Source organism: Acipenser ruthenus, chromosome 1 (assembly GCF_902713425.1).
Source record: "Acipenser ruthenus chromosome 1, fAciRut3.2 maternal haplotype, whole genome shotgun sequence".
Lineage (NCBI taxonomy): Eukaryota > Metazoa > Chordata > Actinopteri > Acipenseriformes > Acipenseridae > Acipenser > Acipenser ruthenus.
The window spans coordinates 18040299-18184477 of record NC_081189.1 but is presented as its reverse complement, the minus strand read 5'-3'; the positions used below and the strand labels follow the sequence as shown (position 1 = coordinate 18184477).

The window sequence follows — 144179 nt, the reverse complement described above, 5'->3', positions numbered from 1 at the left end:
CTTGTTGGGCTTTTGTGATAAGGTAATTAATTATTTTCAGATATAACTTTTGAGCACAGCATTTTTAATTTTGTGATCTGTTTTGCAGGTTTAGATATAAAAGTCATTATTTTGATATTTGGTCAAAGGGCTTCAATATTTCATTATTTTTGACTGAACTTGACAGCACATAGTAGGGCTGTCAATTAATTGCAGTTAACTTCTGTGATTAAAGCATACATTTTTTGGGAGATTAATTTTTTTAACACACATTAATCACACTCCTGTCTTGTCCCTCTTGGCATACCGTAATTAATTTCCTGCAGCACCATTTTAGTGCATGCCAGGACTGAACGAGTGTAGTCTTCGTTTGAAAATAAAATTAGTCAAGGAACCGCATTATGTAGCAAAGCACTCACACTGAAAGACTTGTATCTACTGTCAAAGTGAGTTCCAGTATCACAGAAGTGCATCTAGTCTGCTGTACCACCTGCATGCTAGACATGCTTTCACTTCTCAAAATACAGCAACAAATGAAACCCGTCAGTTTCTCACAGCACTCTTTTAGAAATTCAGGATCGCTGCAAACCCATGAATCAAGCTCAGTACTATAACCAGTGCTGTTGGAAAGCTACCGACTGCAGACCGTTAACATTGTTTATTTCAATAACCACATTTATTTTTAAACTATATTATTTACAATTATGGAAGATATAACCGTTATTATATTATTATTTAAACGGCAATGAAAAACATCCGTTTATGAGTAAAGGAAACTGATCATTGTAAATGCAGTAAGGTGAGCAATAAACTGACTCCATTGGGATCTAGCAGCTGAATCAAACCATTTTAATTAAATATAAAACTATAAAGAAAATAGGAAAACAGGGTTTTTATGCTGGGTTGTTTTTTGGATGATAATAATAATAATAATAATAATAATAATAATAATAATAGTGTAGGTCGGTATAAGTTTATGTGTGCTCTTCAGAGGAGCCGGCTAGGTTCATAAAGTGTATAAACAATGTCCAAAACGAGATTTCTCTGTTCAATATTCTTTATTTCCTTGGCACAGGTTTGTTGGTTTCAGTTACAGCATTAGAATACAGAGCTCAAAGTAACCCTTGGTAACGATCTCTCCCCCTCGTCCCAAGACACCACCAAACTCCCCACAGTTCAGCAGCCAAGTCACAGTGCGGAAGGACTTCCAGTTAAAGCTACAGTACCATTAGCTGAACAGTGCAAGTACTGTAACCTGTCCAAAACAATAGAAAATACATTCCAACATTACAACAGCATCAGTCATAAAACAAACTTAAATGAGATGGATGCATTAATTGTATCAATTAAATAGGCAATTAAAACCAAGATGAACTGGCATTCATTTTTTTTAATTTCAAATCTCAATTATTTTCTTTAATTGCTTATCAGCCCTAATACCCAATATATATATATATATATATATATATATATATATATATATATATATATATATATATATATATATATATATATAGTGTCATCTCTCAAGTAATGAGCCCCCTCTAGTGTTTTGTTTGTGAAGTGGAATAGTGATGTGCAAATGCAATCTTTAAAACTGAAATTACTTACTTTCAAATATTTGTATTCCTGTTGACATTTCTTAGTTTTGAGAATTTCATTTTAATGAGTTAGAAGCATATTATTATTATTATTATTATTATTATTATTATTATTATTAATAATAATAATAATAATAATAATAATAATAATAATAATAATAATAATAATAATAATAATAATAATAATAAATAGTTAACCTTATCACTGCTTTTTGTGGACCATTTTCCCTGAGGTCCAGTTATTGCATTATAGATTTACTAGCAATGCTATACATGCAACACTTCCTGCCATTACTGCTCCTGTGTCTCTTCATGATAGCGCTGATCCTTGTGTGTGGTGCATTAATGTAGATTTGGAGTTCAGTAAGGCTTAGTGTGGAATGCATCATTCATTTGTGTTCATATGAAATACATTCTCATTACTTTAAGAAGCTGCCAAGTTATTAATGGAACTTTACTATTACCATATTTATTTTAAAATAATTAAAACACAAATTCATCTTTAAATACTTAATGATTAAACATACGAAAGACATACAGCAAACGTCTCATTTGATATTGCATTTCTGTATTTATTATACAGACTCGTTTTCCTTGCACCCTCACTGATTTTAAGTTTCAGCCCGTGGTTCTGAATGGTTACATCCTGAATGTAACTGTCAGAAGAAAGGCTCCCATCCTACAGCAACACCCCAAGTCCTGTCTGTGTCAGTGAATAGGTTATTGAACCTCCTTGTTTCCCAGACACCAGCTGCATTCTGATGCTTTCTCCAGTTTAAAAAGCGCTGTAAAGAACCCTAGTTCTGTTCTGATAGCGATCTCTAATCATACCAGCAGAATAAAAAAAAGTACATTAGTCTGTCACAATCCCATATTTTACTCTATCACAGAGAAACCAAATCATCTTTAAATGCCTCACACACACAGAGCTCCCCTTTTTATACCAGTGTAGCCGGAAGCCATAGTTAAGAGACTGTGCTGTTTGTGTTCTGCCTTATAACAGAGTTTAAAAGACTAATTCCTGTTTTCAAACACTCCTCATAATAAAATATAGTACTTTACAATAATGAAACAAACACTGGAAAAGGAGCGGCCATCTTGTTGGGCTTTTGTGATAAGGTAATTAATTATTTTCAGATATAACTTTTGTGCACAGCATTTTTAATTTTGGGATCTGTTTTGCAGGTTTAGATATAAAAGTCATTATTTTGAATTTGGTCAAAGGGCTTCAATATTTCTTTATTTTTGACTGAACTTCTGAATAAATCAAATTCAGCAGATGTGACTGGAAAGGTAACTTTGGTGGTGCAAACGACACTAAACCCTTGATTTTGCTCATTACGTTTTTAAAGTTAAATTCCACAGCCTGTTTGATCTGGGGAAAGGCTGCTACAGGAAACATGTTTGACATTTTTCTATTGATGATACTTACCATAGAAAAGGAACCCCTCTGTCATGGTGTGGTCATAGTACGTCTTATCAATGGTGAAGAAACATGTGTTCTTCCCACAGCCTCCTAACCTGCTGCCTTCACCAGTCAGAGGAGACCACCACACAAGAATGGGATACTGGTGACCTGGGTCAGACAGTCTTTCAATACCATTCAGCAGATTCTTAAAGAGATTAAGCTGGTCCACTTCTTGTTTGTTTCCACGCAGATCAGAGTGATGTGGCTTCTTTTTTTCAAACTGTCCCAATTCCACCAGAACCTAAAACACACACAAAGAAAGACCCTTTGACTTACATGTTCCTGCATAGATTTACATTAAGACACCACTAATATACACACAAGAGCTACTGGCTCGTGTTAAACAGGACATACTGGAATACTCATAGTATACCTTAGATTTTGAGAATGGGAATCTCAATTAAAATAGAAATTAGCTTGTAATATTGGACAATGTGAATTACTGCCTTTGATTGAGAGTACATTGCTGACATTTTGCCTATTGTTGGTCAGGGAGTTAGCGTGTACTACAAGAACAAATATGCAGTTCTGGAAGCAAATCCAAAAAAAGGTCATAATCCTTGACCTTGCACTAAAATCTGTACAAAATGAACTGCAAGAAATTCTTCAGAGTTCATGAGATATGGTCACAATGAATTATAATAATAATAATACTACAAAACCAGCATATCAGACAGCAATACACAGCCTAGTTGTTTTTAGAAGTTATTGTACATAGAAAGAAAAGAGGAAAAATTATCTATAGCCTATAGTGTAGGTTATCACAGTGAGTTTCACAAAACTACTAATGTAAATCATTTAAATACCAGGGTCTGTATTTTACACTTCTTCTAACATCAACACATTCACCTACATTAAAATCTTTAAGCATTAAAACAAAACAGAAAAGTAAACAAAAAATAAAAAAGAAGGTGGAAAGGACATTAAAACACACTGACTCGGGGGCAGGGATAGTTCAAAGTGGTTGTTAGGAAAGATAAGGAATGAAACAGGCTGAAATACCAGGAGAAAAGGAAGAGCAGAAGGGGTCAGTTTTTCATCAGGGAATGAAAGGAGGAGGAGCAGCAGCTGCAGGATTGAAGTCTCCCTGCAGAGGCAGATCAAGCCTGTAAACACGAAAGGAAAAGCCAGCAGAGATACTCTACAGTAATGGAAATTGCTTTGGTTAACCAGTTATTAAAACCTGTACAACACACAACACAACTATACCCCTGCCCCCCACAGCATCAAGCTGGTAAGACATATAAATGGAATTTACTCATATAACCAAATATTTTTAAGTTTAACTGCTTAGTCATAATTGCTGTCAAACATAATTATTTACTGTATTTTTTTTCTCTCATTTGAATTTGCTCTTACTGATTTTATTGTTTTTATAACTGCTCTTATCTGTAATGTAATATTCTATAATGTGATATTTTGTAATGTGATACTTTGTAACAACTGTAAGTTGCCCTGGATAAGGGTGTCTGCTAATAAATAAATAATAATATACTGCATTTTTATTAAACCATACCTTAACAGTAATTCAGAATGTTACCAATTTATAAATACGATTAATTTTAGGTGCCGTGAACTATAGCTTAAATATTCTCTTTATGACTTGATGAAGGTATGGCTGAATAATTACTGAACAACAATCTAATTCTCCAGGAGTCCAAATAACAAATACATGCAAACATAAAACATAAAGCTTGTATTTGCAAAGAACCCCTGTTCTAGAAAACGTTTTTATTATTAAGAAAAAACATTAAAAAAATAAATAAAATAAAACAAAAACATGTATTATTATTTTTGTTTTAAACTAAATAATTTAAAGCACCAAACCAGTATCCAGGGATTTGTAGATGTACTGGTTTTTTTCCCCGGTAAGCTCTCTGCTTAAAAAAAATAAAACAGTATATTTGCATGTATATAGTTACATCCAGTCAAGCGTGCACACACTTGGTTCTGTTTTCTTTCGAGTCACAGTACAGTTATACAGGATAACACAATGCTTCGCTAGCTACTCTTGTTGATTTTATCAATTGAATATTAACGGGAACTACTCGCTGTGAGTTTATCTTGTTTATATTTTAGTAAATAAATACAACTATTTTCAGAAAACTACACAGTCACGTGACTTACTAGGCACACTATAAACTGAAGTCTGATTATGTAGACAAATTACGGCGTGCTGTCTATTTAGTTTTAGTATTTTCTACTGTAGGCGTTAGTTTGTAAATTGAACAGGTTAACTGCTGTTCTGCGTTTAATATGAATGCAATATTGTGCATGCTTTACATTATAAAAAGTAAATAAATGTGCTTTGTTTGTACCTGGAGCGTAACAATGAGAAAAAACAACACGGCTGAAAAGCAAAAACAGTAAACCCAGAGTTTCTTCACACTCAATCTTGCCATTACTAGTTAGTCGAACTCCGGTGATTGTATTGTAGTTTTCTGTGAGGTCCGCTTAGTGGAAGTGCTATTTTAGACCGGTATTTTATTACATTATTGCATTTCAACACAAATACTCCTGTTCTAACTCCCACCTTCTGGAATTGGAAGGAATTTTCACCTATCGTCACTGTTACACCAACACCCTTGCATATTATTGTACAGTGAATCTGTCAATCAATGACATCTCCTGAAGCGGTTCACATAGCTGCCATGAGTCTAAATGCTCGTCACGTGACAGTAGATCATTCTGGTATGGTTGGAATTGATTGTGTAGAAAAAAAAAATCATTTATAGCACAATTGAATTTGTTTATTAAATTGTTTATTAAATAATTGAGATAATAAGAAATAGCTTAAATATAATCACATTTTATTTCAATTATTTAATAAACAATTTAATAAACAAATTAAATTGTGCTAGAAATGATTTGTCCAAAAAATATGTTTTAGTATAATCTCACAATATCTGTTTTTTTAAAATTGTAACTTTGAGTAAGGTAATAAATAAATTAGCACATGGAAGCTTTCATGCTGTCTTTTCTAGTATTTGAAAAAATATATAAATAAATCACACTATCCAAAGGGAAAATGTACTTGTTACTTGTAATCTAAACCATTCACTGCAGAAAATGCACTCCTGGATGGCATGTGGGAGAAACCATGCAACAGCTAAAGGAAAAGACAACACCAACACAGTGTCATCAAGGGGTTTGCACACACCAGTGAGCAGAGAGGGGTGGTTTTTCTCAAAATGGACACTATTTCAGACCTTACTATCACTGTTATCAAAGGAGACCAGAAAAGTACCCCTATAAGAAGAACTACTACCAAGTTATTCTTTTGAATTATGTTCAATCTTATTGTGTCAGGCAGTGTGTAATTAAATATTGTGGAATTCATTTGGTTGTATAGATTAACAAAGAGTGTGTATAAAAATCAATGAGATAAATGTTGCCCTTTATCAATATGCAAAATACATGTTTAATAAACTATCACAGTCATAACCAGATAATAATGTCCCATGTTGAAGAATGGAGCCTATCTGAAGATGCAATTCACTACAGCCTCTCATGCATTCATCCACCCACCAGAGGGAGTCTTTCAATTGAATAAAACACAATCATTCTGCAAGAAAAGGTTCCTTCATTTTGCTGTTTATCTCTGTGCACTGTGTTTTGCCCTTCTGTGCATTTCTGGTCTGTAATTACCTTGCTGTCTGTACTTTGGAATGCTTCTACTGTGCATCCGCATTGCGCCTTGTGAAAGATGTCAGGCATGACCTGGGAACGTCATTTCCTTCAAAATGAATATCTCCTTGACAAGTTCATACCAAAGGGTGTATTTCTATGTTTATCCAAATCAGAGGATGGGTCTGTTTTTAATTTACTTCCAACGCTAAAGGAAACAAGTCTGTGCCTACCTTTGGAACTGTGCAAAAGTGAATCCATATTAGCTCATTAGAATGTTGAAAATAGACGAATCGATTGTGTTTTAGGAAAAGGAAATCGTGTCTAACTAACCCGCTTGATTTTTTTGAGGATGCAACATCGACAATGGATAATTGCAAAGCCTGCAACATGGTTTATTTAGATTTCCAGAAAGCTTTTGACAAAGTCCCCCATACAAGATTAATTCTCAAACTGAACGCAGTAGGGATTCAAGGAAATGCATGCACATGGATTAGTGAGTGGTTAACATAGAAAACAGAAAGTACTGATTAGAGGAGAAACCTCAAAATGGAGCGAGGTAACCAGTGGTGTACCACAGGGATCAGTATTAGGTCCTCTGCTACTCCTAATCTACATTAATGATTTAGATTCTGGTATAGTAAGCAAACTTGTTAAATTTGCAGACAACACATAAATAGGAGGAGTAGCAAACACCTTTGCAGCAGCAAAGGTCAATCAAAATGCTATAGACAGCATTCAGAACTGGGCAGACACATGGCAGATTACATTTAATAGAGAAAAGTGTAAAGTACTGCATGCAGGCAATAACAATGTGCATTATAAATGGAATCTATGAAAAAGGAGTTTATGTTAACTCACAAATGTCTTCATCTAGACAATGTGGGGAAGCTATAAAAAAGGCCAACAAGATGCTCTGATATATAGTGAAAAGTGTTGAATTTAAATCAAGGGAAGTAATGTTAAAACTTTACAATGCATTAGTAAGACCTCATCTAGAATATTGTGTTCAGTTCTGGTCACCTCGTTACAAAAAGGATATTGCTGTTCTAGAAAGAGTGCAAAGGCGAGCGACCAGAATTATCCCGGGTTTAAAAGGCATGTCGTATGCAGACAGGCTAAAATAATTTAATCTATTCAGTCTTGAACAATGAAGACTACGCGGTGATCTGATTCAAGCATTCAAAATTCTAAAAGGTATTGACGATGTTAACCCAGGGGACTTTTTCGACCTGAAAAAAGAAAGGAGGACCAGGGGTCACAAATGGAGATTAGATAAAGGAGTAGTGGTTAGGGCTCTGGAGCAGCAGTGTGGAGTAGGGGTTAGGGCTCTGGACTCTTGACTGAAAGGTCATGGGTTCAATCCCAGGTGGGGGACACTGCTGCTGTACCCTTGAGCAAGGTACTTTACCTAGATTGCTCCAGTAAAAACCCAACTGTATAAATGGGTAATTGTATGTAACAATAATGTGTAAAAGAAACAAGGACCAGGGGTCACAAATGGAGATTAGATAAAGGGGCATTCAGAACAAAAATAGGAGGCACTTTTTTACACAGAGAATTGTGAAGGTCTGGAACCAACTCCCCAGTAATGTTGTCGAAGCTGACACCTTGGGATCCTTCAAGAAGCTGCTTGATGAGATTCTGGGATCAATAAGCTACTAACAACAACACGAGTAAGATGGGCCGAATGGCCTCCTCTCGTTTGTAAACTTTCTTATGTACTGTTGAAAAAGTGTGGCCCCCGTCCATATCTCAGCCTCAATCATCTGCCATTTTAGTAAGACGAAAACTAGCTAGATTTGACATTTCTGATACTTATAATAACCAATTGATTTCATGGGCTTGTTCAGATTCCAAATGATATCCTTTTTTATGCAAAACATAATAAATTTAACATCAACATTTAAAAACTTACTGGTTTGATGTGCAACAGGTAAAATTAATGAAGTCATAAATTATTAAAACCTTAAAATCAGTGAAGGGCAAGTCATTGATTTTTTTTTTGTTCGGTATTATTTACTCCTTTTTAGTCTTTGCTGACCTTTTCAACACCGATTATTTATAACTTCTCAGCTCGTTACTGTTAAGAAGTGCAGTTAATCAATGGCTTCAATTCAATTTGTTTCAGTGATCTGACATTCCTCAGTGAACACTGCTGACAAAAAAGAAAAATGCTATAATTAAAGAACATTCTGATTGCATCAGACCGTCTCCTTTCCATTGACAAAGCAGGCAATTTTGGACATGGATCCAACCCGCCTTCTATCTGTCTGCAGTATTTTATACTGTGGATCATTCTGTTCTGCTTCGTCGTCTTAAAGACTGTGTAGGCTTATGTGGTACTGTCTTAAACTGGTTTTCTTTGAAACAGGAAACAGCTTGTTCCATTAGGGGGTTCAATATCATCCATTTCTGAAGTTGCTTCTGGTGTTCCACGGGGCTCTAATTTTGGTCCCCTGCTCTTCTCTATTATATGTTGCCTCTGGGCAATATTATTCGGCACTGAACTTTCATTGTTATGTTGACGACACTTGTTGTACCTGTCTGTCAAACCTGTTTCCTCTTTGGCTGTGGCTGTGCTGTCTGCGTGTCTTTCTGACATAGAAAAATGGATACACCAAAATGTTATTTGTCCTGAATTCAGATAAAGCTAAGATAATGTTTCTGGGTTCCTGTCATCAGATTACAAATATTAATTTTACAGGCTTTGTCGTCGATAGTTTTGCGCTGGAACTAAAATTTAAAATGCAGAACCTGGGTGCTGTTTTTGATCCTGAGCTCTCTTTTGGGGCTCGTGTTCGTAACATCACTAAAGTATCCTTTTTTCATCTTAGAAATATAGCCAAGCTTAGGTCCTATTTATCTTTGCCTGATGCTGAGAGACTTATTCATGCTTTCATTTCTTCTAGGACTGATTATTGCAATGCTCTCTTTGCGGCCTACCTGAAAAAGCTTCATCACATATTCAGGTTGTTCAAAATGCCACTGCAAGGGCGTTAGCTAATTCTAGGAAATGTGATCTTATCACCCCGGTTTTAACCTCATTACATTGGCTTCCAGTACTATTTAGAGATGATTTTAAGATCCTCTTTTTACCTATAAGGGGTTACATGGTATTGCTCCATTATTTCTCGCTGAATTATTCTCTCCACACATGCCTGGCCGTACACTATGCTCACAGAATGCCAGGGTGCTGTGACTTCCACATTTTAAAATGCGTGCCAGGGGTGAAAGAACACCTTTGGAATTCCTTACCACCTTTGGTCAGACAAGTAGAGTCTTCCTGATTTTAAATCTCATTTAAACACGTATCTTTTTTCAAAAAGCATTTCCTGTTACATTGCCTTATGGCTATGAACTGATTTTAAATAGCTGACTAACAACTAAAATGTTTCTTATTCATTTTAAACTATTCATTTTTAATCATATCTACTCTGCTAAAAGTTGTTCAGTGCTTTGAGAGGACCTGGTCAGTCCTGCATAGAGGGTTCTAATTTGCCAGTTGGAGGTCAGTTAACCAATTACATACCCTCAATAGGTGTATGTGGATTTATTTTCCATGCATACTATATTGTCACCCTGCCACTGATACTGTATACTCACAGTTCTTTATGTGCTGTGTGCACAGTTAAGGGATAGTGCGTGCAGTTCAATGTCATCTTTTCCACATTGCCCTAAAAGCCTCAAGCCTGCCATGGGGGGCTTATGCGCAGTGCTAACGTGGAGGGCTTATACACAGTGCTAATGCGGAGGGCTTTGCACAGTGCTAACGTGGAGGGCTTATGCGCAGTGATAACGTGGAGGGTTTATGTGCAGTGCTAATGTGGAGGGGTTATGTGCAGTGCTAACGTGGAGGAGTTATGTGCAGTGCTAACGTAGGGTTATGAGCAGTGCTTACTGTGCAATGACTTTTAGCCCTGTGTTTCTTTCTGTCTCCTGAGGGCTTCATGAAGACCACCTGACCCATTCCACTCACTTGACTTCAGCCCATGAAACCCAAGCCTCTGGGGGAAATGCTGGCACAGTCTTTGCCAAGTATTTTTTTTCCCTGTAATTTAAAAAGCAAGTATATAAATATGAAGTATATACTTTTTTTCATGAATTTGCTCTTATTACATGCAGTAATACATTTTTATTAATGGATGCCCCACATCACTCAAGACAGAAAAATGCCTGTGTGTACAAAATGATGGTGCGTCTGCACTGATCAATACTTCCTTTAATAGATTGCCTGTCTGACCCTTTTTCAGCACTCTGATTCAACACACTGATTGTCTTCTTGCCCACTACAGAGGGAAGCTAATGGAGATAAATGGAATAATTTTAATCTAAATGGAATTTAGTATCCTTTTACACAAAATTAATTGTTCAGCAAACTGATGAGGAAACAATCTGAAGACATACCAGAAAAATAATCTTCTTGTAATTTGCGTTTGCAAACATGTTTTTTTTAATGTTACATCTAAAGTGTTGTGTATTGTTTCATAAATGTGGAGCTTTAGTGGAGCTTGACTGAGAGAATCCTAGAACACAGCTGTGTATAAAAATGAATGCAGAAACCTAGTAAAAAGTTACATGACCACAATATGGCAGCCAGCAGTAATTTTACACTAGTAAGAAACACATTCTGTGGACTTTAAGGGCCCATAACATTATAAAACTTTCTCACAAGTTTTGTAACATCACTGATTAATTTTCCTGTCACGCAAACAGCACATTGGATTAAGACTTTATTTTTAAGTTAAGCATTTTATTGATTAATACGTACTGTTTGTTCAGTGAATATCAAGTGATCAGCTTCATTGCACACTAACGCGTTTAACAGAGGTCAGAGGTCAGGTATAGCTGACAAGCAGTCGTCAAGCACTGCTGGGATACGTCTGGCAGCAGACTGACTAACAAGAACTGAGAAGGGTGACTGAATTCTCATTCTTTGTGACCTTCATTTTTCCTACAGGCTTTAGTGAGGATGAATTGAAGGGTCTGTTGTTTGCCAAAGATGAGATGGCAGGCGCACACAAAGCGAAGCGCATTGGTTTCCTTCTGTCACATCATCTGCTGTACCTCATCCGCAGAGATCATTTTCCATTGCTCTTGTCCAGATAACCACAGTGGTTTCTGTTCATTCCAAGTCTGCACTTATTACAGCAGCAAGCCGAGATGCCGAACTTTGTTTCCGTCACGGAGAATGTAAAATGTTTATTAATAAATCAGACACAAACATATTCAGGAACCAAACTATATGTAAGTATTCAAAACAACTGTAATAGAAACATTCATTAAGCAAGTTATGTATGAGTTAAGATGTGTGACTCTGTCCCACAGGGTTCAAATAATTAGTGAAGGGAACTTGGATTGTCGAGAAGAGGATAATTGTATTGGCTGCCACTTGGCATTGTTATCTTATCTAGACCATCTGTCTCACAGCATCCCGATTTATTACAAAGAAGTGATATATATATATATATATATATATATATATATATATATATATATATATATATATATATAGATACAGCAAAGTACATTTTATAGCCCTTTTATTTCCAGCCTTTTGTCTCCCTATGAAGAGGTTTTACATTAGGTCCTCCCTCTTTAATGACTTGAGCAGCTCATGAAATAGTCCCATAAATCTTACATGTCGTGCAGTTCTGTTCAATTCCATATTTTAATCATGTTAAAAATAAGAAAAGACATTTGGTTAACGCTTTAAAAATATGCCTCTATACAGTATATACAGGATAAATACTGACCCGATGTAAAAATATGTTTCAGTTATCCTCTACCAGTATTTAAAATTAATATTGTTCTGGAAGAAAAGCATCACACAGGGGGCATCACATTAGGTTGCTCAGAGTGGTGTAATATCAGACTAGCTAGATAAGCCAATTTGTACTAAGCTATGCATTCAGAATGATATCGCCTTTAGTGAAATCTGCCCAATTCAATTTCAGCTTGAAAGGCCCAGGTTGCCGATTCTGAATAGTGAGTCACAGTTGAATAATAACAGCAGTTGTAGGCTCCTCGGGATATATTACATTTGCTAATTTTGTTTTTTGGTGGCTTTCTGTTTTCAAGATATTAAGTGCTGTGTTTTATGATCTTTTCACGCATTTTAGTCATTTCTTTGCAGTTCTCTATCTCCTGGGTCCCAATACATTACTTATTGATGGGTGGTGTATATATTTTTAAATGTATATTTTTGAAAATATAGGGTTATAAAAATCTCATCATACTGTATTCAGTTTAAACAAACCCCTTTTTCTAACATCTCACACCGATATCGATACCATAGTAACCGTTAATAAAGCGTGGTTGTAATGTAATTCTTAGACACAGGCTGTATATGTTACAGCAGAAGCAGTTGCTAAGCTGTGTTTTCTCTTGAATCCTCTGCTTGACAAAATACAAAGAAAATATCATCCAGGTCACCTCAAAAATCACCCAATTCCATTTCCTTCTCTGAGCATTTATGGCATTTTTTGTAAGTGTGAGTTCAGTCTCTCTGACAAGACAGTTAGATAGCAGAGGGATGCAGCCAATGTGTTTTCCAGTTAGAGTAGTTTTAGGCAATTACATTTGGAGTGACCCTCTATAGGGTTAAGCAGTTACAGATAATGGATGGATGGATGGACATTTGGAGTGCTTTAATGAACATCAAAGCCTTCACTGACAAGGCTAATGGAAAGCTAATAAAAGTACTAAAACGTTGTACTAATAATTAAATATTTAGCGGCTACAAATTAAGAAAGTTATATTAATAAAAATATTTAACAGGTGATGGTGTACTTTTATTAATGATTGGATTTCAATCAATATGTCCAATTGAAGGACACATACAGTATTGCCAACTGCCAACTCCAATGAGTAGGAAACCACTGCCAACAAACAGGAGCCTGGTCACCGCTGCCAACAGCTAAAAGCTACATTTACTCCATCAATAAACTTTTTGAAAGGGAAACATTTAAAACCTGATACAAAAATATTGGGTCATTCTGTATATGCATAAAGATTGCCTGCATAGAATGATAAATGTAATGGAAACGATAAGGACTAAAAGGGTTATTACATCACCGTAATAGTTTGAATATTTAAAAACAAACTTTATTTTTCTATAATAGTAAAATGTATTCAATTACATAAAATAACAAGTAGGCTACTTCTAGTGTGTAAAAGGATACCAGGGACATATTTTGTACTTTGTATCAGTTACCAATAAACCTAGCATAAAGAAATCTGATATGGCTGCTATAGCAATAAATAAAGCAATTTAAAATGTAAAACTAAAATGATTTTCTAAGCTGTTTGAAAGACAAGGTTTAATATGTTAACGCATTACGAACAAACCCACCAAATTCAACCCAACATTTTAATAGAGCGAAACTGTCAAATTTAATGCAAACAGTCTTACATTTCCAGGTTTACTCCTCACTGAAATTCTGGAAAAGAATATAGATTAGGAGGTGTGGTCAGGGGTTCCCCAGTAACTCACCTAGTTAATGGATTGCAATGTGGATTGAGTCATGCAATTGGTACCCTGCAGGTTCTTCACTTAGTTTTGTACCATTTACTGTACAAATCCAGGAAAAGTTACATTTCCATGGTAACCCATTTATGTAAGACTTCAAAAATACTACCATACCTAAAATGCATTCATTTACTGGAGGTCCAGCCTCTGCCCATTTCTGCATAGCTATTATATTTTTGGTATTATAAATATTTTAAAAATACTACTACTGCAAAGCTTTGAGGTTTCATTGCATATTCCCCATGGGCCAGTTTAAGATTTCAAAGCAGCAAACAAGTTTTGAGATGCAGTATGTGATGCTTGGTAAAGCAGTGGAAGCTCGTAACAGCCTGTGCAATGGTGTGTGGAGAAGCAGACAGTTACAGATGACTATGAAGGAGAGGCTCTTCAATAGGTGTGGGCACTGCATTCCACTGTATGAGTCAGGCACCGAGCTGGATGCTTTCCAATACAGATGCTTATGCTGCAGCATCCCTCCAGTAAGGCATTCTCTCAGCAGCAGAGTACTGGAATGCTTTTGCTAGTTGGAGAGAGGCATGCAATGCCACTGCGTAGAGTAGCTTACCTAAAAAGAGAAACAAGAAATGAGCCAGTAATCCCTAATGAGCCACACAGACTCAATAATAAGTATACCTCCATGTGCAGTATTGGTAACATTACTTAGTGCCTTATGTGATGGTGCTCCACTATGAAAGGCGCTATATAAAATAAAGATTGATTGATTATGGAAGAACCAGAAAATCATCAAAAAATTAGTCAAATCTTGTCTTCATGACTGAAACTGACTAGCAGCCAGGGAGGCTGTTTGCACAACAGATTCATCAGCTACATTGCAGAGCACAGATGTTTCTAATTGTTTGTCCAATCCCTGTAATTATATACTCTGAACATGATTTCCTGGGGGATGTCACCAGCTGGCATTCTCGTCCTGCCCTCATTTCTACACAGATGACAGCATTATGCTCCAGGGAGTGAGACCTTACACCAAAGCCATGCTTACGCCTGCCATGGCTGTAATATCATCCTCCATTCCTGGCTGTTAACATACAATAAATGTTCTAGAGATATCAATTCATAAGACACATGTTCCACATGTTTTTAAAGTGAACTCTTTATTAAATAACCGTGTATCATGAACACCCAAGTAATACGATAGTGGCCTGCTACTGCAGATTAAAAGTACAACACATACAGAGGTAAGGAGTGGACAATAAACATACAAGTCCTGCAAGGTAATCGTCACTAAATCTCCCTAAAATGAAAGTAACCAGATTTTGTATATCTTTTTCTTATAAAAAAAATTGGCTATACATTAATAAAATAAAATGGATTCATTGTTAATTAGAAATTTAAAAGGAGCAAAATGTACCTTTAGCTGCATTTTAGTTAAGCAGCACTTCATTCAGTGAGGAATCATTGTGTTGACACTGGCATCCCTAATGCAGAGCAGCAGTGCCACCCTCTGTCTGTAGAGGTTATGCAATGTGTGTTTTTTTTTCTGTCTGTTATTTTGTCTGCCTTAACAAGAAGACCTTCAAAAACAAAAACAATGAGTCATTCTCTTTGTGTTAGTCGCTGTGCGTTCCATACCAACTGGAAATTACATTTGCCTTAATGTTTCAAGATATCAGAATACTAAGCTGAAAGACAGCAGTTTGTACTATATATATATATATATATATATATATATATAGAGAGAGAGAGAGAGAGAGAGAGAGAGAGAGAGAGAGAGAGAGAGAGAGAGAGAGAGACGGTTTACAGTTGTGTAATGTTCTGAAAACAAAAAACAAGTTGCTGTGTTATAATATTACAGCATAAAAACTGATTAACATACAATCACAAAACAAGTTGATTTCCCATAGAAACGCTTCAGTTTCTTAAACTAGAAGACCCCATGCACTGGGTCAAATGCAGCTTTTATTATTTTAAAATGAGTTTGGCTCAAATCTCTGTATATTTTTATATTTGAACACTTTGTGATGACACTGTTTATGTTGAGATGGCTTTATACTGCAGCTTGTGGGTTCTTGTTTCAGTAAATTGTTTTCCATTACTGAATCTTAACATAAAATCCCACTGCTTGAAAGTCAACATGAAAGTCCCTTATTACCACCTAGCACTCGTTTAGACTCGGGAGGCGGGACCGAGGATGTCACTCCACAGAGGGGCCTATCGGCAGCTTTGATATAAAATGCTCAGTAAATACCTGACAAGCAGGCATACCTGACAACCTGACAAGCAGGAAATCGTTTTCTATTTCCTTAGCAATGGTCTTAACAACCATGACAGGAACCTGTTTATGTGCAAAATGACAAGATGACTGCGTGTGTTAGAGAGGGGCTGCATGTATTGAAAATGAAATAAGTTTGTTATTGAATGACTCGAGTCAGATGGAGACTGTGGTGTGAGTCGAGTCACGGTCACGTCTTTTGAGCAGGGAGTCGAGTCGAGTCACGAAAATTGTGACTTGATTCCGAGTCGAGTCATTGACTCGAGTCACTACAACTCTGATTATTACAGATAGAGGCACAACTTATTTGACAAAAGATTTTTTACGATCTATAGGATAAGTCAGATGTTTCTGAATATGGAGGAAGAGGAGGTGGTTTAAATGCTGTTCAGTTATCGTAGGTATGTTTTCAACCATCAAAGGCACGAAACACTGCGCTCAGCAGTCGCTTTAAATATTGGCAGTAGCTTTAAACAAAGCCTCCCGGGCTTTGGTGCCCCTGATGCCTACCCCAAAGAAAACTGTATAATAAATGTGCCATGACTGAACTTAATCGAAAATATGCAATGTGGCCAGAGAAACTGACATTTAACATTTTGTTCTCAGATGCTGAAAATGCATTACTCAACACCAGTCCTGTAGCTTTTCACTTGGCCTTGGTTTAAGTTTGCCAACAAATCCTGCCGAGTGATGCAGGAAGTTTTAAGTGATGTTACATTTGTTTAAGTTTTATTGCAATACATTTTAAGACTGTAGATTTGGTATTTTAATTTTAATGATTAAAGCATTACAAATTAAACTGCCTTGGCTGTGAATTGCAATTGCGGTAATTGTATGAATATGACATGTTATATATTTTTTTACCTTATAAGAGTTTTATGCTTTTTAGAGTGTTTTCTTTTTATTTATTATACTGTGATGACCGTTTTTTAAATTATTTTTTATACAAATATTCTGTGCGTTGCTGCAGCACGGCATACTACTACCCATTTCGAACATGATTCATGGCACTGATTCATTTCAACCAATGGTAATAACACAATGACACGATTAGAAATTCAGGGCCATGTTTCCAAAGTGTTTTCTGTAATACAGAAACAGTGGTTTCAGGTGTCAACTTTACTTACCAAAGTGTACAACACATGGAAATAAGCAGTTAGATTTGTTTTGTTTTTCAAACTGCACTTAAAGATATTTTTTTTAATGATTCTGTAGTCAGCAGTAATACGTTTTTTCCAGCAAATTTGTAGCTTTAAAGACAAAGCATAGGAACTGTTTTGCACTGGGGGAAGGATAAATGACATACAATTTAATTTAGAGTTTAAATGTTATTGTTTTGTTTTGTTTTATTTGTTAGAAAATGATCATAGAGCCATGTTATAGTGCAATAACCCACTCCAGGGTTTGCTCTAAGACATATCGTACTGCACTTCTGGGTTGCTGAAGGCACTCAGCCCCAGGCCTGTCGTGGGTTACTGCTGACTAAACTAACTGTGACTTACTTTTTTCTTATTTGTTAATACTCATTAACACTATTTTTCCTTAAAAAGTAATTGCTGAGAAAACACATTTTTCTCCTTGCAGATTTTAGGAAATTAAAGACTGGAGTAAGTGCTTTGAAAGTCCGGCCCAGAAGATATTAAGTATACAGTTTACTGGAGGTTATAAATCATTTGGGGTTGAATTTTTTCACATGTATTACCCATTCAAAAAAAAAAATGGGAGACTTTTTCTTGCTCAATTATTTATGCAATAAGTATAGCCAGTCAAAGCTGGAAATAAGTACTGCATTTAAAATGAGGATTTACATGAGTGCAGAAAAAAAAAAAAACATGTCGGCAGACTTTGTGGGGCGTTTTCTGTTTTTATCATTTTGAGGAAGTCAATGCAGTATTAAAAAGGCAATACAAGCTGGTTCAGAGGCACTTGAGAGGTTCCTAACCATGGGCACAAGCTTGTCCTGCTGCTGTATGCTTCTGATTTTGAACATTATCTTCTAGACTGATTGAAAGGAGACAGGTGATATGCCTGTATGGATTTCAATCACACAGTTTCAGTTCAGTTTTCTTAAAATGTATTTTTGCATTTCAGTATTTATTACTTCTAAAGGGTTATTGCTTATTCCTACGCAGTCTTCCTACTCATTGTTCATAATAATTTTCAAACCTGACTGCAAGCAGGTAACCAGGCAACAGACACAATGTCGAGGGATCAAAAGGAGAAGTATGATTAAAATCAAAACAATGAAATAAGACCTTCAATATCCGCTTTAAAACCATAAAATGGTAGGAACATAACACAGGTTAATAAGATCCAGCATCTGTCTAGAGGCCAGCTGGCCAAGTCTCTATGACAACCAGAGAGATAAGGAGTGGTGACCCTGTTCTTTTGAGTTACACTTATTTATAATCGCACTGCAACTTCACAAATTGTAAACAGAAAATGAAAAAGGGAGTGAGACTGACTCGGTAACTATAGCAACATAAAGTTTGAAGCCATGCTCGACCAAGCCGCTAGCTCAATCCAGCTATTGTGAGCAATGAGTTATATTGTAAGTCTGAAAAAACTTTAAGGTCAGAAAAAGAAGAGGCTGCCTTTGTTTCAGTTAGTTTGTATAGTCAGTGAGAGAGAGGAAAGGCAGCATGTAACATCTTGAACTGCCAGATGCTAATAACATCCAGCAAATACCCATATACATGACTCCTGTCATAAAAGGGAAAGGCAGGCACTTGAATTGGCCTCTGCTAACAACATCCAGAAAACCCACAACAACTGCAAATTGTTGCAACTGGAGAAATAAACAGCAACGTATTGTAGCGTTCTGGGGAAAACTAAAGGGAGGCAGACCACAACACAGCCCACAGCATTGTGCAAGCTTCCCCTTTATACCCCAAAACCCAGTGAAAACATATAACATTTAGACATAACAAGACATGTTATTGGACAACATTCACAAGCACATTGGGACTCGATCATAACAATAGTGAGGCTGTGTGGTCCAGTGGTTAAAGAAAAGGGCTTGTAACCAAGAGGTCCCCGGTTCAAATTCCACCTCAGCCACTGACTCATTGTGTGACCTGCGCAAGTCACTTAACCTCCTTGTGCTCCGTCTTTCGGGTGAGACGTATTTGTAAGTGACTCTGCAGCTGATGCATAGTTCACACACCCTAGTCTCTGTAAGTCGCCTTGGATAAAGGCGTCTGCTAAATAAACAAATAATAATAATAATAACACAAATAGTCCAGATCTTTACAGTATGAATAACTGGAACTGTCAGCTACACAGAACATCAAGCAAGCACCCTGAGTGATTCAATTGGAAGAAAGCTCAAAGATTGTCTGGAGGATTTCAATTACAAAAAGCGCCACTTGCTAGGATCATCATTGAAGAAAAGGACAACTAATAATTAAAGACTTCATTAATGGACTGAACTGACCTACTGGGGATCGGTCAATTGTACTGGAAGAATATCTGTTGTTGTTGCACAAAGCCGGGAAGGGACACCGCCCTGCCAGGTCTCACGCTGTATCAACCCTGCAATCTGAATGAAGTATCTTCTCAAATTGAAATAAAGAATAGAGAATCACAGAAACTACATTTGGGGAATGTAATACGTGTATATTTGATGTTGTGAAATGTAATAGGGGGGGTCATATATTTTTTTTTTTATAAAAAGGGCTAGTTTAACTCTTAGAATAATTACAAGGCGATCTATGAACTTGAATAAGGGGTGCTGGATTTTATTTTCATTAAAGAACAAATTAATCGGTGTTAAAAATAGTTTATACAGTGATTCTAATTAAAGGATATATATATATATATATGTGTGTGTGTATATATATATAGATAAAGAATTAAGTGTGGTTTTGTAATATCCTATTAATTGTAATTCACTGAATTTATATTAATTTATTTACTATATAATTATTCTAATCATTATCCTGCTTGCATATTCATATTATTATATGTACTGACTTACGAATAATGTTAGTTCTTATAGAAAGACACATTATAAACAATTAATGTATTCTAGTTTACACACGTAGTTAATATTTACACTGAAGACCGTTATTGCTAACTGAGATTAATGTGCTGATTTATGTTATTTTGAGATTAATATTCTTTTCTAACTTTGTACCATATTTTATTTACAGACGTTTGATAAAATGCATGAACTATAACAGTGGTGCGTGTTTTACTGTGAAATTGTTTCCTCGCCATCTTGAGCTCCACTGGGAGAAATTTGTAACTAAGAGTGCTAACTGAATTAAACGATTTACACGCATGAATGAATGGTTTTTAATTGCGTATGCGAAGCACCAATTCTCCCTACAAAATACAAGTTGAACCATTTACTGCAAGTCATCTTGGGTAGTAATGATCTACTTTGTGTTTTTTAAAAAATAAACCTTTTAGTCATACTTTGGCCAAAGATTTTTGAACAGACCTCGCCGAGAACCTGCTTTCAGTTTGTTGATGAAGGCAAAGTCATGCTATTCTCTTCAAAATTACATTTTTTAAAAAAATCCCACGAAAGAACTGTTAGACAGAAAGTTTGTTGCATCATTTCAGATGGTTTTAGTTCTCCCACCTCAGCACTTAATTAATTCATACACACAAACCTCTGATTGCATTCCATGTTACTTGCATCATAAAAGCCATTTTAGTTAACACTTCCAAAAAGATGAGCGTACCTTTAGAAGAAATACAACTGAGGTAGTCTTGATTGTGAGAAAAACAAGTACTCTCAACACTTTATTAACTCTTTATCTTAAATCAGTGACTGTTCATTTCAGGAAAGGTCATTACTAGCCCTTATACTAGATACTCCCTTGCATCTCCTTGATTGGTTCTCTCTAATCAAGCTAAAGAGCCCTTAACATCAGAGCCCCACGTCTTGTCACTACAATACCACACCGGTAACACTTCCATTGTTCATAGGTCACAACAGACGGGGATTATATTGTACACTTGTGAATCACATACTTGCAAACACAATAATAATGCTGGTTCATGCTGCAAATATATATATCTAAAAAAAAAAAAGAACTGTATTTTAACCTGAGTAGTATTTAATATATTTTTCATAATTAAAATAGTTTGCCAATGAAAATTACATTAAGTGTCTCTAATTACGGTGTATTTATATTGTAGTTACTTTGTAAATATGTGTGTACTTACATATAATTACAATTGTATTATGCAGTTACATTTAATGTGTCTTTTGGCACAATATAACCCTAACCTTAACCCTATCCCTAACTATTACCCTAATCCTAACCCTATCGCTTTTTAAAGAGAAGTCTCTTCCAGTGAGAAATCCCATCGAAGGAGAAATTAAGACAGCATCTCCAGTTTCAATTAACTCCAAAGCCCCAAGGAATTCTCAATAAAAGCAATGGTCTTTATTTAAACATATTTAAAACCATGATAAACATAGTAATGGCTTGCCTTGGGTGTTTGGACTTAATTGAAAGAGGGGTTTCTGTCTTAATTTCTCCTTTGATGGGATTTCTCCCTGGAGGAGACTTCTATTTATCTATATCCCGGGACGAGGCACTCCGGATTTTAAAAGCTGTTCCTGAACACTTTTGTAGTGCTGGCATCCACATTTTTTACATATATAAAGATTTACATATTAAGTACATTGTTACTATGCATAATAACATTGCAATTATGTGTAAGAATACATGTATTTACTTAGTAACTACTATGTACATGCACTGTAATTAGAGACACAATGTAAAGTGTGACCTTTATTTTTGTTTTACATTTTTTATTAACCTAATGTTCTATGACATTCTAAGGTCATAAAAAAAACATCATATAATATTTTGCCTATTATAGATCAAAGTAAGGGCCTGGTCAATAAAGACAATCCATGCAGTATATCTCATGTATTTATTATGGAATGGCATTCTAATATGTCTTTGCAACAAACCCCTGATTATCAGGCATTGTCTTGGTAACTGACTTTGTCTGTTCCTGATGCGGTCCACTACCAAACAGCAATGCCCTCTAATCAGGGCTCCATTGCTCAATTAGACATTTCCAGAATTCATATTGGATATACCTGTGTATTTCTGTTTGAAATGTGTACAACAAGCTGTTACCATTTTTGTCACGTTGGGATGTGATCATGCAGACATTCCAAGGGTTTTTCATTAGAGGATATAGAGGTACACTGTTGCCTGAAGGGTTACAAAAGGGCCCCCAGTTCATTCTACTGTATGAATGCACTGAAGCAGGTACAGCTCTGCTGGGAGAACTCTTATCTGTTTTACTTGTGAGGGCCTGTAGGAACAATAGCTTTATGACTATTGACTGTTAAGTGATGTCAGGGGTCAATAGTTCTTTCAATATTGGATTCTGAGTGGCTATTTGTAGAGCAATTTGTTTAGTTTTCCTTCAAGAACTGTCCACGGGTAATTACCTCAAATCCTTATGAACCCTAAAACTGCAATGTATTAATACCTATGTATGCCTCCTAAAAGAATATTTAGAAATGTACTGTTATTGTGTTATATAAATTGAAAACATTCTCTACTGTGAACACCAACAGTGTTTATGCCTTGCATAGAACCCCCAGCACCAAAAGACATTATACTCTCAGTAGTGAAATTATACATTATTGGGTTCCCTTGGGGCATCTGAAGGTACAGTCTGTGCTCATTATACCATTTACATTTGTTTTCTTGCGGGTTTCATCACATTTACCTTGTAGTAAAAGTCACTGGGGCTACGTCCTGTTGTACTGTATTCCTCCCCAGAGAGCCGTTTACCTTGCGACACTCAGCTGATATTCAGCCACTGAGAAATGAAAGACGTTTCTAGGGGGAAAAAAAAAAAGTTTTCTGTTTAATAGCAGCCATTCACCCAGCAGCCTCTCCACAATTATATCCCAAAGTGTGTCCTTCCATCTCAGTCTCAGTGAGAATGGGTAACAAATTGCATAACATCGGAACAGAAAGTAGGCAAGACATAGATAAGATATAGTGCAGGTAGCTGTAAAACATATTGATGCAAAGATGACTACAAAGGACAGTGGCTTTCTAAAGCAGGGATGGAAATAAGGCCCTATTGCACAGCAGTTTGATCCATTCCTGGTTTTACAAGGAGTTTAATAAGACACCTGAGCTTGTTACCTATACACTGTGGCTAATCAAGCTTATTTTAAAACCTGGAATGGGTGAAACTGCTATGGATCAGGTAATGACCGCAATAACCAAAACATTGAATCCAGGTAGTATGGTAGTATCTGCAGAGGAAATGACACAGTATACACTTAGCAAGCAACAAGCATCTCTTCCCATGGACACTCAGTACTGTATTCACTTAAACTCTAGTACAAACACATAAATATACAGGGGAATAGGCATGGTACCAATCTGAGTAATCCAAATTGATTTTAGATGGGATTAATAAGATATATTTGAAATTGTGAAGCATTTTGTAACTACAGAGTTTATAGTACAGAATGAGAAATGGCTTTTGAAAGATTGGAGAATGCAAATAACTTTCAATATTGCGAAGGTCTGTGTAATTAATCAATAATAACTACTAAAGCTTTTTTTTTTTATTAATTTTGTAAAGCGCCCTTCCATGGGTAATTACAATAATTGAATGCTCCTTTTCAGCTTTATAAAATATCCAATAAATCAGGCTGGAAATCATGTTGATAGTTATTCATGCATTTTAATAAATGCTCTGCTCTATTGGTATCTGTTGGTATTGTATTAACATTACAGCTCACTCTGTTAAATGACTTTTTCTACTGTGCCTGGCATTAGATGCCTTTTTCAGGGAGTGTAGAAGCTAAGGCAAGAACACCCATAATTATAGAAACATGTGAGCAGAAGAAATGAAAACCTCTTGCTGTTTAAGTGCGACATTTCCCCGGGGGGAGGGGGGGCATTTAATTACTCCTTGAATGACCTCAGTGTCTTAGGTCCCATGACCTCACAATGCAGACTATTTACAATGCCCACGTACTATTACCTGAGTAGAAACAGCAGGGCATCCCAGCTTCTGTTTTCATTGTTTGTATGTTCCATTAATGGCCCCTGGTATTGCTCATGTTTACTGAAACTAATTAATGTTGTATAAAATAGTCACATAGCTAAGTTTTTCAGAGCGGCCAATCCTAACAAGATGAAATAAACAGATACAGTTATGCAAATATATTTTAATAAATTAGTGACAAATCTGGTCTGAAAGTGCTTTCCTAAATCTCACCTGTTGTCAATTTGCTATCTAGGCTCAGTTTGTTCAGTTTTGAACTAAGTTAAACACATCTTTGCAGGTTTAACCTCTATGAAAAAGAGCGAGACTTGTCTCCATTTGTGGTTACAGATCTTTAAATCTCGCCTCACACACAGCGGTCAGAACTTTCTGTAATTAACCAATCAGTTGCATTGTCCCATGTTCTGAGTAAACGGTATTGCCAGACTGAATGTCTGTTTATAGAATAACAATCTCGTCATTTTTTTGCCTTTTAGAGTCCCTTTTTATATATGTCAAATGTTAACAACCTAGCCAGTGACCCCTGCAGGACCCCACCCAATATTGTCTCACAATGAGACATGTCTAACAGGCACTTTCTGTTACCTTTATCAATTCTTTATTCAACCGTATGCTTTACCTCTGATTTCTGGCTGCTTTAGAAACAGTCTGTCATGTATACTTATTCAAAAAGCATTTGGACAATCCAGACAGATTTTGTCAAGTGTCCTGCTGTTGTCTGCTTTATCAGCAACACCCTGAAGTCCTGGAGGTGAGTGAGGCAGTGTTTCAGGAACCTGAAACCCATCAAATCTATGCTGATATACAGTACATGCTGGTCTGGCTAACATCTTTAATATCTTTGCTTTATCTCACTGCTGGTTTTATAATCATTGTTTCTGCATTGAAGTAATGCACTGTGTTCACATGCTGTCAACATAATGGCTCTGTAATTTGACTTACCCGTTGCTATTATTTGCTTCCTAGTTCTTTGTTCAGTTTATCTAGCTACTGTTAACTCTCTTTTACTTGGGTGCCATTCATCTAACTTTTGTTATGCATATAAAGGTGAATCGAAAGGGCTTAAAAAAATGAGTATTCTCCAATTTTTGCCTCGGTTCTGTTCTTCATGAAATAATTGAAACTTGTTTTTAATGTTTAATCTCAGCAAGGTTCATAGCCACTGCCCAGCTGCTGAAGGTCATTTCAACTCGCCTGTTCAATATTCCACAAGGGCTTCTTGCATCATCACTGTGAGACTCCAGGTGAGAGTGAGGCTAATTGCATTATTAGTCTCACCTTCTACACCATTGTGAGTGTCCCTGCTGTCAATGAACTCAACCAAGCACAATTGTAAGCAGGGGAACCAAATAACATGAATGACACGAGGATAAGAGAACAATCCATTTTCCAAGGCCTTTCCGTTCTACCGTTGCACTGCATACACAACAGTTGCATACTTCGTATTCTTTGTCCTTCATCGCTAAAACAGATAGGGTTGGATATAAAATGGTTTACTGCATACCATGACTAAATATACAGAGAATCTAAAAACAGGCTAGGAGAAAATAATTTAATACACACACACAGTACGTACTGGTGGTAAAGCTAAAGCAATCAGTGGCTTATGTAGTTTTATTGTTTTAAAAAGTCTTTTTTTAATGTAAATGTTGTTTCAATTGCATTTCAGGACATATATTGTGTCACTTTGACTGAGAATCAATATCCTGGGTATGTCAGAACAAAAACAAATGTTTCCAGTATTTCCAGATCATCTGCACTCGGTACCTACTGTGTTTTCACTAGCCACTTTTAAATGTGCCTCACAAAGTGCACCACGCCAATCTGTAACCTGGCAGATAAGGACTCCTCTTACTCAGTTCACTGCCACTACTGTTTGACAGGGGGCAAGGAAAATGACTTTGAATGGGAGCTCATACTTGACAGTGTGCATGACAGATCATTCTGTTAGGCACTCCTGTACCATTTTTCATGCAGATATTCAGTTAACATTAGCCAGACTGGTATACATTAGTCTTACAAATGAGTCAGAGGCAGATCGAAGGGCTTGCATTGTGTACAGAAGATCAAATCACTCAGCTAATAATACAGCAATGTGAATATAATGTGAGTGTACAGCTTGATTCATCAGTACTAGTCAATAAAATGGCTATATATTTTTCAAATTATATTTTTATTATCTACCTTGCCCAGCTTTTGTATACAACGGCTGATAACTGTTGTAGCTTCTTTTCATCTACCCTTTACACCTTTATTTTGATAACATAAGCAACCATGATATGGCTGTTTTTTTATTGAATGAATAGCAAATAGAATGCAAGTCCTAATTAGAGTATGCTAATTCAAGTATTAAATCAGTGATTACTTTGTTTCCTACTGTTGTTTTTCCCAAACAGTGACAATCTAAACACCATTCAGAAACAAACTATTAATCCTGACACTGTAAAATTGGCAAATTGCCCATTGCATTGTATTACATTTAAACCAAAATAAATGTAACACGGTTAAAATATAGGCGGTTGCATCTTTTGAGCGCCACTGTTTATAATGATCAGAATAGATCACTGTTTGCAAGGCCGAGACGGTTCATCTTCCAGGAAATCATTTGTTACATCAAAACAGGCAAACGGTATGACTGCTTTGGATTTTTTTTTCTTTTAAAATGTAGTGTTACATTTATAGTCACTGACAGGCAGTGTAGCTTTCCCTTTGGGGTGAAATAATTTGGCACCTTTCTGTATTATAATGACCTTCTAATTACCATTTTTCTATGGGTTCATCTGGCTTTTTGAGGGTTTCAATACCTAGATCTCCTGAGGGTTACCTAAATGAATAGGCTGCAACATTTTTCATATTGTATGTTGGTTGTATTGGTGAGATAATTCAACGTCTAAAAAGCAAATAGGTATTGCTGTATTCCAGAGAACTGTATAACGTTATTATTGTTACTATTATAATATTTAAACGTTCAGTTGACTAGCTGGTACAGTACAGTAGGGGTCTACATTGCATTTACAGACATGAATCAATTTTACAAATCTGACTTTAAATTGTTGAAATCTTCTGACTTCAGCATTAGACCTCCACAAACATCTGAGTATGTACTGATTCCCCACATGCAACATGGTTGTAACTGAAAGTAATACACTTTTGAATGAATAAATGAATAAATACATAAATAAACAAACATATCCCATTTGTAGCAAGGACAGGTCCCCGCCCCGTTACACATTCATATTTTGCAATCGTGCTAGGTTCTTAACAACTCTGACTTTAAATTCTAATGACTTTAGATTCTAAATACTTACTTCTGTAGCCTCCAATGTACTCAATGTTGCAAATGTATATTAAATCAATTTCATGATTGTATTTTAATATTGTTTTTCAGTGTCAAAAGCTACAACCTTCCTACAATTATTAGTTTTCGGCATATTATGTAGAAATAATGGTGTTTGTATATAAACCCGCAAAACACATTCTAATATTGAAAACGCTGTATACAAAAGTTAGGTCTGGAAAGAATGAATCAACTTCCTACAAAAAGACCGTCAAGATGGTCTCTGCTTTTTCTTGCAAATTGCTACTAGTTTCATTATTGTAAAGTAGGTTGTCAATATAGTTTGAGGGCCCCTAGGGGTTGAAAACGGTAATTACAATCTGAAATCTGACAAATACACAGTAATTAACCACATAAAGAAGATTATACTGTATTTTGGTAAATATGGCAAATAGACCACCCCCACCCCAAATATCTACCAAATTTCAAAATGAATCCATAGCTGGTCGTTGATGGATAAGTGGTTTTAGTTCTTAGTCAATGGTACTTTAAGAAAAGCTATTTCACAAGCTATTTTACCTACTTACAATACAGACTTAGTTTAAATGCAATAGGAACCAAGTTCGTATCCAAGTATTTAATTCTACAAAAACAGATCCAAATCAGATCAGATACTACTAGTCTGAGAAGGTCAGAAACAGAGAATTGGATTAGAATTATGTGACCTTGAACTGGAGGTCAAGTCAAATGTCTTGGTCTATCTGTGCGACAATGACCTCCATAACCTACTTAGTTTGTGAGTTATCGAGTGTGAAAGATGGACAGACAGACCTCCTCCTTTAGGAAATGAAGTAGACGTAAATAATTGAGGAACAAAAATATTAAGATGAAATACAATATTTTATTTGAGTCCTTCTGAATTGTATATATTATCTGAAACTTCAACGTTGTTTTATTTTTCTTGACATAAAAAATAACCATTTCCAATGCCAATAGTATTACTAACAACCAACAATACAGCCTGTAACTATAACAAAACAGAGTGACAGTTATATTCAACAACATTTACACAGTTAAGGATTGTACAATATCACAGTTTTCAGAAATGTTCCAATGCATATGTGTGTGTGTTTAGATTAATAGAGCCATTCTGGGACTAAATGTGCATACTGATATGTAGGGTAAAAGCACTCATAAGCACATGTGTAAATATATTTGGATGCTTCCATGTCTATAGTGGATATATTTAAATACAATTAACAATACCCTATTTTGTTATCCTTCACAGATTAGACTTATTAAAACACGTTTCTTCAACCGTTCTAGAAAATACATGTTGATTTCATTAAAGGGAGTGTGTTTTGTCTCAGTAGAATAACAATCAGAAATGTAATGACCAAAACGACCATGATAAGATAAAAAGGAACAATCACAGTTCAACATCACCAGCTGACGTCTACCAGAACTTACTTTAAATGTATTCTTGCTTAGCAAAGCTAACAAATTTAAACCATTACATCTTTCACAATCAAAAAGATACTATAAAAACAGCAGAAGAATATTTGAACATTAAATAGATCCAGATTTGTATTTGTCAGGTATAGTTTATAGTGCAGTGCATCCAAAATTACACCAAGAATCGCACCTAACATTGTCTTTTTAAACAGCAGTTAGGAAATCGTACAGCTAGTTTTGAAATTGTCTTCGATTAACTCCAACTGTAGTAGTAACAGTTTGAAAAGTTAGTTACCAGCATTTGAGCCGTTAGATTTTAAGATATTACAAATAAACCTAGCACTGTAAAAATGTACCCTTTTATTGTCCTGTACAGTATCTTGTACATATCGGTTCCAATACTCTACATAACACAATGTATGATATGCAGCTTCAGTTTAGCCAATATGGGACTTGGTTTAAGCTGATGCTATTCAATAAGATATTTCAATCCTTCACAAAATGTCGTAATAATATATTATTGCTACAAAATGTATTCAGAATGTATTTTATGTGGGTATAACAAGTTACATTTTATAGTAAATCAATGCCATTTGAGTGGAAAAAATCTATTATAGTTTTCAATTGCAATCTGAACAGTAATTGTAAGTTGAATCTGTTAAAGTATGTGTTTATTGTTACCACTTGTAATATGAGGACTCAACTCTTAATTTTTTTGTTCTAGTGCAGTCTTTTATAACAATCTGATCACCATCTTTTCCAACTTGTTTAACAACAAAATCAATCAGGATGACACATGGGATTTCAGTAAATTACTATGGCATATTTGTACCTTGTAAGAATGTGAATATTAAAATTAGCTTTATATACCTGCAAGTACCATAAGTGAAATCGAGGGATAGCCTCTAAAAAGACACATTTCTATTGAAGCTAAAATTGATATTTAAATAGACAGTATGCTTGTAGTGGGGCCATCAAACTCACAACTTGTAGTTTCTCCTTTAAGTTCAAGATCTTGCTTAGACTTTAAATAAAACCGCTCCGTCAAAACTTAACGGCAATAGAGATGAAAGCAAACCTGCAGTTTGTTATGTGTGCCTCCCACCCCCTTCTCTACTGCACAACTGATCTGAATGATCCAAGAGCCATGAAAGATGAAAAAACAAGTAGGTAAGCAGATACTGCTAGAATTTCCATTCCGAAAGTGACTTCTACGTGTAACACTAATGATACCCATCTAGAAAAGTGCACACACTGTCATGCTGTCTTCTGCATTGAGGTATTAACACAAGCTAAGTATCAGTCTACCCCTTATAAAATGTTTGAAACAGATTTAAAACTAATTTATAAAGTGCACTATAAATACTAGTTCTGTCTTTACAATATAACATATATCAAATTAGAGTTCAAAAATCCACATAGAAGATTATAAAAGACACACATTAGGATAGCTGGCATTTACACTACTTAAAGAAACAGATATATTCTTTTTTTAAACAGATTGGATAAAATAAAACGGCTCAGCTATAGAAATGGAAAACTCTGGTTCCTACATTAACCTTCGATGTTCATACTTGAGTCTAGAGATTAACATTTGACGACATACACACTTAAACAATATAAATGGTTGTAATGACTAGTTAAAAATCAATGCATACCTTACAGATAATAATGTACAGCTCTAATCTACAATGCGGTTTTTAAGCCTGTGTGGATGATGGAACAGCACATTTATTGTGGTAATCGGCTAAGCCATAAAACTTTGGATTAACAACCAAGGTTTATTTTATTTTATTTTTTAAATAAAGATTTTCTTTCACTTTAAAAGCAAAGCAAAAGTTTGTACACCTTTAATACTTTTCAGTAGTGAAAAATGAATCGCAGTCATTATTTACACCCTGATATTTAATTCTTAATTTTAAACTAAACTCATTTTAACACTTTAAAAAAGGGACCCCATTTAGAGTCTCCTCTCATAACATGTTGAAGTGTGCCCTTTTATTTGTCATCTACGTGAAAACTACAAATACCTTAAACAGGTTAACTACCAATCAAGTCTGTCCGCACTGGCATTTTCTTTTAATACTTTTTATACACAGATGTTGGTTGGGTATGTTTCACTAAACTGAAGGATAGTACAATACTTTTTTTTTTTTTGTACTGAAAAGGCAGAGAAATGATTGTTCTGAAACATACCTGACAGTTGAGCAAGGACAAGGAAAGTGTCACTTATCTGAAAGCTTCAGAGCAAAATAAAATCTACAACAATTTATACAACAAGCAACAAAAAAAATATACAATATAAATTGCCACACAGGCACCAGTCAGTCAAGGACTATTATATTATTTGTCCATCACTGTTCATTTATAACAGTTGCCAGATAAATAAATTACTTAAAACATATTTCACAAACATCTGTATCTGATGGGCTTGTTTTGTTGCATTCCTTCCGTTTCCTAGGTGACCTTTTCCTTAGAGCTGGGTGTTTCAGGCCGGTAGTCCTTCCTTTCTGAGACATTGCGCTTGACCTTTGCGCTGGCTGGCGATGACTCCTGGTTTAGTGATGGACTTGACTGGGATTTCTTCAGTCCACTGCTGTCACTTTCTTTGCCGCTAAGTATCTCTTTTACTCCCTCCTTCAGAAGTTTAACATACATCTCATAGCGGTTCTCCTGTCGGGGAGGAAAATGATAACAAATGAGCTACAAAACACAAACACACTTACCAAGATGACATCTACATTGTTTAAATGTATCCGTTGAACAGTAAAACGTGATTCATTACCAAGGAGCTTTAGGTAAATGGGGTAAACTGGACGAAATAAAACACCACACAGAAGAGTACAATGCACATTATGATGGGCTTGCCTAATGTTTTTTATTAGACTAGGGACAGTCAAGAGGCTGTAAATTAACATTAAACATTGTTATTTATTCCCTTAATAAGAAATGTTGTGTTACCATATTTAATTAGTTCAACACATCAAGAATGTTTGGCACAGTTAAACAGGGAGTTTCTTGCTTTTCAGATATTTTCATATTATGACAACAAGGACTTTCAAGATTGTACGTCCTGTTGAATTTAAGAGTACTAGAAAACTAGGCCTGCTCTACACTTTGAGGATTACTCCTTAATAAGCTATGCAAAATCATTCCTCATACTTTCACAGACTGCCACAGCCAATCATGTTCTAAATAGAGCTGCCATTATCCAATGGTAGACGCTCGCTATGCAAGCAGGGATTAGGCAAATGATGGTGGCATGATGAACAGGTTTCTATTGACAAGTCACTATAAGATTGTGTCTATTGTTACAAACATGTATCCCTAATGTTACTTTGTCTAAAGGCAAGTAGGCTACCTACAGACAAATACACACTTTGCCAGGCTACAGTACCTGCATACATTTTTTAAAATATTTTTTTAGATAATGCTGAGGAATACCACACAGGAACAATTATCCTTTATCAAAAATACATGATGAAAATGCAACTAAAACCATGTGGTACCAATATGGTTAGAGCCACTGCCAAGAATTGTGCGTTCAACCTGTTTGTGTCACTCAAGATTATATTGGTCAGTCTCTTCTGATTTTCAGATGCAAACACCAGAAGCGACTTTTAAAGTGTTTGTATATAACAGTTAATTCTTCATAAGATTCCGTGTACAGCGAGATAAGTACATTTTTCCTAGACTAGGATTCTGAATAGTAATATTAACATGCTGGGTAGCATACATGCTTGATTTTCAGGGCTTAATGTTTTAAACATGAGCTCAGAGAGTTTACTAGCACATACCACTACCATACTGTAGGAGGGTGCCCCACCCCAAACTATCAATTTGGGTTGGAAATGTTTATTTATCAAAAGGATACTCAAACATTTCTTGGATACAATTTTCTTAACCCTACTGTACATACTCCATGTTCTACATACATTAAAAACCAGACAACAGCAGTTTTATTATATACATGTACCCATTTAGAACCAGAGAACACAAACAGAATACAAGTCTGGAAGGAATACATGAGAAATAAATGGAGTTTATAAAGCCAAATAAAAAGAACTGTTATTGAATTCAAAGTCAATTTGTGTGCAGCTCACTAGTATTCCACCACATCTTACGTGGTTTCTCCCACTGCCAGGAAATGTGGGAGAAAGAAACAAAACTTGAACACGCCTGCACAGAAATACACATTTACATCTACTAAAAACATATTACTTTCAAATCGACTTTCAATAGGTCCTTAACATCATTGAGATAATTTTTTCCAAGATGAGATATTTCAATCTCTACAAATCTGTTGAAGTTCAGCTTTTGGACATCCTGTTGATGCTTGCTCATGGGAACAGGAAGTCACTTGTGGTATGGCACTAAACTGCTCAGAAAGTTTTGAATTACATGGTCTCATTTCTCATACTTGTGTTCAATACCTACTACAAAATTGAATTCCTAAATGATTTCCAACTTGTCTGTCATTCCACACACACACAGAAACACATTAAAAGGTCATCAGAAGAGTGAAGAATGGAATCGATAGATACTGCTTTTCTGTTATTCATCTGACATGACTGCAACAGAGTTCAGTATTCCTCTGTACACTCAAGACACTTTTTCTTTAAATGCACAGGATGGATAACAAATCACTGGGATTGGCGAGATAAATATAATTTAAAAACAGGAATCATATATATATACATATATACATATATACACACACACACACACACCAGTACTGTGCAAAAGTTTTAGGCAGGTGTGAAAAAATGCTGTAAAGTAAGAATGCTTTCAAAAATAGACATGTTAATAGTTTATATTTATCAATTAACAAAATGCAAAGTGAGTGAACAGAAGAAAAATCTACATCAAATCAATATTTGGTGTGACCACCCTTTGCCTTCAAAACAGCATCAATTCTTCTAGGTACACTTGCACACAGTTTTTGAAGGAACTCGGCAGGTAAGTTGGCCCAAACATCTTGGAGAACTAACCACAGTTCTTCTGTGGATTTAGGCAGCCTCGGTTGCTTCTCTCCCTTCATGTAATCCCAGACAGACTCGATGATGTTGAGATCAGGGCTCTGTGGGGGCCATACCATCACTTCCAGGACTCCTTGTTCTTCTTTACGCTGAAAATAGTTCTTAATGACTTTCGCTGTATGTTTGGGGTCGTTGTCATGCTGCAGAATAAATTTGGGGCCAATCAGATTCCTCCCTGATGGTATTGCATGATGGATAAGTATCTGCCTGTACTTCTCAGCATTGAGGAGACCATTAATTCTGACTAAATCCCCAACTCCATTTGCAGAAATGCAGCCCCAAACTTGCAAGGAACCTCCACCATGCTTCACTGTTGCCTGCAGACACTCATTCGTGTACCGCTCTCCAGCCCTTCGGCGAACAAACTGCCTTCTGCTACAGCCAAATATTTTAAATTTTGACTCATCAGTCCAGAGCACCTGCTGTCATTTTTCTGCACCCCAGTTCCTGTGTTTTCGTGCATATTTGAGTCGCTTGGCCTTGTTTCCACGTCGGAGGTATGGCTTTTTGGCCGCAAGTCTTCCATGAAGGCCACTTCTGACCAGACTTCTCCGGACAGTAGATGGGTGTACCAGGGTCCCACTGTTTTCTGCCAATTCTGAGCTGATGGCACTGCTGGACATCTTCCGATTGCGAAGGGAAGTAAGCATGATGTGTCTTTCATCTGCTGCAGTAAGTTTCCTTGGCTGACCACTGCGTCTACAGTCCTCAACGTTGCCCGTTTCTTTGTGCTTCTTCAAAAGAGCTTGGACAGCACATCTGGAAACCCCTGTCTGCCTTGAAATTTCTGCCTGGGAGAGACCTTGCTGATGCAGTATAACTACCTTGTGTCTTGTTGCTGTGCTCAGTCTTGCCATGGTGTATGACTTTTGACAGTAAACTGTCTTCAGCAACCTCACCTTGTTAGCTGAGTTTGGCTGTTCCTCACCCAGTTTTATTCCTCCTACACAGCTGTTTCTGTTTCAGTTAATGATTGTGTTTCAACCTACATATTGAATTGATGATCATTAGCATCTGTTTGGTATAATTGTTTAATCATACACCTGACTATATGCCTACAAAATCCCTGACTTTGTGCAAGTGTACCTAGAAGAATTGATGCTGTTTTGAAGGCAAAGGGTGGTCACACCAAATATGGATTTGATTTAGATTTTTCTTCTGTTCACTCACTTTGCATTTAGTTAATTGATAAATATAATCTATTAACATGTCTATTTTTGAAAGCATTCTTACTTTACAGCATTTTTTCACACCTACCTAAAACTTTTGCACAGTACTGTATATATATATTTTTTTCAGGTATCTGCAACAATTCCCTAAATAAGACAACATCACATTTAACAGATCTCCTTGTAAATGATTAGAAAACAAGTTCATACTTAACTACCTTATAAACTGATATCCAAATACTCCTATATTCTGTGGTAAAATAGATAGAAAAAGATCAATAATTGCAATAACTGTGGTCAAAGTCATTGCAGGCTGCTGCCCTGGAGTGTCAGACAGTAATCAAAAACTATCTGGGACAATCATCAGGTTCTAAATAGTTGGAATAAATTGCTTGGAAGCATTCAGTGAACATGGGAATTGCATGCCTTCTTCATGTCAGCTTGTGTTTGTGCTGACTTACCTCAAACTCCAGATAGTGCTCTTTGAGTCTGTACTCCTCAATCTCCTTTGTTTTGACCTTCTTATCAGGTGGGTAGGATCGGTGTTCAGCCAGTTCAGTGGTGATGTGCTTCAGCTTGGCCTCATGAGATTTTAGCTGTTCTTCCTGCACAGGAGACAATGTCATTCTAATGATGCACTTAATTGCTTATTTTAAGCAGAAAATAAAATAACTAAAACTAAACAAGCAAAACACGGGCAAATCAGAAAACACAATAATAACTAAACTACAGTACACCAGTCTTGGTATTTTAACCTGGAAGTAGAACGGTTTAGTAAGTGTGATATCAATATTTAATATTTAGCATAAATAAAGAACTAACAAAAGGTACTATCAACTAGAAATGATCTACTTCCTGCACATTATTGTTATCAGCAAAGAAATATCTGCTACCCAAAAGTTAATGCTTTTAAGCATTTCTATATAATTGCATTTTAACAAATGCATTTAATGCAGTTGTAGTTTCTCTTCTCTTTTACAAACACCTCCTTCAAAAGACAGCTTCAGATCCCCATTCTGTACCAGCAATTTAAATGCATTTATTATTTTAACCTGGTTAAAATCTCCATCCATTTCAGCTGTAAAAAGTTACTCCGCTCCTGACTGCTTTCCAATATTTAATGTCTTTTCAAACCATTTTTCATATTAAAATGAAATATTTTATACTGATTAGGGCACAATTAACCAAAGGCTTTGTGCATATAAAACAACAGGCTCTGTCTACTGGGTTTGCACAGTAATGTGTCTTGAAGATTTCCCTGCGAAGCAAACAAATCCCCTGTGGTGCAAAAATCCTGTGTGCTGCTGAATTTTAATAGCTTTTTAAACCCAGCTCTTGACTTGTAAAATCCACTTTTAACAGACTTGCTTGCCTACTGAATGTTGGGAATACAAATGACTGTGTTTTACATGCGCCGTGACATTTTCTATTAGCATCAACAGAGACAACCATTTACTAAAGTCTTTACTGCCTGACGGACAGCAAACTACTAAATGTGAAGTAGTTGTTTCCTTGAAAAGCATCAACATTAACCAGTTAATGTAGAGAAACAAGACCAGTTTCCAGGCAGATTAATAATTCTACCCAATACACCAAAACAGTGTATTTCGGTTTATCGATAACATTAACCAAAATGGTTACAGATCAGACACATGAAACAGGAGTACAACACCATTGCCTTACTTGTGACATCCTTGTTGTAGTTGCAGGTAAAAGAGGGCGGCTGAACTTTTTCTGTGAGCCAATCGCAGAGGGAAATGATGGTGCGGAAAACATGGCTGCCACTGAATTGATCTTTCTTATCCAAGATTCCATTTCTTCAGGAGTCCTTGGGGTTAAAAGAGAAATACGCTGTACACTTCTGCTATACTCGCATACAAAGCACACACACACACACACATTGTGAACAGGTTTGATTGTGTGTGAAGGAGGGATTTGAAATTCAAATTTGTTTCAAGAGAAATTAATTTTGATTACAAATATGAGACGATAATGAAGGACATTTAATGGGCTAGACAGATTATATTCCACTTTTATTTTTAAGCCACACTATTGAATAAATTACAAGTTGTCAAATAATGTCAATATTCTAAATGAAATTTCTCATTGGCTTTTAGTCTTGAATTACTTATGCCCTCCTGCCAAAGTAGTAATACTAGGAGATGGAAGATTTAAAAAATCTGAATACTTTTAAAGTGCAAACCCTACATTACAATAGATTGTCTGGGGAAAGTAGGGGGCATTGTTTTAGTTCACAAAGCCTTAGTGGAATGTGTTATCTAAGTCTGTTTCATTGATAAGCACTTATATTACTTTTTCTTTCAGTAATAAAATAACACTGTAGAATAACACTTGCAGTCTCACAGTACTAACAGTGAAGATAAATGTGTTTTCATTTTATATTCCAACTAGAGCATGAAATTAGATTTCCTTCAAGTAAAGCTCCTTATATTCCCAAAATATCCATACACCCTTCAAGCCCAGGGAGCAAAACATATTCTACAAACTGGAATTGTATAATGCAGGACAACAGCACACATACTGAGCTTGGAAAAGGAAGACTCTCCAATCAGCTGTTTTAAGCTTCAAGACGTTGGGTTTCTTCTCATAGTCTGTTGCCTTTATAGCCATAGCATGATGTACACTGACTGCATTTTTCAAATCGTCTTCTGACAAGGCTTTCTCTGGTTTGTATTCATCCTAGGAGGAATAAAAAGACACCATATAAAATCCAATATCAGTAAACTGGTAAAACACTTTCTCTAGACAAATGTATGGGTAACCACTAGTCTCATTTAAATGCAAAGTACTTATTAAATGCTCATGTCAAGACAACAGAGAACAGTAAGCACAGTGTGTTCATGACATCATCCATGTTCCTGCTGTTTTACTAAAAAGTCAACAGGTGGGAGTCAGCTACGCCAGCAGAAGAAATGACAAGATGGTGTGGCATTTCATTTACGTATATACTGTATGTGTGTAGCACAGCTGCATATTCACACTCCTTCATGGGTTTTATACATTCATAAAAAAAGTTTAATAAAAAGATAAACCAATCCACCTAGCCCTGGTTTCAGTATGAGATTAGACTGAACAAGGAGCTTGCAAGGAAGACATGTGTACCAAACTACAAAACACTGACAGTTTGTTAAATTATTTTCACTAAAGCAAACTATCATAGAAACATAAAAATACATCACAGTAACCTAATAAAGCAGTTCAATTATTTGCCCAATCATATTTCAAATGAGAAATTAAAAGCATCGCTAGGCTTAACAAAATGCCAAATCGATGGGTCAATGTTTATTTTTAGCCCCTACATCAAATTAGTGGCTTTTCAGAAGGTCAAAACAATCTTCCATAATCTTTGTGTATTTGCAATCACAGGTTTCATCTGACAACCACTACATCAAAAAGCAAGCAAGGGGACACAAAGCAGGGGGCGGATGAACATCAACATCAACGTCAACATCCTGAGGCCTAGTTACTGGAACGGCTCCATCACCCATTAATAAATAATATTCCTGTATCATCAAAAATCTTTTTAAAAAACACAAACTGCTTTACCATACCAATCTCTTCCAATATACCCACCTGTAAATACAGGTTGGGTTTTTATAAATCAGCGTGTCTCAAAAAAATGCTAGAATAAGGCAGCAAGCTTTATACAGAGGTAATAGTGGACAGTTGGTTGCAAAATGTACAGATGCATCAGAAGGAGGGCTCCAAAAGCTCTGATAGCTCTCATTTTGGAGAACAGATTTTGCTGTAGACTTTCACCACTAACTAGAGGTGATTTATCTTTGAGGAACCCAACAGGAGGAATTGTTGCAATGTCAAACCAGTCCTGTCCTGGCTTCCCATTTCGGGCCGACACTAACCGCAAAATTCCACAAGCAACACCTTTGACAATAACAGTAAAATGACAAACCACCATCCCTAATCCCTGACAGGTTTTAAGTTGCTAAAAAATACCAGACATGATATACAATACCCATAACAAAGCACAAACACCAGCCCAAAGAATGTGGCTCAACACAAGTAGCTTTACCATCATTAATCAAACTCGATAAAGGTCCTTTGTATGCGCCTTAACCAGGCTATAACTTTAATTAACAGTTATCTTAAAATAGAAATGAATACATTTTAAACCAGGGCTTCTCATTAGAGATATTAAAGATGCCACTGACATCTTAAATGTCAAGCTGAATGACAGGTGATAGAACATCCTGCATCAGTTAATGCAGCATAAATGTACTGACATAAACAACAATGTCCATTGTACAAGTACATTTTATATCTTGGCATATCATTTTAAAACTAGAGATGGGAGTTTTTATGAACAAAAACAAAGCATATCTAAGGTTTTGAAAACATGAAGTATCAAGTATGATGCGGCATGGCAGTGAAACGTTTAATGGAACCTACTGTAACTAAGAAAATGAAAGAATACAGCTTTGTACCAAACATTAATACAATAACTCGGAGTATTGTCTTTATACAGTAGAAACAATGTAGTCTGCCCCCAGCCTGATAAGGACCAAGCACCATTTGCAAAGTACCTGTTACCTGTTCCAAGTATCTGTTAACACCTTTGAATTTCATGCTGTCCGACTAACCTCTCCCTGTCAACTCCTGCTAATTGTACTGTACCGCCCCCCTGGACCTCTCGCTCACTTTCTCGATGAACTCGACTATCTATTCTCCTCCCTCCCCTCTCTGTCTACCTCAACTGTCCTGTTAGGTGACTTCAATATCCATCTCTCCAACCCCAGCCACTCTGCCGGATTCCTCCCTTTCCTTCACTCCTTCGACTTCTGTCTCTCTCCACACCCCCCCCCCCTACCCACAAAGCTGGCCGTCAACTGGACCTCACCTTCTCCAGGGCCTGCTGCCCCTCCACCCTCTCTGTTATCCCTCTGGACCTCTCTGATCACTATTTCATCTCTTTTTCTCTGTCTCTCCCCTCTCCCTGCTCCTCCTACCACCACTGTCACCTCTCGCCGTAACCTTCGCTCTCTCTCCCCCTATGTCCTTGCCTCCACTGCTCTCTCTCACCTCCTGATGTAACTTAAAAAAAAGGATGGTGAGTAAGTAGATTCAAGAAAATGCACAGAGTCCTTTTCTTCACTCAGTTGTTAGGTTTATTGAAATATGCAGGGAGTCTGGTCCCAGGTACAGGACAAACAGAATACTCGTTCTTACAATTGTTGCATGACATTAAATACCCTTCTGCATAGGTGTCTCTCTCCTCCTCTTTCTCTGACACTTAACCAATAGAAAAGGTACAACTCATTATCCTGTTACCATATATTTCATTTAGTGTGAGTGTGTGTATGTGTGTGTGTGATCTAGTGTGAAGACCTCTGAACTCAGTGTATTCTTCAGACCCCTGGTGCCACAAAGGTCCATACATCTGGTTTTTGTCATCTTCTTGAGACCCTTTGATTCCAGTGGCATTATCTCTTTGGATCTCTCTGAAGTCTTAGAGCCTGGCTCCTTCTGGTCCCCTTGAAAACTAGCTTTATGACCCCCTCATAAACCAGCTGTATTTTCTAAGCAAAAACCTGTTTAACTAGTTTTATACCCCAGTGGACTCCCCAAACGTCTTTCATGTCAGGGCTGGAGGTCAAAGGACTTGTTTGTACAGCCTTGTGCTGCTATTATTTCTTGCTTGCTCAGAGTCAATGCAGTGCAAGTATCTATATGCCCAGAGTATATAGCCAGCCTTCATCTATTACAGCAGTGCTTGCATTTTTGGAACTAACAGTTTCTTCTATCCAATGTTAAATCACTTTTCAGAAAAATAACATGAATACAGCCGTCATTCCTCATGTGTAGCAAACTGCTATTCAATACTTGTTCCATGTTTTCCAACACCTCCCTATCGACTCCTTCTCACAACTCTCTGTAGACTCTGCTACCTCCACCCTCTTTTCCTCCCTCGACTCCCTCTGTCCTCTCACCTCCCGACCTGCTCGCCCCTCCCCTCCCCAACCCTGGCTCTCATCTGTGCTCCGCTCAGCAAGAACCACACTGCGATCTGCTGAAAAGAAATGGAAGAGAACCAAACTCCCTGCTGCCCTAGACCTCTACCACACTCCCCTCTCCTCCTTCTCCTCTACTCTCTCCTCTGCTAAATGTACTTATTTCCAATCTGTAATCCAAGCCTCCACTAACAACCCACGTAAACTATTCTCTACCTCTTCCTCCCTCCTCTATCTCCTCTGATGACTTTGCCTTTCTTCTCTTCTAAAATCTCAGATATCCGCAAACTCTTTAACACCTCTCCCTCCCCCGCACCTCCTCCTGCTCCAACCCCTTCACCCACTGCATCCCCTACTAACTCACCCTCCTTCTCCACCTTCTCTCCCCTGTCAGACTCTGACCTCTCCTCCCTGCTCCAGGGTCACAAACCCACCACGTGTGCCCTGGACCCCCTCCCCACTCACCTCTTTCAAGCTGCTGCTCCTGCTCTACTTCCCTTCATCTCCTCCCTTCTCAACACCTCTCTCCTTTCTGGTCTCTTTCCCTCTGCCTTCAAACAAGCCTCTAGCACTCCCCTCCTCAAAAAACCTACCCTCGACCCCAGAGCTACCGTCCTGTCTCCCTCCTACCCTTCCTCTCCAAAACCCTCGAGCGGGCTGTACACCGCCAGCTCCCTGCTTGACCTTCTCCAATCTGGCTTCCGCTCTGCTCACTCCACTAAAACCGCCCTCCTGTCTGTCACCAACTCACTAAACCATGCCCGAGCTGCCTCGACCTCTCTGCTGCCTTTGACACTGTCAATCACTCTATTCTACTATCCTCTCTCGCTGACATGGGCATCTCTGGCACTGCTCCGGCCTGGTTCTTATCCTACCTCTCCAACCGCACTTACCAGGTAACCTGGCGTGGAGCAACCGCCACACTTCACCATCTCTCAACAGGAGTCCCCCAAGGGTCAGTCTTGGGTCCCCCCCTGTTCTCTCTCTACACCCACTCCCTGGGCCCCCTCATCGCATCCTATGGTTTCTCATACCATTTATATGCTGATGATGCTCAGATTTTCCTCTCCTTCCCCACTCCACCATCCCCTCCCGTATCTCTACCTGTCTGTCTGCTATCTCCTCCTGGATGCACTCGCATCACCTCAAACTCAACCTCTCTAAATCTGACCTCCTGTTCTTTCTCTCCTCCCCCTCCTCTGATTCCTCTATCTTCGTTCCTCTGGAATCTACCACACTCTCTCCCTCCTCCTCAGCTAAGAACCTCGGAGTCACCCTGGACCCCTGCCTCTCTTATTCCCAGCACATCTCCACTCTGGCACGCACTTGCCGATTCTTCCTGAGCAACATCCGAAGAATCCGACCCTTCCTCACCAACTATGCTACCCAGCTCCTGGTCCAGGCTCTGGTACTCTCCCGCCTAGACTACTGCAACTCCCTCCTGGCTGGCCTCCCTGCGTCCGCCACCCGTCCGCTCCAGCTCATCCAGAACTCCGCTGCTCCCCTGGTGTTCTCTCTGCCTCGTTTCTCCCACGCAACTCCACTGCTCCCCTCACTCCACTGGCTCCCGATCACCGCTCGCATCCAGTTCGACTCTTGTACTAGCCTACAGATGCCTTGACCAGACTGCACCCAGCTACCTCCAGACCCCTCATCTCTCCCTACACCCCCACTCGACCTCTCCGCTCCTCCTGCACTGGAAGACTGGCTCTATCTCCTCTATGCTCCCCTGCCTCCAGAGCCCGCTCATTCTCCACCCTCGCCCCGCAGTGGTGGAATGACCTTCCTACAGATGTCAGGACTGCCAAGTCCCTGACCACCTTCCGGCACCTCCTCAAGACTCACCTCTTCAGACAGCACCTGTAGAACTCCTCTTTTTTTCCCTATGGACACTTTGCGGTCCGTTGTCGGACAGGGTCCGACATTGCAATTATTCCTCACAGGTCCTTTGTCAGACTGGGTCCGACATCATTATAGCAACGCAATAAACGGGTGTCTAGTCGTTTTTTCGCCGGAAAAAGCCGAGAAAACCATTCAATTGTCGAGTGGGAGTGACAGGAGCCGAGACAAGTCGAAAAAAAAAAAAAAAAAAAAAAAGGCGTATCTCATGAATAGTCATACATGGTATCAGGTATCAGATAACGGGGGCGGTCTGAAGTAAACAAGTTGGCTGACTGAATCAGCGCACAGAAAACACGGACATTTGCAGAGCTTTTTTGAGATGTTATGGTAATAAAATAATGACTTGTATCACATTATTGAGGAGTTTGGTGATAAAACGAGTGATCCGGAGATGATCGATCGGTATGTACGACTATTATTATTATTATTATTTATTTCTTACATAGGTGAACGCTATAGCAAACGAAAGGGTGGGGCGGGGCTGGAGATGCCTAGTGAGTGCTTTGTTGATATGGAGGGCCATTTAAACCCGTTTGACAGTGAAAAAAAATATTTTTTAACAGCGCGTCTAAAATTAACTGCGCGTGTGAAAATTAATTAGACCTGGCGTGCCTGACGCGCAATTAATAAATGGACCGCAAAGGGTTAAATGCGCTTTACTTGCTCTTATCTGCCCCCTATTTTACTGCATTTTATCCTGTACTTTAGAGTACTGTAATCTGTGAAATGTTATTTAATCTGTAGTATTTTGTATTTAATTATATCCTGATGTAACTATCACTGACACTGTTATCTGCTCCGTTACTGAATCGTATTTTGTCATACTTGTACCTGCTAGAAGTCATTGTATTTATCTTGCTCTTAATTGTATTATTACTTGTACTGTGATTCTTGAAATGTATTTTTGTTTATGACTGTAAGTCACCCTGGACAAGGGCGTCTGCTAATTAATAAATAAATAAATAAATAAATAAATACATACAAATAAAAATAATACAAATAAAAATACAAATAAAAATAATAATAATAATAATAATAATAATAACAATAATAATAATAATACCTACATACTGTAAGAAAATGAGGACTCGTGCTAGAAGCCGAAATAAGTACTGTGCTCCTGACAGGATCTAATGAATTTGCCAGTACATGAAGAAGCAGCCTTGAGGGGCTTGAACACTGATGTATTCTTGAGGCATAAACCTCTGTCTTATGTGAAAAAGGGAGAACCTTCAGAAACAAAATCTATAAGTATATATAAAATCGGTCTTGAAGCCCTATAAAACTGGAGGGACGCAAGAAGGCTGGCCTCCAGGCGGCAATTCTAGCTGCAAGCATAGCACTATATAAAAGCAATACTTCCCAACTGTACTGAGAGAGTAAAGGAATCCCAGGTAATGAGCTACTGTAATTTCTAGGATTACAGAAGATAGCTTCTTTTCTTTTTTTTAATCTTATAAGGGCACTTCCTAGATGACCCTGAACACTTACTGGCAGCTGTCACCAAGGGTGGCTGAGAAGCTACAGCTCTTTGCTATTATTACACACCAGGCACTGCCAGTCAGCTTTTGTATTAGTTGAAATGGCAAGATTTCCCCACAGGGCCGTCTTGGTTTCCTCCAAATTGAGATGCACAGCGGACGGTGACACCCGAGTCCTGCTCATTCCTGAATGCAGACTGGTTAAAACCCCCACGCTTAACAGCAACTTTACAGTTTTAATCATCTTCACAGAAAACATATTTGCATCTGTTTTTAAGAACCCAAGTCAGCCTTGGCAGGGAGTATTTGTAGCCAAGATCACAAAGGTGCTGGCTTAACAAACTAAAATGTGGTGATTTGAAATGTATACAATGAGGGAAGTGTCAATGTTAAGTGTCAATATGAATAACAAATAGAGAATCCATGCCCCCCCACCCCACACAGACAATATAAATGGGTGAAAAAGAACACCAGATGTAGGAAAATATGTACAGAAATAGAAGAACATGACAAGAAAAAAAACAACACACAACAATGGTCAACTGAGCGGATTAGAGCAATGGCCTTGTCAGTCAGTAGATACCACTCTTACAACAGCTCAAATGAAAACATGTGCTACATGTAGTGCCAGTGGGGTAACAAGGGTCAGACTAGCAAACAGTCCTGGCAACAACAGATGTTTTCATAAAACAAACAAAAGAGAAAAGGGGGAATATATGGCTCTATTGGAGAAGTAATTACGATTCTTAGTTACAAGTGATTTCACAATGCTTAACTGATTATAAAAGTACCGGTAAATCAAAGTCACTCAATGCACAATATAATGTTTATAGCAAAATAGTGTCTGAGTTAATGCATCTGACACACCTTTACATCTTTACAGAGATTTTACAGATGGGGTGATAGTAAAGTAGCATTGCACAGGAATCCTTGTGGTGAAAATATGAACATTATACAACTAAGAACAAAATAAAATGAATCATGTTAATAAAATGAATCATGTTAATCAAAAGAAAATGAGTTAGTTTGCCTAATTCAATGTTTTAATGTTTAATAAGAATTGCATTTAGGATACTGCAATTCTGTTCTGGATTCATTTGAGACCGTCAGGTTTTGGAATAATTGTATTAATGCATGTATTACTTCACATGGCTCAACTATTCTGTATATGTAGTATTCTTTATTTGGCAGATAGATACATTTTATAAAACTTATTACTTTACTAGAACAGAAACTACAAAAATACCAAAATGCCTACAAGTATATCCTAACCATTATGATTTATTTTTCTGATACACATTACTTTGGTTATCTAAATTCTTTTCCCCTTTCTTATGCTTTAAAGAAGATCATTTCAAAGCCCTGTAATAAAGTAAACTTTAATTAAAATGCAATGGATTTAACCAACACAATCTCAGTGTGCTTTGCTGTCTGCTTTATACGTAATGTTTAACCTTATATATATATATAGAGAGAGAGAGAGAGAGAGAGAGCTAAATGTTACATCCCTGCTTGCCAAGCCATTACTGTAATGGAGTACTCACATCCGATTTCCTATTACCTAGAAAGATCGATGTGATTTTTAAGTTAACCTGCAGAGCTAGTTGGATTAAATCAAATTAATTTCTTGTCACTCAGGCTCATTTAATTTAATAGGGTCATTATTTAAAGAACCACATGCAAATTAAACAGATGCCTCTCTCTTTTGGCACCAGTAACTGTGGCCTAATCATGATTTTTTAGTTCTATAAAACATTCCTGCTTTATTTCTCTTTATGATGTGTATTTTGTACACTGAAAGTCACTAAAGCATTTCTGTAAATTTGACACAACCAGTTTCTTATACCATACTTTAAAAAGCGACCACACATTCCTAATTACAGGTTACTCTACAATTATTTTCACATACATAAATTCAATGTAGAGTAAACAGTTATGAAACTATAATACTGCTAGTATTATCTACCTAAGAATTGGCTTTACCAGCTATTCTCTGTCAGATATTAAAGTAATGCACCTACAATTATTAATGCCCGATTTACATTATTTCTGCAAAATATTCAAAATTTGGACAATACATAATTTCTTTCAAAAGCTGTGTTTCAGGACATGATTCACAGACAATCATTTTACAGACACATACTGTGTACATTGATCAACAACAAGCTTTTCACTAGCACTTAGTAAACTGACTTACCTTTTGCAAATAAAGGATCATTCCCTTGAGAACAGCATAAAAGGTTTTCCACCCTCTTTTGCCTCGAGGAGCTGAAACATAAATTAAAGAATAATCCTGGTCTTCACTGTACAAAGGTTGTGGTGGAAACAAAATAATTAGGAGTTACAGTGGTAAAGAACAAATTACAGCTGTTGATCAGAAGCTAGAAAAGGTCAAACCAGTCATAAGGCTAATTGCATTTCTCTTGTAGTGGACAAAACCAGCAGAATATAAATGAGAACAAAATATATAAAGGTCTATTTTCTAGGCATCTCATTAAAATGTAATTTAAAATAAAATCTAAAACGTTACCGAGATTTTATATTTATTTATATATATATATATATATATATATATATATATATATATATATATATATATATATATATATATATATATATATATATATATATAAAAATCTTTTTTTGCATGTACAAAATGTTTCAATTATTAAAAAATCATTTATTTCACGACTTTTTGGACTAAAGCCCTTTCTTAGCTATGAATTTTTTGAAAAATAATAGTTTACTGTACTGTGTATTTGTGTATAAAAAAAACAACGTAATTTTTGTACACTGCAGTTATACCTCCTATATATCAAACCTACATTAAAAATCACACTTGGATATAATTATCTTATTTGAGATTGACGGCATTAAAAGAAATATTAGAAAGTTGATAAAAGGATATTATCGTACTGGAGCATTAATCTGTATTTAATCAAATTTGTACTGAACACAGACAGACACAGTCTATTGTATTGTTGGTAGCATCACATACTTGCCAATATTTAGAAATTGTTTAGTGGGACATATTAAACTGGCATCTGACATGAACAAGAAATGGACCAGGTAAAATGAATGAAGACTATAAAACAAACAAAAAAAATCATAATGGAGCACCAGAAGTGAAACAATATAGCGTACATGAGAACTGGTCCTGAAAACCAGACAAGCACGTCTGTGCACAGACAGTTGAGATCGCCTCTTTTCTACAACTTAATGAAGGAGAAACAGCAGCGCACATGAAAGCTGTGGTGCACAGGGACACGGGACAACATTTGGTGGGAAATCAGGACTTTCTTGACTATGTTGGCATGTATTTCATACTGTGTTGTTCTTTTGCAAGCACGTGGAATGGATTGGTGAGCATTTAAAACTGTTGTAATTTGGTATTTTTGTTTTTCTAGATTTTAAAATGTCCATTGTACATCTATTAAATCACATGAACCTAACCTTGCAACTTACTTTTCTTTCCATCCATGTCTGCATGTATTTTACGGGCGAGAAAGCCAGATTTATAAACTGCAGCATTTGGGTCATGGGAAATATCAATGAAAGGGTTACTGCCACTGCCAATTCTACTGATGCCTTTGAAATGGGCATTATCAGATTTGTCTGCAAGCTCAGACAGCGACTTCTTCAGCTCATCATCATCTCTACAATGGAAAGAAGAAAAAGAATGTTAGTCAGAAGAAAAGAAAAAAACGTAACATCAGGGTCTATCCAATTGACCTAAAGTTTGTTAGATCTAAATACCAAAGTCCTTTATATTATTACATTGGACCCCCTGGCACATGACATTTTTTACAGACAGAAAATGCACTACAGATGCTGACATGCATGGTTAGAGGTTTGATTTTTGTAGCCCTGGTATACAACTTCAAATGACCTCTGGGGCAGTGTGGCAGGGTGCAAGCCAGCATGGGTAAATAGTGTGGGAGTGTTTTTATTTTGTTTGGCAAGGATGGGGCTGTGGAATGTGGCTGGGTCTTGATTGAATGATTGATCATCAATCAGGTCTCAGCCACATGGTATAAAAGCAGGAGAAATCCTTTGTTAGCGAGAGGTAGTAGGGAGGTAAAGGCTATGAGTAGCGGGGTGTGCTCACAGCTAAAGTACTCTCCTCCCTGCTGCCAAACTCAGCACAGGCATAGCAGATGGGAGACCCTTCTTTTTCCAACCACCGTTGCTGGTCATGCCAGTCTTCCATTTTTACTGCAGTCCTGTTCACCAGGCGGCGCTATCCCACTATTTACCCATGCAGGCTTCCACCACTTCATTTGATTGGATTGTTGCAGCTTCTAGAAGACCAGGAAAACAACTGATGGACCCAATACTTTGCAATATTCACTTTCATTATATTTGTTTTCATATTCCTCTTGGTCCTCTTCACCAATGTGCAGTAGCAAATAATCAGGAGCCAGTTACCTTGTTAGTAATAGTGAACTATACTAACGGATTACACGATAATGCTTAGCAGTTCTGCACTGTGCTGCTGAAAACCTTAACTGGAATGTACAGTATAGACTGGCCATTACCTTCTACAGCAGGGATGTCAAACAAAAGGTTGCACAAAGTTACTGATTTGCTTGGCTCCTGCTTACACTGTCTGTATAATTAGTGTTTGGTTAAAATTAACTCGACAACCCTGCTCTACAGGAAAAGCAGTTGCTAAAATAAAAAATATATAAAATATATCATTAGCGCTACAAGAAAATCAATAGCCCAAAACAGAATGGGAGATTGGGTGATAATGATACAATTCTAGACTCACAATAAGATCGCGTCAAGTAAATAATGGTGTTGAATTCCAATAACACATATTAGTTTGTTTTGCCCCTTGTCTCCCTCCCCCCAAACAAAAGTGAATCTGGCTTGCTCATGTTATCATGATCTACAAAATAAGATGCACAATTATATGAAAACAATCACTAGCTCACCTGCTGTACTAGTACTAATCAAAAACACATGTTTTTAATGAGGAATAAATTACCGACCGGCATCATTTTCTTTCCAGACACAAGCACGAGAAATGACTTAAACTGTAGAGAAAGAACTGCTGTGCTGACTGTGAACTACATGACTCGCATAGTAATCACATTGGAGGACTCAAGCATGCAGTCTATGTCAACACTTTTAAATTTGCACTACTGACTAGTTATGCTGTACTGCAATAGGATTTTGTGCTCACATTATACTGCTTCACTCTTTGGTTCTATTTCTTGGGATGTATGCAATATATAGTAGATTGGCCAGTCTGGTAGGAGGATCAGGATTTATGCTTGCAATATACAGTAAATTGGCCAGTCTGGTAGGAGTATCAGCCTACAAATTATATTCTTAAGTTTAGTTTTTTTTTCTGTGTTATATCTGAAAGTCACTGCTATAAGATATGAAGAGTGCTTTTAATGTCTGGTAACAGGTACCAGTACGATATTCTTAAACTTCCATCTTCATAGACATTTCTAGCAATGAACTGCATTCAATTCTTAATGCATTATCATCCTCATGGAAATATTAATTGAGTATAGATTTTTGTCATCCTCGTGGAAATGACTTGCTTGCCACCAGACAGATTCTTCTATAAGGGTTCTTCTATAGTTAAAATAATTTGGGTTACAAAATCAGTCATTCTTTTAAGTCCTTACTGTGTAGATCTATATACTGCAGCTTGTTAACAGAATTTACAAGAACAATTTTCCCCACATCATAAATGTTGTGTATGTTTGAATTCTACCAGCACTTTGGAATACAACTTGTGGTATACTCGTTATAAAGATTCATTTTCAGTGCTGAATACCACTAATGAGCAGCTTAGCATAATACCGTTTGAATGGATAGTCGTAAAAAATGGACAGCACAGTTTTACTATGGTACATTTTTCAATAATTTATTCAAAATGTTACTGGTGTTTTAAGCCTCAGACAGGACCTTTAGTACTAAATGTAAGCAATGATACATTTAGTTAGAACCTAAAATTATTTAGTACCTAAATTGAGGCAAGATCATAATTAAAATGTTGTACTCAAGTGTCCAGCTTAGCAAGAAATGGTGGAATTTGATCTCTTTTGGAATTAGGTGACCGGTATCAACTGCGTTGTATTGTTTTTTCCCCCAATCTATTTTTGTTTTTTTAAAACTTTATTAACATTAAAATGAAGTTGCTTCAAGTAATAAAGTATACACAGACTCGGAAGGACTATATTAAAATAAACATTATTACTTTTGTAATGCATCTCATCACGTAGCACATGGCGTGGTTGAATCTGGAATCTGAAATGGGGCCGTGGCAGGTCTTTGCCTGGCTGACAGACTGAAATATCCGCCATTCAATCATAGGTGCCTGTCAGTAGAGAACATGGGGCCTTACCAAAACATCTGAATACTGGTATTTATGTTTTACAGAATAACTACTAAATTACTAAATCATTTACATCTAGCACATTTGGTCCCCTTTAAAAAGTTATTACCCTTTTGCTATACCATTTTGTGTGGTATTTTGTGTAAAATTATTTTAAAATGCATCTGTATTTTATTAAAAAGCTCAACAGAACATTTTTAATGTCTATATTATATTAATAGCACATAAATGAAACTAATTTGTACCAAAATCATGCATTTAAGAAGACTTCATCAAACTGTATATTAGGTTTTATCAGTTTAACACAAGTGGGGGACTTGTGATGACTGGATGTGTTCCAAAGTTTTTACAGTACTATTTCTTACAATATGCCTATTTGCGGTCTGTGAATATCAGACTATGTAAATATAACAGGTTTTGAATGATGCCGTACTAAGAATATATTGTGTGTTGCGATATGCAACATAGAAATGTTGTTTTATGAACAGAATACCCCGTTTCAAGAATGCTTTCTAAAACTGATTTTAAAAATGGATCTTGACCCAACTCTTAAGGTTCATCTTTCTTGAGGAGGAAGAAAAAAACCACTTAGGATAGTCATTAAAAGGAAAGCAGCTGTTTCAAATGGCACAGTTCCATAAACTGTCATCCATAAACTGATATCGACTCCTTCCTCTGGGCCATGCAGAGGTCACAAGCACCCTAGTGCTACAGTATAGTCATTCCCCCTCAGACAAAAAGAGTGATAAAGTATGTGAACTATTCCAATTCAGAAAACGATTCAGTACCGTCAGCCAATCAGCTGGGGCCTAATGTCTTCTGCTTCTTATTCCAATAACTTATATGTTATGCTGCCCCCTTCTACAACGATCTTTCTCTCTTTCTTCAAGTCTGCTACAACACCATTCTGTCAGCCCATCTTTTTTTCAGACTCCAACAGCTGATCTCGACTGGAGCAGACCGTTAGGTCTCAAAACACTCCCAAGTCACGCGTAGATGACAACCATGTCATATTGACAATAGTAAGAAATCAGAGACTTTTAAAAGTTGTTTTTTTTTCTTTAAATCTTATCTCGTCCTGTCTTATTGTACCACAGACCACCGATACTACAGAGGGTGATCAGCTGAGCTGCTATAATCTTTTTAAAAGTATTTTTATAATTAGATGCGATAATGAAAGTCAGTACTGACCTTCATGTTGCCTCTTTGTATAAATGTCACAGTTGTTTCAAAAGACTGGTACACATCCAGTCTAATGAATTTTTTAATGTATTCTATAAGAATGATGTAATGACAACAGCCAAACCACCCAGAATCACTGGCTGTTATGACATCCAAGGGACTGGTGTAGGTGAGAATTCATTTTAGTTTTATTAAAACTGAAACTTTAAAAGGAAGGGAAATATCAAAAAAAGAGCAGCATATTTGAGACGAAGTAATCCACGATTTTGTAAACGTGCAAATACAATTCTTTCACCTTGCCAAGTTTAATATAATTATGAAGAATGCATATATATATATATATATATATATATATATATATATATATATATATATATATATATAAATAAATAAATGACAAGTTGTTATTGGTCAGGGGCAGTTTTTAAAAAAAAATAACTTCCTACAACAAATATCCATGCAATCTTTAAACACATTTTAATTGAAACCATTTCCAATATATAACCTTCATCAGCAAATCCAAATCTCCAGTCAGGAGTGTTGCATAAGTAAGTCACTATGAGCTGACTCAAGACTTGGTGGTAAAGGATGTCAACACCAAACTGCATTTTGAACCGATTATTGAATTGTAATGGAAATGTGACAGTTTTATCACATTTTATCACTGTTCTTGTACCCCATTTTAAACTTTGCCTCACCACTGCTTACCGATCAGTCTGACAAAAGATCAACAGATGTCTTGTGAGGCCTGATCAGTATATTAACACTTTAAATCACAACACCATCAGTATATTTTATTAACCACAGGGATTTTATCTATGAGGTTTATCTACAAGTTTACCTTGTATAAATCATACTTCAGTTTAGTTTTATCCCCAACACAATGTGATTCACTTCAGCTTTTCCAGCACATGCAGGAAAATCAATTGTGTTCTAATATCAAAATAAATCAGTAATGGCAGCCTATGTCTGGGCCGCCTGTTTCAGAAAGCACAAGACCACATTTACTTGTGACGGCACTGACAGCAGGCATCATTTTCCAGATTACCAAGTCCACAACTGGACAGCCTTCCACATTATAAATCATCATCTGTGGTTTTTTTGGTGATGCAGAATTATAACATTTCTCACCTGCAGTAATTATTCTACTATTAATCTAATAATAATAATAATAATAATAATAATAATAATAATCTTAAATTAGGAATTAGAAAGTATTTTCTGTACGGAATATTTAAAAACACAACATAAGGCTTCAATCAAATCATAAGAAAGTCACTCGGTACTTTTGCTGAACCTTTATCTACCTGGCATTAAAACGAACAAATTAAAAAGGGATACATTTTACCATCTACATTTTTGTAATTTTAATTTCTTAAAATAGTTCTCTATTGTTGTTCCTGCTTATACCATTATTTAGCAGCTGAATACCATAGTAGTCATTTTTCAACCAGAAACCCTGTCATTTCAGTAGCAGAATCAGTGGTTGAAATGTTTGCTGAATAGTTAGGAATCAACATAAGCAATGACCTTAGCAGAAATGACAGAGAACACACGGTAACACACGGTAAGAAATTACATTTTTAAAATGTAGATTGTAAAAATAAGTATCAATCTGGTTTTACTACAGTACATGCCACTCAACACAAACTGAATAAACATGTTATTGCAATCATAATACAATTAAAAAATAATAAAAACAATAAATAATAACATCAATAACATAGATATTCCAGTGATGCATTTGCATAACAAAATAAGTCATCACTTAAAGTACCATCATTTTCAAAGTTTTCGTTTCCATTTTCAATATCTTAGAATATACATTACAATTTTGTTAAAATAATGTTTCTTGTAAATGAACAGCAAAATATATCTATACTTACATAGCCCATTCCAGCTTTTCATTTTTGATTGAATTGTACAGGGCCTAAAAAATAAGAGAAATAACTTATTAATAATAATAATAATAATAATAATAATAATAATAATAATAATAATACATACAATACTGCTACATTGGTTCTAAATATACACTATGTTATTAATGTAAACTTATATACTCCTTTCACTTAAGATATCTGATTTAGCCACACCCTCCATAGTCAGGCCCTTTGCCTCCAGTCATTTTCACCAATATGGTCTAGTGAAGGTGCAAATTAAGAGTTTGTAAGCTGGTATCCAGACATGTCTAATGTGCACAATACTAATGGGACAAATGTACACAGGTGTAACTATAATTCAAATTTGAGTTAGATCCAATAATTTTGCACTTTCAGGCCTGGGTTTAAAGCGCATCCATGAAGACACGTGTTTCCAGTATTCTTTAAGTTATTTAAACGCCCATGGAACATATGCACGGTTAAAAAAAGATTTTCCACATTATATGGATCTATTAAAACACCTGCATAAGTTTAATGCAGAACTTTTAAATACAACTATACCACATTATTAATGTAGGTTGTAGAACGTATACACCTCCACCCTGGTGACCAGCAACCCCCTGCCAGGCCTCCCCTGCCCCTCCCCGGTTTGTTTTTACAGATTAAAGATTATTCACCAGGACTCAGGACAAAGGAGGTTACATAATGGTTTAATAAGTATGACAGCAATGTGAGCCTTTCAGTAGCATCCCAGTCCCCAAGACATTAAACCATCCTGGCTTTAGTAATAGCATTTGGAGCCTCATTACGCCAGCTGGACAAAGCTTTCCTGTGTGGGGAGGGACACTGTTGCAACAGATTTGATTCTAAGACACATATCTGCAGGGTTATCTACTGAACACTAGAGCACATACTGTACACGGAGAGCGTGCATAATACAAACTAAATGTGTATCGACATTGATTTATTTAAATAAATAAATAAAACAAACATATATCTATTTATCGATATTAGGGCTGTCAATTAATCACAGTTAAGTTTCTGGTATAGTACAAATTTAACTTGTTAAATTTGCAGACAACACAAAAATAGGAGGAGTGGCAAACACCGTTGCAGCAGCAAAGGTCATTCAGAAATGACCAGACACCACATGGCAAATGCATTTAATATAGAAAAGTGTAAGGTACTGCATGCAGGCAATAAAAATGTCCATTATAAATACCGTATGGGAGACGATGAAATTGAAGGAGGAATCTATGAAAATGATCTAGGAGTTTATGTTGACTCAGAAATGTCTTAATCTAGACAATGTGGGGAAGCTATAAAAAGAGGCCAACAAAATGCTCGGATATATAGTAAAAGTGTCAAGGGAAGTAATGTTAAAGCTTTACAATGCATTAATAAGACCTCATTTAGAATATTGTGTTTAGTTCTGGTCACCTCACTACAAAAAGGATATCGCTAGATTAATCAGACCAATTAATCAACCAAAGAGTTGATCACAGATTCATCTTTTTTTTTCTAATTTAAACCGTGCAGTTCTATTTTTGTATATAAAATAAAATCAACCAATAGAAGAGCTGCATTTTCTCCACAGCAGTCCAGTCATAAGTAAGTGGAGGCAGGACATAAACAGTTGAAGGTCTTTAGTAGGTTTAACCAATGGGAGAGTCAATATCTGCCCCATGTTATACAGGTGTCCAATCATGAGAGCGCAGAGGCGGGACATACATATGTTACGGTTGGGTGTAAGCATAGCTAAATTTCGTGCAATACTGCTTATTATAGCAACAGTTGCTGAGAATTATATTGAGAACTTCAAAGTAATATTTCAAATGGCTTTTTCCAAAAAAAAAAAAAAAGTCATGACAACGGAGACATTATAGTCAATTTGGTTACGAATCCATTTTCAAGAACTTTCTCAGAAATAATGGAGATATACACCAGAAATACCTGAACTGATGAAAACACAAATTCTTCAAATAGAGGTAATTATGTGGAATTACTTTCTCTGACTTCTGACTACAACAGCATGTTAAGCAATCACTTGTCAATAGCCACTGTATTCTCGGGTACCTGTAACAAGATTCTGAACGGCTTAAATCTCTTCGGTGCCTCAAGTTCTGCTAGATTCAGAAGTACAAGGAAGTCAAGTACATAGCTATGTAAACAACCAATGTTCTGTGAATGGGAAAGGGAGGCAGACATGCATATTCGTGGTACTCTATTACACTGCAGCAAAATGACCGTAAAATACTTGCTTGTTTAAAAAACTGTTCTGCAATATAACAGCCTTGATTAAGGTACACTCCAGTTCTGTAGGTGGCAGCAATAAGCCTCATATTTGGCTTACTCAGCAATATTAAGAAGGATATTTATTTTTAAGCCATATCCACACCAGCAGCGAGTCACGTCGCTTTGAGAATTTCAAAACCGCTAAAATAGAACCTGTTTCTATTTATTTATTTCGTCGTGCAACTGGAACGAAACTGACCAATCAGAAGCAAGGTTAACAGCCTTGACACACATAACACACACCCTCAAAACATTTCACGCCTCAAAACAATTTAATCATGGACAACGAAAAGTGCAGCAGTATCCATTATTATATGATTGTAAATTGAGCGACTACAGAGACATCCAGAAGAAAGACAATGTCTGGGTGGCTTGCAGGTGGTGCATTTAGAAGCACGGAGACATTTTTCTTTCCGATTTATGGTTTATTAATAAGCAAAAATAAACAGGACCATACATGCAGTACACATATCCGGCATTTAAATGAAAAATGTCCACTTTTGCTGGCTTTTAAAAATGACACAAAAAAGGTCCTGCATTCACACAACTTGAACATGTGACCTCATTTTAAAAAAGTTTTTATGATAAGTAACGTTTTGATCACTAAATTGTTTTCTGGCACAAATCTGTGACAAGAAGGTCTATAAATATGCATAAGGTGAAGTTTTGTGGAGATTCACCAAACAAACAAAAATATTAGAGGTCCTACTATTCTATACGTTGTAAAACAAAGCCAGCAACACGTTTGTATTCTATGTGACACATCCCAACATCACCAAGCTCATACATAGTTTTGAAAGAGACATATTTATAAAGCATTTCCTGTCAAGTTCACCGGACTGTTTTAAAAGGAAAAACGAAATAAAAGTAAATAATAATACATGGTAAGTGGTGATCTGCGCGTAATAACACAGAGGATAATAATAATAATAATAATAATAATAATAATAATAATAATAATAATGGTGCACTTTAAAATAATTAAAGTTAATAAACAAAAGGCTCAAAGAAGGAATTTGTAAAGAAACACAATTGAGATTGCAGTTGAATATATAAATATATCAACTATACTACTATTGTCCAGATGTTTTCTGGAGATGTACCAGGTTTCAAATCAGACTATTACTACTACTGGTACCACAAAAAAAAATACTACAAATACAACTGTACAATTACTACTACTAATAATGATAACAATAAAGCTGATGGATGTATAGGGAGGTTCAATCTGATCATAGATTTTACAAGTCCAGCCTTTATTTTACAACGGAGGTCAGGGTGGTAACCTTTTATCAAAACAAGCCCTGTTTTGTAATGAGACAGCCCATCTCTAGTATGTCCAATAGGAATGCATGGGCGGGGTCATGTATTTATTTCCAGTCTTTTGGATCGTTTCCCAGTCGTGTGTGGTGTTGACTGACATTCGGTGACTTCGCTCACGTCGCTCTGTCCAGTGTGGATGCAGCTTCAGACGTTTCTGGTGCCAGACCAGTGTCTGTGACAATATGGCAAAGCAGTTGTCAAATCGGAAGTTTTTTTGCCAAGCAGTCAGCATCTGACTGTACAAGTACAGTAGTCTCCACGGAACACTTGAGAACACTTCGCCTAAGGAAACACACTTTGGGTGAAACAGATTTCTCATTATAAATGCTCCGGCTAAAAGAAACAGGAACTTCGCTTAAAAGAACACCTTCTTGACACCTATAGTGATTCGTTCACAACGGATACAGCACTGTTTTGTAACCTAATAACTCATTATCAAACTTAAATTAAAATGGTTTATTCAGTCTTTTCAAAAGTGACTTGTCATCGCGGCAGTGTCTTGAGGCACACTGACTGGTATATTAAATCTTTCCAGAACTGCCTTCATATCATTGACTCATTTTGTATTTTGATTTCTACGAGTGCACCTCATTGCTACAAAATAGCATGTAAACAAAACGGCGAAATGCGCTGCTGTTTCTCTTGCTACAAAAAGTTGGAAATTGTTCGAGTTCTTGAAAAAAAACTTGAAATCGGACACAAGTCGCCGAGCTATTTGGTGCTTCCCGTTCTGGTGAATTGCTTCACCATTCTGTTAAATAATGAACATGTCTTGTACAGTGCTGCTACATTTTGTAACGTGTGTAGGGGGGCTGTGTTCATTTAGTTTGACAGTTTATTAACGTTAGTTTGTCTGTTACTTTATTATTATAGTTTATTAACATATACTTGTCAATTGCTTTTCTTTTACTTATTCAGTTCATTTCATATTTTGATGCACGTGCGTCATGACAAGTAATACATATTTATTGATTCATAGTGTGTCTGGTGGTCAATTCTGAGAGAACACTTTGCTTGCTTCCCGAGGGGGTTTCTCTTAGGTTGAGACTGTACTATACTACAGTGACCAAAGTAGTTGCAAGCAGTAGTAATGCAGAAAAATGCAAACAAAAAATACGTTCTTATAATTTTGAAAGGGCGATGAATTATCCGTGGCTTGTTTATCGAGACGACAAGATGTACTATAGTGTGAAAGTTGCTGGGCAAAAATGCATACACACAGTACAGATTTTCAAGAATCTTTGCTTAAAAGACACAGCCACGGAAATGCTGTTGCTGTTATTGGAATGCAGAATAAGAACACCCGTCGATGAAGACAACAAACACTGCTTAGAATCCCGTCTCGTTGTCATGGGAACGGTCTACTGTTAGTATATACCAGCATTAAGAAAAGTGTGTCTGTACTCATATGTATATCTATACACAGACCCAGATTGTTTAAACTATGATATAGCACAGAGTTTAAACATTCATAAAAAATTACCAAAATGCACACCCCTGGAGTTTATTAGACTTTGTGTTAACAACTGATCGTTTAGTATCTGATGGATGGGATGCAAAATTTTGGGAATGTGCGTTTCAGGAATGCACGAACAGAAAAGCTAGCGTGACCTCTCTCTCTCTCTCTCTCTCTGTGTGTGTGTGTGTGTGTGTGTGTGTGTGTGTGTGTGTGTGTATATATATGACAGTTGGTTTGGTTTGACAAAAAAATGTGTTTACTTGAATGATTTCTTACATGATGATACTGATTGTCCCATTACAATTCTCTAACTCATGAGCACATAGTTTCTACTTAGTATTTGGGAAGGACACCATACAGTTGAAAAAAATAAAAAAAGAATAAGTATCTGCCACTTGGGGCAGGAAAATGGTTTTCAAAAACTGTATGCCTTTAAAAAATATAAAACAAGATCTGTGGATACGTATGTGCACATGTTCCCTTTATTTTTTACTGGAATAAAAAAAATTGTGGATCTCTGGTAAATAAATAACACACCTAATGTAATCTTAGAACTAGTATCAAAATGATTTCAACCTGCCAGGTGTACCAGGTTATAATATGGGGGAGCTGAGTAATTAATTGACAAAAAATGTATAGAGGAACTTAATACGTTTAATTTCACTAGCTGAATATATACAAAGCTTTGACTTGAGAGCTGTTTACTGAAGTTAGTAATACAGTAAGCAAGGTTTCTAATCAAGAGCTAATTACAGTTTTTAAAAACAAAGGAACTCATTATTTATTTACATACGCTATAGGAATGATTTTTTTTTTTCTTGTCTCTAATTCATGAATTATGTTTGTATTACCATGCTGCCACATCTGCTAAACTACCCAATATGTAACACGATCAGCATTTAACTTAGTAATGCGTTACAGTATACACCAGGGGATTCATAACAATGGAAACATTACATTACCCTCCTTCACAAACATCTTTAAAGCCTTTTTACACACTCATATTTGACCTGTTCTCACGTCAGCATATGCTTTCTTCATTGTAGAGTATAACTGGTACATATATATATATATATATATATATATATATATATATATATATATATATATATATATATATATATATATATATATATATACATATATATATATATATATATATATACATATATATATATATATATATATATATATATATATATATATATATATATATAAAAGGAACATTAACACTGCCTAGAAATATAAGGTTTCAATGCAGAATGAATCACACAGAAAAAAAATAAATAAAAACAAAACTGCAAATGACTGCTGCAAAGGACTAGCTCAGTTTTCAATAAAACCTTGCAGATCCACTGCAGCACACAAAACCAGGCTATTTTTTAGATTATAAATTAATCACTGGTGCTGCCGTTGTTTATACCAGTATTATTACGTTCTAAAAAAAGTGCATTTTAACAAATCTTGTGATTTTTGACATTTGCGTAATCTCACTAGCTCTAGACAGTGCATAATCTTCTGTTCAAATTGACTTGAATACTTTGTGGTATACAACACATTAAATTATCTTTTATTTCAGACATTTGTACAAATTAAATTATTATTGTGTTACTGATATTAATCATAACCACTTTAAAAAAGAGAAACAAAACTGACAACCACAGGCTGCGAGGCAGTACTATTGATGTTTCAAATATAAAGCATTATACACGCTGCCAACCATTATTGCCTACCTCAGGAAAACAAAGAAGAAAAGTATAAAAGCAATACATCAAATCTAAAAACCCAATTAATCTTCTCTGGTTTGCAAAGTGAAATTAACAGAAACGCAGTGTTTCTCTACTGTAAAGAATACACAATGCATATTGCAGAAAAACTATCATCATACACAAGCATGTTACAAATAGGTATTCAGATTGTACCCTAAGCCAACAAGTGGTTATTTTGCAGTCATAAATATGCATGCTATAAAATCACCTTACAGGAAAATAACCTTCTAGCTTGATAGATTTTCAAAATAGGTTTTCACATAATATTTAAATAATTACAAATATCAGTCTGCCTACATAACTGACCTCATTCATTTTGATGGTATTCCATTTTTAAATTGTGCAGTGTTTTACAAAAACAAGCACAACAGTTAGTGTTTCTTGTAAGTATGTTAGAAAGCAGCCACATTCACAGTAGGTACTTTTTTTTTTTTTTTTTTTTTTACCTTGCTCTGTTTGTGGTGTCCGGCAGAAAACTCTGAAGAACTGGACACTTTCAAAGACTTGGAACGAAGAGACTGTCGACGGACAGCCTCATCCCTGGCATACTTGACTGAGCCTGGGGGTCGCACCCGCATCTTGCTGCTACCCTGGACGCTGTTCACACCAATCATTTCCACAAAACAATTCCAAAGGCTATTGTACAGTCAACTCAATGGAATGCAAAAATATGTATATATATATATATATATATATATACGTGAGGCTTGTGAGTTTTATGTGCTGCGTCAAACAGCACTCCCTTGTGTGCACTGGACGAGAGGGAAGTCCTCAGCTTCAATGCACTGTCGCTGTCTCAGCTAGCATCTTCCACTAGTGTTTTGATTCAGTCTGATAGTTCCAAGGGAAGGCACACGTCAGTGACTGGGAGTTAAAGAAAAAAATAAATCACCCCCTCATATGCACTGAGCCAATGGCAAAGGGCCAGGCAAGCAATTCATTTATATTCTAAATAGCAACACTTTTGCTCGTGATGCCGAGCTGCAAGCCCATTAATGTCCGCAGCAAGATGACACAAATAAAAGCTTCGAGTAGCCTGTCACCCACCGTAAAGCAGCCAGGCTGAAGCTGAATTATCAAACAGCAGGTGCTGATGGCCTCAGGAGTTACAGGGTCTTCTAGTGTGTAGCTCAGCTTAAAACAATCTGTTCAGTTACAATGTCATGCGACTAAAATTATCATGACATGAGAACAAATTCCACACTAGCTTCTGTAACTATGTTAACCAATACTGCACTGTCATTTATGTAAAATGATGCATTTTCCGTTACCTTCCTTATTTTTCTTTAAGTAAGCAAGCTATGTGAAAAGCTATGTGTTATTTGTCAAGTTATCACTAAACCGGTACCTTAGGAGCCAAGCATCCCGTATAGTGACCAAACTACTTATTGAAGAAATGTAATATTGATAGGAACTAGGATGATGCTGGTACACTGAGAATACTATTTCAGAGTCAAACCATTCCAATGATCCAACAATTACAGTATCTATCGAAAGCTGCATTCTAGGGTCGTCTTACTGTAGCCACATTTAATTGAATGTCAAACATCCTTATTGGTTGTTGTACAGAAATCTTAAAAGCCAGCTAGAAGGTTAAGAACGCTGAATTAAAAAATACAGACATGCCCTTTCCAATGAACTTTAATCCTTGGTATATTGGAGGTCTCCACTGTGAGAAACAAACAATTTCCTTTTCACATACACCCGGTTGACATAGGAACTGTTTGGGATACACAAATATTTTTTTGGTGACAAGAAATGTCTGTCTTTAAATGAGGTCTGTACATTAAACAGATAGGTATAAATAAATCATGCTTGATTGATATCTGCACTGAAAATGCAGTGTGGGAAGAAAACTATAGGTTATTATCATAACCCTGGTTCCCTGAAATAGAAGCGTAGCCATTACTGTATCGGTAAACACGCAATTTGTAATAGTTAAAGTTCGTACTTGAAAGGGAATCAATAACATCCACCTCGGGACCTCTCAAGCGGCCCCTGCTAAATTAAACATCTATCCCAGGCACTTCTCGTGATCTATTTTGCCATGTTATGGAAATGTGTTAAAATGATAAACAGCAGCAGCTCAGCATTTACAGAAAGGTGAGAGAAGTAGAGCATGTCATCAACACACTTGAGATTATTTTATTAATTTGCATATAATACCAAGATGTTAAGTACCTAGGATTTAATGAGTCTTTAGGTTAAAAAGTCAACTCGCCGAAGCACAAAAAAAAAAAAAAAAGAGCTGACAACAACTTTTAAAAGAACTACAGTTTACAATGACGGGTTGAGGGGTTAAGTCATACTTCTGTCCACCAAATGGTATTCTGTGTAAAAATGTAGAATCTCTGTTGGATTGTTCTTGTTTAAGCCCTATACTATACTTATATTGTCCTTTGTTTAATCATTAAAAGAAGCTAGTAACATTCTTTGACTAGAAGTCTTTAATACTGTCCTCTTAGGGTATAATGTGGTTTATGAGGATTCTTGTACATTAGGAGTTTGGTGTTGACTTTGGTGTTGTAGGCACAGAACAGGTTAATACGATTCAGCATATAGGTCTGGAGGCAGCTTGCCTAGTCTCTATGACAACTACATAGATAAGGAGTGTAGACTTTTATTCTTTGAGCTTTAAAATTATTTTTAAATTCTATTGAGTCTGCAAAATTGTTATAGAAGAGCTAAAAGGGAGTGAGCCTAGCTTGGTAACCATAGCTACACTGATAAGTGAGGCCCACAGGCTCGACAGAGTTTGACTCCCTAGAATTGCCAGGTGTTGCAGCTAATTCAATATAGTTATTGTGACCAATGGGAGATATTGTAAATTTGGAAATCTTCAAGGGCAACCAAGAGGCTGTCTTTGTTTTAAAGGGAGTTTTGTAAAGTTAGTCAGAGAAAGGAAACAGCAGAGGTAACATCTTGAACGGCAACACTGCTTTCAACATCAAGCAACCAAAGTCAGGAAAAAAGGAGCTTGCATGTAATATCTTTAAACAACAGCTCCAAACATGAATGAATAAGTCAGAAAAAAGGAGATATTTTAATAACTGGACTGCAAGCTCTGAATAACATCTAAACTTAATAAACTTGAAGAAGACTCAAAAGATTGTTTAAAGGACATTAACATACAAATAACTGCCAGGGATCATCATTAAAAGAAGAGGACAACTAATGATTTAAAGACTCAATTAAATGGACTGAACTGACCTACAGGGAATGGTCAATTTTAATGGAAGAATTTATATTTTGTTATAAACAAAGGCTGAAAGGGGACATTGTTCTACAAGACGTCACGTACGCTCAACACTGCATCAACTCTGCGGAACAAACCGAGTATTCCCAATTAAACTAAAGAATAGAAAGGGTTACAGAAACTATACTTGGGGAATTAAATACATGTATATTTGAAGAAAAGTTGATAGTGGTGTAATGTAAAAAGGGTGTGTGTTATATTTTGTTTTCTTACAAAAAGAAAGGCTAGTTTTTATCTTCCATAAAAGTGAATTAAGCCAACAGCTACAATAATTGCAAGGTGATCCACAAACTTGAATAAGTGGTGTAGAATCTTATTTTCCTTAAAAGAACCGATGAATGGGTCTTAAAATGTTTTTGTGCCGTGATTCTAATTAAAAGGATACAGTGGCTCTCAAAAGTATTCACCCCCCTTGGACTTTTCCACATTTTATTGTGTTACAACATGGAATCAAAATGGATTGAATTAGGAGTTTTTGCCACTGATCAACACAAAAAAAGTGAAAAATAAAATCTACCAATTGTTCTAAATTATTTACAAATACAAAACAGAAAATAATTGATTGCGTAAGTATTCACCCCCTTGAGTCAATATTTGGTAGAGGCACCTTTGGCAGCAATTACAGCCATGAGGCTATTTGGATAAGTCTCTACCAGCTTTGCACATCTGGACACTGCAATTTTTGCCCATTCTTCTTTGCAAAATTGCTCAAGCTCCGACAAGTTGGATGGGGACCTTTGGTGAACAGCAATTTTCAACTCTTTCCACATATTCTCAATTGGATTGAGGTCCGGGCTTTGACTGGGCCACTCCAGGACATTGACCTTTTTGTTTTTAAGCCACTCCAGTGTGGCTTTGGCTGTATGTTTGGGGTCATTGTCCTGCTGGAAGATGAATCTTCTCCCAAGTCCCAGGTCTCTTGCAGACTTCAGCAGATTTTCCTCCAGGATTTCTCTTTACTTTGCTGCATCCATTTTTGCACTCTATCTTCACAAGCTTTCCAGGCCCTGACGCAGAGAAGCATCCCCATAGCATAATGCTGCCACCACCATGCTTCACGGTAGGGATGGTGTTCTCAGGATGATGTGCGGTGTTAGGCTTGCGCCAAACATAGCGCTTAGCGTTGAGGCCAAAAAGCTCTATTTTGGTCTCATCAGACCATAGACTCTTCTTTCACTGGGTCTCAGAGTCTCCCACATGCCTTCAGGCAAACTCTAGCCGAGATATGATGCGAGTTTTTTTCAACAATGGCTTTCTTTTTGCCACTCTCCCATAAAAGGCCAGTTTTGTGAAGCACCCAGGCTATTGTTGCCGTATGCAGTGTCTCCCAGCTCAGCTGTGGAAGACTCTAACTCCTTTAGAGTTGCCATAGGCCTCTTGGTGGCCTCCCTGACTAGTGCCCTTCTCGCCCGGATACTCAGTTTTTGAGGACGGCCTGTTCTAGACAGATTCACAGTTGTGCCATATTCTCTCCATTTCTTAATAATGGACTTTACTGTGCTTCGAGGGATATTCAATGCCTTGGAAATGTTCTTGTATCCTACCCCTGATTGGTGCTTTTGAAGAACCTTATTCTGGATTTGCTTTGAATGTTCCTTCATCTTCATGATGTAGTTTTTGTTAGGAAATGTACTAACCAACTGTGGGACCTCCCAGAGACAGGTGTATTTAACCTGAAATCATGTGAAAAACCTTAATTGCACACAGGTGGACTCCATTCAACGAATTGTGACTTCTAAAGACAATTGGTTGCACCAGAGCTTATTTAGGTGTGTCTTAGCAAAGATTTTATTTTTCACTTTGACATTGTGTTGATCAGTGGCAAAAACTCCTAATTAAATCCATTTTGATTCCATGTTGTAACAATAAAATGTGGAAAAGTCCAAGGGGGGTGAATACTTTTGAGAGCCACTGTATATGTTTGACAACGGATCGATAAAGAATTAAGAACAATTTTGTAATATCCTAATAATTAGAATTCACTGAATTTATATTTATTTATTTACTGACTCATATTTACAATTATCCTGCTTGCATATTCATATTATTACATTTATTGGCTTAAAATAATTAGTTCTTACAGAATAGACAAATTACAGATAGCCTAATTAATGTATTGCTTTCACTTGTTATTGACATTTACACTGAGATTTTGCCTAACCGTTATTCCTTACTGAGATTGATGTGCATTTTATTTACAAACTTCTGATAAAATGTATAAAAGATACAACAGTGTTGTGTGTGTTTTACTGTGCAATTGTTTCCTCGCAATCTTGAGCTTGAGAGTTTGAGAGAAAATTGTAACTAAGAGTGCTAAATTAATTGAAACCATTACACATGGGTATTTATAACCAATCTCCCCTACAGTGTGACATCATATACAATGGCTAATGGTCTTCAAAACTGGGAATAAGGCATTTAGGAGGTTTAGAAATATCAGCTCTAATTTACCTAATTTCTAGGCACACCATGGTAAATTACAACAGTACAACCCTGGAAACACTTCACTCTAAAATGTACTACTTGTTGCCTTTAGTTTGTTTAGTATTTTTGTAAACTTTCTCAAGTGCAATATTTACATGCTGAACTCACGTATACAGACACTTTTCTATTCCATGTATTTAGGTACACAACAAGTTGCTTCACGTTACAGTAGAAGCTGCCAAAATGCATATTGTTATTCACTTTTTTTTTTTAAATGTATTTACTGCATTTACTTTATACACAACAGAAATCCAGTTGACATTTATACAAGCTACAATACGTTTGTTGGGCAATGGAATCTGCTATCTAATGGGCCACTTGGGGATGATCCCAGGCTGGCTGCATATAAAGTATGCAATATTACAGTTACAGGTATGTTTAAATCTTTACAGCGATCAACACAGCCAGATTGTTAGGATTTAATTTAGACTGAGACAGCAGGACTGAAGGCAGCCCTGCTGTCTGGCTGAGCGACTGCTGTGCCTTCCATATGTACACTATATAACACTACCAGGCCTCACTTGCACAACAACCTTTTCAACATATGTCCAAAGATACTCAGTACGGATAAGGTGGTTTACAGCAATACTAAGTTAATTAAATCTAGTAGTTATAAACCTAACTGACACCTGATCTTTCTTTTTTTTAAATGTTAAAACTATTGAAGGAATATTTTCTAATGTTAAAATTGGTACATTTATGGTGGTGCAGTGCTTACTAGCATAAACATTATTTGATTTTCACCTCCGGAGACCTAGGTCCAAATACAGCAGGTTACATGCAACATGAGATTGATGATCCCAGCTTAGTCATTATTACAAAACCACCATGCCAGTCAACACTTTTAGCATACTCTTATTGTGAGAGAGGGATGGGACTGAATAGCAAGGGGGTATTCAAGCCATCATTGTCAACCCTATAGCTGAGTATTGCCAGGTCCACTGTGCATCACCATTCAAGGGCACTAAATTCAAAACATGCTGCAGGGCGACAGAGTCCCTCCTTGGATATTAGTGCATATGTACATGCTAAAGCCAGTAAAGCTGCCTTGCCTAACATTAAAGCCAGTATTTGGAGGGTTCAAAACCTTGTTTAACACTTCTGAAATTTCTACAGCAAATAACTAAAATGCAAAAACATAGAGGCTAAAAGGTTCAACAAAGCACTTACTTTTGTTGTTTCTTATGCAGTTAATATGCCCTCGCCTTTCCTTGCTGTTGACTTGTGCAGTCATTCAAAAAACAGTGCAATCCTCCATTGAAATGAGCAATTACCTCTAGCTATTTGTATAATGAATAGAATATTCAATCTCTGGCCCTGTGTCTAAATAATACTTCTTGGCTCCAGATCAGAACATTAATAAAACTGTAAGACAAGTACAGTAATGAAATGACAAGTTTAGTGCCCTTGCCAATATGCTACATTTTGCTACCATGGAGCACAATCAGGTGCTTCAGCATGTCTTGAAACATGAAATTCACAGCAAGACAAAATGTAGCTATTTCTAAATATATATCCTAATATATTGTATACATATTTGTTAAACTAAGCCCTTCATTGAGAAATAGCACAAACTTTAACAGAAGTAAATAAATATTTTAGCATAGACTATAAGAATCATTTAACTTGCTTTTAAAAATAAACCAGAGAGGCTCTATATTGAGGAATGCAACAGATTTATGTGGATATACTACATCCATGTCCCATCTCCCATACTAATCCACTGCAAATGGAAACAGTGTAATCCAGATCAAGTGATTGCAAAAGATCAAGTGATTGCAAATGCTAAATGTTTAGTACAGTACAGAAACAATCTGTTAAGAATCAAGAATAATTTAACCTTGCTAGTGGATTTTCTTTCAAGAAACTATGACGCTTCTATGACACTACGCGGTTAAATGTAACCCTGTCTATCTAGCTTTGATTTCTGATTAACCCCTTAAGGTACACAAGGAATAGAGCGGTTGTTCAAATGGTTTCTTCTTAAAATACATTTGACAGTGACTCAAGTATCACGAGGAAACTGACAACTTAGATAACCATATCCAACCTTTCAGTAAATGTTAAACCCTGTTTCGTGCACCTCACTGCAAAAATAAGAAAGTCACCATTGTTTTATTTGTGGGACACTTGTCCCTTGTACCTTAAAAGGTTAAGGTGTTTTAAATGTAACGTTGATTTACATGCAACAAATCTTTTTCAGCACCCCTGCAGCAGGTAGATGTGAAAATAGCAGTACAATGGCCCACAAAAAAACAAACATTCTGTGATTGACACTGACTGAATACATGAAGGGAACTAAATTAGATTAAACAAGTCGGTCTAACGAATCTATTTAGCCACCAATACATGTTAGTCAAAAGAGTGACTATTTAGATGGCTGTTACCAGACTGACGTTGCCACCAGAAGCTAAAAAGATAGAAAAGTGGCTAACAAGTTGTGTTCACAACATATTACATATTTGTGAACTTTCATTATTCTTGTTACTCCTTACGTTCCTTTACTGTTATTTGACTTAAACAAAAATCTGTCGCTTGGGACACCCTCTTACATTAACCACATAAATGTCATGGCAAGCTGATGGATACTTCAAATAAATTAGGAAGGTCATTTCACATTTAACACATCTTCAAATATTTCAGGAGGAGTGATGCATTAGAAAACACAAACAGTTGGAGTTCCATGCATTCAACAAACCTGTCGTTACATACAATCTGAATGGTTCATTCAGACTGAAATATTGAGGGTTATATTGTAGATTTGCTCAGCAATATACATGTACATTATATAGACCCTCAAACAGCTTAATTCATTACAAAAGAACAAAGAGCAGAGTTGGTGTCTGTCAGAAGCCTGAATTTAATCAACTTTTATATGTTAAAGCTAAAGCTATCACCAGGAGAAAGTCCGAAGCTCAACCAAGCATTTTCAAAGACATACTACTAAATATCAAATGGGTTATTTGCTGCTTGAGTCTTCTATGGTATACCCTGCTTGAAAAGAAGTATTAACAGAATCTGCATTATGGTACATTTTAATTAACATCATTTGTTGATTGAACAAGATCTGATTAAAAAACAGTAAACAATTTGTTTACATTTTGCATAAATGTACATGTGTCTATTTCCCTGAAAATGCTACACACGTGTTCTGTATAATACTTACAGGTGTGTAACGTTTTGACAAAGCCCAGGCCTAACAACTTATTTAGTAAATACATAAATAAATCAGGTTAGTGATCATTTGTCATACAACGCAGCCTGGGGCTGACACATCCAGGAGAAAGAATCAAGCCCCCCATATTGTTGGCACTATGAACTGCAAATGGATTATGAAAGGCGTCCAGCATTGTCATTACCAAATAAAATAAACAAAACTATTTCATTTCATAATGAATCCATTTCTCTGATAGGCATTTTCTTACAGCCAGCCATGACCATATTATCTTACAACTAATACCCCTATGATGTGGGTTTTGGCCTTGATTTGATATTCATTTTATTTTACCTTATACCAATTAATTAGTTTCACTTTTTGTAATGAACTTTAAATGCTAAAGTTATGCTTAAAAGTAATCTAAACCAAAATATTATTGTGATTACCGGTATATCTTATGGTATATTCTTCTTATAAATGGACTTAAGGTAAGAACATAAGAAAGTTTACAAAACGAGAGGAGGCCATTCAGCCCATCTTGCTCGTTTGGTTGTTAGTAGCTTATTGATCCCAGAATCTCATCAAGCAGCTTCTTGAAGGATCCCAGGGTTTCAGCTTCAACAACATTACTGGGGAGTTGGTTCCAGACCCTCACAATTCTCTGTGTAAAAAAGCGCCTCCTATTTTCTGTTCTGAATGCCCCTTTATCTAATCTCCATTTGTGACACATGGTCCTTGTTTCTTTTTTCAGGTCAAAGAAGTCCCCTGGGTCGACATTGTCTATACCTTTTAGGAATTTGAATGTTTGAATTAGATCGCCGTGTAGTCTTCTTTGTTCAAGACTGAATAGATTCAATTCTTTTAGCCTGTCTGCATACAACATGCCTTTTAAACCCGGGATAATTCTGGTTGCTCTTCTTTGCACTCTTTCTAGAGCAGCAATATCCTTTTTGTAACGAGGTGACCAGAACTGAACACAATATTCTAGGTGAGGTCTTACTAAGCATTGTAGAGTTTTAACATTACTTCCCTTGATTTAAATTCAACACTTCTCACAATATATCCAAGCATCTTGTTGGCCTTTTTTATAGCTTCCCCACATTGTCTAGATGAAGACATTTCTGAGTCAACATAAACTCCTAGGTCTTTTTCATAATTCCCTTCTTCAATTTCAGTATCTCCCATATGATATTTATAATGCACATTTTCATTGCCTGCATGCAATACTTTACACTTTTCTCTATTAAATTTCATTTGCCATGTGTCTGCCCAGTTCTGAATGCTGTCTAGATCATTTTGAATGACCTTTGCTGCTGCAACAGTGTTTGCCACTCCTCCTATTTTTGTGTCGTCTGCAAATTTAACGAGTTTGTTTACTATACCAGAATCTAAATCATTAATGTAGATCAGGAATAGCAGAGGACCTGATACTGATCCCTGTGGTACACCACTGGTTACCTCACTCCATTTTGAGGTTTCTCCTCTAATCAATACTTTGTTTTCTACATGTTAACCACTCCCTAATCCATGTGCATGCATTTCCTTGAATCCCTACTGCGCTCAGTTTGAGAATTAATATTTTATGCGGGACTTTGTCAAAAGCTTTCTGGAAATCTAAATAAACCATGTTGTATGCTTTGCAATTAAGTCAAGTAGGTTAGTTAGACACGAGCTCCCTTTCCTAAAACCATGCTGACTGTCTCCCAGGATATTGTTACCATATAGATAATTTTCCATTTTGGATCTTATTATAGTTTCCATAAGTTTACATATAATAGAAGTCAGGCTTATTGGTCTGTAGTTACCTGGTTTGGTTTTGTCTCCCTTTTTGTGGATCGGTATTAGGTACTACTACTACTACTACACAACAACAACAGCATAATTTCTCAGTGGCTGTATATATTTCTATATTAGTAAGACAGCTAATTCTCTAGCTGTCGGCTCAGTGAGCAGTGCAGTGAGTTAGTGACAGCCTTTGCGTCATGTTGTACGTCATGTTGGGCATTGCTCACCTACACGCTGCTTACGCTTCTCACACATCCCTTGCCTGTTGGCTAAGAGTCCTCTACTTTTTATTGAACAACATCAACAACACAGTCTGTTAAAGTACAACTGCAGTTCCAGACAACTACCTTTAAAATGGGATAGTTGTGAAAACCAACCTCTGTAATTAAACACTTTGACATTTTCTATTTGTATTCAACAGATGTATTTAGCTTTACACTATTCACTTTACAAAGCCATTACTGCTACAACATCTATGTTATTCCTTGTAGATATTCTACCAACTTGTATTAACAGAAAGTCAAAGGGGATCAAATGATGCCTGGGCCTCGAGATCGGTTTCCAGCTTCAATGTGTTTAAGTGATAAGGACCAGGAGCCCACTGAATAGTCAAGGCATTTGATTACAGCAGAGGTTTTTTTTCTTGTAGGTTATAGTTTGATGTTCATTATAGTTACAGTAGGATCGGCCATAAATTTAGCAAAGTAATAAGAAATAAATAATAATAATAATAATAATAATAATAAAGTATATACAGATGAACCTGTTTTATATCACTTTGCTTAATATCACACCCTGTTTATTTTTCACAATTTTTCAAAAACAACTCACCATGCACCACATGTTCTTTGAGAAATTACCTCTCTTAACATTATCTCACAAACCCTCTTATTGTCACGTTTTGTGCAGCCTGTCAGACGCTGCTTGGCTGGACTTTACTAAGTAACCACAGGATATAATTAATTTCCAACACAGCTAACAACAAATAATCATCTCGGCTGATAAACTGACATTTTGTGCAGCCTGTCAAATGCTGCGTGGGCGGTCATGGGATACAGACTCGATTACAAAACACCAACGTCACCAAATGTTTCTTCTTTAAGAGTCAGTCTTATACATCTGCACACAATTCATGCCTTTTTAGATAATGACACAAACTGTTTAGTTCCAGTTAATGATACACAATGTATTTGTCCTGTAGTAAACTATATGCTCTTTAGTTCACCGTTCGTTTTCTTTCTTTTTTTCCTCGCACTCGTAATGTGCTGTCATAGGCAAACGTGAAACTCTGTTTATATCACGACCCGCTTTACATGCACAAATTCTGCCTGCACAGCAAATCATGATATAAAGCGGGTTCATATGGCACTGTGTGACAGGACAGCGTTATGGCCAAGGCTGGTGAGTGGCAGGAAGCAGGCCCCGAGTCGGAAAGCTGCAGTTTTAGCGCTGATGCGCACTTTTAATTAATACAGGAACACAAAAGGGTTCAACAAAAACAACACAGCAAAAACAGCAATCAAGCTGAGCTATCATGGTGCTTGGACTGCTCACCCTGCTGCACTTTGCCTCTCCCTCAACTAACCAAACAAAGGACCCGACTCCCTTTATATAGCATGTGGCTGGTCTTAATTGATCCTCAATTAAGCAATTAAGCTCCAGCCACATTCTGCACACAGACTTGCAATTAACCCCATCCCTACCAAACTTAAATACAAATAATAAAACACACACACAATTTACACGGGCAGGGCTTCCGTCCTGCCACAGGCACAGAGTAGTCTTCTGTATACTTGGGGTAGGCAATCTCCAAACACCTAGATTGGCTTTTATTAAAAAGAAAAAATCTGGCCTAGATGACCAACTGAACGGAACATCTGTAGTTGTAGATGAATTCTGGTGGTCAGCAGCTGTCAGTTTTCATTTCTCATTTAAAATGTTCTGTTCAATCTTTTCAAATGCATTCCTGCAACCTTTGTAGTTTTCATAGTTCTATTTACCGAAACATTGCAAGTACAAAAGCTAACCAGCTGTAGAAAATGGTTTTACTCTCAGAAAACATGCCTTTGCAATTTCTCTCTCTCTCTCTCTCTCTCTCTCTCTCTCTCTCTCTCTCTCTCTCTCTCTCTCTCTCTCTCTCTCTCTCTCTCTCTCTCTCTCTCTCTCTCTCTCTCTCTCTCTCTCTCTCTCTCTCTCTCTCTCTCTCTCTCTCTCTCTCTCTCTCTCTCTCTCTCTCTCTCTCTCTCTCTCTCTCTCTCTCTCTCTCTCCAAAAAAAATGGAGGGACACCAAGTATATTGAAAGCAAGGTGTGGCTCATGCGTTAATTAAGCAAATAACATCCCAGCATGCTTAGGGTCATGTATAAAAATGCTGGACAGGCCTGGTTGCCTATAATTATGGCTAGCATGGCTGCAAGAGGAGACCTTAGTGACTTTGAAAGAGGGGTGATACCCAACGTCCTATTAAGTGACTTTACATTGGTGTTTCGATTTTTCTGTACACTACCTGTGATATATATTATACACACACACACACGGTAGATACACAGTATATAAAGACACTATACTGAAGTATATACTTTCAAGGTGCAGTTTTTGAAAGCTGTTTGTAAAAATTGGTCAGCACGGTACTGAAAGTAATTGCAAACTGAATACATTAACAAAACCAGAAGATATGTAAGTTGCTGTTTCTGAGCCTTTATTTATAATTGAGGAAAAACCCAATTAAATCCAAATACTTTATATTGCGATTGTACAGTTCATGCTTATTTTTTACATTGATAATATAGAATACAGGAACACAGTTTAAAGTATGAATTATCCTACAACAGTAAGCATTATTCATTGCTTTACAACTCTGCTTTTAGCGTACCAGATGAGCGTATTTTTTTTTTTTTTTTTTTAACTGCTCAGTTATGTGCACAATGCATGGGATGCGTGTTATACTCTAAACCAGGGGTCTCCAACCCTGGTCCTGGAGAGCTACAGGGTCTTCTGGTTTCATTTCAAAAGGACTAGGGCTGGAGATCCCTGCTCTAAACATTACAGGAAATATTAAAGTTGCATGTAAAACTGCCATCTTTAACGCTCAAAGATGCTTCATCTGCCAGCCTTCATCTTATAACATGAAAGTTTTACAATTGGTTTGGGGTGAGCTATTCCAGTGCCACAGTATAAAATCGAACCACGTTAAACCTCAGGACTTGTTCTGATACGACAACGGCTACCACTACAACTAATAAATGAGCTTACAGATGAGGTTAAAGATATACCCATTAAGTGATTGATACTTAATTTCCCATGCAGAAATTAACATTTACTGGCTAACATGCTGTACAACCCCAACCACTACATGGCTAGCAAATTACAGTTTGTAACTCGATCAGATCTCCAAATGGGATATGTGATACAACCTCCTCATAGTTACTGTTGAATATTTAACAGCGGTAACATTTTTTTCCATGCATACCACAGTTTGGCAAACGCTTTCAAAACCTGACCCCAATGATTTTGAATGTGATCTTTTGTCTCACTCATAGTGGTTCAAGCCTTGATGTGTGGAATCAGATTGTATCTGTTTAGACTAAAACAGTCTTTGCACTTAGGGTAACATTTAGGAAGCCATATGAAAAGAAATCCCAAAGCAATGACCAGACCAGTATTTGGACAGTTTTTGGTCAACAACCTACACGGTCAATTCACTGAAATATCACAAATTAACATTTTAAACCCGTCAGCTCGGGAAGTAGAATTACATACTGTATTTGCAGTGTTTATTAGTTCATTCACCCCCAGTTTTGCAAAGCCCCTCTTATGGATTAATGAGCTAGATAAAATGGGTTGATCATCAAGCTGGAATTGATGTGGTAACAATTGTATAGTAAATATACAGCCTACTAACGTTTCTGAAAAATAAACAAATCTCCACTTCCCTGATGAATGGAGCTTCAAACTATGCTTTATTTAAGCAGCTCACAAGTTCCAGAAGGCAGTAAGGATTTTTTTCATGACAGAAATATTTTAGGTAACAATTTTAATATTTTCTACATGAAGCCTTCCCATAATGGCAATATATGCTACTTTTAAAATATATAAATTGGGAAAAAAATATAATTTATATATGTAATATATTTTTTTTATAAATCTAATTTCATATATGAAGTTCAGAAAAATGAGAACATCGCATAGTTTACAGGAATCATGCCAAAACTGTGTGTCGGAAGTGGAATTGATCTTTTAACACACTCCCAGAGCCAGGCTTCCAAATACTGTACAGAAGACTAAAAACATTTCACTTGTAGAAAAACAGCCAAGGGATGAGTTATATAGACACACAAAGTATAAAGCCAAGTGAAGAAAAATACAATAAGATAATTGTGGCTAACTGGCCGCTGTGATTTTGAGTGCAACAGGAACCACTAGCACCACGGTCGCTTTTCCATTTTGCAGATACCGCATCTTTACATGGCCGATCCCTTTAATATTACTTGGCAGGAGAAGTCATGACTCTCAATATCCAGCCCTCTGAACAAATCTGCCAATCCACAGTGTCTTGGTGTGTGATGCACACAGTATACACAAAGTTCAGACATATTTATTACCATGTATTTATTTTCTCAGATTTCTACTGCAAACATTCTTGATCTCCTTTATATCAGGTGGCAACAACAGAGTACTGCCACAGGTTCCCTCTCAAGTATGCATTAATGCTGAAAACAACCCTGAAGAGCGGGAGCAGGGAGCTGGCTTGGGAAATACAATCTGCAGGGCCATGGCAAAAATAAATAAATTAATGCATCCCTGGGAGCATTATCTAAGAGGAATGACAAATCAGATTGAATGGTCTGTAAACATGAAATGTGAAAATTTCTTCACTTATGTCCAGAATGGCCCTAATGCAGGGCCAAGGTTTTCATCATCTGAAAATGGAAAAGTACAGCTGCCGTATTAGGTCAAGTTCAAGGTCACCTTGATCAAGCAGATTTACACACTGAAATATAAACCAAGGAGAGTTGGATAAGCTGGTTATGGAAAAAGGTCCACTTTTTTATGTGTATACATTCAAATGTTTTATTTAGTTGTTTATTTTCGCACTGAAGACCTTTATTCCCTAACCAGCTGGCTGCTAGCACCCAACAGGGTTGTTTTCCGGGCTCCTGTAATTTCTGAGCAGCTTTCAGCTGTACCCTGCTATTGCCACTTGATATACACAAAAAGAGAGACCAAGGACAGATTAACGAGTGAAAACTGCCAATTTAATACTGTTTGAATGCACAATTGTTCACACAGCGGCCTTCTGCAATATCATCTCCTCCCACATACTTTCAGTGGCATTATCAGCTAGAAACAAACAACTCTGTTATTCATCCTTGAGAGCAATGAGACATCTTTTGACGCGCAAGACTAAAATGAAGGTTAGCACTGTACTGTACAGTGCATGACTGCAACAGAATACCTACAGAAAGGAGAGAAATACTCTTATGGAAGAGTCTAGATTGCATATAGATTGTATTAAAACTGGAACTTTGTCAAACAAGTCAACTTCTTTACAAATGTTTGCATAATCAATATTAACTTACGGTTGCCCCACCATGTAGTTGAGCAAGAAGCTATTATCTTAATGAAACCGTCAACAAAAGCGGATCCTACAGTGACATTTCATGAATAATGTGTATTAGTACTATGAGCAATTAATTTGCTCTAAACAAAAGTAAATCGGTGGACAGGAACAAAGTGTTTTTATTACCACAAAAGGGCAGTTATTTTAAAAACTACTTATTAAACTACACACTTTTATATTGTTTCTCCACTTTCCCTTGGAAGATGATCAACAAATACAGTACAGTTTCAAATCTTTATATAGTTCATTCACTTCACATTTAAGGTATCTAGCAAAATGTAAATAAAAACTGCAAACACTAGAGAAATCTACCAGTCTTTATGAAAGTAGAGATTTACATACTAAGTAGACGATTGAGAATAAAATAGCAAGTTATGCTACAGTAGTTAATACAAATATCCTCTACTAAAGAAGGCATGTAGAATTACTATTAATACTGTAACCGTCATTACCAGGGACCCACCTTAAGGAGGTCTCTGGGGAAATCCTGCCCTCCATTCAGCCCATCCAGGTTGGTGATGAACTCCTGGCAGGTCATCTTCTTTCCAATATTCTGAAATAATGCAGGAACACGTGTCACTTAGTTTGGCAAGGAGTGGGGTGTCGTATAAATACAAAATACTGTGGTACAGCAGAATATGCTTTGTAAATTGTGAAAAAGAATCTAAAAGTAATAAACACATCTGTTACACATATACTGAATCTATACTAAAATAGCATATGCCAAAAAAGTAATTCCTATTATAATTTTCCAACTTCTTCATTTTACTTGGACCATCATAATAGGGTAACATGTCATTAGTAAAACCAAAACCTTCGCAATGTGTTGAATGAATGAATGAATGCCTAATCAACACAGGCAGCCCAAAGTATATCTGTCTTATTAAATCCTGCAGTAGAAAAAATAATAAAAAGAAATAAGCAATATAATCCTACAGGACCAACATTTGAACCCAGTCTATTACAGTATGTAACTAGCTAAAGTCTTAAATATGAACACAGCATGTGGGATGTCCAGTAATGCACTGCCCTGCCTGTTTAGAATCATTCCTGCATCACCATCATCTATTTCCTGAGAGGCGTCTTGTGCGTGTTTGAGAACACTGGGTTAAGTACGCAAGCTTGGTTTTGTAAAAAGCGTTCAAAATTCATTAGAATGAATATCCAAACACAATGAATACTGATCCCTGAAATAAACATTGTATACACAATTTTAGCTGGCTAACTGTTCTTCCAGGTGTAAGTCTTGTGCAAGTTACCATGTCAGGTCAATGTCAGAGCTCAATTCAAACATGGACTGAAATAATGTTTTCTTCACCACCCTGTAGAAAACCCCTATGTAAAATTTGGTGGAAATCTTAGATGGACAAATTGAGTTTATTGGTCCATATGATACGGAATGTCTCATCTGCACATATAGTAGTCAAGAAATCAGTAACATGCAGCAAAAGCTGAAACACGTTGCTTGTTTTTTTTTTTCCAAACAAGGAAAAAAAAACTGATTTGCAAGGTATTTGCTAATGTCCTCTCTGTGTTTTAATAAAATGAATTTGTGGGTTAAATCATTTTTAAATTTGTATGTGTTTAATTTGTAATCCAAATAGGACTGCAAGCACCAAGGCAAATTTGATGATACATGTTTCATTTTGTAGGTAGAGTATCTGACATTTGGGCTGACATGGTTTGTTCTTCAATGTTTTGTGAAAGCGATGGTGCTGCCAACATAAACAGGGATTGTAGGTGGGTGTTAACACATGTTCTATCTGGCAAGACATATCAGAACAAGCTACATAGCAATGGTGTTAGAACAGGACTGTATATGTAACGGTAAAAGTCAGAATCTGGTCCATCTTAAGTTGTACCAGTAAATGTCAACATGTCTGAAATTATGAAGAAACCAATTCATCTTATGATTTACAGAAGCATATTGGTAAATGCAGGGATATAATCAAGGAATGTATTTATTCCTGCATATAAATTGTCAATTAACAAAATAATCATTAATGAGCTTACAGTAATGCACAATTGAGCAATTCAACATGGTACTGAACAACATTGTTATCCACGTATGAAGAACAACCAACGTTCTGGTAAATTTCACAATGGTGTTGAAGAATATTGTACTCCAATTATGTAGTAGTTTAATGAAAAATTACATTGTGTTAATGCAAATTAAATCATTTAGGACCTTTGTTTTTTCAACAGAAAATCACACTTTGGTTACGACACAAAACGTGACAAATACAGGCAATGAATAGATATATTTACTCATTGCAGCATGGTAGACTCTTGTGGCACTTGGAGTTACACAGGACTCCTGAAACGTTACAATGCACGAAAGTGAGATATTCTGTCATTATCCAAAGCCACTTGGTTATTCTTGAGATTTACCGGTAAATGTCCAAAGTAAAGCATTATTGTGTTTATTTTGTAAAGACATTCGGTCATTAGCCAAAGCCACGTTGTTATTCTTGGTAAATGTGGACATTTAAAAGTAAATCTTAAGATTTGCTAATATTCTGATTTTTACTGTGACATAGATCCACAGCCTCGGCCAGTGAAAAAAATATTGCATTGTAAGAATATGTCTTTGCAATAAAAGGGGTGTTAGCAAACGCCATAAAACTGATAAAGAAAAAATAAAAAATAAAACTTACCACCTATTGAGAAAAACAAAGTACAGGAAGGAGATCCAGTGAAGTGAAAAGAAATTGTGAAGAGGAAATATGTGAAAGATTTGGTTAGTAATCATCCCCAGAATATTCTTTCTAAAATAAGTGTGCCAATATATTTTAAGGAAGCTTATTGATCTTTATATAAAATCATGATATAAAAAGGACCCTAAGATTCCTCTTTCTGGCCTGTGGTACAAGATGCTGCTGCAAAGAAAGAAGTGCGTTTTGGGGGGAGAGACAACTTCAGACTTTAAGGCAAGTCCCGGATAGAATTAGTTGAAAAAGAAAGAAAGTGAAACGAAAATGTAAAAGGGTTTCGACACGTTATATTGCCTCTGCACAGAAATAGCAAATAAAATGTCAAAATATTACTGAGAATACATGAAACCCTTCAATATCTAAAACATGCCAGGAGTAGAGAGCCACTTATTCAGTTTGGGAGCTCATCTGGGATGTTCAATATCAGAAAGGGATACAGTATTAAAAATGAAGCATAGCTGGTCTTTGCAATACAGATATAGTACCTTACCTTGAATTATACTTGCTATGAAAAAAAGGTCACACACATAAAACAATAATTCAAGTGAGTTACACCAATGCCCGTGCTGATTCTTTAAATGTTTTAAACGTTGATTGTTCCTTTAAGTTTTGGTAATTGTAATGTTTATGACCAAAAAAGTGCATCTTTTCACAAAGCCTGTGAACATATTGTATTGTATATGGTTTTAATCTTGCTCCCTCTGCTTCTATGTAAATACTGTATGTGTGCGTAAAGCACATGAATACATCCACAACCAAATTAGAGAGAATAATGACTGAACAAACCATGCCATCTGGTGGCACACACCTTGTACTGTAAATGGTAACAGTTGGAGAGAGAAAAAAAAATAAAACATTAACAGCATGTTTGGTTTTCTGTTGCTTTGTACTGATAATGCATTTGTATATTTTGAATGTCATGTTGTATTGCATGCAATATTGGGTTTTAAAAGATTTGTACTACTTACATGGCCATGAAGGTCAGTATTTAGCAGCATCAAAGCACAAGTAAGGCAATGAACTCCATCTGCAAAATTAGATCATTTCAAAGGTCAAGCCAATCCATGTACTGACAGGTTTGCTTACCAATTCTTGCCACAATGCATTTGAAAGACTTTTTTGTTTTGTTTTTCATCTCCCTTATGCTATGACGTTTGAATTCTGACTGGTAGTTTTTAGAGCAGGTTTAATAATTGTTCTCTTTACAGTAGCTAACTAACTGAGCTTGCCTCAAGCAGGCCTTGTTTGACCTTTTGCCTATACTATGTCTATAGTAAATTGTGCAATACTGTAACTTTAGCTCAATACATATTACATTGATTGAAACATCATAAAAGGAAAAAGGGTACAAAAATATAATTGACAACAATTTACATTTTCTCTGCATAACGATTTACTATTTAGACAACTGATATATTGCTTAACAGCTGCACACTTTAATGTGAATGTGGTGTTTCACACATGTTGCAGTTTATGTATTCCCACAGAGAATGTGAATATTAGCAATTCAAAACACATTTTACAAAGTAATTGTAAACTACTGTACACATGTATTCTAGTATCTGCAGTCATTGCCTCACCCAGACACAGAGGGAGTCATAAATCAACAAGCTTGTGGAAAATAGAACGCCTGGCCGACAAGACCCTTTTCTATTCTATTGCAAATGACTAAATCCGGATTTTGTGAAATACTTCTCACAGTTTCGTATTTATTTTGAGGTTGCCTACAACAGGTTAGCTGTACTTCACTGAAAAACTGTTAGATTGTAACTCTGAATTCATTCAGTAGTCAAATACAAATAAAACATTTTTCACCCGTTCCACATTCTGAAAGACCCCCAGCAGTGGATAGTAACTGTGAAAACACCCTGTGTAGTCAGGTACAAGCACAAGGAATGAGGCGGGAGGAAAATATTCGACTGAGGGAGGCAGCACAGACTGATTAAATTTTCAACCTGTACTCTAGTGTATTGTTTAAAGCACACAGAACTAACAAAATAATTGTGTAATAATGTATTGAAATCTCATTTTCCTCTATGAAGATGCACAAATTATGTTAAACAACTATTCTTTTTTATGGTATATATATATTTTTATAGCATTTGTAAACAACAAAATTGACAAATGTCTTTTTTCACTCTTTTCCATGCTGCACGAAACATTCTAAATGTATTCCATTTATTTAATTTAAAAGGAACTCAAAATCCTTAAGCTTCATGCATTGGCTCACATCTGAGTACCAATCAGTGCTTTTCCTAGGACTGAAATGTTTTAAATGTCAGCTTTCTCCAGGCAACCTCTTGAAGTGGACCGGAAGAGCACTTTCATCACTAACAGCTTCAAATAAATTACCATCAAAAAATCTAAATTCCACAATGTGTGCATTTTTCATAGAAAAGCAAGAGGCTAGGGTACCATGTACATTAATAAGACAATTCAGAGGAAATGTTGCTTCAAGTAGATCAAACAAACACTCACTCTGGAGTACTGATAACTTAAAGACGACATGTTATGCAAGTTCATTACCTTGTGAAGAAATTGAGCCAGGGTTACAATGATAGTATCTATTGGAATACTGGATTAAAACCCGCTCTCTCTCCTGGGTTTCACCCATTAGTGCAAATGCTTTCAAGAAGCGTCTGTGAAAATAGAATAACCAAGTTATTTAGTCAATTCTGTATATCATCTTACCATTTATCCTACACATTGTGAAACAGGTACATCCCTTATCTACTTTAAATCAGGTGACAAAATGATTTAAAACAATGTTAACGTAAAAACAGTAACACAAAATACTATTTGGTTGATCCTCTTAGACAGACTGGCATGGTAATACATGAAATAAAAGCAAATAATATAAGAATGTGTAGAACTAAATAAATCATTATTTACTATTGATTATTTACCTAAGAGACTGGTCCAATGTCATTCCAGTGAAGTCAAAAAATGAGAGGTACTGTTCAGCTACAAGCTTGCTGAAGTCATTGCTGTTGGCAAATGAAATACATAGGATTTATTATCTTAACATAATTAAGCAGCAAGAGAAATACAAAAGCTTTAGCAAAGCAAAAAGTCAGTCTCAAGTAAAAGAAAACAGAAACAAAGGTCAATGTTACATATTGAAAGTCTCTGGCTTTTGTTCCCCAAATTTGTATTACAGCAATGCAATGTATTACTAAACATGAAAGAAATGTGATAGCTTTATTAACAAACAAAAAAAAAACACAAACACACAGATCAATAATGCAGTGTTTATCCTGCCAGTTACCAGTGTAGTGTGCTCCTAATGTTAACACCAAGTTTCATGACAGCTGTCTAAGCAGGGAAGTGTGACATGTGTACAGTACATACAGACGCCCGCCTCCACTTAAATCCCTGTTGCAGGGAATTACATCCTTATTATTAGACTACATGATGTAACTAAACTTTTCAGACTTGTACAGCAAAAAAAAAAAGTGTGTATATATGTATAAAACAGCTCCTGGTCTGCAGTGATCATGATGTACTGTCAACCCAGCTCCATACAGACTTTACTTCTCTGCAAAACTCCGACCATTATGCTTACTTATTACTGTACCTTATATCACATCTCATTATTGGGTCTGTGAGTAAAACAGATGCGCCATTGTGTGAATCCATGGAACAGGAATACAAAAAAACAGAAGTGTTGTATTTTCACTCTCAAATATGTGTTAATGAATGAACTGGTATGGGAACCTATCATCAGATACATTTAGACCAAATCATACAATTACTGTATTAGATAATAGGACAGTTGTGTGATCCTTCAACTTTCCAGTATGTATTCCAAAATGTACATGATTATCCACTTAACATGTATAAACAAATGGTATTATTATGTTCTTGTTTTGGAAAGCAAATGGGAGTACAGCATCTCAGGTTAGGGTGGAACATTAAGGAATAACAACACAAGAACTGATCTGGTAATAAAGCCAGAAAAGTGTATATGTTTAAACTGTATTAAGGAAAATATAACTAAAAAAAACACATTACATTTAAACACAATTAAAGTTGCACTTACTTTTTTCCTAAGTGCTTAGCTACATCCGAGCGCTTGAACCCCTCCAAGTTGTACAGCCGCTTAGCCAGTCTCCTTGCTGCCTCCAGGTCGCACTTGTTGCTATTGCTGAGAGTGTCAGTGCTGCCTTTCAGTCGCTCAGTGCTGCCCATCTCAGAGTCAAAGTCCGAAAACGTTTCCTTCAGTCCAGCATCACTACAGCAAGAAGAGAAAGGTTCTCATAAAATATTCCTCAGTTTAAAGTATCATGGACAGTAAAATATATCTTCTTCTCTCTTAGTTATTATTATTATTATTATTATTATTATTATTATTATTATTATTATTATTATTATAATACTCCTTGTGAACTGTAATTCAAAGTCCATTAAAAATCCAAACCAACTTTACAAAAAGACAAGAGGAAAGACATGATTCCACAGAACCTCTCCCGAGTTACCATGATGAAAAAGGTAATGGCACAGATCAACAGTACAAAATACTATAGAAGACAAATTAGCCATGAACTGTTTAATTACCATTTAATAAGCAACAAACAACAACAAACAACAATGATAAAACCAAGTTTCAAGACAACTGGATAAGCAGTTCTCCACATATATATGAACATGTAAATGTGACGTACAGATGGACAGACATACCCCAATATACAGGTTACAATATACATAAATAATGTTAATAGCACATTTCATGGCAACGGGATAAACAGTCTTCAGATACATACATGTGTGAAGCGTGATGTACGTCCACCCTCACCATATCCCCTTTGTAGGGGATTTCACCCCCAGAGGGGAATAATTCATGTCCAACAGCATTAAGCACCCAAAAGTGTGGCAATTTAACCAAACAGAAGCACTTCTGATATTTTTGGGATGATCACAAAAACATAAATGCATAATGAGCAAGCATTATTTGAAATCTAGCTGCAACACTGTTGTGCAGAAATATGGCATAATTCCAGTGCTCCGTCTTTATTTCACTATATGGCTTACACATCAGAAATTGTGACATGATGAAAATAGTGAATTAGTGAAAGACACTTCTAATACACAGCACAATCGGGCAGCAGTGTGGAGTAGTGGTTAGGGCTCTGGACTCTTGACCGGAGGGTTGTGGGTTCAATCCCCAGCGGGGGACACTGCTGCTGTACCCTTGAGCAAGGTACTTTACCAAGATTGCTCCAGTTAAAACCCAACTGTATAAATGGGTAATAGTATGTAAAATAATGTGATATCTGTATAATGTGAAATAATGTATAATGTGATATCTTGTAACAATTGTAAGTCGCTCTGGATAAGGGCGTCTGCTAAGAAATAAATAATAATAATAATAATAATAATAATTTACTATCAATGTGGCATAACTGTCAATGACCAAATTCCTGAAAATGTGAAATTGAGGGAGCACTGTATGTACTATTTGGTGCAATATAAAGTATTTTAAAGTAACACCTCAGTACAGCAATTAATAAAGAAATGAACATGTTCTCAGTATTCCCAATCTTTTTTGTATAAAATAAACTAAAATACTGAGCTATGCAGAAGTGAAAACTATTTACTCACGACTGTACTCACTACAAACGACATGGTAGCAGACTGATGCCTGTGTGTTAACCCCAGCAGAATGATGATACGCAACTCAAGAACTACATTACCATCACAACAGTGGAACTGTAGAGGTGGAGGGCGAATTCATTACAAATGCTAGACTTCTATTGTCCCTATTCGATTTTTCTAAAAGCATTTTTAATGGGATTTGAGTGCCATCTGTGTCCTTTTGCAGGAATTACAGTTTAAAATCAAAATTGCCTCATTAATCATCAACCACTGCCACTGTTTCAAAGCTCTTCATAATTTCTAAATGCCACATCTTGAAATATAAAAGTCATTTTAGACACTAGATTTAATCAAAAGGTTTGTGTACTGTATAGTACATTAATAGACTCAAGTCACAATAGAGTGTACATTGATATATCAGACTAGATGGACACTGGGTTACTTATAGTAAACCATAATATTGGTTCATGGTCCTTTGCTGTATATTTTCAGTTTTTAATCCAATAGAGCATTGAGGTTTTAACAGAAGAAAGTTGAGGATAGTGAAAAAATATATCCCCCAGACATGTACTAATAAAGTTTATATTACGCTACTGTAGGTAGAAGTTGTGATAAATCCAAATGAAGGTCAAAGTCTAAATCAGACCATTTATTAGGCCAACAAAAATGTTATGGTCAATTGATAGTATATATATGCCATAAATAAAACAATAATCATGAATCATTAACTAGATTCTTGTCTACAGCTCTTTTCAGAGCAGAAGGCACAGTAGCAGTAACCTGGACCTTGTTGAATTCATGTGGGGGCTATTGTTTCATATCTCATACGTTCTCCAATTCCTAGTAATGTGCACTTGAGAACATGGAGAATGAATGGGAGCTCCACACTGTACTTGTGAATCTCAATGTTTGGAGTCAGAACACCATCTTTCCCACTTTGTCTCTGGGAATAATCATTGAGCTTATACATGTAGCAAGCAATGAGTTTGTTTTTCTTGATGTTTACAAAGAATCAGCACAATACAAGCTTTGGAAGTACAAAGACAAAGGCACAATGTTAACCAATATAGTAATGATAATATCCAGCTTGCCATCCTGAACCATGTTTGTAAAACACACTAATTATGAAGCCTCTATCCTCAGACAGCTGGCCACCATACAATACTGCCAAATGTGGATTAAAAAGGGTTTGTGGAAAACAATATATTCTCCATATAGTTGTTTATGTTTGTTATAGCCTACTAGTTATAGCATAGCATAGCATAGCATAAATAGCCCTGAGGCTGCCTTTGGTTTTTTTTTTTTTTTTTTTGCTTTTCAAAAGATGGGAGTTAGTTTATTCTCACCCTCCCTTGACATTTCTTCTACTCAGCAAATATCAGTGATCCAAGTTATGTTAATGCCAAGTTTACAAATAACCGCACCCAACTAAAAAAAAACAAACCTTCACATTCTACTTTCAAAATGACATACTGGAAAGATGATTTTACAAACTTCTTATTAGCTGTACATGGTATCATTTCCATGTATAGTCTTCTCCCTAGACCACACATCAGGGAAACGCAGGGCTCCACTGACAGTTCAACAGCCCAATTCCAGGGGTCTGATTGTGCACCAAAAACCAAAGAACCAAGTCTGAGTGCTAACTCTCTAATGAGTGATTTAAAAATATATATATTTCAAGCTGAAGTTGGGCAGAGCTATAATATGAACTGTGAGGACTGTGACGGACTATTGTGCACATCATTTTATTATCTTCCCAGCATTTTCGAAAGGAAACCACAATTTGTAAGGAGAGCAAATTTAACTACCATTTACTAATTATGCCTGTAATGCTGTATTTCTATTTGCCACTGAGACTGACTTGAAAGGATTTTGAAATCATACTTTTTCATTTCCAGCAGCAGCAGCAGATCAAGATCAAACTGATTTCAATTGGGACAGTCAGCCCCAGTAAGGACTCCAGGCTGGCAGAACTTGATCTCGCCAATTCACATGGACAGTGGGAGTTACTTAATGACTTTCTAATATGAAGGATGCGAGAGGTGGGCTTTAAATCTCAGACTGCTTAAAAAAATAAATATGTAGGCGGAAAATGGGGGCTGTGTATAAATTATTGGAGGTTAGGGAATTAATTTATACCTGACCTGTGTACTGTCTAGTTGCAGGTTGGATTGTAGACCACAGAAGGCACCGGAAGCAGACCCAGTTTGATATTGAAAACGAGTTGAGTTTCAGTTTTACAGACTAGTTTCATGGTGCAGAGATGGAAATGTGGCATTTAAGGTACAGCCCATAATCAAATATTTGGGCATAATCATTATTGTATTACAACTGAAAAGGTAACAACAATTAAACTTAAAAAAAAAAAAAAAAAAAAAACTCCCTAAAGACATTACTCAACTGCTTGTTAATTCCTCCAATTACTACAGTCTCTTAAATTAGAAAAAAATAAACTATACTGCTTGTGCCAAACACTGACAGATCAAAACTTAAAAATGTACTACAGCATTGAGTCAGCTGCTGAAAAATATTTTCTTTAAACTTCTCTCTCATAGGCTTGATGAATTCAGACAGCTGGCTGTGGTTAAAAAAGTCACAGGCCTTTATTTTTTTTCTTTTCACCTATGTACTGCTCCTTTAGAAAGGACAATCAACTAACCATATAGAATAATTACTGTAAGTAATAGAAACCCATCCCCGAATGGCTGTAAAACAATTACAATTTTAAATAACATTAAATCAAAACCAAGTTACACAAAATGGTTCAATAAATCACTAAGACACACATGTTGTCTACATGACTTTAAAGTTTGATATCTTAAGAAAAAATTAACTACCTTTTCATACAAACTTAACCAACCAACCCAAATTAGTGAGGTTTACTATAAAAAGTACCCTAAACTTTTAAAAAGGCAAGCACTAGAAGCGGGTCATCAAACTTCAAATGTGTTTTCAGTTCATTCTGCAGCAGAAAACACGTTTAACAAACGTAGTGTGAATGCAAGTAGTTAAACATTCATCTGTCTGACAAAAGCAGCTCTCAATAAATGCAGCGCTGTTCCTAAGGTTTTAGGTTCGCTATCTGTTGGTACAGTCACATCACATTATTACGATTTTTTTTAAAACTACAACACAGTAAAAAAGGAACACAGGTATTCGAACATAAAAAACAAACTCTCATTTATAATCTACATGCGTTATAAAAATGTGACCTTAGCACTAAAATATTGCCGGTTCCTTTTTTTTTTACGAGAAACTTGGCAGCCTTTCCTCAGCCAAAGTAAAAACTGAACAGCACAGCATGCAATAGTTGTAATTCCCTGATGCCCTTTTCAATAAAATACTTTAAAAACGTGTTTTGCATTATTACATGCAAACGTTTACCTGTGTTTTTAAGGATATTCCAAGCCATACAGTACGTCTTCATCAAACATACATTCCAGTACGTTAATACACCACACTGCTTTCTACTTCGTGGTTTGTTTGTTTTTTGTTGCTGCTGCTGCTGTTATTTATTTATTTCTGGTTAGTCAAACAAATTAGCTTCGTATTTAAAAACATACTTATACGCCCTCAGTAAGAGGCGTTTACCCCATCAGATTCCAGAGAATACAGTTTATTTCCATTTGGTTGCAAACTTCCTCTTCTGTGAGGGAACGTCTCAGCTGCTTCTCTCGTAATGTGAAGGCATTTCCCACAAGCCACTGCATTCATACACCACAACCAGGCAGGGAGCGCCAGCATTTTTAAACTTCAAGTGAAACTTTGAACATCCTGACTCTTTCCGATGAAGCCACTCCACTTCCATTGACAAGGCACAGAGAGTAGCGTGCTGTCCTACTCTTTGTATTGCTATTTAGCACCCTACAGCAGAAATAATGCCGCTATACAGTTCAGTCTGAGTCCTGTATATATGTTCAGGGCAGTGATGTAAAAAATGTATATATTTTGTTTACTGTCTAGTCAGACTGTAACATTAACTCGTTATTATGTAAAATGTATGTTTAAAAAAAATCCTGAAGGCGATGTAAAGCATAGTTGACCAGGGGCCTTTGTAAATACTGAACGATGCATTATTATTATTATTATTATTATTATTATTATTATTATTATTATTATTAACAACTGAATATGTTGGTACAGTATCTTCATAAAGAAAATGTAATAAGAAAATAATTTTTGGATCATCTGATCGTTTAATACATGTTTTAATGGAACTTTTAAGTATTGCAAATGGTTAATATTGGATTTACCTTTAATACAATATGGATGGGTCTTTATTCAAAATTAACGTGTCTAATGCAACAATCATATATTTTTTTCAAACCTACTACATAGTATGATGGTGCTCATCTTAAATGGATGCAAAATAGAAAAAATGACTTTAAAATTAGCTAAATCATACAAACAGGCCTAAAAAGGATTTGATAGACATGTGATAATTAACAGTGTGGCAATAGACAAGTCCCTTTCTGCAAATATAATTGATGGTGGTTCCATAAAAAGTAAAATTACTTAATTTTTTTGGCCGTCATTTATAGGCAACATTCCTATACTATAGAGCCTTATAGTACTTTAATATTTAAAATACGTGTATGATGTCACAACTTTTTACTGAAGACACGCGCACACACACAAAGGCAGAGATGTGTTATAATGATTCAGAAATAACACTCAGTGATAGGTCAGTGATAGGTCAGTGATAGGTAAGAGAAACTTCCGGGACCTGAACCTCCTTTAGGGGAGTGATGTTACTGCGGTCTGGGAGTCAATGGAGTAAAGCCTGGGGGCTAGAGAGCACAGCAAGCAATCCTACACCCAGTCACAATAGGGATCTGACTTCTTTGACATCACAAGTGACCTTCTGAACTGTTTTTGGTCTGTCCACAGAGAACAGAGGTTGGATGAGACCACACTAGTGGTGTCTGGAATTCTTGGGCCTTAAGACTTTAGGAAGGGAGTTTCTATGCACAGGGAATTGAGCAGCTGCGTAAATAGATGTAGTGTTAAAAAACACAGTTGTTAAATCTAATTGTGTCCTGACCTTGTGGGGGTTAATCAGAGAGGGGTACTGCTGGTCTAGAAGACTCTGTTGAGGAAATAGAGAGGTAGCTGGGAGTGATTTTAAGACAACAGGTACAAATAGGCAATTGTGAAATAAAGGAGACTATAAAAACTAAAAACTAAACTTTGTTTGGTATAAGCTATTCTTTCAACTCAAGCAGCCATCTGTACAGACAGTGGTAGTTCAACATAATGGTATGTATGCTCCTTCTCCCTAGTGTTTAAGAATAGTTGCCTTTAATTTCTGTAAGGAAATGGTCACTAATTTAGTTAGGCTAGCCACTTAAGTTTGCCTGAAGTTGGAGTGGGATAAGTCTTTCCAGTGAGTACGGTCCTTACTGTCCCCCAGATTCGGGTTATTCTCAGCCTTCTTAAGATTTATCTCACAGTTTGTGTCAGAAAAGTCATATGCAAACCATTAAACACATCCTGTTACTGTATGACGGTGACATTTAATAGACTTCGCTCCTGGGGATCTATTAAAACAGGAAGCTATTCTGTTGATGTTATGACACATAAGTGGTCAATCCTCAAACCCACCCCTTTTTAAGGAGCACCTATCTATACTTTATCAGAGTACCTGCTGCATCATTCCTGCAAAATGCAATTACTAGCCATTAGGGATAACAAGGCATGCAGACAACTTACAATACAGAGGAAGGATTGATTTTCTTAGCCCTCAGACATGTGAAGTTGAAAAAAAATCTTTTTCCAGTGCTGTCTAGAAAGCCAACACAGATGTGTGAACTTTAACTGAACTTCATAGTACATGGCACACTGAATGGGGTCATACAAGGTACTGTATGCGAACAGGAATGGCTCTAGGAGTTCATATCTTGACCCACAGGAACCTTTCCACTGATAACTTTATCCAGTACCAGCAGCCCAGTGCATGGCCTCTGTGTGTTTTAGCAGCTTTTCTTCTATTGCGCAATTCATCCCCATGGTCAGGTGTCAGCTGTTTAATGGTTTCATGTACTGTTATCAGTAAAACAAGAAAAAAAAAAAGAGATCCCAAGTTTTAAATGTGTTTTTCTAAAAACACCTTTGGGGAATGTACACAGTCTAGACTGGTAGTCTAAACTATGGGAGAATCTACAGACGCAATAAAATTGTACTTTAGTTTAAAGCTGATCAAGATTGTGCGGAACTGCAACTTCCCTATTTTTTTTTATTCTATAGGCAACCGTTCTGCTCCATTGAGCTGTGTGTAACACTCAGCTCTATAGTTCCCTCAGGCTGGTGTACAGTGATATCTGATTGAAGCCACACACTGCCCTCACTAGATAGCAGGCTGTGTCTCATTTCAAATGCTAGCTCATCAGTTTTACTGACCAGATTTAATATAAGGCATCTTTCCCTTGCAATAATTAGCCTGTCTACAGTAAAATCATTAACTATCAAATACAGAGAGCACATGTCTAGAGAGGAATTAAAACTCAGTGTGTGTTCATGCCTGTTCTCAGTTCATCAATTCAATTTCCATTCCCCTTATTTCCAGATAATATGTTTTACTGTAACCTTTAAAACAAATATGCTTTCAGGCTGGGCACTGTAAATTATCAGTCTGTACTAATGCTGCAAACTGTAAACTACAACATTTTGGGCCTTATTTTACTGTGGATGATTATGATTATCAGTATTTTTCTTTACCGATCATCATTCAGTTGCATAAAGCGCTCCCCAGCGATTACAAAAAATCTGAATAAAAATTATTTCAAATCTTTGTCACAGTTGCCAAAAAAAAAACAGGTCTGGTTATTCAATTATACATGCCAAATACTTATAATGTGGAATCCCTCTAAAGGTACTCATGAAAATGGTCTTAAGGACATCTCTAAATCTAATGGTACTGACAGAGTTGTGTAGTGATATATTGTGAAAAGTGCTGAATTTAAATCAAGGGAAGTAATGTCAAAACTTTATAATGCATTAGTAAGACCTCATCTAGAATATTGTGTTCAGTTCTGGTCACCTCATTACAAGGACCAGGGGTCACAAATGGAGATTAGATAAAGGGGCATTCAGAACAGAAAATAGGAGGCACTTTTTTACACAGAGAAGCTGCTTGATGAGATTTTTACACAAGAAGCTGCTTGACGAGATTCTGGGGTCAATAAGTTACTAACAACCAAACAAGCAAGATGGGCCAAATGGCCTCCTCTCATTTGTAAACTTTCTTATGTTCTTATTTTCTTATGTAGTGAAATTCTCTTTACAGTATATGGGGCTGTCCAAAATACAACGTTTACTGTCATTATGACAGCAAAGTGTTTAGAACACAAGTTATCGTGTGGAGTACAATTTGTGGATCAAGGGATTTTTTAGCTGCCTTTGAAAGAGGCATTTCAAATGTCTGCTTAACATCAGCCATGTTGTATCTGTGACTGTGAATGTAGCCAAAACCACTTTGGCTTTCTATAAGACTGACAGCTTAAGACCACAGATGAGAATACTGTCAGAATCCCTCAGTCAAATTCACGGCAAGTAACAGTTATTGTACAGTTATTGTAACCGTTGTGGTTCCCTTACCCTTTATGATGTTTGCAATATTGGAGTGGTTTTGTTACTCCAATACTCAGCTTTAATCTAGTTTCAGCTACATTTCCAGTGGGCTGGACTGCTATCCAACTGCACAGGTTTTGATTTTCATTCCTGAAATGTAATGCATTTGTAACCTCTCTATACTATTAAACTGTGGGAGCCTACAGAGGTGAACGGTCACAGCATCACATGAACTTTAAGAATGAGGAAAGACAATTGCAAAAAACATGGATAACTTAATTATCTGTGCAAGAAAACGATCTTAAACAAGCAAGGCAAGGTGAAAAATATAATAATAATAATAATAATAATAATAATAATAATAATAATAATAATAATAATAATAATAAACTATGTTACATTCAACACCCCTCACTCATTAGGCAAAGCAGCTATAAAAGCACAGACATCATTTAAAATATTGAGTTTTTAAAAGTTATTGTATTTATATAGTATTATCTTTTTTAAAGTGTTTTTAACACAAGGCAGCATTAGAAGAATTACACCTGGCAATAATGTAATGAGGGACGCCTGCCTGTGACTAAGCAGGCAGGTATTTAGACAGGTCTGTCTGCCACTGCGTGACAGCCCTGTGTCTAGGTGTCGGCCTGTGACAGTGTAATTACTCTGTGTAACTTGTCTTGTTGGACACATAGATGGAATTGTTAAATGTTTAGTTGGTACTCCTTGGTGGATTTAGGCTTTTGTTTGGTTTGTTTTATAAATAAACATACAGGTATCACCCTGTTTTACTATATTTGTTGTGGTCTAGAATACTTCTTTTGCACTAGAAGACAGTGATAAAGGTCCTGAAACAGTGACAAAGCCATTAACTAAGAGGGAGTAGCCTAAGCCTAAGCTACTGTACCACTAAAACAAAAGAACTGTGAATCAGTAAGTGAAATATGCACAAAGAAAGCTGTAGTCAAAGGAATATTGCAGAAAAACAAAAAAAGTTGCAGTGTGACAGACATTGCATCACTCTAGTGAACTGTTATGTTTAACCCCTCTTGCAAGGTAAGGGCACCAAATGAAGACTTCTGGAAAACAGAATACTGTTATTGGGGGAACAGCGTTTCTGAAATGAATACTCAGATACTGTACGTACAGCTCCACAATACACCTGGGGATAATAAGGGAGGAGAGATACTATGCAGTACAATAGTGGGATGGGAATCTGAAAGAAAATGACACCTTGTCCTTCATGTGGGATATTATGTAATCATGCCTTTACACAGTACTATTTCATTTGTAAAGGACAGAAATACCATGTGAAAAAGCCTAGAAAATGTTTTACCCTAGTTAGATTTTTCTTAGTGATTACAACATAAGAGCCTTCACTTGTTATATCATTTTAATAGCCTGTATCTAAAAAAAAAAATACCTTTGAATTTTGATTGAGCATTTTGAAGTTGTGGATGTATCTACATGGCCTAATCATGACTTAACCAGTGTTGGAGTATCGAATTGTGAAGAAAAGAGAGAGCACCGTGTTGATCACTTGCTGAAAAAGAAAAGTTCCTTAATTATATTTGCAGAGTAACATCAGTTCAAGAAAAGCAAAGGGTACAGAAATCTCATTTTATTAATCTACTCTTTATCTTTCCAGTTCCAGTTACGTACTGTCGAAATAAAATATTTTAAAAAACAAGCATTGATGTACTGTATTAATTGTTAAAACAGTATTTTACTGAATTAAAAACTGGAGACAAGGCAATTGCCTACTACACCGCAGTGATTTCATTTCCTCCTAACGCTTGTTACACAAAACACCTACTGTAGCCTATTATTATTCAGCACCTATTGTGAAACAACATTCTCATTATCTATCAGAAAGGCTGTATTAAAAACATATAATACACGCTTTATTTTTCAGAATTAATTAGCATTTACAGTAATCCCTATTTGAGTTCCACAAACATGTCATGTATTTTTTAAAAGACAACACAAACATGGTTATCATCAGTGCTGCACCTCTTGATTACTACATACTGCACCTTTATTAAAGCCTGCACGGATGCCTACAAGCAAAAGCACCACCCCACTCCCTTCTGTAAAAGCTCCTCATTTAAGCCAGCAAAGCAAAACCTGCCACTTACAACCTTCACTTTATAAAGAAATTAGAAGCATCCAGGCCAGCATGCTGCTCAGTACAGCCACTGCAGAGCTCACAAGCTGGAGGAAATGCTGCCTGTTCTTTCAGGGTATGGAAAGCACAAAACTGCTATCGTCATGACGATAAATGAGCATGTCATGCATACTGAAGGTCGAGACTTACTGAAAGGAGCCGTGTTCTGCATCGGATAGGCCAGGATGGGAGAAACACCCAGACACAAAGGAGCCCATATGAGCCTCTAAACTGGAAAGTCAGTAATAATCACCTCTCTTTTCTGAGCCATGTGACTGGCCTTCAGTGGCTGTGCTGACCTACATGGAGACAGAGGAGTAGTTGTTCCTTGGCTTGCAGGACACAGGTACTAAATTCTGCTTATTAATTAAAATAATGTTAGAGGGGACTGCCACGACTTCCTGTGAGCTGAATGGTAATTCTATCGTGGGGTCGGTCTGAAATCCTGTTTGAAAATGATTTAGCTTCTCCTTTTAACTCTGTCAGCACTGGAGCAGAGGACTCGCTGCAGACAGCATCCAGAGCATCATGCTGTTAGTATTACAGTACATTTCTATAAATCACTGTAAGATATGTTGCAGCTTAGGTTTCAGTGTAATTGATTTTATTTGTGCTTCAGCTTTATTGTCATGCTCTGTTGATGTGGGATATTGTTCTGTGTTTTATATAGGTGCCTGCCCACTATGTCTCTGTTCATTACACCACAGTTCTTTTTTTAAAATAAGAATGACATGAGATTTTATGAGAAACAAGTATGTCTGTAACATACATCCCCTGCCACTGCAGTTAAGAAAAGGGTGATAACCATGACCGACTGTATATACAGAATAGTATACAATAAGATGTAAACTGGTACAGAGCGTCGACACTCTTCCCATAATACGAGTACAGTAAGTGAAAGATTAAAGACAAATGCAGTCGAAAAGATATAGGAGGATAGGCGTGTATAATATAATAAGAGTCTAGAAACGTTATAAGCAATCCGGGTAATTCTTGGGTACAAAATAAACTTTGAATACATAATCTGTTTTTACGATAGGTTAATCCAGCAAAACAAAGTTATACAGTAGGTTACTGTAAAGAAAAACCTGCCTCAGTCCCAGTGAATAACATTCTGGGATCTATTGTACTTGTGAGGAAAATTGCTTAATGAAACCATGGCCACATTATACACCTAAATTACCTCTGCCACAATGTAGCACCATTTGTATTACCTTTTTCTGACATCACTACAGTTTATACCAGTGATTAATCTACCATTGCTGCCCACAGATGTGTCCATTCTGTGAAGAAGCTATAGTATCAAACACTGTCATTTACATACATCTTCTTTAAGGAACCTACAGCATTGCACACTGGGTTTGTGGCTCTGGAAGAAGAGCTGTCCCTATGCAGATTGTAGCCCAGCTTGACACTACAGAAAAAGTTAAGATTTAGAGGCAGGGCAGTGTATAAGAAACATAATACTGTATGTGGTCAAATAAAGAATGTTAAACAATGATTTAATTCAATAATTGAATATGAAATGAAGAATTGTTGTAAAGCGCCTGTGATGGAAAATTAAATAACATTTTGGTACAGGTATGACTCTATGTGAATTGAAACAACAAGATACTGTAACTGTGATATTTCATACCTGTACCAAATAGAGAGGTTATTGGAAGGGTGGAATAATAGTAATACAAAAGAAAGCAGAGAAATAGAAAAGAAAATAATATAAACATTACACAGGGAAATTAAGATAGACCTGCAGTACAACACAGTACAACCTCAGAGTTATGAACAGCAAACTTACAAACTGCCCGGTAAACTGAACGCACCACTTTTAGCTGGAAGTATGCAATCACTCAACCATGCCTACAATGCAACCAGAATCCAGTTTTAAAAAGTGCAAGGTTAATGCTTTGGTAAGAACTAGGAAAGATTTGGTAAGAACTAGGAAACGGAAATGTGTTACAAACATTGTAAATATTTTTAACAACTTGACAGCGGTATCATCCTCAGCAATGGGAATATGGTATCTGGAAATTGTCAGTGATATTAAAAAAAAAAAAGAAAAAAATGTAACAATTTCGAAGGAGATGCTTAAGTCTGAGGACTGTTTTGCTTGTGTTTACGCAGCAGCAACAGGATCAGTTCTGGTTTAGCTGCCACAATAGTTGACAACATTTTACAACACTAATGTATTTACTTCTAACCTATCCTTACTAAATGATCTTCAGTGACATTGCAGTGGTTCAATATTGCAGTTCCATGGCACCTAATCAATACCAGTGTATGTTCATATACGGACCACCATTCCAAATACTGTACATTGTGTTGCCATTGCAATGTATTCTGTGTCAATGATTCTGCTATAGATTCTAATGGGTATTACAGAAGTATTATAATTGTATCCCAATAGTATTTCTTTACATTTCTGTGTCATGAACAAGTATTAGAAGACAAAATAAATAGTAGAATTTGGCATAACTATTGTACTTACCTTAAAAGGTTATGCAGCCAGTTAGAATCTTTCTTGATGTCTTCAACATCCTCATGAACTCCATTTTGAACAGGACCCACAGAAGTAGTATCTAAAATGTGGTCAGATTTGCTGTTACTAAGTGGAGACCCAGTCCTGACCTCAAGGTATGATGATGTTACCTCCAAAAATCCTTTGCCTATTGTACTGTCTGTAGACACACTCAGGATCTCATGCTGCCCTGCCTCCAGAGTGCTCTCCAGGAGACGGTTGCTCTCTTTGATGCGCTGCTGGATCATCGGTGTGAGGGGCATGTTGAAATTGAAGTGCATTTCGGACTCATCAGCAGAAGAGAGGGCATCCAGTGATTCCATGCTGCTGTACAAAGTGCCCTTTGACCAGTGCGATTCCAAAATGCTTTCAAACTGTGAACTAAACACATCGGTTGCTACCTCACCCTGCGTTGTCAGCTGTGGGTTTTCTTGATTGGTCCTGCAATATTACACCAAAACAAACATGCCTTAGTTGCAACACTGTCATTTAAGTATTTGTAACAGCTTTGTGTTGTTTAAGGTAAGTTCTAAATGGTTATTTCTTTCCACTCATTCTTTGATTCCATATCAAGATGGATCATGTTACCTAGCAGGTTTGTTATTGTTTTCCATCAAATCTTTCCCCTTCTACAGTAATGCAGTTCAATTAAGGTGTCCCCAGATTTTGTTATAATAAATAGTACACAGGAGGTCTCTTCCACTGAATTGTAAATTACCCTGACTACTTTTTCTTGCTTTTAAGTACATACACATAATTTATTGTACTGTAGCATGAAAGGCATACTAACAGCCCCTGGAGTCTCAAGAGGATACAGTAATGCACGGTTGCATGTTCCATTCTTAGTGGATTTATTTTGAATGGCCACATCTGGAATGTATAGTACAGGGGATTCTACCATCTCTAACAGCAAACTGTGCCAGATGCCATTTGATTGTAGTTCAGTCTCAAAAAAATGTTCTTTTTAACATTCTTATAATGTTTAATCTGGATTAAGGTTATTTAAAAAAAAATAAAAATGGCTTCCACCAAAAAGTGTTTATTAACCATATTTTAATTAACATTTCTCACAATATGGCACTGTTATTGTTTAGTGACTTGTGATAATTTACGGGAACAATGTACACAAGGTAACTGTTTTTTATGATAAAGTTGCATAATTTGCCAATTTTTGCAAAACAAACATGTGGATGTTTGGCACTATATCAATATACTCAACTTTAAATTAGAATTGATACCAAGGGGCTCCCGAGTGGCGCATCCAGTAAAGGTGCTCCACGTGGAGTGCAGGATGCGCTCTGTAGTCTGGACGTCGTGAGTTCGAGTCCAGGCTATTCCACAGCCGACCGAGATCAGGACCTTCCAGGGGGCGGCGCTCAATTGGCCGAGCGCCACCCGGGGGGAGGGAGGGCTAGGTCGGCCAGGGTGTCCTCGGCTCACCACGCACCAGCGACCCCTGTTGTCTGGCCTGGCGCCTGCGGGCTTGCCTGTAAGCTGCCCGAGAGCTGCTTTGTCCTCCGACGCTGTAGCTCTTGGGTGGCTGCATGGTGAGTCCTCAGTGTGAAAAAAAGCGTGTGTTCGTCTTCACCCTCCCGAGTCAGCGCAAGGGTGCTAGCGGTGAGCTGAGCATAATAATAAAAAATAACTGGCGATTCCAAATTGGGATAAAATAATAAAAATAATTGGCAACAACTAAATTTATAAAAAAATAAATAAATAATGAATTGATACCAAGACGTATGTTCTGAGGTTTCAATTACAAATGTTCCTACAATATTCAGTATAATTACTTGAGTAGGTATAGAAACTGGCATGCAGTCAAATCACAACCTTTACAGTATACTCATATTTGATCTTTTGAATTTGATGGAACATATTTTAGGCCAGAGTTTAATAGATGTATTGTACAGAAAGTGCTTAGAGCCTGAACCAGTGGTTCACTGCAACCCAGCTTTGTAGACATACAGTATTAAACAGTAAGTCATTGTCTGGCAGTCTAAGCAGAGACATGTTAACTATCACTATTTTAATAGAGGTTTCTTTATGTTACTGTAAGGCTTGAAATACTGCTTGGGACTGCTGCATTTTCACTGGCTCTCCCCCACATTTCACTGCTCAGTCTTCATTGTACTGTCAATACAGTACATCAAACGCTTTTGAAATGTCTCGCTACACTTTTTGATAATACAGTTTCTCTTTTATGGTACAATGTTGATTGAACTGAATTACTATTCTCACAAAAGGGTATAATGAGTAGGTACTGAATTTATAAAGAAATAAGGACAAAATAAATTACCTGGCTAAGCATATGTCAGGCACCACTTCACTCTCTGGGCTTTCAACATTTACTTCTGGAATCCTCCCAAACACCTCATCTTCTCCCATGTCCAATTTAGAAGCAGGAAACACAATATCTGAACCTGTGCTCTTCTCAAACCACGCTGCACCTTCATGACTTCCCATTGGTCCATTCGCCCTCTGGACAATGGTGGAGCACTCCTTTTCACCGTCAAGCTCTAAAGTCATATCTGAGGTTTGCTGTACAAGGTCCTCGCACATCTTTAGACAATCTGAAGCATCTATTTTATTTTCCACAAACCTTATTTTTTTAGGTGTTTTTTCTCTGATGTGCGCTCCATCCAAGAAGGCAGTGAAGATTCCTGGAATTTCAGCAAGTATTTTACGAGATTCATCCACAGGATCCTCGAGTTCTTGTCTGTCTTCAGCAGCAGCAGTCTGTGTCTCAGTTTTCGTTTCTTTAACAACTCCTTCACCCAGCTCTTCTTTTGTGGGTACCACAGGCTCCGGTCCAGATGTTAATTCAGCTTGAGCAAGTATTTCTGCTAGTTTTTCTTGGCTTGAGAGAGCTTTTAGCCTGTCTCTTTTCACCTCTCCACTTGTGGAACAAAGCTCTTTTTCCATAGTCGTAGCAGAACAGACAGAAACTGTATCCTTGGTCAGTACCTCAATATTTAGTTCAGAAATCACTCTTGATTTCAAAAGTAGATCAGCAGATTTTTTCAGATTAGAAGCTTCCAAACTTTTATCTACGTCAGTTGACGACTGAACCTGATTAGCCATGTCCAATTGCTCACCACTAGCCCCATTAAAGGATATCATCGTTGGGGGTGCTTTGGCAGCCTTGCATGGTTTTCCTGATTCTATATCCAAAATGACATCTTGCCGCTCATTTGGCAGAATAGTTAGTACGTGTGCATTTCCTGTCTCATTAGCCAAAGCCATCGGCTGTTCAGATGGCTCATCTCCAGTCCTGTCAACTGGGCCATACTCAGAGAATTCATTAGCAGCAGCACTGCTGCCCTCCTCAGGTGGAAGGTGGTAGCTTCCTCTTGAAACTGCAAATATAAAACAGAGACATTAGACTAAACACTGTAAATAGAAGAACAATGATTCACACACAAGTGGAAAAATACAAGGAGATTCAATATTTTAAGAAACAGTAACAAGCTACAACCTACATTACATCAGCTTGGGCAGGCCAAGAGGCCACAGGGTCTGCAGATATTGCACCCACAAAAAACATCAATCTCTAAAGTCTAAGATTATTAGTGCAAAGTAAAGAAAAACAACCTGCAATTCCAATATATATTATGGTCAAAGCATTTACTGTGCCCATGGATTGGTCAGTAATCTCCAAGAACCGAAGGACAAGATCTGCATTTATGCAAATATGAACCCAGTACTGTAGATGGCCTTCTGTGTATTACTGCATTTCAAAAATAAAAAAATAGATAACAAGAAAATGAAGTATGTAGATTTTAACACAATAAAACATGTCTTATTTACTTTTCTTTATTTTTAACCCATAATAATAAACAATGTAAATATGCAATAGATGTTTTTGAACATGCTTAGTGCCACGTCAACTCTTTTTTTTATTATTATATTAAGTGCAATATAAGGGTGAAATATATTTGAAAACAATATACTATATTAACCATGATAGAAGTACAAGCTGAAATTGATAAAATTCCAATTTACATTCCTGTTTCTTGTAAACGATATGCGAGCCGCTGAGCAGAGCAATATGTCCCTGCAAGACATTTAGTCCAATTTAATAACCTTCCAATACATATTCTACTAAATCTGGGGATGCTGTCATGGGAATGAAGTCATGAATCCATGAAGCCACTCTGATGCTAGAAGGCCAAATTAGTAAATTATATTTAGCTGACTATTCAAGGAAGTGTAGAGTAAAATAAAAGTTTTGGTTTCAGCAATCAGTCAGTTATTATGCTGTCTAAGAGCTCAGCAATTACCACAAAGGTATTAGACTTCAAAGAGGGAAAAAGGGATACAGTTAGGATTAATACTCACGAGTTTGCCTATTTGTGCCCCAATGAAATTGGCTTCCAGTTCTGCTATGATCAAAAGAAACTATAATACCATTTTATTAAAGAGCAATCTAATCACACACAGATTAGTGGAGATATTATCAGGAGGTTAGTGACTTGCAGGTCTCACTACAGTATCTGCCAACTTGCTAACCAATATAGGATCTAAAATAATTACAACAGCATTTATATTTTTTATTAGAATAGATTACACTAGACGTACAGTGCAGTTTAAATGATACGGTTACCTAGTACCCTGTAAAACCAAATGTTTAGAAATGAAACATACTTTAGATGCACAAAATTTAAAAAAACACCTTATAGTTTAAAGTACTTCAATACTAACATGTGTTTATAATCTGTTGCACACAACGTATGTTTAATTCCTTTATTTAACTTTCATCCATATTTACTGGTTTCTTTATTTTCAGAAATTCAGCATGTATTACTTGCTTCAGAACTAAAGACGATCCTAACTGTATTCTGAATTTCTCTGACGCATTTACTGTGGGGTAAATGTGACACTACAGTACATTGCCGTTTTCTCAGGGTCACAAAACTGTAGCCTTTTCACAATATTGCATATTACACTAATTTATCTTTTTATTGTATATATATATATATATATACAAACTGTATTTATCATATATTTTATATTAAGGCAGGATCTCAATTAAACCCATGTCTCATATTTACTAACAACAGCTATAAATAAAACAACTTATTCCCCACCAATCAGAAGAAATGTATTTTTAACTATCTACTGAATTAATTTGGCTTTTATTAGGAGAATCCAAATCTCTGAAGTGGCAGCCTGCATCTCTGATCCCATCTATTTAAAATAAAAACCTGAATAAAGGCATTAGCTTTCCTTTTCTGAGCGGTGTATTTCCAAATGAACATATGAAGTATCTGATTAGTGCTCTCAAGGTTTAGATCTCTGCTTAATGTTTTTAATTAACATTCTTTCCATCTGAAACATTCTTTAAACACTGCATTAATCATTCATGTGCGAATACAGTTTTACTTCAGTTTTATAAAATAAATTAATTAATTAATAAAACCCACATTTTTTTTTCTCTCAAGCATTTTCTTCTTTAATCTGCATGTGCAGTATGTAGGCCTACATATTTTCTCTAATTCACTGAATTCAATTTCCTGACCAAGTCCCTAACAGTTCTTGAAGTACTGTACGTATTTTTTAATTTGAGGAGAAATTAAGCTTGAGGGGGGCCTAACAGTAGTGTGTGCTGGAAAATACAGAGTACAGGTGTTATCAGTGTTTTACAGAACAATTTGTCATGTAAAACAATCTTCACTTGTACACGTTTACCATTACGAAGATGTATACAAATATTCAAATCAATACAAAATGTTCACAAGTTATAAGAATCACAATCTGTCCTTGAATCAAACAGCCATACAAGAAGAAAATGTACAAAAAAGTAGACAAGCTCACACACATTAATGTAGCGATAGTATTATAGGTAAACCTACCACCCAGAATGCCCTCACAGCATACATTCCTATGATCCTTAAGGCCCCAGCACAGTATCTTATCACACACAATATTCATGTCAACTGAATGTATTACTTCACACAAATTGTTTTGTTTTTTTCAGGCTTGGCTGAAACCCAGAGGAACGGCTTAACAGTTTTTAATCAAAATGTCAGATATTCCAGAGTATTCAATTTAAAAAAGATTCTAGAACTATCAACCACTCCAAGGGATCTTAAGAAGTTACAGTACTACTGCTAGAATGACACACAAACATGTACACTGTAGGTGTACTAGCTATGCTAAAATGATGTTCTACTCTACTTGCAAGTCTAAAATATCTGAAAATGGCCAGCAATAAACCCATAACAGATTAAAACTGCCTGTACCACAAGCAGGTACAGTTTTACACCACAGTACTGTAAATGTTTGTTTAGTTTCTTTCATTGAAATTTTACCGGAATTTTACATAATTTGTGTGTTTGTTTTTGTGATACAGATATAATTTTAGAGGGAATGCTTACAGATCTGGCAACATCATCATTTGGCTCGTAACAGCAGCATACAGTAAGTCACCTGTCCCCTGACTGAAGCTAGACCAGGAAGTGATTTTGTACCAGGAAACAGTTGCAACTTCTATAGTGTTGTCTTTGAAAATGCTGCATTACACATTTTAACTATCAGTAATTACTGTATATACAAGCAAAGAATAAAAAATCAACAGGAAAAGGGGGGGTGAGTGATAATATTGCCACTAATGAGAGGTACATGTACTTTAAAAGCATGATCAGTACTCCAGCCATTGCTATTTTTTGACAATCCTTATTATCTCCCAAATTAAGAAAATAAACCTCAGCAGGTGTAAAATTTCAGCAAACGCATGTACCTGCTATAATGCTGAGCAATACAACAATTAGGCAAAACCGGATACAACTATAATAATAATAATAATAATAATAATAATAATAATAATAATAATAATAAATAAGAATTTTAGGAGCTAAATTGACAAACTTTTTTTATTATTCTGTAAAATACAACTAATCAATTATTCACTAGATGGCAGTGTTTACCACAGTAGAATGCAAATGCCGCTACATTTCTAACCCATCAAATGATATGAAGCTTAAAAATCCTCATATGACTCAAAGGCAGCTTAAATAAATGAAAATAGCAGCATTTGTTCGTCTAGGCATGGCTGTTACTGTATAGCCGAATTTCAAATGTATGTTTTACTGTAGATAACAAATAAGTACATCAATTTTGCTGATGTTGCTCAAAAAAGCAGCTCTGGATTTGCTCTGCTCCTTGCAACATGAAGATGATGACAGCTTGTGTGTTTTTGTAATTTCCTGAATTCAGTAACAGATTTCCCTCCAATAGCTGTAACTGCAAGCCCTGTAGAATGGGGTCCTGGATTCTTTAATTACATAGCGATGTCGTCTCAGGAACGATCATTTTATATTGTATTCATGTGTAAATGACTAGTATTATTTAGTATGCATAATTAAATGGGTGTTTTTTTAAGTACTTTTATTGGTCTTTTTCTAATAAAAAACAATAGATGTATGTACTGTAATGGAATAGTCTGTATTGTGGACATTATTTCTGTGGTCCTAAATGTGTATTATACTGTATCCTCACTTGACCCTTCTAATTTTTTTTAACATTTTAATTTACAGGTAAGTAGAAGTGAATGTGCCATGGCCTGTTGACTATGCACTAGGAGTGTCGATATTATTATTAATTTCTTAGCAGACACCCTTATCCAGGGCGACTTACAATTGTTACAAGATATCACATTATTTTTTACATACAATTAGATTTTTTTTTATTTTTTTACACACATTATTTTTACATACAATTCCCCATTTATACAGTAGGTATACCTTGCTCAAGGGTACAGCAGCAGTGTCCCCCACCTGGGATTGAACCCACGACCCTCCAGTCAAGAGTCCAGAGCCCTAACCACTACTTCACACTGCTGCCCCTACCCATAGACAGATGATCACTGTCAAATACATTTTACAGCCATATTAAGAAAAAGCTATTGACTGTTAATGCTCTCTCATGTGTGCCAAGTCAGTTATTGCTCATACTGAGAAAGAACCCTTAAGCAAGCATTACAACTCAAACGTTGTTTCTGATTATAGTAATACGGTAGAAACTTAAAATGGTCGGGTGTCATGAATGGGGTTTGTATTTGCTCCTCAGCAGTGTACTGTAGAATAAGACTGAACATCCAGGTATATGCAATACTAACTACATCAGACAGAATCTATATTATTCATAATAATAATAATAATAATAATAATAATAATAATAATAATAATAATAATATCATCTGATTTGTCTGCCATTAATCTTTTCAAAACCATACCAGAATACTGTTCCACCTGCAAAATGTACTGGTATGTTTATACTGTTCCTTTTTGGTCCTTTAAATATTAGAAATACTATTTCCAGCATTATGTTTCAAAGGTTTCGGTTTGCAAACACATGACTTCATTTATTGCTGCAGCTGGGCGTGCTTGGTGAAGATGATTAGCAGCTTCCACGCCTCTGACACTGCTGTTCCACATAAACAGATTTAACAGCTGAAACTATTTGATACCGTAGTCTGGCACTGTTGTAATAAATGTCAAATCAACAGTTAAGATGGATTTCAACAGAGTAAGCTGGGGCACGTGGACTGGGTAACAATGTGCACGGTTACAGAAACACAAACTATACCATTAGCAGACCAGGAATTTTATAAATGTCCCCCGTTGAAAACCAATGGAAAAGGATGACTAATAGATACCAAAAAATAAGACAGGCCTATTCATCCGAAACACAAACTTCATGCTGTGCTTGTTTTTTTTGTTTTCTTTTTTTCATTTGAGTGCTTTTACAGGAAACCTGACAGATTCAAATTTCTAATTTAATTTAGCAGTGCCATTTTAGACACAAACCCAATTAGAAAAGCTAAGTGCTGTATGACTTTCAGCCACTGCTCAGGGGAAAATACTGACGAATGAATTACCCTTTTCAGATGCAGGTCCTTTAAAAGCAAAGGCAGAACAACAAAGCCAGATACTTTCTGCTCTTTCTCTACCCATCATCATGTTCTGACTCATTTCCACTTGGCTGTTTTATGAAGCTTTCACTATTGCACAATGCTTGAATGGAGTACCTCTCGGGCATCTTTGTCTAATCTTGACTCTAATCTTGAAATTTGTATATAATTGCTCATGTACTGTAAGGATTCCAACCTAACAAATACATTTGCATACCCTGTACCTTCGTATTTCTGTAATGACCCCGAAAAGAAAGAAGCTGTAGGTGACATCCTTCAAAACTGACGTAAAGGTTGACTTGCTGAATCAGTGCTTTGTACTTAACTAGGTAAAGGTAGGAATCAGTACATCGACTCGGACGTGCTTGTGGTTTTGCTTTCCAGTATCTGAACTTAAAGACATATTTCTACAAAGGAAAAAGCAGAAACTAATGTTATAAAACTACTTGTGCTGTTTAGGATTATTATTTTTGTGAAACATTTAAAACTATTAGAGCTCAAGCAGAAACTAAAAATGTAAAAAACTAAACAAGCTACTACTGGTGACCTTTGCAGTGCATTATACATATCATAGTGAGTAGGGTCAGTGACTAGTCTCTCCTGCACTGGCCAGACAGGGACAGTTAAGGGGAATGGCAATCACAAGTGAAATGGGTAATGGTTAATACTAGTTACAGAACATACAGTACAGATTACAAACAACCCGACACGTGCAGAGATAAGAAAATGATATAAAAACACGAAGGCTTGTGAGGAAAGCCTTCAAGGGTAGCGGCAGTGATTCAGAAACAATTGAATTAAAAGATCAAAACAATTACTAATGAAATAATTAAAACATCATAAATAGGTCATACCAGTTCTAATTGACCCTTTTCATTTTAGCTTTGCGTTCAAATCATTTCAAGTCATCTGTAAATGAAGATGTTATTTTGAGATATCTCTAAATCATTTGGAGACATCTCTAAATGAAGATGTTATTTTGAGATATCTCTAAATCAGTGGTTTTCAAACTGGGGGACACGAGAAAAATCCTGTAATGGCAGACAACACTTTTTTTTTTTTTTTTTTTTTTACCAGGTTGTAGAACTTTGTGACTTAGCAATCGAATCATCATGTTGAATCTCCTTTCAAATAAAACCACAGCCGTGCTGGTGTACGTTTCCTTTCTGTTGGGCGAGGTTAACTCTAACTCTGCTCAGTGAATGAGTGTTGAGCGCACACATGGCTAATTTACATATTTAAATAGCAGGACGTTGGTTACTGCAGTCTGTGGGCTAAAAAAAACAAACTCAAACATTGTCATTGTATGATGTTGCTTCTTTTAAAAATGTGTAGTATTTACTGGGTAAGTTTACTTTCTGAAGCTTAAATGTTCAGTGTTACTAGTTTAATCAGTTCAGTGTTTTATCTACATTTACATTTTTAAATAACAGTATTATTGAGTTGAGAAGGCAGCTGGCCTCCCTACTTACAGTGAAATCACTCACTTGTTCTGCGTTGGGGCTGAAGCGACACGACTGTTATTTTTACTTGCAATGCTTGTATGTGTTTTTTCATTATTAATTAATTTGTTGAAGAACTCCTTTGTCGTGGGAGTGCATTACCCTACGCCTCCACACCGGTAATTATTAATAAAAGCAAAAGCACAATATTATTATTATTACAAAAATGGAATCCTGGGATTTAAAAAAATAAATACAAATCCCCAAATCCTGGGATTGGGAAAAGCGTCTGGAATTGGATTCCCTGCTCCAGACCTATTGAGTGTGTTCATATCATACAGCGAGTGCCCATCTACAAGCTTTAATTGTCTTACAGTTGATTAACACGAACAGACTACCGCACTAAACACTTTAACATGGAAGCATTTTGCTAAAAGTCATTTTTGACTTCCTGATATAAATATCCCCTTTCTACTTTCAACAAATTATCTTTTGGAAATATTCACTTCAAATCAATGTGCTTATTCTGGCTAGATTTGATACCACATAAGACACACATAACATTTTAATTTGTCCCTGCTCACGTGTTCAACTATAAAATTCGAGTGCAATTAATAATAATAAAAAGAGCCTATATTTGTAATTTTCTAACATATTTTTATTAAAACTGCCCCATCTGTTTTCTCTCTACACTTTTGCATTTGTTGGAAGAAATGCATGACTTTTCTTGAGAATTGTTTTCTGATTCTGTTATTGGAGTCTGGATTTTGAAATAATTTTACATAGCATTTTTTATTGGTGTATTTGCACAGTTTTTTCCTGTTTTCATAGGTAAATTATGACCCTATCTCAGATGGGGGTAGACTAGATTAATTGGAAAGGGGTACGGGGCCTTAAAAGTTTGAAAAACACTGTTCTAAATCATTTTGAGATATCTCTATGAACAGGAAGTTATTTAGAGGTATGTTAAATTGAATTATGTAAAGATATCTCAAAAACATTTTGAGATATCTTAAAATGATTTAAAGATGTCTTTAAATATTTGATATTTCGAGATATCTGGATATGATTTTGAGATATCTTCAAATATTTTGAGATATCTATAAATTAATTTGAGATATCTCTAAATGATAACTTGATACCATAACATACAGTGTTTGTATTTATTTATTTTTATTTAGCAAGTATGCTAATAATTATCTAAACAGAAACAACCATGGAGAATGCCAGAGAATACACATGTAATAATAAAATATTATGAAAATGTATAAAGTATCCTTTTTAATTTACATATTTGGGATGCAATTAAGAACAGCATTTCTATGCAAATAGAATAAATGTACAGTTGTTTTGTGAAAATATAAAGTATTATTATGCAAAAAAAGGCTTTAAAAATCAAATACATACCGCTGTCTGATGGGGTAGCCTCCTCTACTTTTCCAAATAGAAACTCATATTTGGCCTTTGCCACACTTTGTGCATGTGGTGACGTGCTTTTGACCCAAACAAATGTTTCTGCCTGTAAGGGAAAGAAGTTAATTAAAAAACAGTATATAAACAGTTAGAAACTAAAACTAAAATTACCCCCCCCCCCCCCACCCCCACCACCACACACACACACACACACACACACACACACACACACGCCTAAATAAAGGAGACTACACAGGGATTGTCCAGCAGCTTTTGTTACAGTGGCCCATCAGCCCCAGATATTGTTTTCAAATGGCAGGACAATGTGAGATTTTATTGTTGATGTACACATACTGTTTCTATAAATATGTCTGTAACTTTATACTTTAAAACATATACTTAAAAGGATTAATGCTCCTACACCGGAAGACATTAATGGGGTTGGCTATTGTTTCACTTTCAGAAAATTATTATTTCTTAGGAAAAAGGATGACCGTTGGCTTGAACTCAGCATTTATTTTTATGCCATGGGTTCGTATTACTGCCAAGTGTGTCTAATATCTATCTAGCAAAACTGATGCAACAAACCTGAAAGTTTAAACATCCTGTCACAAACAGGTTCTTGTAGACTGAAACTGCTCCTCATGAACAGAAGGAATATCTCCTAATTATTTTAGAACAAACTAATCAATTTTGTCTTAGGCACATACAAATCACCAAAGCGACCAGCTGCCTAAATTACACATATTATGACTTTTAATTTTTTTTTTTTAATCACACTGCTGTTTTTGCATTATCAGGATTAAAATGTTACGTAACATTAATTTTTGAAACTGCCGTCTGGAGATGAGTGGCTGCACAGTATGGAGTGTTTGATTTATCTCTGTGACTCGTTTCCATCGGTTTTTACATCTTTGGTGCCATTTCATAACAAACCGGTACTGTACATAAAGATACATTCAGAATAATACATCAAAATATAAATGAGATACATTACCGGTTTTCCTTTTCTTAAATAGGCCTATATATTTATGTTCTGTTTTAATGATCTACAGTAAGATTGCATTGGTATTGAATTGCCCGGTCTTTGTTGGGTCACAGTTTCTGATGACAATTACTTAAAGATATTTCATATAGGAACATTCAAAGTTAGCAGTTATTGTATGATATTGATCAGTTCTGCTGCTATTTAATGTGTTGAATGTACATGGATGGGAATAAGACACCCATTGCATAGCCATTTCATTAGGTCAATCTTTATGTCTCTGTGGTTTGCCTCATTAAAAACACAGATGAGCTCACAACAAAACAAGGAATGGCCAAACTGCTATGCAATGGGAGTCTCATTTCCATCTCTGAAGTAACAGGTTAGGCACTTATTGTACTGAATGCACTCAGAACAGCAGGTAGGATACATTTAATAAGTCATCAGAAAAAATCTTTACGAAGACTACTTCAGTTAACATTTCTTCTCCTAGCACTACTGTATTTGTTAAGAAAATGTGTGAAAACGATATTTATTTTTAACGAAATTTATGAAATTTGTAAAGATGAACAGATTGATAAGTTGGCAAAAGTTTCTCATTTTAGATGATGATTTCAATAGTTTAATGGCACGTTATTTTTTTATCTTGTCATAATAGACAATAGTATGAGGGCACAACCCTCTCCCTCTGAGAACTACACAACTGTGCCCGGTAAAGTGCATTCGAGCCACAGATTAAACTGGCTCTATGGTGTGTACTGCACTGTAGTACAGTATCTAAAACAGATACCCCACACATCTGGTGGGGTTTAAATGTGCAGCTCTATAAATAGGATGCTTTTGTAGCACACAATTGGACCTGATTTCTGACTTCCATTGTATCAGGACCTGGAAACACAGCCAACAGAACCTCTCATATTGTATGTAACTTAGGGTCAATGTGTGTGTTCCAAATACAGCAATCCTCTCTGAGAAACAAAGGTTATTATTATCTGACACGCCTACCCTTTTATTGCCACACTTAAGGAAGACATCTTATTAGGATTACTAAACAGGTAGTTATAAAAAGGAAATTCCTAACATCCTTCTTAATGCTACAGTACTGGTTTAATGTGGAAGACTAGGACACAAACTAGGTTTTTCATTTGTTAAAGACTAGGACACAAATTTAATACAAAATAAAAAAATCTGTCCCAAGTCGTATACTTCTTTCATTGCAACTGGTGTGACTTTAAATTTCAAAGAAATGATAATAAGATTGCAGCAGGGCTGAGGCCTTGCACAAGTAAACAGCGTACTATATTTTGTTTGTTTTTCTTTGTGGCCAGGTGCTAATTGATTTATTGATTATCAATTAGCCCTGGCCGCATGCTATATAAAGGAGCTGGAAAGCCAGTTCCTTCGATCTCTGCAAGCCTGAGATGGGTCTGCTGAAGCCTCACAACTCTGGGTCTCGCTAACCAGGGTGAGTGAATCAAAAACACAACCACTGTGTGTAAAAAAATCTGGGTTGTTAGTGCTAAATTTAGAACTGGAATTAATTCAGGGGATTTTAAATCCCACAATACGTTTACAGAGGGTGTGTTAAAAGAGGGTTCCTGCAGTGGGGGCAGAGCTGAAGCTAACTGTTTGGTGTACCTTTATTTGCTAGCTGTGTTTTTCCCTCATTGTATTTCATTTTGGATTTTTTCATTTCTTTTCTTTACACTTGTGGGTATATCCTCCCACGCTAAGTACAGTGGTGGCTACTTTCAACAACACTTGCAAAATATTGTAAATAAACCCACCTCTCTCTCTCTCTCTCTCTCTCTCTCTCTCTCTCTCTCTCTCTCTCTCTCTCTCTCTCTCTCTCTCTCTCTCTCTCTCTCTCTCTCTCTCTCTCTCTCTCTCTCTCTCTCTCTCTCTCTCTCTCTCTCTCTCTCTCTCTCTCTCTCTCTCTCTCTCTCTCTCATAGATTTTAATTTTGTGATCAGGATTTATTAGATGTAATACAGTTATTTTAAACAATACAGAAGAAACCGTGGTGACTACACAGATTAAACATTCTCAAATGTGAAATGAGAGCAGATGCTTCCGCCCATGTTTTAAGGCTGCCATGGCTGCCGCAGTACTCCCTGGGAATGCTGTTGTCATGACTTCATAAGGAGCCTTGAGATTGTACAGGCCATTGCCCAGAGTTTCACAAACATTCAGGATGCCAATTTCACATCTAAGCAGTCATATGGGTAATTGTTACTCAAACACTAGAGTACTGTATGTCTGAATTCTAAAGCACTTATAAAGTATTTAACCCCTTTTTATTAAAATATCAAACAGTAGCATACTTACAACTATTACAGGGCTGTAGCTGCATTAAACCACAACACTTGTAGACATGCAACATGAAAACTGTTTAGCTCACACATGAGTTAAGTTTTGATCTACAACTGTACTTTTTTTTTTTTTTTCAATCAAACATTCAAGGTAAGTTTTATTTAACTTTTTTTTAACAATTTAAAAAAATGTAAAAATTGCAGCAGGCTTTAAAACCGATGTTTTGTTAACAAAGCTGTGTGATTACAATGTAGCTCCCAATACTTTGAAATACAACATAGAGGGAATTACTGTATAGTTGTGCACACCCACATTTACAAGCTCAAATTGTTGTTTAAAGATTTCACTGGGAGGGGCTTTGATATCTTTGCTGAACTGTAGATGTGTTAATACACTACACACCTGCACCCAGTTTTATATGTCTACAGGCAAAAAGCTAATGACACTGCAGACCTAACCTTTGCAGCAGGATTGCCATGGGTTTTGCTTTAATCCTCCCCTCAGGATTTTACTGTACCTTTGTGCTACAGGATGCATGACAGGAATGGGCAGGGTGAGCCTGGAACATGTACCAAAGAAAATGATAAACTGATTGACATTGGAAAGCACAGCTTCTGCCACAAAGAGACAATACATCTTTAAAAAAGAAACAAAGTAAAAATGATGCTTGATTCCAGAACAGCAATGAAAGCGCAAAACAACAGACAAGTGCAGGAACAAACTGGATTAGCAGCTTCATGAAGAATTTGAATCTCTGGGAAGTTATGTCACATTTAATGCGGTTTAACTCTCGTGCCAGGGAAGTAACCTGTCAATCACTCCTCAATGACAGGTCCTGCGACTCCCGGGTTGCCTAGGCAGCTGCACTTTCTGACCGTTGCAGAGCATACTTTCTGACAGAATAAAGTCAGTCTTCCAGAAGCATTCAAAGGGTTAAAATGCCAAGTTCCATTCAGAAGTCCTGTACAGGATAGTGTACTGGGAGCTTGCTTTGGCATTTTTCCAGAGCTGTCTTCATCTGCAATCTCTGTCCAAAGCACTCTCTGTGTTAATAATAATAATAATAATAATAATAATAATAATAATAATCAATGCAACATTTAAATCTCTTATTGCGCATTCACGCTGTGCTTACAGAAAAACAGCAGTGTAATAAATCAAACTGACGCTTTTCTTTTGTCCAAACTTGTGCAGTGAACAATAGCTGAAATGGGGATTACAGAATGATGCAAAATGTACTTGGATTAAAACACACAAGGACATGTTATGTAAAGTTAAGGGCACTAGAAATCCAGAAGAATGAGTTGAAAATGCTGAAAGGTGAAAATTAATTACAAGCGTAGACTGTGTTTCTTTTTTTCCGGTCCGGAAATTGTGCTGTTTGAAATATTTCGCCTCAGTAGACGCATCTGAACATTTGAAGTGACACACATTACAGTAGGCCCCTACATCTGGGATCACGTACATTGATTGCTGTCTGCTTTCAGTTAACTGACAGTCAATACCTTTAATGCTGGTCAGGAGATTTCTACCAACCATTACAGCTGCTTTTGATTTCACTTTATCTTCATTCCATTAAAGACACATTTTGATTGTTACTGTACTGTATGCCAGGACTTGCTTTGTTCCACTTGCTGTAGTTATGACTGTTGAAACTCAGCACAGACTACAGTCATGTTTGGTATTAGTAGATCTTGAACATTTGTCTTTGACTGTAACACTGCATTACGTGTTCTATTGGAAAGTACGACTAGCTATTTATCTCCATATATATCCTAATTGAGGAAAAACTAAACCATCATATAGATGCATTTACAAAGCTACAACCTCAATTACACATATAAGAAAACAACGTTTGGATGCAGTGTGTGGCCGTCTGCTGACACACAGAGCATTAGTTATGTGCTGCTTCTCATTTCCAGTCGTGATTACTCACACCTGTTTTTCTCCCTTTTTGCAAAGTGTGGTATTGCTTTGCATGCAGAAAAATATTGGGGTCTGATCAGCATTTCCGATCTGTCCAAGCTGGTGGTACTGTTTGTTAGAACGGAGCCCAAAAACGAAATGCTGAGATTGTAAAAGCTTCTCTTCTAATTTCTCAGAATGACGCTTCTTGGAAAATTGCTGCTGTATGTCATGGAGGATTCGATATCGGGCAGTAACGTTTTTGTTCGTCTTTTCTCGGGCAGTCAGTTACGTTCCTGTTTGTGTACTTTGGCAGTCACATCTTCTGTATTAGCAATTTTATTACAGGCATCACTGTACTCAAATTTGTGAGAAGAAAAAATGGTGTGTCTTAAAATTCAAAGGAATACAGTGTATATATGTTATCAGTAGGCCTACTTGTTTTGTTTTTTTTGTAATGCTTGAAATGGTTAAAAAAAAAATTACTTCAAGTTAAACACCTCTTGAGAACGTTAGCAAGGCTTTGAAATGTGAGAAAAAAAAAGTACAGACACCTCCGCTTGAAAGGTGAGAATGCAACAGCAGATGACAGAGACACCAAATGTTGGTATGATTCCCCAGAGCTAAATGTTTCAGCTTTGAATGACTATAATATGGATTCTGTTCTGTCACAGTCCTGAATAGAGGTATTTAATACAACCTCTCGTACAATGCACATCACAATTTAAATATTGCACAGTTCATTTTTTTTAAATGACATAAGGCTATGCATTTTAAATGTGTAAGGATGAGCTAGAGAAACAAAATTATTTCTGTAAAACCAACCTGACACTGTGACAGCAACAAAATGTTTTAATTGTTCATTGTTTCCAAAGCTGGTCTGCAGATAGCACAGTAATTTATTTCAACTATTGCATCAATTAATATATGTTGCACTGTAGTTAAGCACTACCATTTGGCAACAAGCAGGACTTTAATTTTTACTAAACTAAAGGTAAATGTTCCATACAGTAAAGGAAATGGCTTAAAAGGGGTTAACAGTCAATGCTTTTAAATTGTCACTTTCTGTACAATGTAAGCCACACATTGACTCTGTTAAACATTTCGATTTTAGGGACCTGCCAAACTTTAAAACTTTTACAGGGAACAATTTGCATTGTTTTGACATGTATAACAAAACATTAAATATTTAAATTGATACACTGATGAAGGCACCAGTGGAGCAGTCAAAAAGTTTGTACACTTATATTCTTACTGTGCAAGTTTTACTTTGCATACGGCCAACCCATCACCAGTAAGGCAGAATCTACAGTAAAACATTAACATCCGATTCAGGATCAAGGCTACAGTTCACTGTATAGCACTATAAAACACACACAGTCTACCTGTAGATGGCCTGAGAAAAAAATCTGAACCATGCACATTCCAAGTGTGCCATCCTGTCATTTCAAATTAACAAATGAATGTGCTAAAGGTTACAACCAGATTTCACAGTGCACATACGCACCTGCTAGATAACGCCAAGACAGCACTGAACTGAATGAATAGCACCAGGTAACAATGGATCAACTGAATTAACACTAGGTAAGGGTACCAAAAAATAGCCCTTTTTTGTGTATTTTAAGGGTACTGAATACAGACGCTACTTTTACAGTACATCGCAGTGACAAGAACACAAAAAGAAATGCAGAGGTTTGTGGATCATGAAAGAAGCTGTAACGGGCAGTAATTTTCAATTTTAATGTATTCAATGTCATGAGGGAGTTGAGCTTTAATCTATGAAATCAAATCTAGAATTACAAAGCTTTGATCTTGACATTAAATCAAGCCACCCCTGTTGCTTTTTCGAATTTAAAAAACACATTTTAAAATTCGAAATCGTGCACATCATACAGACAAGCGTGCAAATACAGCTTAAAATGCCTATTTCCTACTATACACCTTTGATGCCACTGTATTGTACGTGTCTGTAGTGTTACCGAAAACGACATCTTTCACTGTGGGGTTTCAAACCTTGTATGGCTTCTTGTATCATTTCTACGAAGATGATGCCCAGCTCTTCCTCTCCTTTCGCCCCTCTGACTCTGACATCTCCTCCTGTATCTCTACCTGTCTCTCAGCCATCTCCTCCTGGATGCACTCGCATCACCTCAAACTCAACCTCTCCAAATCAGACCTCCTTTTCTTCCCCCACCGCTGATCTCTCTATCTCTATTCCTCTTGAATCCACCACCCTCTCTCCCTCCCATCCACCAAGAACCTCAGTGTCACCCTCGTCCCCTCCCTGTTCTACTCTCAACACATCTCTACTCTGGCACGCTCCTGTTGCTTCTTCCTCAGGGTAATTCCATATGAAATCAATCACCAAAAACCTTGACCTCCTTTGATTTGGATACAAATTTCCACGCATGTTTGCCTTTGGGAGAAGTGGTTACAGTGTAAATTTTAGGCCTGAGTGAAATCCTGTTCATGAGATACAGCTCATCAACCTTTCCATGGTCATAACTTCCTCCATAAATGACATAGAAAGGTAGTTTTGGTGTTGTTTTAAAATGACACAGTCGCTGTTTATCTCTTTCAAAAACATCTTTTGAGAGGCGCCCAAGAAAATATAAGAACTGTAAAAATGTCCTCAACATTTGCCAGCACTTGGAAGATTTTGTCATAGAAGCAGAGTGGAACTTCTTTGCAACATCTCATGGCAAAGGACCCTGTGATGGTGTAGGAGGAACCATTAAACGAATGGCAAGATCCAGACTCCACACCAATTGTACAGGTCTGCAAAAGACAACATTCCTGCTGTTGAAGTAGAATACTTCACGATAGCACAATGGCAAGCTGAGCAAGAGTTTCTGGAGCAACGACTCCTCCAGGTAAGAACTGTTTCAACCAGTTTCCAAAGCAAAAGTCCTTGTATGAGAGTCCTCCCAGTCAACAAAACAAAGAGAAGAATCAATCACAGTCGAAGAGGATGTCCTACCATTTGACCAAGTGAAAGGATATGTTACTGTTCAGTATGACAGTCACTGGTGGCTCGGGCTGGTGGTGTCTGCTGATCAGAAGAAACGGGAAGCTGAAATTAACTTCCTGCATCTCAATGGACCAGCATGACCATTCTGTTTCCCACACTGTCCAGATCAATTTATTGAAGACATGGGGGATGTGCTGACATCAGTGGAGCCAACAACTGCAACAGGAAGGACATACACCCTGAGAGACAAGGAGATGCCAAAGCATCAAAAGCCTTGACAGAGTGGCTACAAAGGAAAAGAGCAGCTTAGGTGAGTGGTGAATTGTGTTGCATGCAGAAATATAATGACAGAGACCTGAAAATGAAATGTCTACATTTCCAACACTTCTAACAATACGTTTTCTTTTCCAGGCTCAGTGATTCATTGGATTTGAACAGTGGTAGCTCCTGGGGCAGCATCACTTAAAATACCAAACAAGCGCTGACAGAAGTACAACTGGTGGGGACAAAATTAAATGTGCACAATTCGGTATTGATTTAGATTTAATTCACCTGTATTTTGGATGTTAGAAATAATGTACTATACAGCATGCAACACTTCAGCAGTTTGCAATCTGCTGTACTTAGTGACCGTATTGGTAAATAATACATACTGTGAGAAGTTTATTGTGAACCCACCTGCACGGTTTACTCTAACATTAAAGAAGAATCCACTCAACAGCACACTACAGAACTCCATTGCTTTGAGCCAGTTTTCATCAACCTGGGGGCAATTTAGTGCCGATGTGAAGAAAAACAAGTTTATGCATGACATTGAGATAATTTGCATCATATTAAAGTTTTATCTTGGCAATTCTTTCCGTGCAACAAGAACCTTCCCAGCTGTTCTGTGAGACACTAAATTGTTTATGATTTTTGCAACAGAAATAAGAAGATTGAAAAAAAAACTCCATAATGGTTAACTTTACCTGTAGGCCGTTCACATTTAAAGAATACAAAAATCAAACACTGGTGTCGCTTTAAAAGTTAAAAATAAAAACACTAAATGTACTGCATGACCTTTAAACAATTGTTGGCTATTCAAAGGGGGTTTACAGTAAGCAAGTGAGTATACTGTGCAGTAAGCCAGGCATTTAAAAAAGCTAAACGGAACAACAGTAGCAGTGGTTTGTTTTTTAAACACTACATTTGTGTTTCTGTGCTGCACGCCCTGGACCCATAAGGCTCACACTGCAATTGTTCTACAGCAGGAACAACCCTGATAACAGAGCTGATGCCCTCACTTTTGGATTAAATATCGTCTAAGTAATAGAGGCCTGTTCAGCCCATGCTGGTTCCTAAAAGGAAAAGACGTGGACTACATCAGTTACAATACATACAGCAAACGAGGAGAGTGCTGGAATACATTTAAATGTTAAAATAAGCAACACAAGTGGATCTTCAACAGTTAAAAAAAGTTCCTTTGTATTCCAAGTCCATAAATACTGAATGCAGCAGAATTGTGTCATTAGAAATAATATCCACGGTAGGGCCAGTATTATCTTAAGATGTCTGGGTTAGTGTTTAATAAGTGGTTTGTGTTAAGTATGATACTGTACAGTACATTTGAGTTGCCAGTGATTTCAACAGCATATTGTCAGTCATACAGGTTGGTACAGATGGAGATGAGCTTTCTTTCTGTTTGGTTTTTAATATATGATTGTCAAAGCATATCTGAGTATACAGTCATATACACTGCGGAATAAAAGAATTCACATGCAATGTCTCCAATTAATATTAAAACAGATTGCCGGCATGATGTTCACAACTCTTTCAGCTGAACTACGTTTTACATTTTAGTACTGTTTCCCAATCTTAGCATATCCATAATCACAAGATGCCACCAAACATGCAAAGCACTGGGGAAAATGCCTGAGCTGTCAGAGGCAGAGCCGGTTCATAATGGGGATGTTTTCCCTACTAAGCTAAGTGCACAGATCCAAAGACACAGTTCAAACTGTTAAAACAGCGTTGTATGGTATCTGGGACAAAAGGAAACAAAATAATCCTGGCATGTACAGTAGCCATGCAAGAACGCATGCCCAGGGCTTAAAAACTGGGTATTAACAAAACAAATTATATATATATATATATATATATATATATATATATATATATATATATATATATATATATATATATATATATATAGTTTTGTATTATCAATTACTATATCCTGTTTATGTAACATGCTCTGATGTTATTCTACATTTTAAATAATGTGGCCCATTGCTACATAAAATAAAGATGCCCCATACTGTGAAGAAAGAATACCCTTATCATCATTTATTTAATAAGGCAAAGCCTGTCCTACAGAAGAATTAAATCCTGAAATTGACATGCAGTTGTGATGAAACTGATCAGAGCAAGTCCCTGTTGCCTAAACTGAGCTAACTGGGGGAGAAAAAAAAAAAAAAGAACCTTAAGTGGAACGACCACTTGGGGAGAAATACTGAGGACTGTGTAACCAAGTTACAGAACGCGATTCTTTCTAACCACTCTGGTGACTGCAGAAGAACGCACGTTGTATTGCTACAACTACAGTATATGTTACGTTAGTTCTTCCTATGTTTCTTTTCCACCTTACATTTTATTCCATTATTTTGTTTTAGGAATATGTGTAGACTAAATTTTCCAGGCTACCGTCCCTATACGACCGTACATACTGACATGAAAAGAGATCCCTTGCAACTTTTATTATACGACTAGGTTAATGTTGATTACGCAAACTTAAGTGACACATCTCTACTTCTTTTCACCAGCCCTGAGCATTAGTCTTTTGTAAATTTCCAATCAGGAGAATATAACAGATTACTGTTGTGTGTTGTATTTATTATATAACTACAAATAACAAAAAATAAATAAATAAACTACCACATCCATTTTTTACCAAGATCACAGTATTTATTTTATAATACAAAATGGAAGAAAGCTGCGTTACACACAACGTTACAACTTTAGTAGCTGCAGAACTTAAACCACGAGTCTCAATTTACAAGAAGGTAAAAGTACGGTAAATAAATAATGCAGAAAGTGGCTTACCCCATCATTGCCCTCTTCCATATCCCTTGATGTAATATCTGACTGCCAGCTTTTTGCATTCACTGTGTAGACCGGTCTAACAGCACCACTTTTTAATTGCTCACATCTCTTAGCCGCATAAAGAGACCCATTTCTTGCTAAACATACAAAAGTCTCGCAGTGTTCCTTCCAGGCAATGCTGGCCTACATTTTAATCGTGACATACGAAACATTGTCAGATTACCTCCGGCAATGTCAGTAAAGTAAGGAAGAGAAGGGGTAGGCGTGACAGTTCACTCCAGGAGAATTCAAGGGCTGTGAGGAGAGACTATGCATTTTTCTGGAGCCTTAGGTATATTGGTGACAGTATTCTTTTCATGGGCAAAAAGGGTACTTACCGAACATATCTCTCCTTCAGATTTCAGTATTGCCTCTTCGTTTACGATTTAGTGTGGTTTTTCCACCTTTACACTTTGACCGGCTTGTTTATCTTGACATCTTTGTTTTTCTAACTCCACTCCCCCTCAGACATAGTGACACTTGGTACATTCCTATAAAAAAAAATGCTTCCAAATTATACCTTTCCCCCAACAAGGGCTTACTTTGACGGTTTTGCAGTGAATTGCAGACACGTTTTTTGACGGTACTAGAGGTCTAAACGGCAGGACTGAAATAATGAATGGGTTTGTTATGTTTTTTTAAACTAAAGATTTGGAACCGAGAAAACCAGGATACTGTTGTGTTGTGGCTATGTCCTCAGTGGATAAGAATGTAAGCGACTGAAACCCATTTCCTGTCTACATTGTAAAATTACAGCATTACATTGAATTTAATTCAGTGATTATACACCGGGAATCACCAGCAACTGTTAATTCTATAGTGTAATTGATGCACTAAATTTGAAATCCATGTTTTAAATTAAAGAACAAAAGCCAAAAGAGCCTGAACACAGCAAGATAATGTGTCCAGTGTTACAAAAATGGATTTTACAACCTTGATTTATATCTCCAGAACATTCAGGTGTTAAGGAGTTGAGAACGACTGTCAATACTGCTGTATCATATACAATTTCTGAGGCTTGTAAAATGGTGCCTCACGTCATCAGATGCTGAAATCAAGGCGCACTGATATCTGGAGTGATGAAATTGGGACAAGGAGAAGTTCAGTTCAAAACGAAACGCACACATGTTAATAAAATCAGACCTGCCAAGTCTCCCGATATAGAGCGTGACCTCACGTCTCCAGGTGAGACTCAAGAAACTCCCCATAATTTAGATTGACAATTGTAATGCATTATTACATAAGTGCGTTTTCTCTAAAGCGCCCGCTCGCTCGCTTGTTCCCTCAATAGGGGATACAGTAAAAAAAAAAAAAAAGGTATATAAAATGTATATACACACACCTACACATATACTCACACATACTGTCTCGCATATATATATATATATATATATATATATATATATATATATATATATATATATATATATATATAGCACAGCTGCCCCATGTAAAATGTACCTTGTGTTTATAAGAAACAAACACATAACGTTCATGCTAACGCTATGTCTTCTGTGGGTACGCTCCAAATTGAGCTGATTCTGTTTCATAATTAAACTCAGAAAAGGCTGTTCATTACAAAACAATCTTTGTGTTTAGCTTCATATCTTGCCCGAGCCTATTTCTGGTCCCCTTAATTTTAATTCAAACAAAGCTGACAAATGATGTGAATTGTTCATCTGCGGTCCTACTTTTAACTCGCATTTCGTGTTAATTTAACGTTGTGCTTTTGTTATTTTCCCCACTAGTTTATCAGAGATGTCATCACACATTATTTATTTTTTAATCATCCAAATTACGATAATATCCATCACGGAGTATACACAGATAGCTGAAGTCCTTCAGGCCCCTGTTCTGAGTAATTTTGCCAAACATATCAAAGAGTATTTGGGGTTACTGGAGGATACAAAAACAATGAAGTTTGGTATTACAGGGTCCACACTTCTGACAAACCAGCAGATGCGATCTAATTTAGAGGTGGTCTCGAGTACGGTACTATTAGACCCTGTGTGTAGAGCCTAACGGTATTTAGCACCTTTAAGCCGCTTGAAAGGCATCGTGTGGACAGGGCAGTACAGTTAGATCCGTTATGGAGTGTGGATAGGGCCGGAACCACGTTTCTTGCTTTGGAATCGTCGAACCAAATACAAATATCAAGGAAACGGTTCCAGTGAGCAGTGAGTACAATTATGTTTTTAATAAACCTGATTATTTTTAAAAAACCAAAAAAAAAACAAACACATAAAACCATTACAATTATCAAAGATTTTTTCATTTCTGTCAAAAATACATTTGATAACTATATTGACACGTTCAGATAATAATTAAAAAAAAAACCGAGAAAAGACGCACTTGCGTTTTGTTATCCTTAGACTAGACTGACCGCGTGAGTTTAGTTTGACATGCTTTTTGCGCTATGATTGCTGTGGTCTTTCTAGTGGTTTGTATGCTGCCATAGAACTGTAAGACGAGTGTTTGTTTACATACCGCCCTGGAAGCCCTGCCGGTGTTAGAGGGAGGAATAGGCTGTGCAACGAGGTAACTGCACAGGGGCCCAGCCACGCAGACTGCGCATCCCGAAACAAGGTGTGTTTATTTAAAGTATTTTGTAAGTGTTTTTGTTTAAACCCTTTTATTTTGGGCCGTGTGCCTTTGTTTCTTTGTTTATGTGTTAAATAAAAGCGCTTAAACTGCAGCTTCTGACTCTGGGTTTGCTTTCCTGCCGTTGACAGCATTGACCGCAAGGCTACAAGCTTCAACCAGGAAAATTATATAACTTCTGGTAAAACGGCTTCCAGTGATTCAGCTCTTCACCTGCCAAATATTTCTGTAGAGTCAGGGAACAAGATTTTTCACTTCAGCATTGCCAGGGTAAAGACACACACACACACACACACACACACACAAAAACTAGCATGTACTAATTATATCTATCTATCTATCTATCTATCTATCTATCTATCTATCTATCTATCTTAGGTACCATAATAGTAGTCTTGTACTTCCTTCGTCACTTCACTTGGGCAGTGAAGTTGCTCCCACCCTATTATATAAATACATCTTTTTTTTACATATGTTTTGTTTCCCTGGGCTACAATGGATTGCAGATTCAATTTTTATCTCCTGCTGTAGTTTGTAGAGGGGCAGAGTGGCACAATAATGAAACACAAGGCAAACAAACTGAGCAGTCAACAAGATCTAGAGTGTGCATAATGATACACAGTAAAAATAATAAAGAAGGATTGTATTATCGGGCAAGAGTGAAGGAACAGCAAAGCGTCATTTTTATTGGTCGACTGGCCCCCCAAGACCCGCCTCCCAACCACTCAGAGAGAGAGAGAAGCAACACACCCTCACCCAACCTCTTTGTGTCATTGCTATGATTGACAGGCACATCCCACTGGGCTCCCGACCTTCCCCTGCAGGATCATGCATACGCCTGATAGCCAGCACAGGTCTGCCGTATCACAGGGTAATCATTTGTATGCATTCCTTTTTCAAAACCTTATGGAAATCAGGCTGTGAGCTCACCATGAGGTAAGTCTGTGTGCTTGCCAATTTAGTGTGAATAGTCATGACTGCCTGAGGAATTGTTAACACATGATGCTCTTAAGATCATATCGGACACTCATTCCAACGTCACTGTGACTTGTGTCCCATGATTAATTTATAGATCCTTTATTCAGTTCATGTTTCCAGATGATGATAAGTCGACAGCAATTGTGAAGCTCAAATACAGAATACACTATATTCTTGCATCGCAAGTGAATTTAATAATCCATTATTAAGGTCATACAGGTTTATTCAACCCCCTTTTTTTTGCAAGTCCAAAACGGAAAATAATAAAAATTGTGAATTTGTTGAAACTAAACCCTTGGATTTGAAGGCCTTTTTTGTGGTTTTGAGTGAAAGGTTCACTGGACACAAACATGAATTACCACTGGGAGGAAAGATTACTGCAGCATATCACAGAAATGAAATACATCACGAATGTCTCGTTACCCCAAGAGCGAGGAACGACTTTTCTAGATGTAATGGATTACAGTGTGGAATGATTGGACAGTTTGGCCCTGGGTCTTGCCTTCCAGGTCCAATAGGATTCACCCTCAATTGAGGTCAACCAAGGCCAGATGGCAGAGGACCATTGACCGCTGGGATTGGAGAAGCAGTTGTGAAGGAGGCAATGGGGAAGCGAAGGATAAAGACTTCCAGGACATTTTGTGAACGGTAAACTCAGTTTTTATAAGATAGTTTAATCAAGAGAATTTAATGAAGGCACCAATAAAAGTATATCATTATATTATTAATATTGGTATTGTCCAGTGAGCATTGTGCAATAGATACCTGTGGAGATTTGAGTCACTGCAAAATAATTAGCACCAATTTTGAATAGACATAGAAAATTTGTATATAAGAAATGTTTCTAATCCCATTTTGTTTTAATGAGAAGACTGAGTGTGTGTGTGTGATTTTATATTTATATATCTATCTATCTGTCTATCTATCTATCTATCTATCTATCTATCTATCTATCTATCTATCTATCTATCTATATATATATATAGATAGATATAGATATAGATAGATAGATAGAAACATACTGTAAGTAAATTATTAAACATTTGCACAACAAGTCCTTTGTTCAGAAGAAGTTATTAAGTAAGAGATATGGAAAATATGTACACAATGTAAAGAAAGTGGTAAGCCAACATACCCTGGTGTCTGATCTCGAGTACACAGAAGTAAAAACTATAAAAAATAATGTCCTGTCGTAAAGAAGACATGGTGCAATCAGATCTGACTATTAAAACCGAACATACCTGAGGTACATTTGCATAGTGATTGTGTCATTCAACAAATATCACAGATAAAAAAGTATAGTCTAAAGCTTTGTTTCACCTAGAGGTGCTTATATGGAATAATGTTAAAGTGCTACATCTTGACATCCAGTCAGTGATTCAATGTGCAATTAAAACCATCTCCCTGAAGCTAAAAGAAAGTGTCCTGTTTTAAAGTGAAATATACAGGGTCTAGGCTTATATTACATTAATGATACGTTTGGGACTCATAAAAAAAGTAGTTTACAACAGGCTGAACACATTAAGCAGCATGTGTTGTGCCAAAGAACAACTATGGTTTAAAAAAAGGACAGAAATAGCTCTAGTGTGTATGCATGCTGAGCAGAATTTGAGAGGAATCTGCTTATTCTGCATACTGTACATGTAAGGACATCTGTTTCATAAACAGTGCAGGAGCTAAACAATCATTTGGCTTCACTTAGAAGTTACGTCACTGATCATTTTAAACACACAGGGCTAGATTCTCAAAGCGCTTTACTACTAATAGTGATCCGCACAATTTTTTCAGAGATGAAAAAAACACCCAATAAAGTTACCAAACAAGATGCCTGTAAAGTCAACACCAGTTTTTAATTTGCTTTAGAGTTGTATGTGATGTCTTTTCTTCACAGAAGGGCTTGCATGTGTAAATGAGGAACAAACAAATAAAAGGGGAACAGCACTGCAATGGAGTTTGAGCTTCCTTTTTGTGATTTGTTTTTTAATTGATTGGCCTGGAGAAATCAGTACTGGATAAAGAACAGGCTATAATGGGTCTCTGTATTGCTAGTATGATACCTATTTTATCCTTCACTTTTTGGTAGCATTCGCTGGTTCGGTGATAGCCTCCTGAATCCAACCCAAACCAAATTCACAGGATGCCCATCTAAACCCTTTTCCCAAAGAAACAAAGACGTAAACTGTAGAACTGTGCTATTGACAGTATGCCCACGTCCCTCATAATGCTCTACCTGCAGCTTCCGCACACTCAATAACCAATCAGCCAGCTCACCTCAGCTGACTAGCCAATAAGATGCTACAGCCACATCTCTCAATCACTCGTCTGCAATGCAGCTTCCCTGAAGCGAACACTGTTACACAGGGCAGATATGCTGTCTTCGAAAACAGCTACAGTCCCACAGAACCCTAGGGGGCATGTTTACCCTTCTCTGGGCATTGCACTAGATGTGGTTAGGGGTTTGCGAGTAAATTGTTTAACAGCTTAAAACTAAGTAAAATGTATTCTGGGTGAGTAAAATATAACAGCCTTTAAATCGAGTACTTTTGATAAATGCATACTTTCAGTGGTAACTTGAGTATGTATTAACCATTACTTTTAAAGTGGAATATTTTCATTTTACAAAAAAAAATGATTCACTCAAATATACAGGCTTCTGTATGGTGCTTGGATTTCTTGAATTTTCCATAGACAGCAAGAACTTCCAGCTACAAGTAACAAAAAGCAACAATATAATTCTAGTCGTTCTTCCATGGTAAATATTCTTCTAGTATCTGTTATTTGACAGAAAAACCTAGATTGCTTGATCAAAATCATACAGAAATCAATGTTTACACTCAAATAGAGTCCCAGCCGAGACTGCATGGCAGGCAGAAAACAGAAGGACAGGTCAAGCAGATCTTTAAAAGAGAAAGTATAGGAGATGTGTTGTTAGTTAACAAATATGTAAAAATACAGGGTTAAATGTCTAGAATATACACAATATTTCTGTGGTCTGTTTCAAATACCAGTACCTAAAAACCAAAACAGGAAATATCTCAGGAATGCCATTCTATATATTTAAACTCTGCAAATTTATAATGACACCCTTCATTGCTTCTTGAATAAGGTAAATATACCATGGAGGGAGCTAGTATTTACACTGGCAAATATCCTAAAGTCCACACCTATAAGCTAAATAACAGCTTATATTTTTATATATGCATAGTCAGTCTTGAGATAACATGCCAGATTTGAACAAGATTTGATTCAGTTTTGAAATGCATTTGTGCCATTCGACTTATTCTTACAGTATACATGCAAGAAGAGAAGACATAACTTTAAAGCAATGCCAGTAAATTCCAGGGCACCTTGTTGTACATTCCAAACAAGTCATTCACAATCTAGAGCCCCCTTCACACTGGCACTCCTACCGGTGTTCGGACCCAGGTTCTGGCTACCCAGGTCACAATCCCACGTAGTGTGAAACCACATACCCGGGTCCCAGAGACCCACCTCAGGATGTGGGTCGACATGCTTTGACCCGGGTTGAGCGAGACAAAATGCATGACGGCCTTTCATAAGCTGACAAAATAACAAACAGCTACGCCAGCGTGAAGGTTTCACATCCATAAGGAATATTTCTGTTTAGCCATATTTTTGTTGATTGATACACAGCATGAGCCAGAGTGCAGCAAGGATGAAGAAATATTTGCTCTAATCAACGTTTGGGCCGACGGTTCAATCCAGAGAAGCTTGGATGGAAGCTTCTGTAACAAGCTGGTTTCCATGGCATTGATACGCACATTGTGTTCTTGCGTCTGTCACCCAGGTCAACCCTGCTTTATCAAAAGCAGTGTGAAATCGCGTAGCCAACCCGCATAACACCGGGTCCTGACCCCGGTTGGTTCTGACCCAGGTAGAGCATGCCAGTGTGAAAGGGGCTTAAGCTGCACCATAAGTATATTTGGAGGCTTTCAAATGATAGCAGTGACTTGCATAAAAGAAGCATCAGCCACATCATTGCATGCATGAATATTTTATGTTATGTATTAAAAAATAAAAGTCTGTTTCAAGAAAACATGCTGACGAGGTCTGTTGAAGTGAGAAAGTTTTAAACCATTTCACCCACTAATATACCGGTACTTTTGCATTCTTGCTCAAATGCTACTCTGTAACACGTGTCATTTAAAAGGAATCAAATGCATCTCTTTCAAAACAATCCAAAATCAAGAAATTATATCTGACATCTTGAATTATCTACGCCTCTGGAATCCTAGTTGCCAGCCCCTTTTGCTTACTTTCAGATTCCAAAGAAATCAAGTGATTTTTTCACTCTGCAGACCCCACTTTCTTCTTCATACTGTTACTATGAGGACAGAAGAGTTGAAAGGTCACCACTCGAGTCCCCATAGTAACAGTATGAAGAAGGTACCACATCATGTGATTTATTTGGAATAAGAAACCACTCAAAAGGAGCAAACAACTAGAATTCCATAATTTTAGATAATTACAGGTGGCTTCAGATGAAACAATATCCAATATTGAATCAATAGAGCAAATAGCCACTCAGAAAGTTAAGAGGATGGCGAAAATAAATGCAATTACAGTATATTTGAATCGTCTTAAAAATGTAAATGTTTTGTAGTATCTGTGAACCTTTCACAGAAGAGGCTACATTTTAAATGTCTTAGTTAATAATTCTAATTTAAAGATGTATTGTTTGCCAGTTTCATAATTTTTCTCAATATGTTTTCTGTTTTTAATGACTGATCCAGTTTTCTTTATTCTTTCAATTGTAATTTTCACAGCCTCATACTACAGTAGAGGGCGACATTTTACTGCAAGCTAACATATGCTGCAGAGCCAGGGTAAGATAACAAAAAGATTGTACTTAAAATGTCAAACCTCATCCCAAGTGTGACTGCAAGATCAGTTCCTCTGTGTTCTTGTTACTCTCAATGTTAATTCATGTTATACACGCAACCTTCTATCGCTATTACTCATATTACAGTTTGTAGACTTATGACTGAAGAAAGAATTTTAATAATTCAATATTGCTTAAACGAATTGAGGGGTTTCAGCACTCTAAAGAAACAGGGAAGTGTACTTGAGATAACCAAAACAAGTACAGTAGAGAGTCAATTATCCAAACTAATTGGGACCGATATACTAGTTTGCATAATTGATTTGTATGGATAAGGTATTAATAACAATTACTGTACCTTTAATAGGTACTGTACCTTCAAGGGCAGCAGTGTGTAGTAGTGGTTAGGGCACTGGACTCTTGACTGGAGAGTCATGGGTTCAATCCCAGGCGGGGGACACTGCTGCTGTACCCTTGAGCAAGATACTTTACTTAGACTGCTCCAGTAAAACCTCAGCTGTATAAATGGGTAATTGTATGTAAAAAATAACGTGTAAAAAAATAATGTCATTGTATGTAAAAATAATGTGATATCTTGTAACAAATGTAAGTCGCCCTGGATAAGGGCGTCTGCTAAGAAATAAATAATAATAATAATAATAATAATAATAATAATAATAATAATAATAATAATAATGTATTGAAAAAAGTTAACATACACAAGTACTTAGTACATAAGTACCTACTGATGATATATAACTAATAACCTCTTCTAGCACATGAAGCATACAAATTTACAAAGCTTTACAAATCATTAAATTAATGCAATTAAGTAAAAACTTTAACACCTACAGTTAAAGGGTACATAAGGACCTTTTTATTTTATTGTGTTACATGTTCATGGGAATCCATCTTGAGGCAGGGAATGCAATTTAAAAGTTTAAAAAAGTGGTCAAAATGTAAAAAAAATAAACATTAAACAATACACACACCTTACGTAAACAGTTGTAGCAACACATGGGAACATGTAACACAATAAAATAAAAAGGTCCTTATGTACCCTTTAAGGTAATGAAATACTGTAATTAAATGTACCATATACCAAACCTTGAAAATCATCAAAGAATACAATTCAGTACAACTTTGACACATTACAGAATTTTAGGAATCATTAAACTTCAAAAATTCATTAAATGCTTCTATACTTTGATACCAGACATCAGATACTTCTATACTTTGATACTAGACATCAGAAATGAGATTCCACAGACACATTCTATTGAGGAGGACTCCAGCACAATTTTACCAACTACACCTATAAAGGCTACTATGGAGACTTTTTCTTTGATTACCTTACAGGAACTGACAGCGCTAGTTCGACATATGAGAGCTACTACATGCTCTCTTGATCCTATCCCTACAAAACTATTAAAATATGTTCTTGGTGTTATTAATACCCACATTTTAAAAATTATAAATGGTTCACTTTCCTCCGGTATAGTTCCTGCAGCACTTAAGGTAGCTGTGTCAATAGTTGTGTAAGGTAGTTGTGAACGATCTGCTGATAAGCTCTGACTCGGGTTTTCCATCAGTATTAATTCTTTTTGATCTAAGTGCTGCCTTTGATACTGTGCTGTATACTGTACTAGTAGCTAACATCCCTGGCCACAGTTGTAAAAACAAAATTAAAGCGATTTAGGGTAGACCGATCCTAAATTATGACATGTGTACATGTGTGCATCTGTAACGGGGGTAATTAATACTTTTTCACTCAAATAGTATTTTTACATACAGTACATGCAAAGAGGCGCAGTGTGTGGGAGCACATGGGGTAATCTCACCCCCAAGTTTGAAGGACAAAGGAAAAGGAACAGTTGTTTGCTCAAGGAAGCACCTGTACATTTCAAACTGACTGGAATGACAAAATGTAAATACCAAAACAACGTTGGGTCCTCTCCTAATGCAATATTACATTTTACAAAATTGTGTTCAATACACTTTCATTTTCACGGTACTGATCCTCAGTGTCTTACTTGAAATCCATAATATTGCAGTGACCAGTAGAGTTTTACTTCTAGCTCTGAGGTTTGAGATTTTACCATTGTTAAAAATACTTTCTTCATCATTGCTATAACTTATAATAAGAGTATATAAGGTATCTGTGCTAGTATTATGAAAAATATTGTATCAGGCCAGTATTAAGGCTACTGTTAAGATGCCTTGTAGATCTAAATAAAACATTTTTGTCCTATTCTTGGCATAGGGAAGAACTCACTTCAGTCAGAATTGAATCCTACAAAATCAATGTCAAGGATGTCGAATTAGAAACTCTAGGGAGGCCTAAAATGGAGCATTCAGCTTTTACTATTAATAGTTACATTATATAAATGTAACTTACATTTCATGCAGTCTTGAGTGGTAACTGTTTATATTTAATTGATTTATAATTTCTTGTCATTTAAATGATTGATTTGATTTGATTTGATTGCTTGATTGATTTTTGGTTGTTGGAATAGTGTATTTGGTAATACCATAGTGTATTCTAATATTACTTTTAAATAAGGACATGACATAAAACAATTACAGTATGTAAAAAATATATTGCATTTAATTGCTCTTTTATTGTATGAGTTTGTTTTTCCTCAACTCTTTTGTTGTTATTTGTTGTGACTTTAGCATAGTTACCAAGTCCATTTTAATACAAAGCAACAAACCCTTGATGCAGCAAATATAAAGACAGGAAGGGAAGCAGTGTAGGGTCGGGCCAAACATTAAAACCATAAATTACAGCAACACAAAAGCAACTTCCTTCAAGTAATAGAAAAACTACATCAAAGTATGGGACTGAATTTACCTTTTTCTTTAAATGCACTAGTTTTTTGTGCTTTTAAATAACAACGTTCCAAACAGCTCCACAGCATGCTAATCCTTTATGAAAATGAACCATTGCAACACTAGTTTTCATTCTCAAGATTAAGAGCATAATAAGGATAATATATTTGCACAATTACCTCACAGTTTCCATATACTTATTGTATGTCTAAAAACATCTACGAATAATATTCTCTGACACCTGATATGTTCTATTTTTGAATACAGCTAAATGGAAAGCAGATTGAATTGCAATCAGTCTGTTAGGACACATACTGTAGCATGCATTCTTTTAAAATGACAGGGAGTTTAATGCAAGTAAAGCACAACCTGTATATTTAGTTGCGCACAGGTGTCACAAAGGATATAATAAAGGATATGTCTAAGAATCGAACTGTATAAAAAATAAGGGCAAGCATGCTCCTTGGAAAACCATTTCGAAGAAAAACTAAAATATAAATATGCATAGCTCTTCTTTCTTGTACTGTACCAGTATTCATTTATCTATGAGTGGATGGATAACAGGTGTAAGGAGTAAATTACATGAATAGGGTTCCCTGAACCCTGTTAGGAACTGTGTGGACAAAAACCTAAACTTGACCAAAATCCTGCCACACACAGAGGGGTTTGCTCCAAAGTCTTTCTGAATCATTACCAGACAGGAATGAAGACCGGACGACTCTCATTATATCAATCGTTATATCTAGGTGGGAGCTGTGGAGCTTTATCTTTTTGGACTAGTGCTGTGTTCTCATTAAATGACTCACCAGTGTAGAAGATTGGGGGGTGGGAGTGGGGAGAGGGGGGACCTGATGAGCCATTAAACTATATTTGATTAGTTTTGTTAGCCAAACTAAAGACTAAAGCACAATATTGTATAAATTATCTTTTTTTTTTACACCTTTTGCATAAATTAAGACATAGGCCAGTATGCTGTCTTACCGTCTGAAGTGTCCTAGGGCTGGGTGAAACACTCTTTATTGTGCACGGCTGCTGCGAGACAGGTGAGGTGGTGATAGGGTTAGTATCTCCTGTTTTTTTATATACTCCAGTTAATTGGGCCGATCTTTCCATGACGGCAGATGTAAACGTTTTGCTTTCGGGGCTTTTGTAGAAAAGTGGTGTGTCCACCAGCGTCGGCTTATTGACTTCCACTTTCCACCAGATTCCATCCTTTTTTGTGGTGGTGGAGATGGGTGGGCTCCATGCTTTGGAGATGTAACCCCTGGTTGTTGGAGACTGAGTGGTCAAGGAGTTTGAATGCTTCGAGGGATTATCACTTTCTTCAGCCTCTGTGCTCAGTCCAGGACTTTGAATTCCAGTCTCGGGTCTGTCTGTAGTCATTGCTGAATGCAAGAAGTTTGCTTTTTCGCAGTTCACTACACCAGTAGGTACTGAATGGGAAACTGGAGTCCCACTCCTAACCGGAGGAGCTGTTTGGCTTGCATCGCTCATTTCTGTGCCACTGCTGTTAAGGTGTGACCGCATGGGAAACTTCAGTGTTTTCTCCAGGTTCCTGTGACCACGGTCGCTGTCCAGCCCACTGCAGAGACAATCTGAGCTGTTGCTGTTCAGGCAGGCGGCTGCTGGCTTTCTGGAGTCGCACACTGTGGCTGACTCATTTCTTGAGATGTCTGGGGAAAGCCTTTCCTCCCAACCAGCTGCGCAGGCTGTGTTGGCAGGACGTGTTTGAGCAGATGCCTTGGTTGGTGACTGCAGTTGGATAAAGAGGAAGGAAGTCTTGACCTGATGATGATCATCCATTTCCTCTACATGAGATTTATCTCTCAACTGATTTTGCAGAGGGAGGCAGGACAAAATCCAGCTATAGAAGGTGAAAAAAAAGACCAGCGGGAGATATTCCAGAATGCTTCATTTTTGTTTTGAATGTTAACCTATAAAAAAAAAAAAGAGCAAAAAATGAAGCGTGCCGTATTTAATTTAACACCTTAGTGTCTGATTTTGCAATAAAAGTCTTTTAATATGTATGGATTTGGTTTTTAATAGCAGAAGTTCTTTATTGAGGTTGAGGTGATCCTGAGATCACAGGAGGCTATGTACTGTACTTGGTGGTCCCTTGGTTTTATACACCATGACCCCCAAAATATGAGTATATCATTGTTCATTATTTTGAATGATTAATCCAGCAGTGTACAAATAGGTGAACCTCATACAAAAGTAACAGGACAGACTTGCTGAGGGATATCGTATGTACAGTATATATGTACAGTCCTCCCGTAAACCCACATCTTCTCACTCATACCACTTAGAATGACATAAGCTCCTTGCGTAGTGTAATTTAATGCTTGCTTGCCCTTTCAAAGTCTTTGATTTTGGTCACATTCACATGAAATGGAGCAGACACAGGCTGCTTAACCAGGTATGAGGCAGACAGGTTTATGACATGAACCAGTGAGCTAGTCCAATACTGCTGGCAAAGTCTGCTTTCTGTTAGCATTGAACCTACAATAAGTATAGTACATGGATACGGGCAAAATAAAAACATCTCAAAGTATGGTGTCTCTATCATGAGAAAACAAAAAATCTAAAGACCTTGGTCAATATCAGGATCAGTGACACACTTGGCCTGTAGTGTTACCTTGCAAATGCATTTCCTGAAATGGTCTCAGAGATACGAGGTGGTGTGACTGGAACATTACTGCCACAAATGGTTGTATTTTATTGGAAGATACCTGGTATCAAAATAAACCTAGAGAATTACTGAATACAATTGTGTATCGAATGTGAAACTAAAAACTCAAAATGTGTTGTCTCTGTCGTCTGAAAAAACACATGACCACAGTATTGGCAGCCATATTTATTAGCAGGAGTTTCCATACCAAGGAAAATGTGAAGTCAGAATCTGATACAGTTCATGAGACATGAGCTGCTGAAAAAGTGTCGTCGGCAGCAGACTAACAAAACGACACAGCATAAACAAAAATATTGGCAGTTTATCTTGATAAAGATGGTACTGTGTAGATCATTCTGTAACTGAAAATTAACTTTCGCAAACTGCTAATGGAGAAAAGGGAACTTAAGTAACTAAAATTGAACTGCAGCTTTGCTGAAGTTGCGTGGTTTGCTCTTTCAAGGAACCGGAATTCACATTAAAAGAGAACTGCAGTCACAAGAGCAAGTTTACTAACTTTCCATTTTGCAAAGCATAAGATACTTGGGTGTAATAGAAGGTGACAAGGCAGCCTTGTGATTTCGTTTTGTAATTCCAATATGAAGACAGTCCAATTTGGCACATAGATAGCTGCCGCCACTGTTAGTACTTTGTTTGAGGTTGTGCTGAAATGATACTGTAATTTAGGTTAGACACTGTTATTTTAAGAGACAGCCACAGGGCTTTTACTCAGCAGAACAGAACCACTCCATTCCTGTAGCTGAGCCAGTTCAATTTAAAGTCCTCTTATTAAACTGGAGCCACCATGTAAAGGACATGCTTAGCAGTAAACTGATGTAGGATTCATATTTATTAGTGCGCCAAATTGTACAGCATATATGTATAATGCAAAACCACCATACAGCTGTCACAGATGTTTATTTTACAAAAAAAAAAAAGTTTTTAATTAAATAAAAATGCATCCAAAGCTTTTTTTAACATATATAAAACAAATATGGCATTATTTTCAGTAATTACTGTTGTAGGTTCTACATGCCTAAGTACTAAACCATTGCATTGCCATACATAGTTGTGCCACTGCACTGACATTGAAGAGCATTTAGTAAGAGATCAGTTTGTGGAATCAGTTCCTGTGTGGCTGTGTTAGTTCCAGATAACCTGTTGGGGGCCACAGGATGAAGCAATAATTACCTCTATTCCTCAGACACTTGAAATTATACAATTTTTCACACTTTCATGTTACAAGCATAGGTATATATGCACCATTTTTTCTCTAGTATAATAAATGTATACACTTACATGGAAATGCCGAAACACAAAACGAATAGAAGACTGTAATGGTCTCCCTAATAAGAATATAAAACACAGCATGTTAAAAAGGTATTCGGGAGTGTTTCAGGTAGGGGTAATAACATATGGAGTGCATTACCAAGCATAGGGCATTACTGGGTTCAAGAGACTAACTGTGTTTCTTGAGAAGGAGTTGATGGAGGGACATGTGAAGAAAGTAGGAAAGAAAGAAGAAAATAAAACAAAGAGGCCAGCTTTGTGGAGCTTAATAGTCTTTTCCTGTTCCTAAATGTTCTTGTGTTGTGAAAACAGATTTTGGTTTCCTTGTGACAGACCAATCATTTAAGTTGTATTTCCAGGTTTAACTTACCAGTTTGATATTAGCATTGTGCCAAAATAGGAACCCGGTTGCCACAGTACCATTCTACCTGCCCTTACACTATCATTGCCCCTAAAGAACTATTACTGTACATTGCCATTGAAGATCATTTAGCTTTTTTTTGTACATACTACATAGTAGGTAACCTCCCTCTGCAGTCCTGAATATTTATATTTTGTTAAATAAAATATGGTTGTATCAAAATCAATACCTGCTAATACAGCTAAACTCACATTATGATTGTAATAATACACAAAACCTTGTGTGTTCTGTAATGAATCTCCTCCTAGCGGCTACTGATGAGTTAATAATACTAACATCAGCATAAGACCTGTACTTCCCTCTCAACTACAGAGCTTGCTTTTAAGCTGAATGGTAAGGTGTTCATCTTTGAACGGTACGGTTTGCAGTGTGCGTCCAGCCCTTGCCTTTCCATTCAATTCAATGGGCCGAGATGCCAATTCATTACAGTTCAAAGAGGTTCTTTCCCTCTGGAAAAAAAAAATCACATTCTTCATATTGCCGCAGCAATTCTGTGTGTGGTACTTTTGTACAGGGTGCCTACACTGTAGCCAAGGAAGCAATGCAGTTTTGCAAAGTAACACTAAAAGGTCAACCTCCGGAGGAGTATGGAGAATAAGATTTAGTCGCTGGTAACAATTTGCTTTACATGAGGCAGCCTTGTAACTAACGAGCATTGAATTATTCTCAGTTCAGATGTTTTGGTTTATAATTTGCACAGAATAGGACTATTGGAAATCATTACCATGAATCTGTGCTGCGTTGGTGTAGAGCTAATAGTGCCACACAAACAAGTTCAAACAGTTGGGCCTGGTTTTATTACCCACATAAGTGTTCTATTAAATAATTATGAAAACTTTTTTCTGGAAATACAGCTCTGAATAAATGCATTTTCATATTTGGCAGGTTAGATTTGCCAATATAAATAAAAGAAAAGCTACTACTTGGCTTTAAGTTTTATTAGTGATATTTTTCAATATTGTCCGTCTTTTTAGAAAGTTGCAGTTGTGTGTAATTTTAAAATTGTTGGTCCTCTACCAAAGTTTTTCTTAAACACTTAATAAATTAGAACAAAGTTTGAACTATAGTGGTGCTCTCTCACCTACAGGAATTTCAAATCGAATTTCTAAAGTCACACTCTCTATTTCTTTATAAGCTTATAGAAATTATCTTCCATGTATACATAAACACTGTATTTACAAATGTATTTAAGGCTAAAAAAATCTGATATGATACAACAAAATGTGGAATGTCAAACTGTGCTAAAGTTTTCATGTCAGTTCTTATGGCGTATTGTCTGTGAGCTAACCCAAAATGATGTAATCCAATAGTAACACAGAGGCACACGTGTGCTGTTCACATTTACCTCACATTGGTTTTTCAGACAGCAACATTGAGATTGAAATTCAGAATGAAAAAAAGCATCGTCTTGTAAGTCTAACAAACAAATTCTGAAGGCAGTAATAAACAAGACCACCCACTACTGAGAATAACAGTCTTGTTTTCATTGCATTCAATGTACTACAACTGCGTGAGAATGGAAAAGCTCAGAAACTTGAAAGCAGAGTAACTCTTCAATATTGTATGCTTCTGTTACCACTCTACCCTTTGGTCTTCAAAGCCAGTGTCTTTGCCACTTTGAGAATGGGTCAGACCTGTTTACACTTGTAATTAATATTGCTAGCATCTTTACAGGACAGGATTAACTATAGGATGCTCCCATCGAGAGCTTGATGATAAGCGGCAGCCAATGAATGAACCTTCAAGTCACAGCACTAATGTACTGTACAACTGTGAAAGGCAACTAGTACAAACTGGATACCTCCCAGTAAGGCTGCCCTGTGTACACACCTACAGTAAATAGAACCTGTACTGTTAAAACTTAGACATTCATTGAATTGTTCCAAGGTTTTCAAATAAGTACATTGTAAAATCCCAGATGTGCTATTAGTTTACAATAACAGTGGGTTCAATATGTGCTAGTCACCATTTTCACATTTCAACTTTTATTTTCTAAATTCAGGGTTTCATAGTAAACTTATTTTTTCCCCCACTAAGAAAAAAAAGGTCTAATGTAACGACGAGAGCTCTTTCTACACAGACACTTATTAAAACAAAGTAACAGCCAGGGAAAAAGCGGGAGTTTGCAGTGTAGCCTGCAGCCTGCAGCTGTGTCCCAGGGGGTGATGAGTGTAGAGATGTTTGCAGTAAAACAGTGACCTCTTTATAGAGACACTGTAGGACTGCTACAGAATGTTTCCCCAGCCAATAAATCAATATTTTAAAATTGCAATATCAACACCTATAAACCCTGAAGAAAGCATGCTTTTATCATTTCGCTTTTGTTTTATGTTCAATGACCATAATGTCCAGTATCTGAATTTGCTATAGAGCAGTTTTGTAGGCATCCCAGTATATTTCATTATGTGCTCATAAAATATATCCAACAAAAAAAGCTGTATATTAAGAAGAAGAAGAAGAAGAATATTGTGGGAAAAGGTGGCTGTTTTAACACATATTTTTTTAATTACACTAGCAACTTTTTTAATGTTTCCAAATTAGGTTTGTCATTTATACTCTTAACATATCCATTTACCATAAATGCTAACATAACATATTTGGAATTCACACTACAATTTCACCCATTTACCTCTCCTTAGGTTGCTGCATAAAGAAATAGGAGCATTTTTATATGCATGTGAAAATGTATTGCAACTTTACCTAGAATGGGTAAATGAGTAATGGTCAACATGAGTTTTTGTCATTTATAAGATACAAGAAAGAAAAGCCAGCACAAATACAGAAGTTCAATGACAAAATATTATTTTAGTATTACTACATTTACCACAGTGTTTTATAGTTAAGAAATATATGTATAAATTTGTGAATCAAATAATATTATATTCATCATTATAACAAACTAGGTCTGTGTGCTCATTTTTTAACTACAGATTATACTGTATAATAGATCAAATAGCTCTGTTACATATTTAGTTTAATGTAATAAATGCAGCACTGTTGTAAAAATAGCAGCATTAGTGGCACACCACACATGCTGATATGCTGGTTCTGTGAATGTGTGAAAGCAATGTGGTTTATGAACAGCCTGAAATTCCTCCCTCTAACTTGTAAGCACATTTTTTAAGTCTACCCATTCGGAACTGATGGAATCTTTTATTTATTTATTTATTTTTTAATAACCATTCTACAAGATTGGTACTGTATTAATATGGATTATATATATAATTTTTTATTTATTTATTTTTTTTCCAGAAAAAATAAAATGTGTTGTTGGTTACTCTTATAGAAAAGTTGTGTGCATATAAAATAATATTTAATCCCTCAAAACAGGCTTTAAAAAATATATGCAAATGTTGACCTCCTATTTAAAACACTGCAGTACAGTACTTACAACTCTTGGAAATATTTTTTTTTAACTTTTTATTGACCCTACAAAAACCGTTTACATGACCTCCAAACAAAAATGTGTCTTAATTGAGTCCACCAGCAGCTGTTTATGGCCATTAACACTGTCCACATGTTAAACGACTGTACTATCAACTGTTCTGCCAGAGTGCTGCCTATATGGATCTGTGAATGGCTTTGCAAACGCAGCCTCAGGTCTGTGCTAACAAAACCCAGCTCTCTCATTCTAGGTCTACACTACCACACATGCAGCCTCAACAGTGCAACAGATCAAAGGACTTACCATACTGAGAACAATCTTTATCCTCCCATCAACAGTGAAACCCATAAAACCAGGAAAAAACGTTCTGATGCATTTCCAGTTGATGGCGAGCCGGCAGCAGACTATCAAAGTTGTGACACACAGAGCTTCAGCGGCCCATGCGTGTGTGCTGAATGAAAACAGAAAGCTCCACACAACCCCTGCTGCTGCTGCTGCTGCTGCTACAGTCCTCCCTGGTTCGGCATGCCGAGGAGTCCCCACAGTCACTTCTCAACGACTTTCTCCTCTTTGCCGTTTCCTCACTCATTTCTTCCACATGTTTTCCAGCAAAGCCTTCCTGGTTTTCCTTAAAGTGGGGGTCTCAGACAGCATCTCAGCCCCTCCAATCTGTTCAGGGCCAACAGGAAGAGATACGGTCTCTTTTTACTTTCAAAACTGTTTTTATTTATTTTTCTCTCTTTGCAAGAATAAACTGTTATTTTGCAATTGTGCATTGAGTGCAAATGTTACTGGAAATTTGAATATAAAAATAGAAACTAAAGATTAAACACTTTTAACACTGCAATAAGGGACAGTCTAGTGCACCCACTACTGTAAGCATGTGTTGCATCTCAATGTATTTTTGTACCAATTGACATTCTGCAAACTACACCAAAAAAGGCCCTGTGAACATTGGTCAATGAGATACTTTTCTAGCTGATGTGAAGATGCATTCTTGGAATCTTCTAACTGTGCATTTTCTTATCGATCTATCAGTGGTTGGCATAAAATGTTTTAAAATCCACACACAGAGTATGTGGATTTAACAGCCATATATATGTTCAACATCATCCTGTGTTGTCATGTTCATAAGCCAATACATATTTTAAGTAAATAATTACATTTTCTAACGCCCCCCCCCCCCCCGCCAAATGATTGTCCCCATTCAAACCTATGTGCATGAAGGAGTTGCTGAATGCTAGATATATTATCAGTGTATCATGTTTGTATATGATGTTATATATGAACCTCTGTTTTTTATTGTAAGCATTTATTCTTGCCACATAATCTTTTTGTTATGCATATTTTCAGGGAGTGGTCTTATATTAATTTTAATGCAAAGCAGAAAAACAAACACTGCTAATACCATAATAAATGTACTAATTCCAAGACTGTACATACTGTAGTTAGAAAAATGTTTTTTTTGGTTTTTCCAGATGCCCCCCCTCCCCCCTTCCCCCTTACTTAATGATTCTTAACTCGACCATATTAGTGAAATCAGTTTAATTTAAAAGACAACAGTACTTTTTAAAAGTTTAGCAATATATTAACTCTACATTAACTATCAGCGAAACACATTTGTTAACATGTTGGTAAGCTAGTAAAATTAAGTTACCGCCAAAAAAATCCTTAAAAGTAAGATTTTAAAAAATCTATACGTCATATATTTGTATGTTAGGAAGTAAGATATGTGTTAACAAAGAGATCATCTATTTAAAAGGACTAGTAGTGATGAGATAAATCACTTCTTGTTCCCCACAGTTGTTCTTTGAAGTCCTGTGGTTCAACTTTTTTCCCCCAGAGGAATCCAACAAAAAAAAAATCATTGTGCATGTTGAAAAAAAAAATCTGAAGTGACGGTGGATGAAAAGCAAAGCTGCTCTCTATAAGCCTTGAACACAAGAGGCTATAGTTACTGTGAGTTCTATAATACAGAAATGAAGAACTTGCACGCAGTAAAGTGTCTTTTCCCTCTGTGTAAATATAGAATTATTTTGGCACTTGATACTTTGTCAGCTTTTGATCATCTTATATTTTGTATGGTTCTTGAATGTTATTCTGTATGATGTATGGTCCCTGAATGTAATAGATCATATTTTCATGTACTTAAACAATGGATCCATGGATACCCCCTTTCCTAATATTTTTTGGCAGATGCACAATATTGTTTTTTGTGTAGGAAAGCTCAACAGCAAAAAGGACATTATGTTTTTTTTTTTCTATAAAGCAGTTATGCTTCTACATCTTCTACTAATACAAATAGATTCTCATGGGTGTGGATTGTACAAAAAATTCATCTATAAAAAAAATCCAGTTTGATTAGGAAATTACATGATATTAATCTTAGATATTGTTAGTCTGTTTAATTTTTCTTGTATAACTATAGTTATACAAATAGTGCATTATATCTATCTATCTATCTATCTATCTATCTATCTATCTATCTATCTATCTATATATATATATATATATATATATATATATATATATATATATATATATATATATATATATTGTATTAGATTTTATGTTTACTGTGGGGTTACTAAATGTGCTAAACTAAGAAATACTCAAAATGCACTATTTCAGTTGTACACATCACATTCTGTTAAATATAATAAACCATCCAGGCCATTGAATCGTTTTTATTACTGCTTTTTTAAGAAGAATCACAGTACAGTATGCCTTTTGAGTTCAAATAAAATGTTAATGATAATTTCTTATTGCCAGTACACTAAAACATGAATCCTAAAAACTTGAAGCAGAAGAAATAATGTGATTTCCCTTTAATGAAGTTTCCACTCAGTCAGCCGAAGTGCAAGCAATTTGAAATGATTTCTTTCCTGGGTTTGTTTCCTTAGAAACTATTCATCCATACCAACAGCCCAGGGCCAACTCAATTCAATTAACTGTTCAGTGCCTGTCTGCCACACAGCTTCCTGCTGCACAGAAAGAGAACAAGAGGGAATAAATACCTTATGTACTGTACAAGACAGAAGCATGCCTCTGCTGTTCTAGTGTCTTTAGGAATGATGTAATCTTGTGCTTGGTAACAAACATCTGCCTTTGTGTTACTGTGTTATGCAGTTATGAATGTTCACTTACAGTGCCATGAGCTTTGACAACAATCTTATTGTACAATACAAGGGTTAAGCTTGAATGATGCAAACAAAACAAGGAACGCACAATGACTGTGCAAGACTGAAGCAAAGCAATGCAAGGGAGTTTTTTTATTGTTTCCCAGACCCCTAAAATACAATACAGGTTGTATTAATCAAACCGATGTGTTTTTTTTCCTGGTAACATCATTGGAGATTAACAGTACAAATGGCTTGTATAGAAAGTGCAACACACATCAGCAGAACACTTGCTGTGTTTGTGACTCATTTTATTATTATGGTGCCTTTCCATTTTGATTACTGTACTTTCCCCATTTACAAAAAAAAACATTAAAATGTTTCTGTTAAACACACATTCAACTGGATACGACCATTTTTTTCCTGTAGAGATTTACTGTACCAAAGGATGGGTGTCCATGTCTATTGGCTCTACAGCCCTGGCCAAAAGTTTTGCATCACAGAGAATTTTAGGATTGAGACAACATTTAAAATATATATATATATATATATATATATATATATATATATATATATATATATATATATATATGAACAAAATGTTGATCTTTTATTTAACATCATGTAATCAAAGAAACTACTAATGATATTCCAAAATAGTAGTACAGTATTTCGTGTTAGATTTCGAAATCTCAGTTTTTCTCAGTTTTTATGTTAAATATATGGAAAACTACAAAGCGGTATGTAATGCAATATGTTAACATAACATTACTGAGCAGGTTTCATTCGACTTTATGAAGCAAAATGTGTTAATTCTATAGGGTGTTGCAAAAGCTTTGGCCATAGCTGTGTATATAAACTCATGTGTGGAGTTCGATCTCAATGCATAGTATTGGCTTTTTTGTTGAGCTTATTTTAGGTGAACTGAAGCTTTTCTGGTCTCTGTCTAGAATAGAGTTCACTGGTCCTGTCAAGGCTGTGTTTACAGTTGTGTGCAGTAATCATGGGATAGCAGACGGAACGCATTGACTTCACAACAGGCATGGGAATAGTTACCTGCATGTTTCTCCTTGG

At 36.5% G+C, this 144179-nt stretch overlaps 2 protein-coding genes across 10 annotated transcripts in view; both read right to left on the bottom strand.

Annotated features, from left to right (window-relative positions):
• Positions 1–5626, bottom strand: part of LOC131718564 (alpha-(1,3)-fucosyltransferase 10-like) — a 17775-nt gene extending 12149 nt beyond the window's left edge. Inside the window, exons 1-4 of one of the 3 annotated variants that reach the window (XM_059012917.1) lie at positions 5367–5626; positions 4876–4928; positions 4051–4135; positions 3013–3289 (exon numbers count right to left, since the gene is read on the bottom strand). In XM_059012917.1, coding sequence (XP_058868900.1) covers positions 3013–3289; positions 4051–4135; positions 4876–4928; positions 5367–5450 — 499 coding nt within the window. In that variant the 5' untranslated portion in view covers positions 5451–5626. The remainder of the gene's footprint in view (positions 1–3012; positions 3290–4050; positions 4136–4875; positions 4929–5366) is intronic. The other 2 variants (XM_059012923.1, XM_059012927.1) reach the window with 2 other exon arrangements.
• A 22990-nt stretch (positions 5627–28616) lies between these two features.
• LOC117962537 (PH and SEC7 domain-containing protein 3-like) lies at positions 28617–140481 on the bottom strand. 7 transcript variants are annotated; one of them, XM_059012874.1, is made up of 17 exons: positions 140290–140481; positions 133201–134153; positions 109666–109777; positions 100202–101261; positions 97876–98346; positions 84099–84290; positions 82963–83043; positions 82583–82695; positions 81025–81083; positions 77806–77895; positions 54198–54241; positions 48234–48424; positions 46966–47036; positions 37941–38098; positions 37082–37226; positions 35860–36003; positions 28617–31863 (listed from the first exon to the last, which is right to left on the bottom strand). In XM_059012874.1, exons 2-17 carry the CDS (start codon positions 134020–134022, stop codon positions 31648–31650), a joined length of 3969 nt encoding a protein of 1322 aa, XP_058868857.1. In that variant the 5' UTR covers positions 134023–134153; positions 140290–140481; the 3' UTR covers positions 28617–31647. The 7 variants fall into 7 exon arrangements, with proteins under 7 accessions (XP_058868857.1, XP_058868868.1, XP_058868864.1 ...); XM_059012885.1 differs by lacking the exons at positions 133201–134153; positions 140290–140481 and adding an exon at positions 121304–121543 and having other exon boundaries at positions 77806–77896; positions 81023–81083; XM_059012881.1 differs by lacking the exons at positions 133201–134153; positions 140290–140481 and adding an exon at positions 120927–121206 and having other exon boundaries at positions 77806–77896; positions 81023–81083.
• Between the last annotated feature and the right edge of the window lie 3698 nt (positions 140482–144179).

Coding starts and splice junctions, on each gene's coding strand:
- LOC117962537 (XM_059012874.1), bottom strand. CDS start 134,022: ATGGATGATCATCATCAGGTCAAGACTTCCTTCCTCTTTATCCAACTG. Junction 82,696..82,962: donor ACATTGGACCAGTCTCTTAG/GTAAATAATCAA, acceptor CTATTTTCACAG/ACGCTTCTTGAAAGCATTTG. Junction 54,242..77,805: donor TCCCCAGAGACCTCCTTAAG/GTGGGTCCCTGG, acceptor CTTATTTTTTAG/GCCCTGTACAATTCAATCAA.